The following is a 118,014-nucleotide window of genomic DNA, read 5'->3' as shown; positions in this document are numbered from 1 at the left end:
TATTGACACACACAACCACATGATGGAAGTCAAGGATGTTATGTGAGTAAGAAAAAAAAAAAGCCAACCTCAAAAGGTTACATACTGCATGATTCCATTACAGAGCACCCTTGAAATGACAGAACGGTAGTGACGGAGAACGGATCAGTGGTTGCCGGGGCACAGAGTTGGCTGGAGTGTCTGCTTGCAAAGGTACAGTGAGAGAGTTTCTTGGTACTTATGGAGCAATTATGTATCCTAACTGTGGCAGTGACCACACAAATCCACACATCTCCCCATGTGATAAAATTTCATGGTAACATATACAAGTGCATGTAAAAATTGGTAAAAAAAAACCCAAGTCAAGTCTGTAGTCTGGTTCACAGTATTGTTTCAATGTCAATATTCTAGTTTTAAAAAAATTTACTAGCTTCAAGATATTGTCTTTGCAGAAAGCTGGGTGAGGGACACACAGGAATTGTATTATTTTTGCAACTGCTTGCAAGTCTTACATAATTTTTAAAAAAGATTCTTTTAAATGGCTCTAACCCAGTTCTCTCTCTCCCGGGGGTGGGGGGGCAACCTTCTCCTCACTGACCCCAACCAACTCAGGGAGGCCAGAACTCAGTTCTGCCCTCTGTGCCCTGCTCTCACGGCCACTCGAGCCAGCTCTCTCTGCCACCAACTGTAGAAACTACTTTTCAAGTTCAATACACGGTCCTCAGGGAGCCTCCATTACCCAGTCAGAGGAGGAGGAGCACCCCAGCCTTTCCCCTGGGGAGCCAGGGAGGAGTCACAACATGCAACGCTCTCTCCAGTGCATCCCCCCGCCCCCGCCCCGGGGCCCCTGCTGAGCACTCAGTCCGGCTGCCCGAGTCCAAGACTTGAGTGGATGCTATGGTCTCTGCCCAGATCTTCCCTCAAGACGGAGGCCCTCATTCCCACTGAGTCTCTCTGGAAATCACTCTAAGTTGAAGAGAGCTACCTCACCCAAGGTCACGTCCCCTTCCCAGGGGCAATGTGCATCCATGATTGGTCCATGTGGACTGATAAAGACCCAGCCTCCTGGCCTCAGGAGGGACAACTCTGCAAGACCATCTCAGCCCCAGACCTAGTGGAGGGTCAGCAGAGGCCTTGTGGGGACCGCACTGAAGTTCGACCAGCCCAGTCCCATTTCCTTCATTCCCCCGCCCCCGGCCCCCTGCAGCTGCTGATCCCCAGACACTCCCAGCTAAACCTCCTGTGCGCAACTCTCCGTCACGGTCTCTTCCTGGGAGCCTGGCCTGTGGCACGGAGTGAGTTCCATACATGATGGTCAGTCTCACCCTCACAGTGGAATCTGATAGCTGTTGAACTGGTGTCCGAGTCCAAACAGAGGGGGAAAAGTCCCACTTAACACCATCTTATATTTATGATACTAACAACCCAAGAGAAATGTATTAATAAATCATGCCAAAGCAGCTTCATGAACTATTAAAGAGCCAGTAAGAATTACAAACATGCAGCAGCAAAGTATTCCAGAAATTAACATTAATGTTAAGAGAACACAAAATTGATTCTGGATTAGAAAAAAAGCAATAAAGGGCATCTTGGGGATATTTGGAGCAGTTTGAACACAGGCTGTGTATTAGATGATATTCTTGCATCAATGTGAAATTTCTTGGACATGATCATAATATTGTCATTAGGCAGAAAAATGTCCTTGTTGGGTAAAGTCTCATAATGTCTGCAACTTGCTTTCAGATGGTTCAGCAAACAACCCTTAGTGATTAAGAGAGGATGACGGAGAGGGAGAGGGAAGGAGGGAGGGAGGGAGAGAGGTGAGGAAGGAGAAGGAGAGAGAGAGTGAGCAAGAGCATTCTTCCCTGCAAAGAGCGAGATTACTCACTCCCTACAGTGATCTCATGCCCATTCCTGTGCTAAATGCTCCCCCTTGTGTACCAGTACAGCAGAATGCAGTCGACGAAATGCATTCTAAAACTCCCCTGCACATGGGAACACAAGACCCCAAGACTTAAAGAAGGCCCTCCAAGTGTGGCATGTTTTAGTGTACTCTTTCCCAACGCCCAACCAACAACACAGTCCCCCAGTTTGCGCTCCACAATATCAGACCTCTGGATCTCAGTGCTGGTGGGGGAAGGGCGTGGTTGGCAAAGGGGTGGGGAGGAGAGTACCTATAGCCTTGCAGATGAAGGGCATAGGCTCTGGGGTCAAATAGCGCTGGGGTGACCTCTCCAGACACCAGCTTTTTCATGAGGGAAGCAGAAATAGTAGTGCCTATATGAGAGGGTAACTGGGAGGATTACATGAGATCATGCAGACTAAAGCACAGCACAGGAAGGGGCCCACGATCTAATTAGGGTTCCATAGGTACTCATCAGCCCTGAGCAGAACGGCTCAGTTGGCTCATTTCCACAGCAGCCTCCCCAGTCCTGACCTCCATCTGCCGGCACGTGGAACCCGTTTTCCTCTGGTCTCCTGTCTCTCCCCTCTGTCAACCCCAACCTGCTACCCACAGTCCAAGGACACTGCAAAATGCTTGTTTTCCCCAAGCCTCCCAGGACCTTGTCACCACGGCCCCCTTTAGCTACAAGATTAAGCCCTAAATCTCATCTGGTGACTCAAGGCTCTCTGGTATTGAAGACATCCGCATGCCTAAGCCAGGCCACCCATCACTGTCCTAGGTGCTCACTTGTAGTCTGCCCTGCCCCTCAGTCTCGAGACCAGCATGAGAAGTGATGCCCAGATTCTGCCTTTTGACTTATTCCAGAGTGTCTGGACTTTCATTTTACGAGGCAGTCTCCGCAGTCAGACCCAGGTTCAAATCCTATTCTTCTGTGCATTGATTACCCTGCTTTGGACAAGTTACCCATACCTGTTTTCCCATATGAAAAAGGGGGATAATAATAATAATAATCCCTACTTCATAAGGTTGTTGTGAGGATTAATAATTTTATATACAACAAGTAGCTTTGAGCAGTGCCTGGTACAAAAGGATTCCCCAATAAATGTTAGCTATCATTTCCTACAAGTTACTTTCTAATTCATAAACGAAATCAAGAGATAACTACTATGCAAAAGAAAGTTTTTTCTCTTTGCATGAGCTCATAGGTTGCCTCCCATACACACCCCAACTGGGATTCAACCTGCAACCCATGGGCCCTGACCAGGAATCGAACCAGCAACCTTTTGGTGCACAGAACAATGCTCTAACCAACTGAGCCACATAGCCAGGGCTCCCCTGTTTCTGTTTTAATACCCACTTTTTCACTCACTTTTTAAACTTTATGAAATATTTAATACATGCAATAGAATATAACGCCAGCTTGGTATAAGAATAAAAATGCCACCCCTTAGCTGAAGAAATATAACCTTCTTCATTTATTTTCACAGCTTTATATTTTCTTCTCCAGCTCTACATAAATCATTTCATCAGTTCCATGGATGAGTCCCTAGGCGGTTTCCAGTCTTTCCTTGTTATCTATCCACAGCGCTACACCGACTTACCCTGTTTGTTCATTACTGTATACATGTGCAGTATATCTGTAAGATCAAGTCCTAAATGGGGAATTAGTAGGTGAAGGGGTATGTTTATAGGTCATTTTTAGGGTTAAATATCTGGATTGCTCTCCACAGAGACTGAACCAAATTGATTTGTTCATTTTTATAAGCTGCCAAGAAGCCTACAAGCTCAATAGCTGGCAAAGTCATTTAAGTAACAGAGCTGAGAGAATGGGAAAGCGCAAGGAATCTCTTTAAAATGACATTTATTGAGTTGTACGCTTGAAACCTGTATAGTTTTTGCAAACCAATGTCACCCTAATAAACTCAATTTTTAAAAAGATGACATTTAAAAAAATAAGCACTATCTTTCTTTTTAACCTTGATAGCAATCACAGAAAACTCCTGCCTTCTCCACTGGTGCTTGGTTTAGGGTCCAAATATTATTCTGGTTTGATTCCTGTAAGGATTGATATTGCTTGGAACTGACCAGAATAATTCTTTCCTGTAATGATGTAATTATTGAATTAAGTCCTGTAATACTTTTTTGCAATTCTGTTTACTTTAAAATGCCTCATGCCTTAGATATTAAAGATGTGTATGTTGGGTTCAAAGTTTTGAAATAAAAATCCCAGCCATATGTAAGTTCACCTGACATTCAAGAGCGTCAGGAACAAGGAGGATGGTTACTCACTGAAGTGTTTATCTGGAAATATAGCCACGGCTGGATTATAGGAAGTTTTGACGTGAAATGTCACAGCCTCTAGCATTTGGCATTGAATACTCATACAACCAAATAGAGTGTGTTCAAGTCATGTACCCAAAGCCGACATTGCTTCCAATCACGAATCGATTTACAGCACAGGGGGCAAACACAAGGCCCGACCCTCCACCTTGTTTTATCTGGCTGGACACCTTGTTTCTACCCGGCGGCAGCACCGAGCTCCTTGCCCCTAGTTAAGGAGTAGTTACATTTATACAGTCCTAAAGTTACATTCATCCCTTTAAAGGCAACCACCGTGAGGCTGATGTGGCCCCTGGTGAAAATGAGTTTGACACCCCTGATTTACAGCAAAAGAAGTGAGCTCATGTGCTGGTGGCAACCCCGGGATTCTCTCTGGCCTTACCATGTGTCCATAACCCAGAGTAGCTGGTCTTCTGGGTGGCAGAACCAAAGGCCCGCTGAGGGCTGAGGCACAGCACCAGCCTCAGAGACACCACCTGGTGATGTGGGAGTTCTGTCCTGTAGGACATGCTCCCAGAATTCATGAGTCTGGGCACCAGGGGATAGACGTGAGGCATCTCTAGCTGCTGCACCTAATGACCTCTCTCCAAACGTCTGCTTCCGTTCTCCGTGTGACTTTGAACCAAAGCCCTTCAGCGGCAAGTAGCAAGAGTGACCTCTGTTACCTGCAGCTGAAGCCCAACTGTTGTGCTTACTCAATCAGCATCTCTCGTGGAGGGGTCTGAGCATCTGCCTTTTTTTTTTTTTTTAACAAGCTCTCCAGTGAATCTTAATTTCACAGAATTTGAAGATTACTGATAACCGTTCTTTGCAGTAACTACAAGGTAGGTTACTTCAGGTGAACATCTTTAAAGGACACTTCATCCAGGCCACGAGGGAGCTGGATGCCCCACTCCTGCCCCACCTCTCATTGGTGATGGGAATTAGATTATGGAATTTGGGGACTGGGTAAAATGAACGATGGCAGCTGGCCCTAGAGTAGGATTACCTGGATTCAAATCCTGCCTCACTAGCTCTGCGGCTTTGGGTGAGTTACTTTAATTCACTATGCCTTGGTTTCCCCATCTATAATATAGATAGAATCCACCTTATATTATTGTCTTGAGGATTAAATGGGTTAATACACATAAAGAGCTTAGTAGGGCTAGCTGGCATATATTAGGCACACAGTGTTAGCCACTTAAAACACTTTAGCATTCAGAGTATGGGACACTTCACACACACACACAATCTCCCTTGAACTCTTTCAAAATAATTCTTAAGGCAACCAAACCCCAGAGAGGTTAAGTGATTTCCCCAAAGTCACATGGCAAGTAACTAGCAAAAGCACATCTATAATGGTGACTAAGGACTCAATATGATTTTTCCTATATTCTGGGAGCAAGATCTAAGTCACACCTGGCCCCAAGGAAGTCACACACAGCTGTGGGCCTTGAAGGGAAGTGACTCATCCATTGCCCGTAGTTCTGGAATTGGTGTGTGCTAGAACAGTGTGATGTATTAACATTTTGCCCCTCGATTTCTTTCCAATGTTCTTCCCGGAAATTGCTCTAAAACTCCAGGTCCCCATGGAAACCCAGGAAAGCCTGCCTATTGATTCTAAGTGAAATTCTGCAGACTGCTCCCTTGGTAACAAGTGGATGTTATTAAATGCTGGGCCCCACCTGACACCTGCTGTAGCTCAGGGCCAAAGCCACATTTTGACTGGACTGAGAGTGTGAAAGAGACTATTTCCTCTCCAGTGCTAAGGTGTAGTAAGCTTGGAGGAAAGGGGGGAACATAACCTGAACCCCAGCTGGCAGAATCAGACACAGGAAAAGGTGCTTTCCAACCATGTTTCCGACAGGAGGCTGGAGTGAGGTGTCCCCTGAGAGTGTGAGAGTGACTCTAATTAAATCAACTCGTGACAATCTTTGCTATCTGCAGAAGTCATTTGTAATGTGCTTTCCAGGCCATAAGGTGAAACAGTGGGGTGTGGAGTTGAGGCTTGAAAGGCTGCAAGAGAAACTTGTTTGAAAAAGGACATTAGAGTCTAAAAAAAGAAATAGAACCTGGTCAAAGAGACGAATTCAAAGAGCAAGAATACAGCAGCATTTTTCCAGCATGATCCAGAGATCTAGTGAAGGGGGACTCGATCTTCTAAACTCTTTTGATGATGGGAATTGCTCCTTCATTAAATATTTGAAGGCTATTCATTGAGTCCCTACGCTATGTCACCCTATACGAGGCACCAGATTAAGGGGGAGGAGGAGGAGGGGAGAATAAGGCAGAGAGTGATCTCCCAGTCTAGTAAAGGGAGATTTTTTTAAAAAACAGGCTTTTACAGAATGGAAATACCTCAAAAAATTAAAAATGGATCTGCCTTTTGACCCAGTGACCCCATTTGTGGGAATATATCAGAAGGAACCCAAAACACTGATTCGAAAGAATATAAGCACCCCTATGTTCCTTGAAGCATTATTTACAATTGCCAAGGTATGGAAGCGGCCCAAGTGTCTATTAGTAGATGAGTAGATAAAACAACTATGGGGCATTTACACAATGGAATACTATTTGGCGATAAAAAAGAAGAAAATTTTACCCTTTGTAACCATATGGATGGACCTGGAGAACATTATGCTAAGTGAAATAAGCCAGCCAGAGAAAGACAAATACCACGCAATTTCACTTATATGTGGAATCTAATGAAAAAACTGAACTAAAACAAAGCAAAACAGAGAAAGACTCATAGAGAGCAGGATGACAGCTAAATTGTGGGGGAGGGGAGGGATTGAAGGGGTTGAGCAAAAAGGAAAAGGAATCATGGACATTGACAACAGCATGGTGATTGTGGGAGGGGGGCATTAGGGGACTAAATGGTAATGGAAAAAATACAATAAAAAATAAATAGAACTAACAAAACAGGCTTGTAAACACATAAATATATAAGGTAATTGCAGTTAGTAGTAACTGCTAATGGAAAATAAACATAGTGAAGTAGCCTTATGTTGATTGGGATGATCAGCTTTCAATAAATGATCAGGGAAGGATTCACTGAGTTGGAGACGAGACCTGAATGTCAGGGAGATGTCAGCCAAAAGAAGGTATGGGAAAGAAAGGTCAGACTGGGGCAAACAGAATGTGAGGTCCCTAAGGAAGGAGTGAGCGCATCCTGCTCAAGAACAGACACCTAACGGGGAGGCAGCACGGCAGGATGGGGAATGGTGGGGCTGCAGTCAGAGGCAGCCACAATCCAGGCCACACATGACCTGGTGGTCCAGGGCGAGGACAGAGGATTTCTATCTTAAGTACACGTTGAAGCCATTGTAAATAAAATGGTGGTTATTTGTTGTTTTAAAGCAGAGGAGTGACATGATCTGATTTAGATATATTTTTAAAAGATCACTCTGGCTGCTGTGTGGAAAAACAATGCAAGGTGGGAAGGGGACAGGAAAAAAAGCAGGAAGCCTATTAAGGCAATGCCTAAGGCTTCCCCATGATCTGGATGAAGTATCCCTGCAGGCTACCCAGCTGTCTTTCCTCCAAGTCGACACCAAGGAATGGATCTACTCAAAGGCAGTAGCCCCAGAGCAAGAACTGAGCAGGATTTGCCCTGTGTAAGAACAGTGGATCTCGAGGACAGGTCTTTGATGTCTCTAGTGGTCTCCTTGGAGGGGTAGAATGGTTCACTTGTTCATCCTAAAGGAAGAATTGGATGAGGACCAGACGCACAAACGTCTCCCTTGACCCATGTCCCCCTGCAGTACTGCATTTCTCTGCCCCTTTACCATACCACTCTCTCCTGAATGCATTTCACGTGGACCTCCATTCCTCTCTCTCCAGTGAAATTGCTCTGAAGACCTCTGAAGACTTTGCCAAAGTCAATGGTCATCTCAGCCCTCAGCTTACTCAACTGGTCAGTACCACTTAACATGCTGATCCCTCTCCCCCTTTGGAAACACTTTCTCTTCTGGGCTTTCGTTGTTTCTCTTCCTCCCTCCCTGACCATCCTTTCTGTCCCCTTTCTGGTGCCTCCTCATCTCCTGACCTCTAAATGTAGGAGCTCCCAGGGCTAAGTCCCTAGACCTCCTCTCCATCTACACTCATTCTCCCACTGACCTCACACAGTCCTGTGCCTTTAAATACCACCTTTTAACTGCTGTCTCCCAATTTTATATTCCCAGCCTGAGCCTCTCCCAAGTCAATCCCCTTTATCCAACTATTTGGCATCTCCTTAGACATGTAGGTGGCTTCTCAAATTTAACATGGCCAGAATAAAACTCCTGATCTTCCCTCTCCAAAACTGTTCCACACGCAATCTTTGCCAGCTCAGTAAAGAGCAACCATCCTTCCACACACAGTATTCATGTCCATTGTCTGTCTGCTCCGCCAAAATGGGAGCTCCATGAGTGCGAGGGGCTCGTTTTCCTCACTGCTGTGTTACCAGACCAGGGATAGTGCTTGACTCTCTGCTACTGAGGGTGATGTGGCAGCTCTGTCCCTTGAACCTGAGCACTCTGTGTCTGTCTTCTTTTAGGACAATTCTTATTTGTCAGGACCTAACTTTACAAATGGTAGGCATGTACTAGATGCTGAGTGGGTAGACAGATGGGTGAATGGAAAGATGAAGCAAAGCAGGGAGGAATGGATGGAACCTACCTCCCTGTAACTTCTAACCCTGTTCTCCAACATTTATTCAAGGCAAACGACCAAGACTTCCTCTTCCCTGAACTGTATGAACCTGGTATGTCCCAGACTTCCATCCAGTAAGTGCAAACCTGTCATATTTATAGTAACCCCAAATCTTGATGATTTAAGCACACACTTACCAACACAAAGTCCAGCTTTTTAAAAAATATATTTTATTGATTATGCTGTTACAGTTGTCTCATTACCCCCCTTCATTCCCCTCCACCCTGCACACCCCCTCCCACCCACAATCCCCCCCTTTAGTTCATGTCCATGTGTCATAAGTTCTTTAGCTTCTACATTTCCCATACTATTCTTGCCATCCCCATGTCTATTTTCTACCTACCATCTATGCAACTTATTCTCCATACTTTTTTCCCCTCTCTCCTCCTCCCATTCCCCTGTTGCTAACCCTCCATGTGTTCTCCATTTCTGTGATCTGTTCCTGTTCTAGTTGTTTGCTTAGTTTGTTTTTGTTTTTGTTTTAGGTGTGGTTGTTGATGGTTGTGGGTTTGCTGTCATTTTACTATACATGTTTTTTTATCTTCTTTTTCTTAGATAAGTCCCTTTAACATTTCATAAAATAAGGGCTTGGTGATGATGAACTCCTTTAACTTGACCTTATCTGAGAAGCACTTTATCTGCCCTTCCATTCTAAGTGAAAGCTTTGCTGGATAGAGCAATCTTGGATGTAGGTCCTTGTCTTTCATGACTTGGAATACTTCTTTCCAGCCCTTTCTTGCCTGCAAGGTCTCCTTTGAGAAATCAGCTGACAGTCTGATGGGAACTCCTTTGTAGGTTACTGTCTCCTTATCTCTTGCTGTTTCTAGGATTCTCTCCTTCATTTTTACCTTGGCTAATGTAATTATGATGTGCCTTGGTGTGTTCCTCCTTGGGTCCAACTTCTTTGGGACTCTCTGAGCTTCCTGGACTTCCTAGAAGTCTATTTCCTTTGCCAGAATGGGAAAGTTCTCCTTTATTATTTGTTCAAATAAGTTTGTCACTTGTTACTCTTCCTCTTCTCCTTCTGGTACCCCTATAATTTAGATGTTGGAACATTTAAAAATGTCCTGGAGGTTCCTAAGCTTCCCCTCATTTTTTTGAATTCTTATTTCTCCATTCTTCTCTGTTTGGTTGTTTCTGTCTTCCTTCTGATCCATTCTATTGTTTGAGTCCCCGTTTCCTTCCCATCACTATTGGTTCCCTGTGCATTTTCCTTCATTTCTCTTATCATAGCCTGCATTTGTTCATCTAATTTGCGACCCAAATCAACCAATTCTGTGAGCATCTTGATCACCAGTGCTTTGAATTGTGCATCTGATAGGCTGGCTACCTCTCGGTCGCTTAAAAGTACTGATTGTGGTGCTTTCAATTCTGTTTGAGCCATCTTTTTTTTTTCCTTTGGTCTGGTCGCACCTGGTACCTATGAGGGGTGGAGCCTTAGGTATTCACCAGGGCAGGGCACCACGGTCGCTGGGTTGTGATGCTATATGTGGGGGCGGGGTCCGAGAGGGAACAATGGCGTCTGCTCTGCTCTCCGTCGGACCCCAGTCCCTTCTGCCACTTCCCCCAAGCAAACTGGGCCCCTCTGGTGCCGATTCCCGTGTGGGTGGGCTTGTGCACCCTGTGGGACTTTCCAAGGCTCTCTCCTGTGAGGCTGGGAGTCTCTCCCTGCGCCTCATCCCCCACAGGTGTTTTAAATCAATGTCCCGAGGCTCTATTTCCCAGTGCTGGGATCCTGGGTTGCTCGCAGTGCCTTGCTTCACAATTCCCGCCTCATTGGGTCTGCTGTTTGCCACCCCTCAGCCGGGGTCTGCCAGCTGCTGCTTGCATGCTCAGGGTCCACCTGCTGCGGTCTTGCGCGCCCCAGATGCCTTACTCACCCAGTCCCAATGCTCTCTGCTCTCCGAGCCATGACCTGCACCCGGCTGCCTGACTCCGCCCCTCCTACCAGTCTGGATGAATGGGTTTATTTTAACTTCTTGGTTGTTCTATTTCCATACAGTTCAATTTTGTCAGTTCTGGTTGTTATTCTGTTTCTAAATTGTTGTTGTCTGTATCTTGGTTGTGCGAGGAGGCATAGTGTGTCTACCTATGCCTCCATCTTGGCTGGAAGTCCAAAGTCCAGCCTTTTTTTTTTTTTAAAGATTTTATTTATTTATTTTTAGAGAGGGAAGGGAGATAGAAAGAGAGAAAGAAATATCAATGTGCGGTTGCTGGGGGTTATGGCCTGCAACCCAGGCGTGTGCCCTGGCTGGGAATCGAACCTGGGACACTTTGGTTCCCAGCCCGAGCTCCATCCACTGAGCTACACCAGCCAGGGCCAAAGTCCAGCTTTTTAAACAAGTATTCTCTATCAACAATTTTTGCAAATCATCAGAGGTGCCTACTATTGTCAGCTGATGTACTCAAGCCGCTACTAATGTGTGAATCCTAGGCAAGTTCATGTTCTATTTCAAAGCCCTGATGAAATGCAGGTTTTAATAATGGAGAATCAAAAGCCATAGCCTACAGACTTTCTCATGCTTTCTGCTGCATTGCTCTAAGCCAACCACCCAACTACCACAAAGTTCCAACCTCTGTCAGGTCACTCATTTCCACTGTTCCCCCTCTACTGCCCCAGACAGGGGGTCCCACAGAGCCATGTTGGGCCCCTAGTGACATACTTCTTCCCTTTCACTCCTAGAAGACAGGGTTTTCAAGAGGATGAAGGAGTATTTTCAAGCATGCATTGCATGAAGGGGAAGCAAAGAGGAGACACACCTCATAATGTACCTACCACCAGTGAGTTCTCTAATCTCCTTGCCTTGTCATCCAGTGTGATTCACTCAGCCAAATGTCTTCTTCACTCAGGTTTCATTTTCCCTAAGAAATCTGTTTCTTTCTCATCTAGCAAAGATTGCTTTGAGCATCCCTGGTCCATTAGACAGGACTTGATGTGTCTGAACCGTAAATGAGAATAAAGTTCATTTGTCTTCTTTCCCACAAGACTCCTGAACTTCATGCAATGAAGAAATACAGATGACATCTGTTTTCAGGGTTCCTGAACATTCTGTAAAGGACAATAATTCCACAAACACTGTGGTACACTTAGTAAGAGGTCTGACCCGAAGACACAGAGGATCTAACTCCACATGGTGCATCACAAAGTCTTATTTCCATCCCAGTCAAAATAGTGTTACAGGTGCTTAAATGAGCACTGTACTATTTCGAGAGGGAAGACTAAACTGCTGGGTCAAGACTCACCAATAATTCTGTGACAAAAAAAATACACTTTTGCCTCCTAATGAACAGTTCCACACTATACTTTCCAGGCAGGTATGCAGCTCGGCTCCAGAGGGTCATTCAGGAATCCAGGCTGATGGTGGCTCTGCTATCTTCAACGGATACCTTCTGAGGTCATTCTAGTCATCACCACTCCATCCAGTGGAAAAGGGGGGAAGGTACGAAGGGGTAGGCAGGCAATGTTCCACAAGGCAGCCCTGTAAGTGGCCACATCTTTCCCCTAACGACTCCATGGTGAGAACCTGGTCACATGGCCACACCTAGCTGCAAAGGAAATTGGGAAATGTGGTCCCTGGCAGGGCAGCCACAGACCAGGTATAACTCTTACTCTAGAACAAGAGACAGCAAATTACACCCCAAGGGTCCACTCTTCAAGGCCCTGGTTTTCTAAACAAAGTTTTAGTGGAGCAGAGCCACACCCATTCATTTCCATAGTGTCTACAGTGGCTTTACCTGCTACAAAGATAGAGCTAAACAGTCATGCCAGAGACCTTAAGGCCTGCCAAGTCTAATACATTTACTACTTGGCCCTTTATAGAAACTATTTGCTATCCTCTTTTCTAGGAAAAAGAAAAAAGTAAGAAACAAGAATGGATTCGGATGTGGAACTAGCAGTCTACACTTTCAAAATATAGGGTCTGGCAGAAGTAGGGCCTGCTTGAGTATGGTTGGTAAGGTAATGGTATAGGTGTAATAATGTATAGTTTTAATTTGAACATTTCACCTAAAATGTCATATGGTATGCTTGAGCGTGATATTGTTATGTTATAGTTACGTGCTTGTGATTTTGTAATAAAATGGCATCATTTGTGCTAGAGACCCTGTATATCTTGGAAATTGTTATAAAGACACAAGAACAAAAATACTCCTTGAAGCATTTCACGCCATACCAAAAAACAACTTATAAAGGGCTGTTAAATGAGGGACCACACATACCACAGAATGCACATAATGCCTAAAAATACCCATATTTTGGAACATAAGACAGACCTAGGTTTTAAAAGTGGAAATAGTGACAAAAATTTCAAAGCAAAAAATGTGGTAAAATATTTAATAACATAAATAACATAGTATTTCACCAATGTAAATGTAAACAGAACTCAACAGCAGCATTAACCACCAACCATTATTCCTCCCAAATTTGGTGGAGAGGTGTGTCTTATAGTCTGAAAAACACAGTAAGTCCTGGCTAGGTAGTTCAGTTGGTTAGAGCATTGTCCTGATATGCCAAGGTTGCAGGTTGGATCTCCAGTCAGAGCATGTACAAGAACCAACCAATGAATGCATAAAGTGAACAACAAATTCAATAAATTAATTAACTAATTAAAATTAAAAGAATGAGGAAGTTTAACATCTACCTATTAAAAAAATACCCAAATATATTAACTTTAAAAAGTAAAATGCAGAAGAGTAGATATATTTTTTAAAGATTTTATTTATTTTTAGAGAGGGGAGGGGAGGGAGAGAGAAGAGAAACATCAATGTGTGGTTGCGTCTCCAGCGTCCCCCACCAGGGACCTGGCCCACAACCCAGGCATGTTCCCTGACTGGGAATTGAACCAGCAACCCTTTGGTTCGTAAGCCGGTGCTCAATCCACCAAGCCACACCAGCCAGGGTGTAGAAGAGTAGATTTAGAATGTTACCATTGTGGGGAGAAAAAATAAAGAATTTAATACATAATACAAATATGCTTACATAGGCATAAAAAATCCTGGAAGGAGATACAAGAAACTGAAAACAGAAGTTGTTTCTGGGTAAGGAAGTCAGAAAATTGAAGGCCTGAGTGGAGGGAAGTTTACTTCTTACCATATAACTATATACCCCCTTTTATGTATTTTGAATTTGTGAAATGTGCATGTACCATCTACTTTTTAAGTAATTAAAGATTAAACTGAGAAAAACCACATACACAAGAGTGTGTCATTATTTCCACTGCTAACCAACACCTCTTTTGAAGGATAATCTATCTTCAATCACCAACGGTCAGTCCTGCGGACCTGGGAACTGCCTTACATTATTGCATTTGCGTCCCTGCTCCACTGTATGTCAGGTTTGGGGGATTCCTTATTTCCCTTATGTTCACAATCAGTTTACAAAGTATATTTTAGTCCCCTGCTTTTCTTGAAAGTTCCTCTTTCCGGACAGTATTCAGTTCTCTCATACATGTTGAGTCTAAAGAGAAGCAATCTGACCTCAGAGAAAAATTAAGCACAGAAAGACAAAAGTAACAGTTCCTAAGCCTGATAAAATAAACAACTTTGTAGAAAAATCTTGTAAGGGAATCCATCCACCTTTCAGTTCAAACTAACAGTGATCCAATTCACACAAGCTGAAGAGGAAAAGGAATCCACTGCTTTATATAACTGCAAAGTTCAAAAGCTGGAGTCGGCTGGAAACACAGATTGTTCCCAGCACTCAGACTCGTCCTTGGAGCTGTGGCTCTGCTCTCAGCACCGCTGGCTTGCACTCCGCAGGCAGGCCCTCTCCTGCGGTGGCAGCAGCCCCAGACTCCCAGGCCCCTAGCTTAGCAATCCTGGAAATGTCTCTCTCTGAACCCAAGACAGCAAATCCAAGGAACACTGTAACAGGTCATTCTTAAACTTGTCCAGGCTGGGGTACAAACCCAGCCCAGTTTAGGCTCTATGCCTTTACCTGTGCCACCAGGACTACAGGTGCAAAGAAGGGGTCCCCAAAGGGCATTCATTGCAGGAGTGCTAAGTAGAAAAAACAACAAATGCCCTATATTGTTTCTAACAAGTCAAGACAATGGCCCCTGGATATTTTAACATACTTAAAACAATAAACCTTGCTTCCTACCCTGGTTAGAAGACAGGATTGGTCCATTTCAAGGCAAGGAGGCTGAGAAGTTCAAACTGCCAAACACACATTGTCTGATTTGTCTGCACTAATATAATTTTGAATACCAAATAGGAAACCTACTTATGCCTATGCAAAAAATAAATAAATAAATAAATAAAAAGACCTAACAATGGGATTGTAAATCAGATTACCACCTTTTGGTCCCTCTGAAACATTTTGCTCAACACAAAGTATTTCCATGGTGCAGACTGCCAAGATTTATCTTCTTCATTTTAGCCACACACACACTTTTTAAACCATCTGGCCTTGGCTGGTGTGGCTCAGTGGACTGAGTGCCGGCCTGTGAACCGAAAGGGTACCAGTTTGATTCCCAGTCAGAGTATACACCTAGGTTGCAGGCCAGGTCCCCAGTTGGAGGCATGCAAGAGGCAACCACTGTATGTTTCTCTTCCTCCCTTTCCCTCTCTCTAAAAATAAATAAAATCTAAAAAAATGTATTAAATATATGATAGATAAATGAATAAATCACCATCCAAAGGTCCACAAGATACCTAAGTCTGAGGTCTATATTTAGCTCTAAATTATAAAATAACTTAAGAGGCTGTAATATTTGTATTCTTCTTACCAAAAATTCATTCACTTTCTCCCAGAATCTTCCTAGTCAGCTAAACCAAATGGATACAGGATGTACCCTTAGATTGGCTGATTCTTGAGTAAATGATTTCAGGTGGCTCTCCATAGCACAAGGCAGGAAACTTGTTAAAGATTTTTTTTTAAAGATTCTATTTATTTATTTTTAGAGGGGGAGAGAGAAAAACAATGTGAGAAACATCAATTGGCTGTCTTTCATATGCATCCCAACTGAGAACTGAGCTCACAATCCAGGCATGAGCCCTGACTGGGAATTGAACCGGCGAACTTTTGCTTTGCAATGCAATGCCCAACCAACAAAGCCACACCAGTCAGGGCTAAAGTTCCTTGTTTCCTTCCTTCCCTCCCTTCCTATTGTTCAATTACAGTTGTCCCCATTTCCCCCCCATTCCTCTCCCCTGCCCTGCCCACCTGCCCTCTCCCACATTCAATCCACCCCTGCCCCCACATTGTCCTTGTCCATGGGTTCTTTATATACACGTTCCTTAACTTGACCCTTCCCCTTCTTTCCCCGATATCCCCCTCCCCAACTCCCTCTGGCCATTGTCACTTTGTTCTTTATTTCCATGTCTCTGGTTCTATTTTGCTCACTTGTTTGTTGTTAAGTTCCACTTATAGGTAAGATAATACAGTATTTGTCTTTCACCTTCTGGTTTATTTCACTTAGCATTAATGCTCTCCAGTTCCATCCATGCTGTCGCAAAGGGTAGTTCTTTCTTCTGTTGCGTAATATTCCATTGTGTAAATGTACCAGTTTTTTGATCCATTCATTTACTGATGAGCACTTGGTAAATAACACTATTGTAAATAACACTGCTATGAACATTGGGGTGCAGAGGTTCTTTTGAATTGGTGTTTCAGGATTCTTAGGATATAATCCCAGCAGTGGAATTGCATAGGTCAAAAGGCAGTTCCATTTTTAGTTTTTTGAGGAAATTCCATAGTTTTCCACAGCAGCTACACCAGTCTGCATTCCCACCAACAGTGTACTAGGGTTCCCTTTCCTCCACATACTGACCAGAACTTGTTGTTTGTTGATTTATGGTGGCCATTCCGACTGGTGTGGAGCTGTATCTCATTGTGGTTTTAATTTGCATCTCTCTGATGGCTAGTGATGTTGAGCATCCTTTCGTATGTCTCTAAGCCCTCTGTATGTCCTCCTTGGAGAAGTCTCTGTTTGGGTCCTTTGCCCATTTTTTAATTGGATTGTTTATCTCCCTGGTGTAGAGTCATTTGAGTTCTTTATATATTTTGGAGATCAAACCCTTGTCCAAGTATTTTTGGCAAATATATTTTCCCATAGGGTTAGTTCCCTTTTCATTTTGCTGATGTTTTCTTCAGCTGTGCAGAAGCTTTTTAACTTGATGTATTCCCATTTGTTTATTCTTTCCTTTATATACCTAGGAATAAACCTAACCAAGTACAGCCAAAGAGGTGAAAGAGAGACAAGGAGGTAAAAGACCTGTACTCAAAACTACAGAACACTAAAGAAATTAAGGAAGACACAAATAAATGGAAGCATATACCATGTTCATGGATTGGAAGAACTAATGTCATTAAAATGTTCACACTATCCAAAGCAATTTATAGATTCAATGCAATCCCTATTAAAATACCAATTATGTATTTCACAGATATAGAACATACATTTCAAAAATGTATATGGAACCATAAATAACCCTGAATAGCCTCAGCAATTTGGGGAGGGGGGGGACAAAATAGTAGGGATCACAATACCTGACATCAAACTATGCTACAAGGCCACTTTAATCAAAACAGTCTGGTACTGCATAAGAACAGACACATAGATCAATGGAACAGAACAGAGAGCCCAGAAATAAACCCATGTCTCTATGGTAAATTAACATTTGACAAAGAGGTCAGGAGCATAAAATGGAGTAAAAAATAGGTTCTTCAACAAATGCTGTTGGGAGATCTAGACAGGTACATGCAAAAAATGAAACTAGACCACTACCTTACACTGTACACAAAAATAAACTCAAGACAAATAAAAGACTTAAATAAAAGTCGTGACACCATAAAAGTCCTTGAGGAGAACATACGCAGGAAAATGTCAAATATCCCACAAAGCAGCATTTTCACCAATATGTCCCCTAGAACAAGGGATATAAAGGAAAGAATAAACATATGGGACTACATCAAGTTAAAGTTTCTTAATAGGCAGAAAACATCTAAGATCAAAAGCTTGGATATTCTTATTATAAAAAATTGCTCATTTTTTTAGTAGAATAATGAAGGCATGAATGAGAGCTACTGCTATATGCTGGTTTAATGCCAAACATCATTTATTTGGAATTAGATAATTAAAACTAATTTCTAATACATCTTCAAGAAGATTAATAGGAACAACTATAAAGGACACAGGGATAAAACCAAGGTGGGGGTGGAAGCAAGGGAGGGAGGTGGTTTGGCTGGGGTGGGGGGGAGTAGTGGGAAGAAAATGCAAACAACTGTAATTGAACAATAAAATACTTTTTAAAAGAAGAAGAGTAATAAATGTATTTTAAAGCAACAGTTCCCATCTACAACTGAGAAATATTCTTGGGTATCTCTCAGGTCATCAAAAATGACACACAATCTTTAAAACAAAATTAATTTTAAATCAATTTATTAAAAAAAAACAAAACATATATAAATAGGCTAAATAACACTCAAGCCTGAGAGGGCTACAATTTTTTCAAGAACTTGATAGTCCAAAAAGACTAATACTTATTGCTGATTCAGCTCACAATATCAGCCCTCTTCAGGCGGCAATACACTAACTAGCAAACATCGTACAACCACCTCTTGTGGGAATGAGAGAGTCACTGTGCAATGAGCCACAACCCTGCCCTCCAGGAGCTTACAGTGTAGCTGGAGAAAAACAATACATCCAGAACAAATAAAAAGTCCACGCATCTATCACAACAAAAACAATTACTGGCATAAGTCATCATCACATGTTTTAACAAATGTTAGTTGTAGGACTACTTTGGCAAATATACACTACCTCAAGTTTCAACCTGACATATCCAGGAGAAAAGTTTTATTTTTTTGTTCACTCATGTTTCAAATGAATTGAACTAAAAGAGGAAAACACAATTCCAGACCAAATGTACCATAAAGTTTAGTGTTCATGTCCCAGAATTTCTCCATCCAGACGTCCAGTTCAGCAGCTCTGACTGCCGAAACGATGTACAAATTCAGACAGCGAATAAACGGCTCCCCACCCTACCTCAGGATCCATACTGATAAAATCATTCAGGTTCATTTTGGAATCTAAAAAAATACATGAAAGAAATGTCCACTGAAAGCACAATTTTGGTTTAACAGCAATAAAACAACCCAAAAGACCAAAATTAGGGAAAATTATTCAAGCTGATAAAGATTCAGTATCACTTCTGTGGTATTCTTGTTGCAAATGGGTTACCCTGATCTAATCATGACAAAACATCACACAAACCCAGAATGAGGGATACTCTACAAAGTAACTGACTGGTACTCTTCAAAGTTTAAAAGTTAAAAAAGAAAAGGAAGAAAGAAAATGTCACAATTGAAGGAGACCAAGGAGACATGACAACTAACATAATACCATGGGTCAGAAAAAAAATCAGTAGGAAAACTTGCAAAATTTAAATTAGGTCTATAAGTTAATAGTATTGTCAATTTTTTTATCAATTGTACAATTTTCTTGGTTTCAATAATTCCACTATAGTTTACTCAGATATTTGGAATCTGAGTAAAGTGTATACAGGAACTTTGTCCTATTTCAGCAAATTCTCTAGAAGTCTAAAATTATTTCAAAATAAAAAGTTAAATTAAAAAATGCATGAATAACTAAACTGCCCATTTACAGGAAATTCAGAGGATACAAAAAAGACACAATTAGGAAAATCCAGACTGTTTCTCCCAGACTCAGTTTCTTCAACAAATAAATTATAAGAAAACAAAAAAGAGTTGGAAAAGGAATATACATATTTAAAAAGACACCCACCTTGGCTGGTGTGGCTCAGTGGATTGAGTGCAGGCCTATGAACCAAAAGGTCACCAGTTTGATGCCCAGTCAGGGTACATGCCTAGGTTGCGGGCCAGGTCCCCATTTGGGGGTGTGTGAGAAGCAACTGATCAAATGTCTCGCACACTGATGTTTCTCTCCCTCTCTTTCTCCCTCCCTTCCCCTCTCTCTAAAAGTAAATGAATAAAATCTAAAATAAATAAGTAAATAAAAAATAAGGCACTCCTTACAACAAGAAAAAGCTAGATAATCAGCAAAACCAAAAGTTTTGTTGAAGTCATCAGAGAGCTGAGGATGCAAGATGACCAAGGAACCAGAAATAAAGAAAAGACAGGCACCTCCAAGGCGAGATGGGGCAGAAGCTCTTGCTTACCTGGGATGGATGCTACACTCCCTACGTCAGTAAGTAGGTCAGCTAAAATTTTTGACAAACTGCTAAGGAAACCTCAACTACTAAAATATGATAGTATCTGTTTTCTAGGGCATTTAAATATAATTAAATAAAAAATGAGTATTATCTCCAGGTATTTATTATTTAAAAACAAAATGAAAATTTAAAAACTGTTGAAAGATCAATGTATAGCATTTGTTTACACAACACTGGTCGTGGAGCTCAGCTCCAATCAGCCAGTGTTACTGCAACGCATCTGAAAGCAGTCAGATGAAAGGTGTATGTGCACAAGACGAGAGAGAAGAGGTCAAATTTGGTGTACTCTATAAGTCAGCCCAGGACGTGGGAAATGCCCTTAAAGACTGAGTCTTAAGTAGCTGGTGCTGGAACTCAGTCATTAGGGCAAGGCTATACGACTGTAAATCTCAGCTTCCTTCTTATCAGAAAGAGTTCCTTTCTTTAAAATACATTAAATGCTGAATTGGAAACAGTGGTCCTCCAGACACATGGCCACCGAAATTACTAAATGTTTACTTTTTCACAATGCACAATATGTACTAAATTTTAAGTCATAAAAGTAATAAATGTAGGGACTGAGTAATGTTGCTATTAAAACACCTAAAATATGCATTAATTTAAGATTTGATATTTTCTTGAACCTTTTTTTAACTTCTTAGAAAATAAAACACTACTAATTAGCTAAAAGTAATTCCCATTTATTCTTACATCGGATGTGTTCCTATGATAAATACAGGGCTTGAAGTAATTTATTTACCACATGAGAGAACATTACAATGATTAAATTATTACATGAGAAACCAGTACGTTTACCCCACACTGCAGAGCAGATTCCTTTTAGTTTCAATCTCAAGTTCGGGAGGCCTCTGATGAACTAATTACATATGCACCAAAAAAGACACTGCCCTCCCCATTAAAAAATCCTCCTCAAGCCTAGTGTGCTCACCCTGCCACTTCCTAGCCATGCACCTTAGGCAAAGGGCTTACCCTTCATGTATTTCAGTTTACGGGTCTATCCAACATGGAAATAAAGCTTGACTCATCGAGTCATGGTGAAAATTAAACTAATATGTTAGAGGGCTGGCACAAAGCCTGAGACAAAATAGCACTTATTACAGGGTAGCAGTCATCAAACCCTAAGGAGTGACCCAAAGAGGGTCAGGACTGATGAGGTGGTGCTTACTGAACGTCTATCTCGCACAAGGCTCTGAGTGAGTGCTCACGTCTAAGAGAAAGGAAGTTGCCAAGACACTGTCCCAGACCACACCCCCTACAGCCCGTTGTCAGAGGCTGAAAGGCAGACCTGTGAAGCTCTCTACTATCCTAGGAGCTGTCCCAATTCTAATGCGGGGACCAGGAAGCAGGTTGGTGAACCAGAAAGCAATTCCAATATAAATTTTTAAAATTAGGAGAGCTTTTCACAGAGAGCCTCAAAGTCAGATTTGAATCCTCTTAGTTCACTCCCTTCAAATATGACAAATATATTACTTGCTTCCTGCTGACGTCTGAATAGTTCTGTCTCATTTTTCTGGCTGTTGCACGGCTTACAGAGCACTTTCACACAGACAGCAGCCATGTGATGGGATGATCTCACCAATAAATGGCAATGTTGTAAATTACTTTCAACCATAAATAATGTTTCAACTCATGTGAATGCCAAACAACAGTAACAGAGTGAAGAACCCTTCATCTACTCAAATCTCAAGAAATTATTAATTGGACTGATGCCTAAAAGCATATAAATGAGATGAGTGGTACAACAAAATCTGCTGGATCTCATCTCCTCCTAATGCAGATTTTATTCTAGAGCCAGGGAAATGACGTTTCATACATCACAGGATGCACTGCTGATTTTTTCACCATAACACAAAGCCCTACCAGAGCAAGGTACTACTAGTCACACTGTTACACGACACAAGCACACAGATCTGAGAAAGCCCAGTGTCCCCGCAGTAGGTACATCCAATACTCTAGCAAGTGTCATGGCCTAATCCTTAACGCCCTTCCTCTTGCATGAATTCTGATGCCTTCCAGTCCTGCTCTCTGTGTCTCAATTTCTGAACCTAATAAATACACAGAACTACGGTTCCTCTCACCTCCTTACCACTTGGGGGTTTTGCCCAAAGAACAAGGTGATTTTTGTCCTTGGTGAAGTGAAAATGCTGATCTGCACAGGAACTGAAAACCCCTCCAAGGAAGCATCTTTGGCTCACCTCCAGTTTCGATGCAGGGATATGATGGAGGAGGCTCTCTCCAGTTCCCACTGGAATCTTTCATGTGGGATCGGTCAGAAGCAAAGTTCTTCAAATAAGAATCTGCACGGATTACTCTAAATTTCCTGTAGAGAAAGCAGCATTCATTTATCTCAGAGAGGTTATCACAGTTGAACTTCTAACTCAACCTTTATATAGACCTATTTTCTAAAACATGCACAAAACTATGCAAGTGTTTTTGTACTATTCAGTAATACAAAAATATATGTGCAGCTTATTACCTGTTAAAGAAGCCATCAGAAGTGATCTGATGAAATCCAAAACTACAAAGGCACCAAATATCTGTGGTTGCCATTTTTTATTCAGTTGTGCTTTGGGGGCAAAACACGCTCTTTTCGGGTGCTGCCGTGACAGCCTTCTCATTTTGGCATCAGAAGGCACCCCATTCCCACACCACATACACACACCCAAAAGCAAGAGGATTGGAGAAATCCCCAAAATAACTTAGAAAATATTTGAGATCTTATCACAAAAATTTTTAAAAGACTGCCACTGCCAACCTTTTATACATTGGACAGCCTTTAAAACTTTAAAACACTTTGAATCTTCTGTGTAGCATACCATTCTCAAATAGCAACTCAACAGTGATGCGAAGACAAGTAGTCTTTGCAAAACACATGCAAAAACAAACAAAACAACTTTATTTAATCATCAAAGTCTCACTCCAGAAAGTAGGAAAATTCATCCGCCTTTCCTCACCTTCTGAACTGTGGGTGGATGTCCTCATCAGACTTAAAGGCATCTTCCACATAAGCGTCAAAAGGACAGGGAAATGGCAGTACAGTGTCGAGATCATAAATGAAGCTCTGTCCTCCACTTGAAACATGAAGCAGCACGACATGGTAATCCTAGAAGTAAACATTGCTGAAATTAACCAAGCTGCCTTATGATGCCAAATCCCAAGGCTATATAACCCTTATATGAAGGAGTATCCAAAAACCCCCAGAATTTATTTATAAAAAATTGTGTATTTATCCTCATATGTTTAAACTTCAGTACCTTCAAAGTACTATTTGATAAAAATAAAGCTACAGAAATGTTTTTCCCACTGCTTAAAACAGTTTTTGAACTCATCAATTTTGATGCCTTTTAGTGTTTCTGTCATCTTTTGTTTCACCTCTCTCACATCAGCAAAACATTTCTCTTTAAGGACTTTTCATCCAGGGGGAGATCAAGTGAATAGGGAGGATGGGGCATGGGGGTCATGCTGTTTTTGATTAAAAACTGCTGAACACTCAGCACAGTGTGGGCAGGTGTGCTCATGAATCACCCATCACGAAATAGGCAAGCATGCTGAATCTTAAAAAAATAATCAATGAGGTAGAACACAGCCTCTCACAACACCACCAGCTGGTACACTGATATAGATGGGTTTCCAGAACACTCACCTAGCAGGAGAAACCTGTATTACAAACAGCCTGTCCTCCAGAAGATAATTACGTTTTTTGGGGGGGAGGGGGGTTCTCCCTTGTACATAACATCAAAAACAGATACAAGACGATTACAGCCCTCTTTATAATAGCAAAATAAAGCAAATATAAACACTGAAAAAGACCAAATGTCCAGTGGAAATGTTCATATACATCAAATACCCTTTGACCATGCAATTTTACTTCAAGGAATCTACACTGCAAGAAAATGGCCATACACATACACATGTATATAAAGAAAAATTCTGTAGCACTGTTTATAATAGTGGAAATTCAGAAACAATCAAAAGTCCACCAAGAGGGTTATAGGTAATAAATCATGATACAATCATATCATGGAATACTAATACAGCTGTTAAAAAGATTTTGGTACATTTATGTGGAAAAGAAAAAATGTGCGTTATATAGCTGGATGGAAGAAGCAAATTGCAGAATATGTATAAGGCATTTTTTTAAAACTACATATATGTAATGACACAATGTGCATCCAGAAATAAATATGCATGCATATGATTACAGAGGAAAATGTCTGTAAATATATCCTCCACACTATTAACAAAGGGGGACTATTTGGGTTAGCCTGGAGAGGAAAAGAAGGGCTTTAACTTGTTTTATACTATCTATGTAGTTAAAAGAAAGAAAAATGTTCGTTTTGGGTTTTTGTTTATTTTTCTTCCTTTAATCAGCTAAAACCTCATTTGTAACCATTAAGGAATAAAGAGAGCTCTGTGCACACAACTCAGCGGCAGAGTGTATGTGAATCGGCAGAGTGTATGTGAATCGGCAGAGTGTATGTGAATCGGCAGAGTGTATGTGAATCGCACTCCCACTCCCAGCCCCTGGGTGCTGCTGAAGGGGATGTCAGGGCAGTTATTGAGAACACGGGGGCAGCCTGGTGCTTTGAGTTCCTTAGAACAAAACACTGTCACAGAGAACACTGTGAGATAAAAAGTTCCATCAGATTAGTATAACATTCATAATACTATCTTATGTTTCTAGTACTTCAGAGCTTACAAAGCACTTTCTCAGCTGTTATTTCATTTCACTCTGGGCGGTGGGAAAGATAACTCATTGAGACTAGAGGTGTTGTACCATCAGAGCCTAAAGTGCTTCCTCCGGCTCCAATTCTATCTTAATAAAGCAGAAATAGCATCAGAAATGGATGCTTATTCCCTGTACTCCCCTTAATGCACCCGACCCTCCAGATATAAACGAAGAGCAGCTCCCCTACAATAGCCCAGTTCCTTCCCCTGGGCTCATTCACATTATTCCCCTCCATCTACAGCAATCTTCTCCACCACTCTCTCTATATCCATCATTCAAGCTCCGACTCAAATGCATTCTTCCCTTTAAGTCCGTTTCCAAATGTTTCTTGCTTGACATCTTCTAACTCACATTACAGTTTTGTTTTGTTTTTTTTTTGCAGTACACACTCCCTACTATTTATGGGAAACTGTGCTGTTGAAATACAGATACAAAGATGGGAAAGATAGCTCCTCACTCTCAAGGAGTTCCCAGAGAAGTAAATGGGAATCACAAGTCAACTGTTGCAATAGACTGAGGATGACAGAATGAAGGAGGCAGGAAAGCATGCAGGTAAAGGCATTCTGAAGTTGGCTCGCCTCTTCAAACCTTAACCCTTCCACTTACAGCCTCAGTTTCCTCTTTTATAAAATGGAGGTAATTACAGCATTCACTTTGGAGTGTACTTGGAGAATCAATAAGTTATGTATGTAAATATCTTTTTAAAAACCAACAACAACAAAAAAACAGATGAGATGGGAGACCAATAGCCAAGGAGTTTCACTGAGGAAGGACTACTACCACTGAATTTTGCCTGAAAGGAAGAACTTTCCAGAAAGGAGATACAATTTGTGAAAAGGCATAAACAACAAATATCCACAGCCTTCGAGTTAGTTCAGGTCCACATTCCTACATATCAGATGGCAGATAAACTTGAAAGTAGGCCTCAACTTGGAATCGCCTTCACAGCAGAGAGGCACAGCCAGAGGAGGCAGATTAAAGCAGTCGCCTCACTTTCTGAGTTGGGTTCAGTGTTTGCCTGGGCATCTGGTGCCAAGGAAGACCCAGTGGGGCTAGAATGGGTCTGCTCCTTGGGATCTGGTGTCTCTACCCATTCAGGGAAGCCTACCAACTTCCCACAAGAGTACAACAGTGAGGCAAAGACAAATGTGCCAGAGGGTGTGGGAGGCTTCCTGCAACAAGGTTCCCCATGCTGAGCTGCCATGAGATTTGTGTAAAGGGGACATGACCACAGGTCCTTGCCCTGTGAGTTCCCCTAAGATGGGAAGCAAGGCCAAGACTCAAAATTGGCTGAACACTGGCCAGTAGCTTAGTTGATTGATCTCAATGCACCACCAAGGTTGCAGGCTCGATTCCCAGTCAGGGAACATCCAAGATTCAACCTCTCTCTCTGAAAACAATAAACAAACATTTTAAAAAATCAGCTGAGTGGTTCAGCAATGAGGATGGCTTCCTCATAGGGCAGATGGACAGTCTGCAGCAGGAGTTGGTTATATAGTGTTGTTAACAGTAGCTAATGCTTCTTGAGCACCAGTACACACAGCCCATCAGTGGGAGACTGGGGCTCAACCCCAGTGTGCCTGACTCTAAGCCCATGCTCCCAACCCAACGCTGCTGGTTTGGGGCTTTAATGTCAGAGCAGCACATCGCCTGCTGGTGAAAGAAGCAAGAATGTGAGCTCCACGAAGCCAAGGATTTAGCCTATTTTGTGTCTGGCATACAACAGGTACCCAATACATATATGTTAAATAAACCAATGAAGTCAATTCAAATGATATTCTAAATTATCAGAAACTAGATGTTTGTTACATTATCATGAATGGAGTTTTTCTTTTACTTTTTCTTCGTGTTTACTAGTACAAACAATTCTGTTCTGCAGGGGGCCAGGTGAGGGTGACACACACATGTGTACTGGAAAGGACCCAGCCTAAGACCCAGGTCTGCCACTGATCAGCTAGAGGACCTTGAGCTACTCACTTTGCCTTTCTGGGCTTGCCTCTTCACCTGAGAAATGAAGGGGCTACAGTAGATCTGTGTTCTTCCAATGCTAGTCATGTTTACGCAGGAGTTTGCAAAAAAACTAATTCCTAAACCCTTTTCTCGATCAACTAAATCAAAAACCTGTATTTTTAACATAGTCTCCAGATAATTCTCAGGTGCAGCTGGACTAGATATTACTAAAGTTCTTTCCAGTACTAAAAGGATAACAGTCAGGGAGATCACAAATAAATTGCCACAATTTAAAATCATTCCTGTAATAATTTCTAAATTAAAATAAACATGCCTATAAGTGCTTCTACCTTAGGCCAAATAACATCTGTTCTCAAGAGCCAGTTTAGAGCTATTATAGCCTTCCTCTACTGCCCTGTCATTTCTGCTCTACCGAAATATAAAGATCACTCAGGGTTCACAGTACTCATAATGCATCAGAAGCACTCTGGGTTGACCATCTTACCCAGATCACAGGTCCATCTCCAGGTCTTGCCTGCTGTTTCCAGATAGGTATCTACAAAAAACAATAAATTTTGTAAGCCACAGTTTCAGCAAAACTACTACTAAATTCTTTAAAGCAATATATACATGAAAAATAAAATATTTCTAAGCAACCAAAAATCAAGGTGAAAGAACGAATGGGTAAGAAATCCAAATACTTCTAAATGTCCTTAAAAATGAAAAAGCAAAAATTAATTATACGATGGTCTTTGGAGAGTAGAAAGACACCTGAACTGGCAATCAGAAGGCCTGGCAGGTTCCAGTCTTGCTTTCCCATTTAATTATTCATAAAACCTCCCCAGTTTCTGTTTTCTCGTCTATAAAACTGAGATAGCTGCCTGAAACTTTCATGTTTCACAGGGTTCCCATTAGGAGCAAATAAGGTGGTCCTTGCAAACATGATTTATAAAATATGATGGGTTCCTTTTTTTTAAATACTTCGTATGAGTTTACTATAGTTCTACTCTATTTAAACTCCTAACGAAAGGGGTTTAATTGCGTGAACATACCATCCCATAGTTCCTTACCTACAAGTGAGGGACTAGGCTCTCCTAACCCAACTGTATACCCTGGAAGGAAAAAAAAATCTCATCCAAAAACAAACTTGAAAATGTTGCTATATTTATAAAGCACATTTGAAAACAGTACTAAACCCATGCTATCTTTAGCTTCGGATACCCTAAATTTCTTTTTTCTTTGTGTAATCACTCACCAACTTACCATCTTCCTCTCATTAGATATGAAGACAGCATAACATTCTTCTAAAGGATACTGGTCATGGTTTTTGATGTATTCACAGAGCTTCCAAATATTTTCTTCACTGAAACAAAGTTGAGTTTTGTTTAATCAATACAATTAAGCAAAAACGCTCCATGTCTTTCAAAACTGAACAAAAGAGTGATGATGACGCAAAACTGTTGGAAGAGACCTTAAACACCATCTCATCTAATGACTGGCTAACATTTGAACCTCCCCCAAAACATCCCCAAGAAGCTGTTAACCAACCTATACTGTATGTGGACCCCTCTGCAGACACAGAGCTCATTACCTCCCCCAACAATGCCTGTGTATGGATAAAAATATTTTTATATATGATAAAAATGTCACATCAACATTCTGTAAGCTCTGGGCTCAGGAACGTGAAATACAGCTGGAATTCCAACTCAGCCACTTAACCATATGAAGCTTTGAACACCCTGACCTCTCTGAGTCTCTGTTTTTCTCTTCTGTAAAAAAAGACATAATCACATATTATAAACACTCAATACATCTTAGTAACACTGGTTTCCTGCTCCCCTAAGGAATGGGGCAAGGTGAGTGTTTGGGGTAGGAGGGCTCCTTAGTGGAAAGGGTCAGGGCGGTTATGTGATATGTCCAGGAATACTTTTGCAGGAAACCCTGTGAGTGTGATTCCCCAAACCCCTCTGGTACAGAGGCACTCCTGACTTTCAGAATGTTCTTTCCCGTAATGAATTGAAATCCATCTTCCCATACCTCCACCCCAGATAAAGCCCCCTTCTATATGAGAGGCCTCAAGCTATCTGAAGCAGTGGTCAGAACTGCCTAAGTAAAGCAATATCAGTGCCACACTAGTAGCCACAGCCACACTCCTGCACAGGCAAGCAGTCACTGCTGGGAAGTACTCAACAGCTCAGCCCCTGCACTCCTCTTCCTAGCAGGCCATACGGTATACCTTTGCCCAAAATGAGCTACACCAACACTCTGCTCATGCACGTGACTCAATCTGTCAAAGCCTAATTTCCTGCCACCTACACCATGTTACCTGAAGATGAAGCAAGGCACAAATGGCATTGAGGACTGTCACCATTTTATGGAAATAAACACTTTCAATCCACAAGCACTGTCGTTGTCTACCTAGCTCAATGTTCCATACAACTAGGCTTAAAGCACCAAAGTTGACTTTCTGTATTTTTCTCCTGTAATTTTGTTTCTCTCTAAAATACCTAAGAAACCTTACGGAAAAAGTAGTGGTAGAGGTCACAACAGGAGATTACTAACTACTTCCCCATAGTATGGAGCAAACAAATGTACTATTTCTGCTCACATCCCCCAACACATCTAAGGGATCTATTAGGTCTAACCCCAAAAGTATGCTTTCTGTTGCCCTGGCTGGGTGGCTCAGTTAGTTGGAGCATCATCCCATACACCAAAAAGTTCCGGGTTCAGTTCCCAGTCAGGGCACATATTTAGGCTGCATATTCGATCCCTGGTGGAGGCACATACAGGAGGCAGCCAATAAGTGTTTCTCTCTCTCTCTCTTCCTTCCTCTCTCTCTAAAAAAAAAAATCAATAAACATAACATCAGGTCAGTATTAAAAAAGTGTGTTGTCTTCAAATTTACTACCTGAGATAAATCCCTAGTCTCTTGACACTTTGCTGTGATTATGTAGTGTCAGCAGTAAGTCTTTAAAATGCAATTTAATGGTAGAATCTAAAAAAAAAAAAAACATTTATAATCACACACACACAGAAAACTATATCCCTTTCAAAAAATATACTGTTTCAATGGGATATATAACATGAAGTATCTAACATTTTTAAAATCTGGATGTTCTAGACCAAGTTTTGAGACAACATTTGTCTGTCTTGCCTATGACATTTTGCAGAGTTGACCACAAAAATTTTCAAGAGCCTGTGATGTACAAAACACTATGTGAAATGCTTGGAAGATATGATAATTAGAGCTCACCGACAGTGAGAGTAGACATACAGACCCATATATAAGCAAGCATCCAAGGCCATAAAAGATGCATAAAGAAGCACAGAAGAGGGACTCAGGCCCTGGCCTGGTAGTTCAGTTCGTTAGCGCACATTCCTGATAAACCAAGGTTGCAGGTTTGATCCCTGGTCAGAGCACATGTAAAAAGCAACTAATGAATGCATAAATAAATGGAATAAGAAACTGCTGTTTCTCTCTCTCTCTCTCAAATCAATCAATCAATTTTTTTAAAAAAAGAGAACTACTAATTTTAAGGGATAAGGGAAGATGGAGATACAGGTCAGTTGTTTTTCTTTGTTTGTTCCCCTTTACCTCACCCCAAGGATGGGGATAGAATTAATGCAAAAAGTGCACGAATCCATATGTAACATAAGCACTACTGGTAGGCTGAATACACATATGCTTTGAACATATTTGGCCTATTTTTTCAAATATATGTGACTGTTACACAAGAAAAACAAGTTTAAACATGAGAGAGACTGAATTTGTAGTCCCTTTCTATTTTCCTTTTTTCCTCCCAAGAGTAAGATTAATATCATGTAGGAAGATCTCATGAAACTTTTTACGTTAATAAAAGAGAGGGCCTGTATACTTGGAAACACTGGGAGTCAGTTGGAATAGAAGGAATCCCAGATTTGATTTGAGTCCTGGAACCCTTTTAACTGGTTTTTAAAAAGCAGGAAATGATGATGATAATGCTTCAACCTGTCAGTTGATTATTTTGGCAGTAGAAAAGCTAACAAAGCAGGATTAGGGCCAAGATTCTGGAAAGGTTACTGGTGATGGGCTCAAGTCAGAGAAGGATGCAGGAAGGAAAAAATGCTCTACCACTCACACAATGCCACACAAATACTGGCCATCACTGTTATCATCAAACTGGGTCTTGAAAGATGAAGTAACATCTATAGAAACAAACAACATTTATTTCAAGTTAGAAAAATCTACAGGAGCAAAGGCAGTAAGGTGTATCTACCTGATGTGTTCAGATAGGGTAAAGCACTGGTTCTCACTCAGAAGCAATTTGGCCCCACCAGGGGACATTTGGCAATGTCTGGAGACATTTTTGGTGGTCACAAATTAGAAGAGGGAGCTATAAGACTCTAGTGAGTATAGACCAGGGATGCTGCTACACATCTTGCAATAGATAAGACAGCTGCTACAACAAAGAATCAACATGCTCAAAATATCAGCACAGCCAAGGTTGAGAAACCCTACAGAACAGGCAAGGCAGGCTCAAAATGAGGTTGGAGGAACAGATGGTGAACAGATCTTAGTAGGCGTGTTATGCTCAGGAGATAGACTTTATTGCCTGTGCCTGTATTCCTTGCAAGGTGATCGAGGGACTCAGGCTATTCCTCTGTGCTGCTCACACACCCAGACTCTGGGGTGGGACCCTAACAGCTGCACATTTTACAAAAGCTCCCAGGTGATCCTCCAGCACATTCAAATTCAGAATGGCACTGAGCAGTGTGACGCCAGCTAGAGTTAAAGACCTTAGGCGACAGGGAAGAGCTGGGCAGAGGGGCCTGGTAGGGAAAACTGGAACAGGCCCCCAGCTAGCCAAGGAGGGTCTGGCTCATGGCTGAAGGAACTAAAAGATGACCTATTGAAGAGATGTTCATCTCCTACCACTTTCCCACCGAATCGCTCCACTACACTGAGCCAGCCTCCTTGTTATTCCTAGAATATTCACAGCATACCTCCTTCCCAGAGCCTTTGCCCCTGCTGTTCCTCACCTGCCTGGAATGATGTCCCACCAGTTATCTATGAAGTTCCTGCCCTCTTTTTCTTTGGATTTCTCAAATATCACTTTAGCAACAATGTCTTCCTTCAATATCCTAATATAAAATAGTAAGTCTCCATCTCTGGTCTGGTTTTATTTGTCTCATAGCAACTAACACCATCCAAATGTGATTTACTTATTTTTGTCTGCCTTCCCACAACCAAACATAAAAACCACGAGAAATGTTGTCTATTTTGTTCACTGCTATATCCCTAGGGCCTGGAATCCTGCATTACACGCTCTAAGTGCCTAGTAAACATTTATTGGATGGATGAATGAATGAGTAAAACAACTGGATGGGCGATAAGGACAAAAATAGGATTTAGGTGAGAGGCAGGGCAGAAATAAAGTGCAATAGTTATGCATGGACGCCAGCATTACCGAGGTTCCAGTTTCAGGACTACCTACCACTTGCTAGATCTGTCATCTTGGGCAGATAACAGGCTTCTCTGAGTCCCATCTTTTCATTTTAAAAACTAAGAAAATGCCCTGGCTGGCATAGCTCAGTGGATTGAGCACGGGCTGCGAACCAAAGTGTCGCAGGTTCGATTCCCAGCCAGGGTACATGCCTGGGTTGCAGGCCATGACCCCCAGCAACTGCACACTGATGTTTCTCTCTCTCTCTCTTTCTCCCTCCCTTTCCTCTCTGAGAATAAATAAAATCTTTAAAAAAAAAACTAAGAAAATGATAATAAATAGCACCCGTGTCCTAGGCATGGATGGAAGAACACGGCACTGGGCATGACATGCAGTCAGAGCTGAACAAAGGGTTAAGCTCTTGGTGACACGGGTTTGGTAACCAGCTGAAGGAGGGGAAGGCAGTTTCAGATGGCCCTGAGGTTTCACAATTGTGCAGCGACTGAAGTGGGCAGAAGTCATCACACAGGCAAGGGGAGGTAGGTGTGGGAGTAAAAAGGGCCAGGGTGGGAGTGGTGATTCAGCCCCAGAGGCGGCCTAGGACAGGGCACAACGTGTGGAGTCCAGGCCAAACCCGGCGTGCAAGTCCTATTCCTTCGCTCACAAGCTACGTGGCCTTAAATAAATTACTTCGGGATTCTTATCTTTAAAATGGGGGGGAACACAGCGGTACCTACCTCCTGGGGTAAATATGGGGCGTCAATGAATTCGGTTACATAAACCATTCCGGCTATGTAAGCAAGTGCTATGTTAGTATAACCATTATTACATGACAACATGGTGACTGTGATCATGGTTTTTGGTCCGAGAAGGTCTGATTTGAACTCCCGGCTGCTATTAACTAGATGACCCTGGGAAAGTGACTGTGACATCTCTGTGCCCCATCATCTTACAAAATTAAAACGACCTTCACATCAGTGTGAGACCACACAGGGTCTGGCCGAGTCATTTTCAAACGGCTCTCTGCGTCCCACCCTCCGCTTCCAACTCCCCTTCCCGGGGCCCGAAACACCGAGACCCTCCGAGGAATGCCCCAGTGCAAAGCGCGAAGCTGAAGTAATGCGACACCATTCCCGGTAAAATCCGCCCTGCCTCACCCCCATTCAATGACCACGCTCTAGGGAGATTAGGGCTGCCATTCCCGCTCCCTCCTCCCGCCAAACCGGAAAACCCGCCAGTCGGTGCCCAGAGCACCCCGGGAAGGGGCCGGGAAGAGGCGGGGCCCGGCTGCGACGCCGCCGCCGCGCCCGCGCCCCCTCACCAGTAGCAGCTGTTGTAGACACAGGCTTCCCGCGGCGGGCTGGCCGGCTGGTAGTGGGCCGCTGCGGCTGCGACCGAGACAGCGGGGACATCCTCCTCCTCCATGGTGGCTCGGACCGCGGCACCGGCCAGAGGTGGACGGACTGGACCAGCCCGCGGGCGGGCTTCGGGAAAGAGCTAGCGTACAGCAGCACGGCGCTCGTACTCTCGGGATAAAGTGGGCGGAGTCCGAGGCCGCGGGCGCTCTTCCCTAGCGGTGGATCCTGGGATGGGTAGGCGGAGCCAGGGCGGGGCGGGAAGCTCAGTTTACCCGCGCTGGACCCGGGCGGGCTGTTGGGTGGAGCTAGAGGTTGGTGGGCGGGCTCAGGACGGTACTCAATGTGGAAGGTGGGAATGCTGGCTCCAGTGGGCGGAGTCCGGGTGGATGCTGGGGCTGGTTCTGGGAGGGTGGAGCCAGGGCAAAGTGGGCGCCTCCGGGGTGGAGGGAGCGGCTTGAGTTCGGAGCGAGGAAAACTGCGGCATTCTGGATAGGTGGAGCCCGGCAGGCGGGAGGAGCCTGAGCTGGGACTGGCGGCGCTGGTTCGGAGTGGGGCGGGGCTGGGGATGCTGGCGGCGGCTGTAGTCTCGGCGGAGATCTGGTTAACGGGGAGAGGGGAGGTTACCCTCCTGCAACCTGAAGGCGGGTCAAGGGAGCACTTCGAGTTGGTACGCGGTCAGACTCTGTACTGCGCTTCTGACTCCACGAGGGGCCGGAGGCCCTTCTTCCAGTCTGGGGCCGGGTTGCCAGCCGAGGAGGAACCAGATGATATGCAAAAGAGGCTCGATTTGTGCGAGTGAAATAAGAGAAACTCGTGTATGAAAAGCGAAGCTTTAGCACCTTGAACCTAGAGACCGTGGGACCCAGGAGTTGGGGGCGAGAGGCGTAATTTTATAAACGCCTGCATCAAGGACGGCTTTAGACAGGGATGTAACCCTAAAATTTCACCGTAGTGTGTCTTTTAAAAAAAATAAAGAATTGTATATATTGGCTCAGAGATACATGGATTTTTTTAAAGTGTTAATAGGCCTCATGGTACCCATTTTGTGTTAATTATGTATTCATTATTTGCTGGCAGTGTGGAAGGAAAGATGCCAAATTGTTAAAACAGGGTTTATCTTTGGTGGAAAATATATTTGCACAGATGTGAAAATATAATATATATTATAAATATATTATGTTATAAATATATATCAGCACGAATATATTGCACAGATGTGAAAGGAGAGATTCAGGAAGTCTATAGCACATAACACTGAGGATTAAAAACAAAAGGAGGGTTTTTTTTTAATCGAAAAGGGGTATTTATAATGCCCAGTATTAAAAGCCAAAAGAACAAAGAAGAGATAATCCCATTGCTTGGCACCAAATAGTTGTTGGCTATTTTGGAAATGGCCAACAACCATTTTGCTCTATCAAAGATGATCCTCAATCTGTAAAGGACAAGAAAAATAGCAGTAAGAGGAAATTAAAGTCAAGATAAGTTCAGTGGTAGAAAGCCCCAAGATGCCTTAAATGGGTTAAAAATCTTCAGACCCAGATGAGCTATATCCCAGGATACTGAAAGTGCTTTAGGTTATGACTCTAAAGCCTCCCTTATGGATCTTAGAAAACATTTTGGAGGAGATGACATAAGACTAAATATAAACACTTGCTGTCTTGAGTGTCATAAAAGGAAAAAATGTGTTCCAGACACTATACCTGGTGAACTCCATGCCTGTTTCCAGGATGGTCTGTGACCACGAAGAAAGGTCATTTATTCAGGGGCCTTTAGTGGTTTCACAGAGCTCATTTCATTCCAAATGGGCCTCATTTCAAGTTGTTGGAAGAATTAATTGATTATTGGATTAAAGCACACACAGCATATAGTTTGATTCCAACAAAGCAGCTGGCCCAGTTTTATTAGCTATAACTCCTTTACTCATTTCGTTAAAAGTCGAGGCAGAAGGACTGTTTAGTAGCTGGTTCAGCAGGAAAGACGCTGAAGTGGCTCTCACAAAAGGTGAGCCGCAGAAGCCAGGGTCTCATGGGACCAGAAGCAGAACTCCCCTCTCAGGCCTCCTGTCCGCCTGTGTCAGTCCGCCCCTCGGTGCTTGGCTTCCTTCTCAGGTGACTGCACTTCTTGCTGTGGAGGAGGTGGCCTCTGGCCACCCCATATTCATATTTTCCAGGCTTGGCAACCCCAGTGGAAAGAGAAAACTTCTTTTCCTCATAGCAATCACACAGAGTGACTTGTCCTTTCATTTTTTACACTTCTTTCCTGCTTGAATTTTTCTCATGTATTAGTTTTTAATACATTTTTAAAATACTGTTTTTTTTAAGAGAGGGAGAGAAGCATCAGTGTGTGGTTGCCTCTCTCACACACACACACTGGCGCATCCCCAAATGGGGGTGCACGCAACCCAGGCACGTGCCCCGAATGGGAGTGAAACTGGCAACCTTTTGGTTCGCAAGTCAGCGCTCAATCCACTTAGCTACACCAGCCAGGGCAAATAAATTTCCTTATTAAATCAAATATATATCAACATTAATATAAAGAGCTGCATGGACAGACTCTTGCTCACTTAACTGTTGCCCAACTGTTGCACATTAGTTTGTTTTCAGATCCTACTATTATAAATAAAGCAGTCAACATCTTTGTACATAAATCTTGGTCAGGATGGAGTCCTAGAGATGGGATTCCTGGGCCAAAGATTTTAAATATTTTCCAGGTTTCTTGATACATATTGCTATATGGTGTTTAAGAAATGAACCTAGCTCTGGCTGGTGTGGCTCAGTGGATTAAGCACTGGCCTGTGGACAGAAAGGTCGCTGGTTCAATTCCCAGTCAGGAGACATGTCTGAGTTGCAGGCCAGGTCCCCAGTTTGTGGGTGTGCAAGGGACATCCAATTAATGTTTCTCTCACACACTGATATTTCACTCTCTTTCTCCCTCCTTTCCCCTCTCTCTAAAAATAAAAAAATGAAGTCTTTAAAAAAAGAAATGAGCCTATACCTCAATATTATATTCAGTATTATTATTAAAAAAAAACAAAAATATAGACAAAAATTGGCATTCCCATTGTTATTTAAAGATTTGATTGATTGATTGTGCTCAATCACCACAGCCACACCAGCCAGAGCTGTGGTAACACCCATTGTTACTTTAATTTATATTTAACCAATTACTACTTACCTATACTAAAAGGGATCATTTCATTATAAAGCAGAAAGTCCTAAGGTAGCAATGTACTATGGGAGCTCAGAGGGGGCACCCTCACCGTTGGGGATAGGCACTGGGCTGGGTTGGAGCACAGTACTGTTATTACTCATCTTACTTAGAATGGGGTGGGAAGGAGGCAATAGCCCAGCACCTTCTACGTGGATCAGTCCATGCCTGTGTTATAGGGGAGGCTAACTAATGATTTGCCCTCTTTTTGTAGAAAATCAGGGAGATTAGCTGTAAAATTTAAGTATGGTCACATTTACAACATTCCTGAAAAAAAATCCCTGTGCAAACTGATGTTTACTTTCTACCTTTGTTACCAAAAAAAAAAAAAAAAAAGGGACGAACCCATGACCTCATCTCAAATGAGGTAATGGGATTATGATTAACTCTTACTTCAGCCCTCCTTTCGGTCACACTTGAGGTAAGAACACTTGATCCTCTTCAAGCAATCATGGGGGTGGGAAAGAACCTCAGTGTCCATGCCCCTTCTTTTCCTAAATCACATCACTCCTACCTGCAATAACTAGAGATTGAAAAAGGAAAGGAGTATTACCTGCCAAAGACCAATTCCAGACTAACTCTTTAAATTTCCTCGGGCTGCTGTGACAAATTACCACAAACTTAGGTTGGGGGGAGAAAGCACAATGAAATTCATTCTCTCTCAATTCAGGGACCAAAAGTCTGAAATCAAGGTGTCAGCAGGGTTGGTTCCTTTGGGAGGCTCTGAGGGAGAATCTGTTCCATACCCTGCTCCTGGCTTCTGGTGGTTCCTGGCAATCCTTGGTGCTCCTTGGCTTATCAACGCACCACTCCAATTCCTGCTCCCATCTTCACATCACCTTCTCTGAGTGTCTCTGTGTGTCAAACCTCCCTCTCTTTTCCCTTAAGACACCAATCACTGGATTTAGGGTCCACCATAAATCCAGGCTGATCTCATGTCAAAGATCGTTAATTACATCTGCGAAGACCCTTTTCCAAATAAGGCCACATTTACAGGTACTACAGTTAGTTCAGAACTTGGACATATCATTTTGGGGCACACGGATCAATTCACTACACCAACCAAAGTCTGAAGCAAACGTGGTAACTCTTAATATTGGGGCAGAGAGAATAAAGGATCAAGAAAACCCTTTGGCTGACTCTGTCTATGGTGTTCTGAAATATACCTCTTTGCTTATTTTTAAAGAACTAAAATGACTGCTATAATTTCCATGGAAGTCGATTTGATAATATTTAACAAAATCACAAATGCATATGCCTTTTGGGTGGAAGGTCTTTTTATACATTTTTACTGAGGTATATAATACGCATTAAGAAAAGAGACAATGTCAGAAGGATAGATTATGTGACTTTAAATATTGTGCTTTCTACTTCCGTTTATATTGCATAAACAATCATTTTAAAGCTTTTTTCTAAAATTAATATATATTCAATGCAAAAAAAAACTTAATTGAGAAAAGTACAAAGAAACTACACAACCACCACAATATTACTATGCAGAAATTAACCATTTGTAACGATGGAAAATTGTAACAGTGGTGAATTGTAACCAACACCAGCATTCTTTTGACATTGTTTCTGTAAGTGCAAACTCTGACCAATATGTAGCTTGTAGATGAACGGCATGTTGGTATTGTATAACAATCCCAGAAATTAGTTTCAAAAGATACAGACCCTGACCTTCAGGCATCCCAGTTCCGGGAGATTTGCTGACCTTCAAGCACGGAGCCAGGATGGCGTGAAGTCAGGATGACGTGAACCCATGATGACTAAACCAGGATGTTGCACACCGGACCATCCCTTGCCTTGTCGGAATGGACTGTGCTAGTCTGCACGTAGAGAACTTGGCAACCCCCTCCTTCGATCTCTTTGTTCTCTCCCCCTCTCCCTCCTTATAAAAACCTCTGCCTCCACTGAGAGGGGGAGATGGGCTTTGTGATTGACGTGAGTCCCCCATCTCAGGAGATGGGCTTTGAGATATGAGGCCCCCATCTTTCAGGTGGCTGGCATCTAGAAATAAACCACTTCCCTTACATCAGCACATGCCTCCCTAGTATTGGCTTTCGTAGAGGCAGGCAGCCGGACCTGCATTTGGTTACACATTCACATTTTGTTGTAGTTTCTTCTAGACCAGGGGTGTCAAACCCCATTTTCACCAGGGGCCACATCAACCTCAAGGTTGCCTTCAAAGGGCTGAAAGTAATTTCAGGACTGTATAACTGTAACTACTCCTTAACAGTTCAGCAAGAGCTCGGCATTTCCACCAGATAGAAACAAGGTGCCAGGCAGGGTAGAACCAGGTGGAGGGCCGGATTCAGCCCGCAGGCCTTGTGTTTGCCACCTGTGTTCTAGGCTTCTTCCAATGTAAATATACACATATACTTTAAAAAAAAAACAACAAAGATGGAACTGTATGATCCTATTCTTTGTAGTTTCTTAACATTACCATGCATTGCGCACATATAATTTTCCACATAATTAAAACTTTCCATGTAATTAAGTTAACAGTTACATTCACTTTGCGGAATGATGCCCAAACAATTGAGCCACACTGGTCAGGGCTACTTCATAATTTTTACTAACTGTGTAGCACTCTTTTTAAGTGAGGCCCCACTGAGAGGCTTTCAAGCTGTTTTCAGTTTTTTGACATTATGAATAATTCTGTGGTAAATATCATTATATATGTACTTAATTTTTTAACTTTTTAATTACAGTTTACATTCAATATTCATTTGGTATTGGTTTCAGGTGTTGAAAACATTTTTAAAGCCAACATTTTAAGTGCAGAATATATATGACTCTGTATCTTAAATGTGTATCAAAAGGAATTCCTGATATTCACTCCAAACTTGCTTTAGCCATAACCGTCTCCCATCCAAGTATAGCTTCATCTTCAATTAGCTCAAATAAACAAACAAACAACAACAACAACAACAAAGAAAACACTGGAGTCATCCTTGACCTGGACTCTTCTCTTTTTGTATTAGTGAAATCCAATTAATCAGAAAACTCAGTTGGCTCTTTCTTCCACAGAGACCCATAATCGGACCATTTCTCATTACTTTCATACTCTGTCAGCATCATCTCCTTCCTGGATAATTGCTGTGGCCTCCTAACTAGGGTTGCCCCACTCAGCAAATAAAAATGCAGGATACTCTGTTAAAATTGAAGTTCAGGTAAACAACAATTTTGTTTTAGTATAAGTATGTCCCAAATATTGCCTTCTCCACACAGCAGCCAGAGGGATTCTTTGAAAAGGTCAGACGAAGTCACTTCTCTGTTCAAAATCGTGTGTCTTTTCATCTCATTTGTAAGAAAAAGTAAAAAACAACAACAAAACACTTTACAGCCAAGGCCCACCCACAGCTTGTAAGATCTGCTACTGTGGACTGGTTCCTCTTTTATCTCATTATCCTCCTTCTCCTCCCCTTTCCTCTGCTCGCACTTCCCTTCTCCCAGACCTGCCCAGTGTCCTTTGGGTCTTCGCTTATACTCCTGGGTGATACCTTCTCTACTCACCCTGTTTAAAATTGCACGCTTCCTCCCCCTTCCATGCTTTGTACTTCTCTGACATCACCTTCCTTCCACTAGAATTGAAGTTCCATGACAGCATTTTTGCTCTTTTTGTTCGCTGCTGCATCTCCAGTGCTTAGAATAGTTCGCAGTCAAATAATAGATGCTCAATAAATATTTAATAAATGTCGAGTTAAGGCAATGTAGTTATCCAAATCAATAAATAGCTCTTGTGTCTGTTTCCCGTTCACATTCTGATCATTCAGCATGTTGTTATCTATTTCAAAGTAGTCAAGTGACTGCTGTAATCTTAAAGCCATTTTCCGGTAATTCTGTAACAGTAACACACATTTATGAGCGCAGACACGGTTCTGAGGTATAACAATATCTCAGAACTTTAGGTATTATTAGTTCACTAAAAGATGAGAAAATTAAGAGACGGAGAGGTGAATAATTTGCTCAAGATCATATAGGTGGGACATGGCAACGTTGGGTACAGATCCTGCGTTTTTAGCTCCATTTCTGTTTTCTTTTGAACTTGTGTTGGTTAAGATACCAGTAAAAAGCTCTCAGGGATTTAAGTCAAAACTCAACAAATGCTAAGTGCTTTTTACCCCTCCGGGCAAGCGCTCGACATTTTGCATTTGAATCCTGCCCTGGGGAAGCTGAAGGCAGGTGTCTGAAGGGGCGGGGAGGAGCCGCCAGACCCCCGCCAGCCAATCAGAGCGGGCGGGAGCCTCCCTCCTCACCCCGCCCCCACTCTGACATCCTCGCGCCAAAATTCCAAACAAGACTTCTCGCCGCTCCCCGCCGTCTCCCTCCGCCGAGTTCCGCGAACCGGAACTAAGTAAGAAGAAGAAGTGAGCGTTCTCCCGCCACTGTCCGCTCAGGTCCTCAACACTATGGGCGCGGGTTCTCAACTTCGCCTGAAGTCCGTCTCTGCACGAATGAGGAGCACAGGTCCTAGCCCGCCGTTGTAGGGTGGCGGCGTGGGCGGGGCGAGGCAGCGGAGGGATTCCTGGAGCGCGCGCCGAGAAAGCGGCCGCGGAGCTCGTGGCGCCAGAATTCGGAGCGCGGAAGAGCCCGGGCGACCGCTACCTGGCACTCGGGTCTATCTCGCGCCGCGGACGCGGCGGCCGGAGACCGGGGAAGATGGTGGTCCTCCGCAGCAGTCTGGAGCTGCACAGCCACTCCGCCGCTTCGGCCGCGAGCTCCCTGGACCTGTCCAACGAGTTCCTCAGCTTGGAACACGTCGGCCGGAGGCGGCTCCGCTCGGCCCGCGCCGCCGAGCAGTCCTCAGTCGCCGCGGCCGCTGCGAGCGTGAGTACCGGCCTGGGGCGGGCGCCCGGGGCCTGGCCGCAGGGACTGCTCGCGGCGCGTCGCCCCGGTGGGGCCTGGCGGGTGGGCCGTGCGGTCCGGGTGACAGTTGCGGGGGGCGGTTGGGAGTGTTGTCGAGGACGGGTAAATGGGAGCCTTAAGATCGGAGCCACTAAGGGTGTGGGTCGGGTGGAGGGATCGGGCTGCCTGCAAAAGAGCTAAGCCGTGACTGCCTACTTTTACCCGAGAGGAAGCCAAAAGCCTGTGGAGCTGAAGCGCAGTGCAGGGGGAGCCCGGGGCTGGGAGGCTGCCCCGCCCCCCACCTCGCACACTTCCCTAACCCGTCGCCCGGGCTCCCGCCCCGTGTTCGCCTCCATCGAGGGCAAGACACGTGTTCGGACTGTTAACTGTCCGCCTAGTAAAGGTTTTAGGGACCCGGGTGGGGGGGGGGGTGGAAAGAGTGCCATTCCGGTTCCCTGACCTCCATGGACGATCCAGAGAGTTTCCGTAACGAGAGCGCGGTGAATAAAGACCAGGTTGCATAATGTGTGGGGATGGAGACCAACATTTCCCGCACACTCGCTGCTCTCAAGCCTCATGACAGCCCCACACGCGTGGGGAGCTGTGTGTGTCCTACACAGGAAGAAACGGGCTCCAGAGGTAACCAGTACAGGGGGAGCTCCCAAACTGGAGCTTGGGCTCCGCGCCTCCGAAACCTTTCCCTTCCTGTTCTGCCACGCTGCAGTTATAAACGGTGTCTGCGGGGGAAGTTTCCCCGCCAAGGGGCTGGAGCGGGCAAGTCTGGAAGGACGTGCTCCTCCTTCGAAGAAGGGAAAGGGAGTCCCTCCCCTCCGCACCCCGGCTGTTGGGAGAGTCACGGGCGGAGGGGACAGCATTAAGGAGAGGTGGGAGACCGGAGGAAGCCAGCCTGGGAAAGTCAAGGCAGCAGGAAGTAGATTAGTGCTGCGGCAGGGGGCGGAGGCGTGGGCATGGGAGACACGGGGCCCGCGAGAGAGAGGCCACGGGGAGGTGTGTGGGGTGGGGGAGTGGCCGCCGCCCGAGTGGGGAGCCGGGTTCTGTCGTGGGCGCCGTATCCTAGTTGCTGCTCTGCTTAGGGCAGAGTCCTGCTCAGTGTCTGAAAATGCGATTTTGAATTGCAAAAACCATTTCCTGGTTTTCAGGATCGGCTTCTCCGTCTTGTGCAGAAGTTGGTAGCGGTCTGGGGAGGCCAGGCACTTCTGCGTGGAACTCGGGTCGCTTTATTAAACCGTGTTCAAGGAAGCTGATTATTTCAGTAGATATTTATTGACTGCTGTTACCTTCAGGACAATACTAGATCCTGTGCCTGTAATGTATTGAATGCAGGCTAACTAACAGGTGTTTAACACAGCTGTCAGTTTTGAATCTCAACAGTCATCAGCAGGTTTCTACACGTTAAAAGGTGATACCCACCACACGGGTAATGAGAATTAAATGTGATCATGCGTATGAGATTACCTGAACGCTTGGCATAAACTGTAGTTAGAGCTCAGTCATTGTTCGCCATTCGAACCAGTCAATTTTAGTTAATGGTCTGTCGTCTTTCCAGTTTCTCAGGCCAAAAACCTCGGTCATCCTTGACTCCTCCCATTTTATGTTAGCAAATTCTGTTGGCTCTGCTTTCACAATATATTCAGAATCTGACCACTTATCAGCCTCTCTCTCCATTGTTGTCGTGCTGGTTCAAGACATTATTGCCTGGATTATTAAAATAGATTCTTGGCTGGCCTCCCTGTTTTCCACCCTTATATACATATGTGTTGTAGATTGTCCTTGCTCGAACAGAACTTAGACTAGCAAAGGAGACCTAACAGCAATATACAGAGACTATTTGCAGTAAATGTCACATCAGTGGCAAGTGGTGGTGGAGCAATTAGCACTCAGCTAGCTGAATGTTATAGGGTGGAAAGGATTTTTTTTTTTTTAACATACCTGGATTTCCTGTAGGGATTATATCTTTTTGAAACACAGTAATACTCTCTTCTATAAATCTCCTGTGGACCAAATCATAACCCTCAGAGGGTTACTTAGTGAGCATGGGGTTGGATCAAAAGAAATGAATAAGCTTGAGGGGCAGTGTATTCATGTTGACAAAGCTCACCAACACCAAATACAAAATATACCTTTGCAATTGGACTGTTTTCTAATCTGAGAGCTTTATATTCAATACATCTGACTCAATTATAGTTTGACTTTTTTTTTTTCACCTATCATGTATTTTGGAAAGTTAATACCCTGACTGTATTTGGATCTAATTGTATTTCTTAGCCTCCTCAACCACAATCTCTGACAGCATTTCTTAGGGTAGGTCACTCTTAAATATGGTTGAATTTACTCATATTCATTAACTTGGATTTTTTTTTTTTTCATCTAATCTCAGGCTGACCTTATCTTCAAGTTCCAAAGATACCTTTAGTCACCCATTCATTAACCACATTCTACATTTTGAATATGATCTCACTCAACTGGGCTTAAGGATTTTTCTTCCCTTGATTTGTATGGATTTTGTTGTTTTAAATTTGTTTTTTGTTTTTGATTTATGTCCTACCAACCTTATGAGTTTGGGTGCCCCGTCTGTGGTTTCCTCTTCCTCTAGGGTTAGACTAGCCATTTTCTATTTCTGTGCTTTCACAGGTCTGGGACTCTAAATTTATGGTTTTTCTGATGCCAAAGACTCACTTAAGGATTGGTGATAGTTGTACATTATTTTTGGATTGTGTTAATGTATACTTTTATTCTCCATGTTAGGTAAAATAAAGCATGCTTTAGTTTGTAGAAGGTATGGGTTTTTAAATTGTATATTTATTTGAAAGTCTGGAAAGATACTCTAAACTCAACAAAGATGTGTACAACATACAGGAGGTTTTCTTAAAACTAGAAGCATAACACAGCACAGAAAAATGAAAAGTGTACAGCTTAGTGAAGTATCACAAATCATGGATAGGGAAGTTTTGACATGTGGCAATGAGTATTGTTCCCCTGGAGTTGGTTGACATGGCTGCGCTGCATTTGAAAGCGGCTACTTGTTTTAACTGACCCTTCATTTTAGGTTTAGAAGTTGGGACTTCTAAAACAGGAATCGGATGAGGTAATGTTTAGGATGGGTTATAGACAACAAATCTGGAGTTTGGAAGGCCCGTTAAAGATTATGATATTAATTGTATAGCACTTGCTATATGCCAAGCAAGGTACATGATATGCACACACACATTTGCCCTATAAAGTAACAATATCCTCATTATAGATATGAAAGTTAAGGCACAGAGACTTTATGTAACTTGAACAAGATTATACAGATCTAAGTTAAGAACCAATCCTAGGCAGTCTGTCTTACTTGGGCCTCTTAATTAGTACACTGTTATCACAATAGACCAAAGCAGAGCAAAGTAAAGCCTAAATTAAGGTGGAACTAGGAGGAATGGAGAGAAAAATGCCAAATAATATTGCAAGGGCCCTGAAAGTTGTTGAGATACAGGGAAGGAAGGCAATAAGCCAAAAACATGAATAGTAGATTGTTGGGGATATATGGTGAGAGATTGGCACTATGTATGTTTGGGACTGATCCACCTGTATAGAGGTGATGGTTGAATCTTTCAACGTGAAAAGAAACATAGCAAAATACAAAAATATTTAAGAAGATTTGGAGCAGTGGCTATATTTTAAGGATGAGAAGAGGATGAATTATGTAAAAAGGAGTAGTATGTAAACCAAAGGGTCAAAGCATTTAAAGAAAGGAGTGATCAACTCCACAGAAGTCCACAAAGTAGAGCAGAGGCCATTGGACTTAGCTATTGAGAGATAGTTTGAGATCCACTGAAAGAGCTGTAGAGGTAGAAACCAAATAGTTGGAGCTTGTGGAATAGATTAATGGTGAGGAATTGACCATACCTATATTTAGCTAAGGAGGGATATTATAACTATACTGGGTATAATATACCATTGTGCATTACAATATGCTGCTGTTCAAACTTTCAAGGACCTCAAAGTCTGGGTGAATGCATTTTATGTCAGTATTATAACTATTATTTTTAAAAATCCCACCTGCTGATGTGGCTCAGTGGGTTTGGCACTGGCCTGTGAGGCCTGCGAACTGAAAGGTGGTCAGTTCATTTCCAGGCAGGGTACATGCCTGGGTTGGGTGTCAGATCCCTGGTAGTGGGCCTGTGGGAGGTAGTCAATCAGTATTTCCCTTGCATATCGATGTTTCTTTCCCTCATTTTCTCCCTCCCTTCCACTGTCTAAAAAACAAATAAAACTTTAAAAAAAAACTCACTTAAACCTCATTTGTTGAATTGATGTTGAATTAACTCAATCAACCGACCCTCATACATATTTTGTTATGAATTTAAAGCTTTAATAAACTTGATTTTCTGTGGGAAAACAACATATTAGAATATTTCTACTCTGGCTGGTGCAGCTCAGTAGATTGAGCATGGGCCTGCAAACCAAAGGGTCAGAAGTTCGATTCCCAGTCCAGGGCACATCCCTAGGTTGCAGGTCAGGTTCCCAGCAGGGGGCACGTGAAAGGCAACCACACATTGACATTTCTCTCCCTCTCTTTTTCCTTCCTTTCCCCTCTCTCTAAAAATAAATAAGTAAAATCTTTAAGAAATTATTTCAAAATGTTTCTGTTATGCAGTTGTGTCAACCTTGGGGAAAAACTTGTTATTCTATTGATATACTCCCTGAACTAGTTTACCTACTAACTCTGCAAGATTGTAAGACTTAAAATCTAATAATATATTTTTACTCTTTTAATACTTTTAAAGACCTATCAGTGCTCCCAATATTTAAGTAGGTTTTAGCTAAAGAATAAATGTGGACACTACATCTCTAGGCTTTGTTTTCAGATCATGTTTTCTCTTTGTTATTCTTAGGAAAATCTTTTCTGGTAGTGCATGTTGTAAAATGTAGAAAGTGAAAGTCCCCATTTTTATCACCCACTGTTAATTACTCTTAGGACTTGGCATTTAACTTACCTCTTGAGAATTATTTTGATAAGCTATATTCAAATGTGACTTCGATTTAATAACTGCACTAGTTTCCTTCAGAAATCAGATATACACAAGATAATCTATGACACACAAAAAAATTGCAGATAAACTAAATGTGTAATATATTAAGCACTTGTTAAGTTGATTCATGTAATGGGTGGACTACTCTCCATTTTAAAAGATTTTTAGAATATTTTATGATATGGGAAATGTTTATACTACTAAAAAAGTTATAAAACATAAATAGTATTATGCTAATTTTAAAATCATGTGAATATGTTTGCATAGGAAAAGAATGCTTTGTACACCAAAAGGTTAATGGTGGTTATCTGAATGCTTAGTTCATTTCACATTCTCTTATAAAAAACATTTTTGAAAGTTATTGATATTTTAAAATTCCCTCGTGTGTACCTCTATGTAGGTGATTTCCCCAACACCTGTTTTGTCTTTTTTTTTCTCCACACTGTTCAGATTCCTTTTATGAAGCCTATTGCTTATTTAGGAAGGCTAGACTAAGCCACTCACTATACAAATTAAAGATTCACGTATGACATTAAATCTTCCAAGTTTCTCAAGGAATTTCTTTTCGCAGTATTTAATACCCACTTCCTTTCTTTTTTCCTGTGGAAACATGCATCTTAAAATTTATCCCCAGGAGCCCTGGCCGGCGTGGCTCAGTGGATTGAGCACCAGCCTGCAAACCAACAGGTGGCCAGTTCAGTTCCCAGTCAGGGCACATGCCTGGGTGCCTGGGTTGCAGACCAGGTCCCCAGATTGGGGGGCTGGCGAGAGGCAACTGATTGATGTTCCTCTCTTTCTCCCTCCCTCCCCCTCTCTCTCTAAAAAAATTAAAATCTTTTAAAAAATTATCCCCAGGAATATGGGGATAATTTCTTTTTATTGATCATTTTAACCATTTTTAAAAATGTAGAGCTCTGTAACATTAGATACATTGACATTATTCTGCAACCATCACCACCATCCATCTCCAGAATTTTTTCATCTTCAAAAACTGAAGCTCTGCATCCATTAAACATTAATTCTTCATTCTTCCCTTCTCCCAGACTCTGACATCACTATTCTGTGTTGTCTCTATAAATTTAATTATTCTAAAAGCCTCACATAAGAGGAAACATCCGGTATTTGTCCTTTTGTGTCAAATATTGTCACAAAAATGTTTATTTCACTGTTTTCTTCTGACAGTTTTGAAATGTTTTTAGCTTCATATTGTACATTTTAAAGCTGCAAAGTTTCCTCTACCCCAGTTTGTTTAGAGTTACAAAGAAGATCGTTTCTGTCATCTTTTAATGTTGCCATTAAAAAATAAAACCATTACATCAGACTTGTTACAAGTATTCACTGGAATCTAAACACCAGTTATCTGATACTGTCTTGGAACATTAAAATAATACACTGACAAGCTTTTTTAGCAGTCAAAAATTTTACCTTGATTCTTTCTTACCCCCTCTTTCAATTTGTATTTCCAAACCACTTAATCCATAGCGTTTTATCTTGATTTATTTTTATGCTTTAAAGTTGTTTATTATACTTTTATACTTACAATACAAAATTTGAAAAATTTACTCACTGTGTATTGAATTATAATTATTACTATTCAGTTGATCAAAACAACAAAAACATTATTTTGATTAAAATGATGAAGTATATGAACTCCTAGGAGTTTATCTGTAAAATCCTACCCACCCAATTCATGTATCTGTGAATAAATCTTATTGCTGGAGACAATGTTTGACATCAGTTCCATTGTTTTTATAATTTTAAGCACTGAGAAAACATTCATATTAAATAAGTAGATAGTAATGAAAGGAATTTTGTTGAGCAGTGCCATTCGGATTTTGGGCTTTTGTGCCAAAAATCTTTTGTCACAGTCTCCTAGCTTAATTAGGCCTCTTCAATTTTGTTGAAAGCCAAGAATTGGAAACCACTTAACAAAGGTAAAAGTTTTGTTGCCTAGCTTAGTCATTCCACTTCTTAACACCTACGCTTGTGTTTTCCTTTATTTGGCTTTAGGAAGGTTTTGTAATGCCTTGAGGCAGTACACAATAGAGAAGACTCAGAATGAGTGAGGGATAGGACCCTGGGTAAATGAAAGAGGATGCCTTATGTTAAGGTTGCTTTCTTAGGCAGATCAGTTTTAAGAAAAAGTATATGTGGAAGTTGAGAATCTGGAAATAGATTTTCTTCAAATTTTCCTTGGAAAGTCTTACCTTAAACTGCACCCATGCAAGATGTAGGTGTTTGTTTTAAAAATAATACACCTACCTAAAAGTATAGGTATCTTTTTTCAAACATCCTTAAATACAGGGAGGGCAAAATTAGGTTTATAGTTGAGACAGTTTATCCTTGTATTATTTGTTAATTATTGTATTATTTGTATTACAACTATAAACCTACTTTGCTCATGCCTATATAAAAAAAGTACACTGGAAAAATGCCAACAAATTATACAGACATCACTTAATATTTTATTAAGTACTTGTCCAATTCTTACACAAATTCTTGTGGCATACATATCTTTATTTAACTTGTGAACCAATTAAATATTCTGCCCATACAAAATTAGGTGACAAAATGTCCTGATTTAAAAAAAAAAATAAAGTAACGGGTAAAGTCGGTTGGGGGCAGACAAAGGATTAATGTTTCTTTTTCTTCTTTAAAAAAACAACAACACTGCTTATTTTTCTAAAATGATCAATTTTCAGAGTAGTAAGGCATTCAGTTACAGAGTTGTTAGGTACTTTTGCTTTCTCTTCTAATGTAAAAATACCCTTATACAAAAGGTGTATAGAACTTTTGAATAGTTTATGACAGAAATTTGTAGCTCATAAAGCAGTCCACTATCTTAGAGCCTATTGTGCAAAAGTAAAGTTACATAAAGCTCTGGTTTTTACAACAGGTTAACATACATACCTAAGCAGTCTTTAAATTCAGTGGTTGTATTATCTGGGTGAAATACATAGTAACTCCTTTTCGTCTTCCAAGCCAAAATTATAATTCTGATAGTCCAGTTATTTTAAGGTTGCAACCAGTGAATGCACAGCAGACAATGGTGTGTGTGTATCTTTCTAATTTCTTTAGCCTTAAAATAAGTACTTACTGTTGTGAACTAGTACAAATTTTTTTTTTATCAGTGGTGGGAAACTTCACTATGTAGACTACTTGTGAAATAGAACTATAAACCTCAGTAAGTTTTAATTAGCTATTTCATAAACATTACTAATACTTATCATAAGATGATTATTCCAAATATTAACTACTGGGTAGAGGCAAAATAATTCTGCACAAAAAACAGTTGTACAAATGTGTAATCAGAAAACTCTTAGGAGTAGTTTAACTTGGGAATTTTGACTTAAGAAAAACTTAGATGGTTTTCTTAATTTTTCTTGAAGGATGGGTCTTCAGTGAAGGAAGTTGAAACCTACCACCAGAAACGTGCTTTGAGGACTTTGAGAAAAAATGCGCAGAATTCTTCAGATTCTAGTTTTGATAAGAATATGGAAATAACGGAAACACATGCTAATGGCAGGCATTTTACAAGGTAATACAGGGTGTTCGTTTGCTAATTCAAAATAGTTTTAAAGTAATAATTTAGGATTTGTGTTTAATTTTTAAGTGGTCATCAAGATTCCAGTGTTACAAAATGTTAGTTTACGTAAAGCTGCCTTAAATGAGTATTACTGAATTAAAAATTTAATGTGTACACAGATTTGTTTTTATTTTCATATTCAACGACCATATTTGTGATATGCAACTGGCAAGATTGGTTGACTTGTTTATGATGTAGTGCTGCTTCATAATCTTTACAAAGTATTTATTCAAAGTAGTAGTTATAATTTTTGAATTTTTGATTGCTTGCTATCAAATTTTTCATCAATTCCGAGTCATTTATTTTTCTGTGTTGGTGTGCTTCTAAAGCAGTCTTCACATAGGGGCAAAGAATGACCTTTTTTTTAAAGTTGTCTAATGGGACTAGATGCTTTTTACACATTTAAATTTTGTTTCTTAAGAATCCTGAGGTGTAGGCGGCATGAATCCCATTTTAATTCTCGGGAAATTAGTTTTAATAAATTAGGTCCTAACCCATGTGGCTCAGTTGGTTGAGCACCATTCTGCAAAGTGAAAGGTCGCAGATTTGATTCTGGTCGGGCACAAGTTTAAATTGTGGGTTTAGTTCCTGGGTACCTATGGAAGGCAGCCAGTCATGTTTCCCTCTCGCATGGATGTTTCTCTCCCTGTCTTTCTTCCCTCCTTCCCCTCTTCCTAAAAATAAGTAAATAAAATATTAACAATAAATAAATAAGTGTAATTAGGTAGTTCATTGAACTTGGGTTTGTTTGGTTCAGGGCAGATGGCAATTTTAAATCTAACTTTAATTAATTCAAACCTTCACTTTTCTCCCCACTTGGGTGAGCCTAACATAAGTGGAGGGAAGTACCAATTAGAATGAAACTTATTCTCATAAATTTCTCACAGTGACTTAGAAGACTAGAACCCTCCCACTCTTAAATAGAATTTTTGTTCTTATTTTGTGTAGTGGATTTTCTACATAAGTGAGATGGTGCCCCCTTCATTTTTCTTTTCCAGTTATTTAATACATATTTTGTTACATTTTTTAAAATCCTCACCTGAGGATATGTTTATTGATTTTAGAGAGGAAGGAAGAGGGACACAGAGAAAGAGATAACATCATTGTGAGAGAAGAAGCATTGATAAGTTGCCTTCTGTACCAGGAATTGAACCCGCAGCCTAGGTATGTGCTCTGACTGGGAATCAAACCCAAAACCTTATTGGTGTACAGGATGACGCTCCAACCAGCTGAGCCACCCAGCCAGGGCATTGCAACATTTTTTTTATTTGTATCTTATTTCATCCAGTATTTATGGAATATTTACTACTGCATTTCAGGGAGTCTAAGATAACAGCAATTGAAACACAATTTATGAAACAGTAAAAAGGAAAAAACACTGAAAATTAAACTGTGACATGCCATCAATTGTAAGGCATCCCAATTTGAGAGATGTTAGAATGGGAGGAAATATACAACTTTTAGAATTGATGACATGCAGTTTAAGCTGAAACCTGAAGAAGCCTTTTTGGGGTAAGAGGAATGGTCCGTGAATTCTCTATGAGAATTTTTTCTTCTTTTTTGTTATTTTTGCCTTTTTTTTTTCCTGTGAGAATTTTTAAATTTAGTTTACGATCTGAAGAAAAAAAAAATAAAACATTCTGGATCATCTAAATTGCTAGCATATGAAGAATAGCCATAAAATTTCAGACCTTATATTTGTGTTTACAATTAAATTGGCACCAAGTATTACTGCTTTAGTTATTTCAGGTTCATGAGATAAGAACTGAGTCTGACCTTAATACATAAATAATTCATCTGCTTCCAAGATAATGTCATGACATGCTTGCTATTCAAATGAAGGTTTGAAGCACCTCAACTAAAGAAGTGGATGAATTGAGTCATCACGAAACACAACAAACATAACTTACCAAACTGGAGAAACTGATAGTAGTAAGACATTTCACACAGCAAATGGCTATTTTGTTTTGCCAAAACCTCATTATGTTAATATTTTTGTTGGTTGGTTTTATGGTTTTATTTATATTAAATATAATTTATATCTAGTTTGGCTTATACATAGTCAAAAAATTTAATGTTGTAAGTCCTCAAAATTTTAACCTTTAAAAGGACCTGGACATTATTTCCATCTGTGAAACATTGTGCTGGGCTTTATGCTTAAAAGGTTGTAAAGGAGTATTTTAAAGGTATTAAATGCTTTTTAAGTTGGATTTAAAGATGAGTGACTTAGATTTTTAAATTAGATTCCTTATAAAATATATTGAATTACTATCTTTTTTATTACTTAAAGAGCAACTTTAATGAAATATAATTCACATACCATAAAATTCATGATTTTAAAGTGTACAATTCAGTGGTTTTAGAATATTCACAATATTGTGCAATCATCACCACTATCTAATTTCAGAACATTTCATCAACCCCAAAAAACCACTGTGCTCATTATACTCCCACCCCAACCCCTTGGGAACCACTATTCTACTTTCTGTCTTTATAGACTTGCCTATTATGGACATTTTATATAAATGGAATAGTACAATATATGGCCATCGTGTCTGACTTCTTTCATTTGGTATATTGTTTTGAAGATTCATCTGTATTGTAGTATCTATTAGCACTTCATTCTTTTTATTGCCAAATAAAATTGCATAGTATGGATATATCACATTCTCTTTTATCTACTCATTAATTGATGGACATTTGAATTGTTTCTTTTTTTTTTTTGGCTATTACAAAATAGTGCCATGAACATTGGTTTACAAACTTGTGTGTGGACATAGAGTTTTGATTTATTCTTAATTTTATTTATTTATTTATTTATTTATTTATTTATTTATTTATTTGGTATATGCCTAAGATTTCATTGCTGAGTCAAATGGCAGCTGTTCTAATATTGAGGAACTGCCAAACTGTTGTCCAAAGCAGCTGTACCATTTTACATTCCCACTAGTGAAGTATGAGAGTTCCAATTTCTCCACATCCTCACCAGCAGTTGTCCTTGTCTGTCTTTGTTTTTAGTCATTTTAGTGGGTATGAAATATTTCATTGTAGTTCTGATTTGCATTTTTTGATAGTTAATAATGTTGAATATCTTTTCATGTGCTATTGACCATTTGTTTTCTGTGGAGAATTTGTCTTTAAAAATATCTTCCTGTATTCAGATCATTATTACAAGGACTATTCTATATAATATCAGGGTCTGCTTGTCTAAGAATTACATAAAGTAGCTTATAGTAGTATTTTTGAAATCTGCTTTATATAGTTACCCCGTTTCTTATCAGGGTGACCCATTTGTTGGGTGGTTTGCCTAACTGTAGTAATCTCTTCTTTCTCTATTCCCTCTGACCCTTTCGTTTTCAGTCTATTTGGGGCTCAAAGACCGGAAGACTCAGGCTGTTAAAATAATACAGAAAGATTTGAGTAAGTGCCTTGAGGGCAGGATCTATATTTCTTTGTTTTTGGAGTTCTTAACTAGCGTTCAGTAGTTATAGTTTTCAGGGACACATGAAACCTCTGAAATATTGTTTAAACTTGTAAGTGTATATGCAGTTTTCTAGAGGTCAAGATTCATAGCTTTGATCAGATCTGCAGGTGTTAAAGAAACAGTTTACAACCCCTGTAGCAGAAAAGTGCTCCCCTTCCTCAATAGGCAAAAAAGAAAGAAAAAGGAAAACACCCCTTTAATCATTGTGTCCCTACCACCTAATAGGAGCCTGGTTATTAAAAGTAGACCTTCATGGTATGGAGGGAGGGTCTCTTTTTAGATGGATCGCTCAAAGGTTTTTATTTTGTTCTTGCTTCTTACTTGTGTTCTAAGAGATAAGGAATTAATGAAGACTTGCTTTGTTATGAGGATACATGAGCTAACTCTGCTGGTTAAGATGTTTTCATTATAAAGTGTCACATTTGAAATTGCTCATGTATAACCAGCCCACTAGAAAAGAGCTTGATACATAAGTAGATTAATAGATATAGCTTATCCAAGTATGGAAAATTGATTCCCTAAAAATAAATTAATGAGACATTGTTTTGTTTGCTCAGTGGATTTTAGAAAAAAAGATGAGAGTAGGATTTTTTTTTTTTTTTTTAAAGCTTTGGAACATATCCTTTCCAATTCAGTAGATTCTGTCTGCCAGTTTGTGGGATTATCTTGATGCATAAATGGGACTGTTTCTACATGTGAGTGATAATGGAATATGTAAACTATAGCCAGCAAATGTTCTTAGAAAAAAATCAACATGTCACAAAGGGACATTAGTTTTGTTTATAGTTATAAATTCCTCCAGGATGTAGTACCACTATATCCCTGTGGTATAAGATACATTGTCTTATTTTTGCTCAATGCTCAGTTCAATTATACCTAAATACTTAGTTAGGCTAAATATTTCATTTCTTGTTTTAGTAAGATGCTTTGATTAATTCTGTTTAGTTAAGAGTTAATGCATATATCATTGAATTTCACAACAGGTTTCTCAGACTTTGTTTAGACATGATTTGCATAAACATACTCAGCATATTCTCAAGCTTTTTTTTCCCCACTGGTTTTTAGGTTTTTATGTACCTAAGCTGATTTAACTTTTTGTCCTAGTTTGTATATTATGAAATATAGCCTTTAAAATTATGTCAGTTATTTTGAATTCTTTAATTCTTTTTAACATAGGCAATTGGCCAGGCAGCAGGCTAATAAAAAAAAAGAAGAGCACAAAGAAGGTAAGGAATGTTAAAGACATTTCAAATGTTTAAAATGTAATTAATATTTTGTTTACTAGTATATTGAGATTTATACAATAAACTTCCCAAATTTAAAGTATACAATTTATTTGCTTTTGACATAATATACCATGAAACCATCACCACAGTAAGGTAATGAAGATAACTGTCACTCCCCCAAAATTTCCTCAGGTCCCTTTAGTATCCCTCCTATCTCTCCAAACTCCTCTCTGTGCCCTTCACCCCTGAGAATTCCTGAGTAGCCATTGATCTATTTTTTAGCCATTATCGATTTGTTTGAACTTTCTAGCATTTTCTACTTATAATTCTATAAGAATTATACAGTATGCATTCTTTTTTGTCTGGCCACACAGCATAATTACTTCGAGAATCATCTATGTTGTTGCTTTTGTTGCTGAGTAGTATTCTATTATATAGATATACCATAATTTGTCCTGTCCCATCCCCTCACCCTGTCAGTTTTATTGTGATATAATTGACCTATAATGTTGTATAAGTTTAAAGTGTACAAGGAATGTTGATTTGATACACCTCTATATTACAAAATGATTACTAATATAATTTAGCTAACATTTGCATGTCACATAATTATTTCTTTTTTGTGGTGAGAACATTTAAAATCTACTCTCTTAGCAACTTTCGAGTGTGTAATACAGTATTATCAAGTATAATCATTATCCTGTAGAGCCCCAGAACTTACTCATAGTTGGAAACTTGTACTCTGAGCAGCATCTTCCCTTACCCCTTATCCCCCAGTCCCGGACAACCACCCCCATTCTCGTCTTTTTATGAGTTCATCTTTTAGATTTCACATATAAGTGATATTATATGGTATTTCTTTTTCTCCATCTGACATATTAGCATAATGCCCTCAAGGTCTATACATGTTGTTGCAAATGGCAAGATGTCCTTTTTTCTGGTAATATTCCATTGTATATATACAACAGGTCCTCGAATAGTGTCATTTTGGTTAATGTCATTTCTTTATAACATTGATGAGATACTGTAGGAGCTTAACTCTTTATATCAATTAGCTTATGGTAAAGTTGGTTTCATTATGTGTCATTTTGCTTAAAGTCACAGAACCCATCAAGAGTGTTACGTGAGGACTTACTGTATTCCATGTCTTCTTCATCCATTCACCCATTGATGGATACCTAGGTTGTTTCCCACAATTTCTTTATTTATCTTTTGTTGGATGTTTTTTCTAATTTGAGACTGTTACAAAACTGCTTTGCACATTTGTGTCTAAGTCTTTGTATTATATATTTTCCCATTTCTTTTGAGAATGGAGTGGCTGGAACATATGGTAGGAGTATGTTTTAACTTTATTTTGGTTTTCTAATATTTTAAGAAAGGCTAATTTCAAGATACTATACTTTTGTTAGGTGAAAGTATAACTGTTCAATTGTTCATTTCAGAATTCTTTTATAAATGCTTTTGTTTCAAATCTTTCCCTATATTTGTATGTATTTGTCTGTGAATAAAAAGCAATTCCAGTTACTCGGTCATTGAGGACTAGAAACATTGTTCAGACTACAGAACACTTGCATGAAGAGAATGGCGATGTTGAAGTTCGACGCAGTTGTAGGATTAGAAGCCGTTACAGTAGTGTGAACCAGTCTGTGCTATTTGACAAACTTATAACAAAGTAAGTAAAAATTTATTTATTTTTTTTAATATTTTATTCGTTTATTTTTAGAGAGGGAAGGGAGGGAGATAGAGAGAGAGAGAAACATCAATGTGTGGTTGCTGGGGGTCATGGCCTGCAACCCAGGCATGTACCCTGACTGGGAATCAAACCTGCAACACTTTGGTTCGCAGCCCACGCTCAACCCACTGAACTATGCCAGCCAGGGCTGTAAAAAATTATTTAGATCAAGATGATTTAAGTGACAAAAAGTGACAACTTTCTGTTGGGGAGAGATCATAAATTTCGACTAGCCTGAATATTTAATGCATTTAGTTTATTTAAAGCATAAAGGAGAGTGATTGTATATAGGAGTGAATCCTGTATACTCACACATATTTAAAGTCTTTGAAAAATGTAGAAAATATTTTTATACAAGTAAATCAAGAAACAGATATTTAAAATTTTTTATTTTATTATTATTTTTATTTTTAGAGAAAGGGGAAGGGAAGGAGAAAGAGATGGACAGAAACATCAATATGTGGTTGCCTCTCACACACCCGCTGCTGGGGACCTGGCCTGCAACCCAGGCATGTGCCCTGACTGGGAATCAAACCAGCTACCCTTGGTTCACAGGCTGGCACTCTGTCCACTGAGCCATACCAGCCAGGAAACAGATATTTAAAATGCCAGCACTCAATATACAGTGGAAGGAAAATTAAGTGTTTAATAAGATACTATTAATATTTTAAAGTTTTAGCTTATATTTATATTAATTTTTTAAAGCACTGCTGAAGCTGTACTTCAAAAAATGGATGACATGAAGAAGATGCGTAGACGGCGAATGAGAGGCCTGGAAGACTTGGCGGTGTTTAATGAAACAAAAGAAGTAAATATATTCTTCCATTAAGGGGATGATTTAATCTTCAGTTTAACCTTTTCTGTAGTACCTATCCACTTTTGGTTAAATTGGTCATCTTACCCAGCATTTGTTTGATCAGGCACTAGTTATTGCTGGAGTTGTAAGAGTTTATAGCTGGAAATATCTTTATTTTAAGCAAGATTGGAAGATCCTACTGAATTTTTAAAGTAAATATTCTAAATGTTAATGGCTTTTATTTGAACATTCTCAGGGGAATCTTAATATGTACACAAGAGGAAAACGAAAAGGTATTCAAAGAACTGATGAAGAAACAACTGATAATCAAGAAGGCAGTGTGGGTTAGTCTTTTCTCTTCTATCTTTTGAGTCTGAATTTCAGTATTTTTATTTAGCAGGATGCATCCTTTTTATTTAGAAGTTGTGAGGATTGGTCATAATTTAAAAGAAGAAAGTGAAGGCAGAGAAGTGTTTCAAAGGGTGCTATATTTTGTTTGGGAAAGTATTTGAAATCAACAGTTCTAAACCAAAGCTGTTTTGCTTGTGTAATACATCTACAGACAACATACATATCTCTCTACCTATTTTAATTAATTAATTAGTTAATTAACATTTAGAGAGAGGGGATAGGTTGGAAGAAAGAGAGGGAGAGAAGCATCAATTGGTTGCCTTCTATGCATGGCCCAGCTAGGGACCAATCCTGAAACTCAGGTGTGTACCCTGAGTGGGAATCAAACTGGCAACCTTTTGCTTTGCTGGACAACACGCAACCACCGGAGCCACACCCTCTCTCTACCTATTTTAATTTTAAAAAGAAATTATTAAAGTTTGACTCTTCTCTTTAGGACTTATTACTGTACCCTACTAGAATTTTTCTTGAGTGAAAACCAGTTTTCTGAAGTGCATTTTATTTTTTATTTTTTTAATATATTCTTTTTTTTTTTTTTAGATTATTTATTTATTTATTTATTTATTTATTTATTTTTAGAGAGGGAAGGGAGGGAGAGAGAGAGAGACATCAATGTGTGGTTGCTGGGGGCCATGGCCTGCAGCCCAGGCATGTGCCCTACTGGGAATCAAACCAGCAATGCTTTGGTTCGCAGTCCATGCTCAATCCACTGAGCTACGCCAGCCAGGGCCTGAAGTGCATTTTAAATGTTTGGTGTTTTATATTATCATAATCACGTGTATTAATGAAATTAGCAGTAATAGCATAAAGTTTAATTTGGTACTGACAGTAGCCTTTAAACTTCTTTCTCTACTTTCCTTCCTCTATTTGTTTTTATTTTTAAAAAATATTTATTTATTTATTTTTAGAGAGAGGGGAGGGGAGAGAGAAAAGAGGGAGAGAAACATTGATTGGTTGTGTTTCATACTTGCCCTGAGCAGGGACTGAACCTACAACCTAGCCATGTTCCCTGACTGGGAATCAAACTGGCGACCTTTTGCTTTGCGGAACTTTGCCCAACCAACTGAGCCACACTGGTCAGGACTCTAGATGTTTTTAATTCTACAATATTTTTTTACTTCATTTAAAAGAAATTTTAATATTGTGAAAGAATTAGATTCTTTTTTTGAATTTATAAGTGAATACATTTTAACAGGAGTATCCTTTCTCAGTTCCCCATGTTAAAAATTGTCAATGTTTTGGTGAGTATCCTAAAAGTAAATATTTCTTAATTGTAGAATCATCTGAAGTAGGTGAAGACCAAGAAGATGAAGATGATGGTGAAGATGAAGATGATGGTGAAGATGAGGATGATGATGATGGTGAAGATGAAGATGATGGTGAAGATGAAGATGATGGTGAAGATGAAGATGATGAAGAAGATGGAGAAGAAGATAATCAGAAACGGTATTATCTTAGACAGAGAAAAGCTACTGTTTACTACCAGGCTCCACTGGAAAGTAAGTGCTATATTTGTTTATCTAGGAGATGGAATTCTATATTACCTTTGTTTTTACAAAGGTAATATATAATTCCTCTATTATTATTTTTTAAGTTTTTATTTTGCATAATGCTCATGGCTATTATCCTTCTTAATCTATCCTAAAAGTGCAAGGTGTCAGTTTTTCCAAATATAGTTAAATTTTAGCTTTGACCAAATCAAATAATTGGCCTATTTATTATCTTAAATTTTACAGCCTTTGACTTAATTTATTTTGTAAGTTATGTAAATAAGACTGCTTTTGATTAAGGTCGTGCCTTAATACTTATGACATACACATGCAAGGCTGATACTCAGCTGTTATCCATCAGTGTAATCATAACTGTTTATGGCCAGCATATGTTTTGGTTGTTGGTGTTTTTCATAGCAGCCTTGTAGACATAAATGATTTAAAACATGAACTATAAAATATTTAGTATTTTCATGGAAGGGCAGCACCTTTGTAAGTGTTTATATGAAGAGCAGAATTACATCCAAATATAATTATGTGTCATGTACATCTTACTCTTTTCTTAAGAACCTCGTCACCAGAGAAAGCCCAACATGTTTTATAGTGGCCCAGCTTCTCCTACAAGACCAAGATATCGATTGTCTTCTGCGGGGCCAAGAAGTCCTTATTGTAAACGAATGAACAGGTTTGTTCTGAAAAGTGTCTGATTTATGACAACATAATTGTGGCTATGTTAAGGTAGGAATCTAGCCTTAGGATTGGGGATGTTATGATACAATTCCAGGATCATATATGGGAGAGTTAACTCTGCCTTTGGTGCTCTAATTCCTACTTCTGCTGACTAGTTCTTGCTTTTGCTTCCACTAATAGGAATTGTTAATAACTACCATGGTAAGGTAATTTACTCCATTGGTCCCCACTTTAGTGACAGAGAGCTACCTTTACTTCAGTGTTTACTGTATTCCTGGCTTGGTATTAAGCATTTTGGGTGGACTATTTTCTTTAATCTTTGCATTAAGTTAGATATAGGTATAGTGTTATCTTCACATACTATTACAGACATATTTTCCTATGATGACAAACACTGTAAGCTACACAGCTTCTAAACTTATGACTCCAACTATCTTTTTCTGTATTGATTTAAAAAATTTGTTTCATATACTAGGAAAATAATTTTTTGCTATTTAAATTATTTGTAAGTTTATTTTTATTTCACATTCCAGCATTTGTTGCTTGTCTGTCATATTTAAGTTCAAAGAGGTAGTTCTTGTTATTTCCTCATTCTCCTGAATAATAAAAGGTTTTCTGATCCATTAGAACTCTCTGGATAATAGTGGCATTATAGTAGTTTGTGAATAAGAGCTTGTTGGTGAAAACTAAAACTGCAGGGAAAAAATGACACTGGTATGGGAGGTGGTGCTTTTTTCTTAATAATAATTTGCTCAGAAGTAAGATTGAAGTCCTCTGAGACTTCAGCTCTGTGAACAGTTCTTGGAAGCTCCAAGAAGCAGACTATCTGATCATGTTTTGGTCATGCAAGTTAACACCTCTGTAGGTGCTGACAAACTAGGAAAAATATAAAATACAACCTGTGTCCCTGGATATTTTAATTTCATTTTCAGAATGCCAAAATCACAAGTGTACATTCTAGATTACTTGTTTCATTATCCCTTTTCTTACACCTAGAGCCATCCTTTTCTTACACTTAGTATCCATCCTTTGATGAAGGACCAGGAAGGCAAACTCAGCCTGCCAGGGTTGTCCAAGATAAATTGCACTTAACGGAGGCAACACTGTTGGTACCCTTCATAGGCCGCCTATAATATTGTTAAAGACTGATATTTTGATAGTGAAATTTAATGATTTTCAGAAAAGGAGAGTAAGATATATTGCTCCCTGGAGTCCCCAACAATCATAGGACTCACAACAGCTCTTGGTTGACAGACTGAAGGGGCAGATCTGTATTTGATCCAGCAGAAATGAGAGGCTGGCAGTTACTTTGAGATTTAATTTTTTCTCATCTTTTCTGGGTTTGTGTTCCTGGATGTAACATACTTGTTGACTAACTACTTCTATAATCAGCACCTACAGTGTGTCTTGCAGAAGGTAGAACTTTTTTTTTTTTTTTTTTTTTTTTTGCCCCTTTTGGTTCAGTCTAGTCTTTCTCTCTGTAAAGTGTCTCACAATGTTGTACAGCTCCTTGGGTGCGGGATTTTTCCCCCTGTTAATTATTTAACAAATGTTTCAATACTACTATGTGCCAAATACTATGGATATAAAAATGATGAAGCCAGGATTGCTACCCTTGGATGTCATAGACTAGTGGAGGGTCCTGACACATTTAAGTTAAAGTATGAACTAAGATTTAAGATGTATCCTGGAGTCATATTATTTGACTTGCTGACCTTTTTGGTGTTCATTAAACTTTTTCTTTTTCATCGGGATATATTCATACACTGTTTAGTTCACCCACTTAAAGTATATAATTCAGTAGCTTTAATATATTCAGAGTTGTGAAACTATTACCACAATAATTTTAGAACATTTTTCTTGCCTCAAAAAGAAACCTATACTCTTTATATCACCCCAGCTCTTCCAATACTTTCAATACTCCCATCCCTTCAGTCCTAAGCCACCACTAATTAACTTCCTGTCTTTATAGACTTGCCTAGTTTAGATATTTCATGTAAGTAGAATCTCTTATGACTAGTTTCTTTCACTTTGTATAACACATTCAAAGTTCATCCACATAGTAACATGTATCAATACCTCGTTCCTTTATATTGCCAAATGAGATTCCATTGTATAAATATATCATATTTTGTTTATCCATTTATCAGTTGATGGACATCTGAGTTGTTTCCACTTTTTGACTGTTAATGGATAATGTTACTGTGAACAGTTCTACACAACTTTTTGTGTGGACATATATTTTCATTTTTCTTGGGTATATACCTGGAAGTGGAAGTGCTGGGTCAAATGCTAACTATATTTAATGTTTCAGGGAAGTGCCAGATTGTTTTCCAAATGGCTGCCTCATTTTACTTTCCTACAAACAATATCCTAAAGTTCTAGTTTCTCTGCGGCTTTTCTGACACTTGTAATTACCTGACCTTTTTATCCACTTCAATCCTTTTTTTTTTTTTTTTTCTTTCTTGGCAAGGTGTTGTGAACATCTCGTTTTTTTCTAACAACCTTAATGATAGTCATTTTGCTTAGCCTTTTTATTTTTTTCATCAAGAGACCAGCTTCTGTTTACAGTTCATGTTCTACAGCTACTTAAGCATGGAAACAAAGCACATGTCCAAAAATCATTTGAACATTGCTTTTAGTATCCGTGGCAAATGGTTAAGAAACCTTTCAACCAAGTGCAGGATCTTCAAAGGATCTTTTGGCAACTTGTCATATTGGAGCTTCAGGAACACTGCCTTTAAGCAGGATTTTTCTTCCTTATGGTTGATAAGCTCTAGTCCACCAATTTTCAACTGGTATGCCACAAGAATTTTTAAAACATGCAATTCCTGAGTATTCAGTCTGAGGCGCTGGCCTCTTTTCCCTTAGACTATCAAATGAAAAAACGACAGCCACCAACACAACAAAAGCCATCTGGTGTGAATGAGTCAAAATTATACTTTTGTTTGTCATGTCGGCAAAAAATATATTTCTTGGTGTGCCACCGAATTTTAGTAATTTATGTGTGCCATGAGATGAAAATGTTGAAAAAGCACTGCTCTGGTCATCTAAGGCTTATTCTTTTGCTTCAGTCTGCAGTTTCTAGAATGAGCCTAGTTCCTTTGAATAAAAAGATAATATAAGGGGACTAAATGGTAATGGGGAAAAAAAAATGAAGATGGAAAAAAAGAGAGAAGATAACAGAATAGCACACTGCTTTACCAATATTCCAGAGTGCTTCTTCTTTGTTGTTAAGGACCTAAACTGGCAACTCTAGATGTTCTAGTTAGGTTCACAATGCTTGGCTATGCCAAATTTTTCAAAGGTTTTTAGTAAAATGAAAAAAAAAATGAGTGTGGGTGTGTGTGTTTAGAATCCTTTTTTAAACTGAAGTAATGGCCTTTCTACAGTACAGGGTAATGATGAAGAACCTGGACCTATCACTGGAACAGCTTAGGTTGCCATCTCAGTTCTACCACTTATTAGTGATCTTTGGCAAGTTACTTAGCCTCTCTGTACTTCAGCTTTTTGATCTGTAGAATGGGGATAATAGCACCTATCTCATTGTATTTTGAGAATTAGATGAGTTAATACATATAAAGCATTTAAAGTAGTATCTAGTACATATTAAGGGCTACATGTGCTTGTTATTGTAACTGTATTTTAATGTTTAAAAATAATCCCTATTCACAAATCAAATGTTGGAAATTTTGTGACAATCCAGAAAGTCTTGTTGTTTGCTTATAACTTTATGAGTTTATGAAATAAACAACTGGAAATCACCAGTGTAGTGTTGTACAGAATGAGGATTTTTGAAATAGATAGACATGAATTTGAATTCTGACATCATCATTGACTGACTCTGATATGTTGAGTAAGTTCTTTAAACTCTGGTCCACATTTGCTCTGACTATAAAATGAGCCCACTAACAAGTACTCTTCCAAAGTTTTAATTAAGATTGAATGAGATGCCCTGGCTGGAGTAGCTCAGTGGATTGAGTGCGGGCTGCGAACCAACGTATCCCAGGTTCGATTCCCAGTCAGGGCACATGTCTGGGTTGCAGGCCATGGCCCCCAGCAACCGCACATTGATGTTTCTCTCTCTCTCTCTCCCTCCCTTCCCTCTCTAAAATTAAATAAATAAAATCTTTAAAGAAAAAAAAAAAGATTGAATGAGATATGACAAGTACTTGGTACAAGGAGCACTTAGTAAATATTAGTTCCTTTTTTAAATTTGAAGTTAGTCTTAATTTTATGTGAATGCATACTGAATTCACATGCAGTTATGTGAATTATATGACTATAAGTTAGTCTCTTTGTAATATCAATGTTAATATTAGATAAGTTAGTTTTTTATATAAAATTTCAGACTTGTACTAGATAGTTTTAGTTTCAGACTGATCACAGAAACGCTCTCAGGCATGTTTTGGTAGGTGGACAGTGGAGGATTACATTCTCACTAATATCTGTGTTTTCACAACCTGTCTTTCAAAACCCTCGGAGCCATTTATATGTTCACAAGTTGGAATTTTTAGAAGGCTTTACAAAGGTAACCTGCATCATAAACATCTTCAGCAGTGTCTGGGCCAGCACTACCTAGTCACATACATTAATTCTATAGCAAGACATAGGAATAATCATAGTAAATGGGACAAATGGAGACTATGGATTGCCTTTATGACATTTCAGATCATGTTTTACTGCTAAGTGTTTAGTGGAAAAGCTTATTTTCAGAGTTTTTTAGGTACAAGCTTTTGGACTTATATAATGCAGATAATAGATTGCGAACCTTTTATATTTTTGGAAATACCTGCTTACAATGATTGCACTCTGACTCAGAAGGAGCTCTAGACTCTGTGCCAATGGAATAAAGGGTTTTTTCCAGCCAGGTTCTTTGCCGTTCCCCTTTACCCCCATTGGCCTGTTGCAATTGTCCAAAGGTAGAAGATATTTAAAATTTTTTTGAATATTAGTAGCACTTGGAATCTTTATTTAATACTATCAACTAGCCTAAGACTTTGATTTTATTTATTTATTTATTTTGGTAAGTGAGAAGATTGAGGTTTATATGCATTTGGGAACTCATTTACATTCACAAAGCTGTCAAGTGTCATTGTGAATTTACAATTGATGATATAGATAAAAGGCCATATTATTTCTCCCTGTTTCCTAGCATTTTTAAACCCTAGTTTACATAAAAATTCTCATGTTCTCCTTTTAAAATTATTTAATATGTCAAAATAGGTTACTCCCTTCCAAATATGAAATTATATGTAGTATAATATTGAAAATAGTTTTCCAAAATTATATTCCCCAGAATTCTAATACCCTCTTTATCTCACCTTTCTGTGAGGATAACCGATTTATATAAAGACTAAAAAAAGCCTGGACCAAATGCTGTCTTAGTAAATAAACATTGGTGGTCACTCTACCACAGTCTTTTATCTTTTTTCCCCTTTCCTCTAAGTTATCCAAGTCTTTTATTTTCTTTCAAAGGTTCAACCAACTAAACTTACTTTGTTGGTTGAGCAAATGCATTAATTTTAAGATAAACCATCTTGGATCATTAGGTATTTCTGATGTTTGCACCTTATACCTTTTATTTTCCCTGCCCTTCATCATCAATTTAGTTTTCTTCTTTACTTCAGGCGAAGGCATGCGATCCACAGTAGTGATTCTACTTCATCTTCCTCTTCTGAAGATGAACAACACTTTGAGAGGCGAAGGAAAAGGAGCCGTAATAGAGCTATCAACAGGTAAGTGTTATATTGATGCCTTTTAAAACTACCACTTACTTTTTTTTTGAAAAGTGGTGAGAAAGCCAAATAATTTGGGAATGGGTACAGCTTAATGGATGAAAAAATTATACAGTAGGTTAATATAAGACCAGAATACTGTCTTGTTTGAAATATTTAGTTGAAACTCATATTTTACTGTTTAACCATTATGTAGCTCAAAATGGTGCTTGTTAAACACTGATTTGAGGAAATATACTCCTTTTTAAAATAACAATAATGCATTTTTATTATAGAATACTTAAGGAAGATTAAAAGTTTTACTTATTTCATAACTCCTTATAAGTTCACATATAGTAATCAACTTATTTGTAACCAAATCACGTACAGTAATCAAATTACTTGACTCACGATAATTACATGAAGTAGATGGGGCAAATATCATGGCTGTTTTACAGATGTGGATGGGTAAATGAAAAGTGCAGTGTTTGATTCTAATAATATGTTCTTTGAGCAGAACAGAAATGCTTAAAGTAATTGGAACATAATAATGAAGCAGGGTGCAAATCAACCACTCTTTGTATCCTAAGCACTATTCTTTTTTTTTTTTTTCTTTTTTAATTTATTTTGAGAGAGAGGGGAAGGGAGGGAGAAAAAGAAGGAGAGCAACATCAATGTGTGGTTGCCTCTCACACACCCCCAACTGGGGACCCAGCCCACAACCCAGTCATGTGCCCTGAATGGGAACTGGACCAGCAACCCTTTGGTTCACAGGCCGGCATTCAATGCACTGAGCCACACCAACCAGGGCAAAGCGCTGTTCTTGTATCATATTAAATCCGCCTTGTCCAGTATGGTAGCCACTAGCCACATGTGGCTATTAAGCACTTGAAATGTAGCTAGTCTGAATTAAGATATACACTATAAGTTTTTATGACAAACACACTCTTGGATTCCAAAGATTTAGTATTAAAAAGAATGTTAGCCCCTGGCTGGCGTAGCTCAGTGGATTGAGCGTGGGCTGGGAACCAAAGTGTCCCAGGTTCGATTCCCAGCCAGGGTACATTCCTGGTTGCAGACCATAACCCCCAGCAACCACACATCCACACATTGATGTCTCTGTGTGTGTGTCTCTCTCTCTCTCTCTCTCTCTCTCTCCCTCCCTCCCTCTCTCCCTCTCTCCCCCTTCCCTCCCTAAAAATAAATAAATAAAATCTTTAAAAAAAAAGGAATGTAAAATAGCTCAATTTTTAAAATACTGACTGTACATGTTGGAGTGATAATACAGGGTTTTGGATATATTGTGATAAATATGTTATTAACCTTTGTTTATTGTAGCTAATAGAAAATTTTATATTACTTTTTTGGCTTGCATTTTATTTCTGATAGACAGCAATAAGTTAAATCATCCAAAAGCTGTATACTTAGACTACTTGAATTTTTCTTTGCTTTTATTCATAGAAGTGTGCATCTAATCCTATGGTTTTATATTATGCAGTTATATTTCTATTAAGAATTACTTAAGACATACCCTTTAAAAATCTGCAGTTGAAAAGTTATCCATCTTAGATTTCAGAGTATAAAGTTCTCATGGAATTTGGGGATGGCAAGAACTGTCCCTTGGGGTGAGCATGGTGCTTTCACTTGTGTTTAGTTGCAGTAGTTATTCTTTGCTACGGCATTCTGGTACAAGTATCTTAAACTCTAACATAAGCAGTTTTCCTTTTTCCATCAATAAAAGAAGCACAGTCATCTAGGCATATTCTTTGTGACATACCATAACTGTTTTTGAAAGTAGTTAATAGGAAAGTAGTGATTCATTCTTGCTTGAGAGGATTGACATGGATCCAGATGTTGGTGGACTCTGACTGTTTTGCTGAGAGGTATTATAGCAAAGTTATTGCAGGTCTGGAGACAACTTGGGTTTGATTTCTAGATCTGTCACTTGCTATTGTAGTTTGTAACTTGGAGCATTTTAGTTTACCTTACCTGTGGCTTTATTTTCTTTGAAAAGAAGGGAAATAATACCTACTTCGTTAATATATCTAAACCATCTAAAACTAAAACAGTGTCTGGCAAATAGTAAACATTCCATATACATTAGACATGATCATTATAATGTATATTGACACTGTCTGAATTTTCAACTGTAAATTACAGCAGTGTGGCTTCTTAAAAATTGGTATTTTCATTTGGCTGTGTATCTTTAATGATAAACTTTAGATATAACTTTTCTAACACAATTTCTTAACCTATATAGAAAATGAGGAAGTCAAAATATATCTTAAGATTGCTCTAGTTGAAATTTAATTTTTTTAAATTTTTAAGAAAAATGCCCATATTTTAACATGGCATTTGGAGAAGTATGAGGTTTTGGTTTTAATTTTTTCCTAATCTTTTTAAAATAGGTGCCTCCCGCTAAATTTTCGGAAAGATGAATTAAAAGGAATTTACAAAGATCGAATGAAAATTGGAGCCAGCCTTGCTGATGTTGATCCAATGCAACTAGATTCTTCGGTGATTACTGTCCTGAAATGTGTCCTTGAACTGTAATTGTGTTCTTTGTTTTAGTTTAGTTTTAAAGTTAAAAAAGAAGCCCTGGCTGGCGTAGCTCAGTGGATTGAGCGTGGGCTGCGAACCAAAGCATTGCAGGTTCAATTCCCAGTCAGGGCACATGCTTGAGTTGCAGGCCATGGCCCCCAGCAACCACACATTGATGTTTCTCTCTCTCTCTCTTTCTCCCTCCCTTCCCTCTCTAAAAATAAATAAATAAAATCTTTAAAAAATAAAGTTAAAAAAGAAACTACTCTTTTAAAATCAGAAACTTTAATTTTTTTGAAGTATTTTTATTGATTATGCTATTACATTTTTCCCAGTTTTTCCTCCCTTATCCCCCTTCCCCCCTGGCCCCCCCAACTCTCCCCACTAAAATACTGAAATACCCTCCAGCTTCCCCACCGCCTTAGTGCATGTCCATGGGTTGTATATATAAATTCTTTGAGTCCTCTGTTTCCTATACCATTTTTTATATTCATATTTTTTATCTTTTTTTTTAGATAAGTCCCTTTAACATTTCATAAAATAAGGGCTTGATGATGAACTCCTTTAACTTGACCTTATCTGGGAAGCACATTTTCTGCCCTTCCATTCTAAATGATAGCTTTGCTGGGTAGAGTAATCTTGGATGTAGGTCCTTACCTTTTATGAATATTTCTTTCCAGCCCCTTCTTGTCTGCAAAGTTTCTTTTGAGAAATCAGCTGATATCCTAATGGGTACCCCTTTTTGGTAACTCTTTCCTTTCCCCTTGCTTCTTTTAGGATTCTCACATTGTCTTTAATCTTAGGTAATTTAATGATGATGTGCCTTAGTGTGTTCCTCTTAGGGTCCAACTTCTTTGGGACTCTGAGCTTCCTGGACTTCCTAGAAGTCTATTTCCTTTGCCAGATTAGGGAAGTTTTCCCTCATTATTTGCTCAAATAAGTTTTCGATTTCTTGCTGTTGTTCTTCTCCTTCTGGCATCCCTATAATTCAGATATTGGAACGTTTCAAGTTGTCCCAAAGGTTCCTAAATCTCTCTTTATTTTTTTTTGATTCTTGTTTCTTCCTTTTCCTTTGGATCGATGTTTATTTCTTTTGTTCCAAATCGTTGCTTTGAGTTCTGGTTTCCCCTGTCACTGTTGGTTCCCTGAATATTTTGTTTGATTTTACTTTGGGTATCCTTCATTTGTTTTTTCATTTTTTTGACACAGCTCAATCAGATCTATGAACATTTTGATTACCAGGGCTTTAAATTCTCCATCAGATAGGTTGGCAGTCTCCTTATCATTTAGTTCTGAGGTTATGCTGTGTTTTTTTTATTTGGGCCATATTTCTTTGTCTTGGTGCAGCTGATCAGAAACTTCAATTTTTATAGACTTTTTTCTTTTCTTCTCTTCTTGTCATCTCCAGGCCACAACTAAGATACTGTTACTCGGTTGACTGTGTGTAGGTTGTGTATAGTTTGGGCATGGAATGACATTTTAATTTTGACTCCAAATCTAAGAATGTCGATGTTTCTCTTCCATTACCAGGTACGATTTGATAGTGTTGGTGGTCTGTCTAATCACATTGCAGCTCTAAAAGAGATGGTGGTATTTCCATTACTTTATCCAGAAGTCTTTGAAAAATTCAAAATTCAACCTCCAAGGTAATTTTACTGTGCATTTTATTTTAGCCAAAATCTGTGCTATGCTACTATTATCTAGAAAGATAATGTTTCTCTGTTGAAATTTTTCAGGTCTACTCTAAATTTATATATTTTTCCTACAAGGTCCTGGGTGCTTTGAATATATTTATTTTCTTAATGTTTAACATGAAGAATGGTTTCAAAATTGATTCTCCATGAGTGAGAGGGTGGGAAGATTCTTTTTTTTTTTTAATTAATATTTTATTTATTTATTTTTAGAGGGGAAGGTAAGGAGAAAGAGAGGAAGAGAAACATCAATGTGTGGTTGCCTCTCATGTGGCCCCCACTGAGGGCCTGGCCTGCAACCCAGGCATGTGCCTTGACCAGGAGTCGAACCAACAACCCTTTGGTTCACAGCCCGTGTTCAATCCACTGAGCTACACCAGGGCAGGGGGAAGATTCTTTATGGTTTTTCAAACATTTAGTGAAATTCCTTTCATATATACTTCTTTCCATTTTTAAAATTGTTTATAATTGTACATAATTTTAACAATCAAATTGTACTTTAAATCTTTTATAGAAGGCAGTAGGCCCCTCCTACCCTTCTTATTTCAATTCCTACTTCTATGAATACATTGAATTAAGTAAACCTTTTTAAATTGGTAAGCTTTTTTACTTTTATATTATAAAAGTTGTATACTGTGAATAATCACTATTAAAACATTGGTAAATTCAGTTTTTTTAATTTGTTTTGTAGTTAAAATTGACAGTGTTATATTAGTTTCAGGTGTGTAATAGAATATTAGCTGATCCATAAAAATTTTTTAAATCTGATATTAATATTAAATGACATTTACTTATAGGAAATGTTGATGAAACTACCATATTTTGCCATGTATAATGTGCACCTATGTTTTTGTGTACATTACACACAGTATTATTATGCCCATGGTATGTAATCATTATTGTGCCCTTATTTTTCCCTCAAATTTGGGCAAAACGTTTGTACTACACATGGCAAAATATGGTATCTAGTTAAAGTAATTTAGTGAACTTAAAGAATTAACTCCCTGAAATTTTTCTTTTTCTTTCTCCTTCTTTACAACATATATATACTCCCATAAAAATCAAATATATGGTTGTGTAAACATTTTTATATGTGATCTTTGTATTTTAATGGCTAAATAATATTTCATTATTGTGGTTGTGTCATATTTTATTTGATTTTGCTGTTGCTGGCTTGTTTTCTTCTAACTTCATTATCACAAATGTCAATATCATGAACATTTCATTATTTCATCTTTGTGTGAGTTCTTAATTCTATTTTTAAGATGTAGTCTCACAAAGTAGATTCTTGGCTCAGTAGATAATATTTTAAAAATCTATATCTGCCTTGGTTTTTGTACATTGAAATCATTGTTGCTTATTCCATTTGTATGTCTCATTGTTTTCTTACTATGTGCTTTGTTTTTTACACCTACATTTGATTGTCCCTATCTTACTATTTTTTATTAACTTTTAATAGATTTCATCCATCACTTTTGGTTTTTTTCCCTATAATTCTTACTTTGTCATTTCTGTTTTTCTGGGATTTTCTTTAAGTGTTTCTTTTCAAGAACAGTTATTTGATGACCTGAAATTGATTATTTTCCATTACTTTGGTAGAACTTAATTCCTGGCATTTCCTATTTCTATACCCTTTTTACATTTCTGTTAAGTATTATTAGTATAGCCCATTTTCTCAGAATTCTATTCTAAGAGCAACAGATAACTTTGGAACTATGTGAAAAAATAGTAAGTTACCCTGTTGGAGTGATGTCACAAAATTTATTTTAAATTATTTACATTGTCTTAGTCCTTACTGTCCAACCACCATTATTTCTTTAAGTTCTCTCTTCTTTTATCTCTTTCTCCTGTTCAATTCCAAGATGTTTTCTTATAAAATTTTTGGTGGTGTGTTCCTGAAATTGAGACCAAAGATTGTAGAAGAAACCAGTTATTCTTTCCCCTGATACATTACAAAAGTAAACTACCAAGTCCTTTTTTTTTTAATCTTTGCCTGAGGACATACTCACTGATTTCAGGGAGAGGGGAAGGGAAGGAGGGAGAGAACACTGATCTGTTGCCTTTTACATATGCCACGACTGGGATCTGAACTTGCACCTAGGCATGTGCCCTGACCAGGAACTGAACCTGCGACCTTTCGGTTTATGGGAACGTCGCTTTAAACAACTGAGCCACACTGGCCAGGGCAACTATCAAGTCTTTTTAAGTGTAACTTCTATGCAAGGAAAGGTAATATGAGCATAATGAATATATAAAAGAAAATATGTTTTAAATAAAGGGTTTCATTTAGTCTTAATATTAATTTTTAGTAGCAATGTTAATTACCAGATTTTAAGTTGTGTTTTCTGAATTGAAATATTTCAGTTGTCTCACTTTTTTTATTCACTAATTAAGTGTACTTATGAAATTAGTTTGTAATTTTGTTTAAATAGTCCTTTTTAATGTAGTACTGATAAAATAATACTTTTTCTTTTACAGAGGTTGTTTGTTTTATGGTCCACCAGGAACTGGAAAAACTCTGGTTGCTAGAGCTCTTGCCAATGAGTGCAGTCAAGGGGATAAGAGAGTTGCATTTTTCATGAGGAAAGGTGCTGATTGTCTGAGTAAATGGGTAGGAGAGTCTGAAAGACAGCTACGATTGCTATTTGATCAGGTATGATGATAAAATTTGTCTATCTAGATTTATAGTCAATGTAGATGTAAGTATGTAAGGATTAGATAAATCTTGTGTTTAATTATTTTCATAGAAAAAATTTTAGAAGAATTAGACCAAATATATAATCTTCCCAGATTATTTTTCTTTGTGTGTTAAGATAACACTGACCTATTAGGGGCAGTTTTGTAATAAGAGAAATGAGTAACTAGATCTCAGTTCTTTGGGGTCTTAGAACCTAAGAAAGAGCATGGTGGTTTTGTACTTAGGGAGATGGTAGTGGTGAGTTACATCTCAATATGTGAGAAGATTAGTTTTGCCCTAGATGGGCTTTAATTTCTCATCCCAGATTGTATTGACAGAACATTGTAAGATAATACATTCTGATCTACTGAGGCATAATGCTGCAAATGCTTTTAAATCTCTTTTTGAAAGTCGCTGAGGTCTTTTGTTTTAACTTTACTGATTTTTTCCTTGTTTTTTTTAAACTATGGCATTATGCTAATTGTTTTCCCAGGTCCTGACATGAAAGGAAGGCTGTATCACTGTCTTGTATTCTTTATCTTGTTGTGTTTTGGTGTAATCTTCATCCAAAGACATTTTTTTCCTGCTTTTAGAGAGAGGGAGAGAGAAACATCGATGTGACACAAAAGAGAGACACATCAGTTAGCCACCTTCTTGTATCAGGGGCTCAAATCCACAACTCAGGCACGTGCCCTGACTAGGAATCGAACCTGCGACCCCTTGGTCAGTGGTACAGTGCTCCAGCCAACTGAGCCACACCAGCCAGGGCTATTCTTTATCTTGTTTTGACAATTAGTCTTTATTAAAGATTTTTTTGTATGCCCTAATAACTATAGCTATATGAAATCTAAGTTATATAACCAGTAGAGTATGTATTTTGAATGTTTCCAGTTGAGATGCAAATGAAATTAAACTATATAATTTAGCCTGAATCCTTAAGACATAGTTATTGAATTTAGATTTAGATTTATACATAAATTACGTAAGCAACTTGGAATGAAAATGGAATAAAATGGTTTATAATAAGTTTACATATTTGAACTTTTCATGATAACATACCACTGGACCTACTTTGTAGGCTTATCAGATGCGCCCATCAATTATTTTTTTTGATGAAATCGATGGTCTGGCTCCAGTACGATCAAGCAGGCAAGATCAAATTCACAGGTAAAAGTTGCTTGATGACACTTCTGACTTCCCTATATTCTGAGCTGTACTGATCGCATGAGTAACAATGGTCAAAGTTAGATGGTGAAGGAAACTTTATAAACTAGTAGTTTCCCATTTTTGTGGGGGGCGTAGTAAAATCTTGATATACTGTACAGTAAGAAAAGAAAAAAGTCAGATTTGGGTAGCAGGGTATTCTGAAACAGTGTTAAAATCTTAGTTACTCTTTTTGGCTCTCTGAGCAGCACTATGGTGTTCAGCAAGAACACAAGTGCCTTACAAAAGGTGGCAAAAAGGGAACCAAGAAGAAAGTGGCTGACCCGTTTTCTAAGAAAGATTGGTGTGATGTGAAAATACTATGTTCAGCATAGGTAATACTGGGAAAACATGTCATGAGAACTCAGGAACCAAAATTGCATCTGATGATCTCAAGGGTCATGTTTTTGAAGTGAACCAGGGTAATCTGCAGAATGATAAAGTTGCATTTAGAAAACTGAAGCTAATTACTGGGGATGTTCAGAACAAAAGCTGCCTTAATTTTCATGGCATGGACTCTTCCTATGACAGAATGTGCTCTGAGGTAAAAAAATGGCAGACCATGGTTGAAGCTCAGGTTGATGGCAAGACTACCAATGGTTACTTGCTTTGTCTTTTCTGTGTTGGTTTTACTGAAAAAGTGCAACAAACAGATTTTGAAGACCTCTTAATGCTCTTTATCAATGGGCCTGCCAAATACAGATGAAGATGATGGAAGTCATGACCTAAGAAGTACAGACAAATGACTTGAAAGGAAGTGGTCAGTATGTTGATTACAGATAGCATTGGAAGAGACATAGGAAAGGCTTGCCAACCTATTTATCTGCCTCTTTACATCATTGTTAGAAAAGTCAAATGCTGAAGAAGCCCAAGTTTGAACTGGGAAAACTCATGGAGCTTCATGATGAAGGAGTAGTTCTGGAGTAGCTACTGAGGATAAGACAGGTGAAAAAGTTGAACGAGCTGATGGATATGAACCCCTAGTCTGTTTAAAATTCAGACTTTTTAAAAAAATTTATTTTAGAGGGGAAGGGAGAGAGAAAGAGAGGGAGAGAAACACCTATGTGAGAGAGAAACATTGACTGGTTGCTTTCTCCAAGTGTCCTGATTGTAGACGGAGCCCACAACCCAGGCATGTGCTCTGACTGAGAATTGAACTGGTGACCTTTTATTTTTATTTATTTTTTATAAAAGATTTTTTAAAATTTTTTTTAAATTTTTAAATTATTTTTTAAAAGATTTTTATTTATTTATTTTTAGAGAGGGAAGGGAGGGAGAAAGAGAGAGAGAAACATCAATGTGCAGTTGCTGGGGTTCATGGCCTACAACCCAGGCATGCACCCTGACGGGGAATCGAACCTGTGATGCTTTGGTTCACAGCCCGAGCTCAATCCACTGAGCTACGCCAGCCAGGGTGAACTGGTGACCTTTTAGTTTGTGAGATGACACCCAACCAACTGAGCCACACTAGCCAGAGCTAAAAGTCAGACTTTTAATGTTGGCAAATAAAAATACTATTTGTGATGTTTTTTAAAAATCTTGGTTACAGATTTAACTTGTGATACAAATTTAAATGCCCAGTGGCCACTGAAGTAAGACAAATGAAATGAGTGAGCCAGGCCAATGGTAACAGTGGGGCTGTGGAAGTTATATGGCTGAGTGTTCAGCCATCAGAGCATAAGCAGTTGTTTTTATCTCTAGCCTGCTAAAGTGCAGAAGCTGGCCCAGAGTTGAAAAATGAATTTTCTTTCTTAAATTTTATGTTCAAAATTTTGTGTTAAATGTCTTTTAAATGTTGCCAACCAATTCACATGCTTTTAAGACACTGTCTGAGCCAAACAGAATATGTCCTAGTGCATGACTACTAGTCTAATGTTCTAATACTAGCCCAACTTCCTCATTTTCAGGATGGGAAAATTGAATCTCCCCTATAGTTACTCAAGGAAGCACTTTTTCTTAATGCCAGTCTCAACTTGAATATAAATTACTCTTAGTCCCAGTTCATTTTCAGTTTTTCATGACTTCTTTTCAAATTATTTCATAAATTATGTATAATTGCTTAATTAATTTGGGATGCCCTAAAACAAAGGTTCGCATGCCTTCATATTTGCTAGTATGTTTTTATTGTAAATGGTATAGAAGAAGAGCAAGAAATAATCTGAGTGATAGGTAGGTTTTTACTTTTTTTAACACCTGATGATATTTACTGTATTCTGGTGGCCTTTTTTGACTTGATGCTGTACATTTTCATCTGTTGCTGTGAGTAGTAAATTAAAATGTCAAGTACTCTGACAAAAATAGTTATGTTTGCACTGGTCAGTTGGTTGGAGCATTGTCCAGATACACCAACGTTGCAGGTTTGATCTCTGGTTGGGACGTATACAAGAAGCAACCAGTGATACATAAATAAGTGGAACAACAAATCAATGTCAGTCTATCTTTATCTCTCCCCCATCCTTCTCTCTGGCTAAAATCAATAAATTACATGAAAAAAAATTATGTCTGTACCAGCAATCATACATATTTTTCTATACGACACATTTCGATGTCACCCATGCTGTATTGTGTTAATAGGGAGAAATATTTAACAATACTAACATCTCTTTGCAGTCAAGTAATTAAGAACTTACTATATTTTGGAACAATTGTAAAGGGATTGGAGTCATTTTAGCAAGCACATGCCATCTTATATATATTTCAGAGAAACTTAGTGTACAATGAATTATTTTGATGCATCAGAAAATAAGATTTTAGCCTAAGAAAAAGGATGCAGATATAAGTTAAATTAAAACCCTAAAATCTTTACTTTGAATTAAAAATATTATAATTTCATGATAAATTTTTTTAAAGAAAACACTCTAAGAGAAGCATGATCTGAATTTGTTTCATTAGATCAGGATTATATTAATTTCTTTATTAAACTTTGTGATGATGAAAGGGAAAAAACAAACAAACAAATACTTTCTAGCTTTGGACCCTGAAAAAATCTAGAAGCAATCACAATCCAGTAGCAATTCGTACCTCTAGCACCCAGATTGTGGACTGTAAATACTAGCACTCGTAGGAGAGGTGATAGATTGCAGAACTAAAGCAGGAAATAAGCAAGACAAGCCTGGAACATCTTGTCATGCCTGGAAGCAAGGAAGAAATAGAAGATTATTAGGATCATATGAGAATGAAATAGGAGCCAATTTTGAATGAGTTTCTATTGACCAAAAATGGGGCAATTTGAATATCAAAAATAATAATGACCACAGTAGATTGAGATACATCAGATACATTGAAAAGTCAGTTTTTAATGATTCTGTTTTAAAAATCTAATTGGTCACTTTGGAGTTTCTATATCGGTGACTCATTACTCTGAAAATTGGATAAAGAGAATGAATCAAGCATTTCTTTTTCCTGTTTTCTGTAGTCATGATTCAGGCCATGAATCAGGGTAATTTTATAGTTGATGAAGTAAAGTTCTTTATAGGAAAATTACAGTCAATAAATGCAAAGGAAATTATTAACTTAGAAGAATCAGCATTTTGCAACCCTTTATGAAAAAGTAAATCTCTGTGGTTTTCTTCTGGGAGTGATTTTGCCCCCCAGGGGACAAATGTCTGGGGACATTTTGATTGTCCCAAGTGTGGGATGGGGATGGGAATGCTTGGTATCTAGTGGGTGAATACCAGGGTTGCTATTAAAATATCCTAGAATGCACAGGACAGCTCTCCACCAGAAAAAATCATCTGACCCAAAATGTCAATTGTGCCAAGACTGAGAAACATCAATCTAAGCAATAATTATTAGTGGCCGCTAAGACAGTAAGGTATAAAGGTTCATAGTGATGTTTATGGTGAGTGAAATAAGGTGACATCTCACTTAAACCCAACCTTGATCTCAAGTGAGAAGCTGGTATTAAGCACTCCTGAATTATACAGTAGAAAGTAAATACATGGTGTAGTCCTATGAAATGTGCTATCCCAAGTAGTTTAACCTGCATCTATTAAGTTTCTAGGTCTAATTACCAGTTCACAGGATATACAAATGGTAGAAGACAAGTTATATGACCCCATCAGGAAGATATCCATCAGTTCACAATGTGGGAAGACAATTCTACAATACAAATAACCCAGTTCCTTCAACAAATGAATGGCATGGAGGAAGAGAAAAAAAGTTAGGGAGTGTGGTGGGAACTGTTATTGATTAGTGGGATGTTTGACCATGTGCTTGATTGAACAAATAAATTATAAAAAGATATTTTGAGAAAATCGGCGAATCTGGGTATTAGGTTATATTAAGGAATTACTGTCATTTACATATTGTGGAAGTTTTTAAAAGTCCTTATAGAAATACATATGTGAAATACTTAACATGAAATATTTATATTAAATGATTTGAGGGATTTGTTTTATTTTTTAAAGCTATCTGGTAAAGACAAATAAAAGGAATATTATTAATTGTTGAAACTTGTTGATGAAGATGGGGAGATTATTTTACTAATCTCCACAGTCAAAAGTTTAAAATGTAGTTAAAATTCTATGTATTTATGCTTTAGGTGTATTTTATTTTTGGAGTTTTTGTTGTAATTATGAGTACAAATAGAATATTTTATAATTTTAGATACTATTTGTCTATTTGGTACTTGGTAGTATTTTTTTTTATGTTTGTCTTATTTGGGAACTCTCAAGTGTCTTTGAAAAATGATGCTTTATGAAATGACTTTCATGATCCATTTTTGCATTCTAAAGACCATCTATGTTTTCTGTTGATTTTAATCTGTATATGCCAGTTAGTGTGCTACTTTACAGAATTTTTAAAAATAATTTTTTTTTAATTATTTAATTTATTTAATTATTTACCTTTTTTAGAGAGAAAGGGAAAGACGGAGAGAAACATCAATGTGCGGTTGCCTCTCACATGCTCCCAACTGGGGACCTGGCTCACAACCCAGGCATGTGCCCTGACTGGGAATCAAACTGGCAAACTTTCAGTTTGCAGGCCAGCGCTCATTCCACTGAGCCACACCAGACAGGGCCAGAATTTTTAAAAATCTTTTGAAAGTAGTGAGATGCTAAAGAAAATTTATTCTAATTTAATGTATTTACTTTTACCAAAAGAAGAAATGTTATATTCAACATCCAATCAATTAACCTCTTTTCTCTTATTTTTAAATTTAGTTCTATTGTTTCCACCCTGCTAGCGCTTATGGATGGATTGGACAGCAGAGGAGAAATTGTGGTCATTGGTGCTACCAACAGACTGGATTCTATTGATCCTGCTTTACGAAGGCCTGGTCGCTTTGATAGAGAATTTCTTTTCAGCTTGCCTGATAAAGATGTAAGAACTCAATTAACACCACTCAAATTTTGGCAAAATATGTTACCCTTATCATCAATAAGTCTTGGTACAGTAAAAATTTGAAGATTGAATTCTGTATGTTCTGAAACAAAGTTGTATGATTAACACCCAAGCACACAAACCCAGTATGTGTTTACAGAGAAGTATTACTCTATTTAAATAAGTCAGGTAATTTTTTTTCACATAATGCCGTCCTAAAAATACTCTTTAAAGTCTTTCAGTTTAGGCAAAGACTTAGATGTTAATAATACAAATCATACAACTCTGTTTTATTTTAGAACACATTGCCTAATGAACAGTCACTCTTTAGCCAATTTGTTAGCCTTAGATTTTCCATGGGTGCCACCATGTTATTTTAAACCCATTTATTTTTTGGAAAACCAAGCAAGAAAATAGAGCCCTGGCTGGTGTGGTTTGGTGGATTGAGCACTGTCCTGCAAACCAAAAGGTCACCCGTTTGATTCCCAGTCAATGCACATGCCTGTGTTGCCAGCCAGGTCCCCATTTGGGGGTGTATGAGAGGCAACTGATTGAAGTATCTCTGGCACATTGATGTTTTTCTTTCTTTCTCCCTCCCTTCCCTGCTCTCTAAAAATAAATAAATAAATAGAAGAAAATATAGCAGAGTTGTCAATACTCTTAAAAATAGTTCTTAACATGTACCAGAATGAACAGTAGTTCAGTAGTTACTTTTTTCATTAACATTTGTGATGAATGGAACTTGAGTACTATAAATGTAAATCTCTTTAATATAAATTCCTTAACCTTTTACAAATACATCTTTTTTTTTTTTTTTTTACTGTTTCATATTTTTATTTAGGTACTAATATCTTTAACATTTTAGATAATTAAGAGTATTTCAAATTGAAATTACTCTAATATGAATAACACTTTTTTATTATAGATGTAAAAAAATGTTTTTATTTGTAGGCTCGAAAAGAAATTCTAAAGATTCACACAAGGGATTGGAATCCTAAACCACTGGACGTATTTCTAGAAGAACTAGCAGAAAACTGTGTTGGTAAGCATTGCTTTTAAGTATTAAGAAATATATGCAATTCAAAGATGGAACAAGTTGTAGCATTGCAAAGTTATGTGTAAAGAAATACAAGGTTATATTTGTTTCTCATGTATACCTTACTACCTTACCTTACATTTGTTTTCTTACTACAAAGTTCCAGATATTAGAGATATTTGACAAATCTGCTGTTGGGGAATTTGAGAGCAAAATAGACAATAAGAATAGCTATCTTTCACTGACTGTTTACATTTTCCTAGTCATCCTGTTGAGCATTCTTTTACGTATATTTCAGGTAATTCTCACATCAGACCTATAAAGTAGGTAACATCATCCCCACTTTACAGATGTAGAAATGGCTGACAGAGCATAAATGATTCTCCAAAGACTACACCTCTCGGAAATGACAAACTGGAATTTGAACCTTATCTGTGGTTTTAAAACTCTTGCTCTTGACCCCTGTGCTATATTAGTGTTTGCATATTTCACTCACAAAAGTTGATTTGTTGATGATTATCACCACCATACAAGTTTACTAAGTAAATGAGAGATTTTAGCCTTATTACACTTAAATATTTTGCTACTGTATTGTTAGGCTGACTTAATTTTAACCCTAGTTATGCTAATAGGATAGTAATTTATCTTTTTTCTTTTGTCTTGGTAGGCTACTGTGGTGCAGATATTAAGTCAATATGCTCTGAGGCTGCTTTATGTGCTCTGCGTCGACGCTACCCACAGATCTATACCACTAGTGAGAAACTACAGTTGGATCTCTCTTCAATTAATATCTCAGCTAAGGATTTTGAGGTAGCTATGCAAAAGATGATACCAGCCTCCCAAAGAGCTGTGACATCACCTGGGCAGGCGCTGTCCACCATTGTGAAACCACTTCTGCAAAGCACTGTTCACAAGATCTTAGAAGCCCTGCAGAGAGTGTTTCCACATGCGGAAATCAGAACAAATAAAGCGTTAGACTCTGGTATGAGACTTGATTGATTACTTCAAGCTAGTTTTTATAATTAGTAAAGTTAAGTGTTTTATAATTCTCAGCAATACTTTTTATGCACAGTTTCTCGAAAGGAATTTGGTTATGCTTTTCTTGGGTGGTTGAAAGAAATATACTTCAGGAATTGCCCTTAATCTATTTTAAATTTGGAATGCATTTTCATATTTACAGCAGGTTCTCAGATAACATTGATTTATTCAGCACCATTTTATTATAATAATGAAGTGCTATAGGATATAACTCTTGTTTATGTCAGTTAGCTTATGGTAAAATTGTTTATACATGGTTTCACTTAAAGTCACAGAATCTATTGATGACGTTAAATGAGGACTTAATTGTTTTCGTTATTCATATCTACATAATATTTTTGAGTGTTTAAAAAATGTCAATGATCCCTGGCTGGTGTAGTTCAGTGTACTGATTGAGCATGGTGGGCCTGGAACTAAGGGGTCTCCAGTCAGGGCACATGCCTGGGTTGTGGGCCAGGTCCCAATAGTGAGTGCATGAAAGGCAACCACACATTGATGTTTTTCTCCCTTTCTTTTTTCTTCCCTCCCCCCTCTCTAAAAATAAATAAATAAAATCTTCTTTAAAAATGTCATTGAAGTACACTGGTTTGCTAACTGAAGAATTACATAAAAGTTTGCTTTGCAATCTAGAAAAGTTACTAATGTACAATTGTTGTTTTTTTTTAATAGATATTTCTTGTCCTCTGCTGGAAAGTGACTTGGCATACAGTGATGATGATGTTCCATCAGTATGTGAAAATGGGCTTTCTCAAAATTCCTTTAATAAGGCTAAAGAAAATTTTAATTTTCTTCATTTAAATAGGTACGTTTTCCTTGCAAATTATATTATTATTATTATTATTATTATTATCATCATTATTATTCTGGTGTGTAAATTCCCTAAAACTAAATGAGATGGTGTTTGAAATATAAAAGATACCAACTAATCTGCTATTTTTTAGGTTGAAATATAAAAAAGAAATTTCTTGTTGTAGTTGTCACTATAGTAGAAATTCCACTGTATAATTATTCTTAAACATCTGTGGAGGGTAATTTTTTTTCAAAAACCATGTGAGCCATGTTGTTATGATTGGCCAACAAAATATTTGAACTTTTTGACTTATGTAAGTTCATAGTTGGTAATTTATGAGAAAAATGTAAACTTTTTATTTTCTAAAACATTGCTTATTACTCATTTCTTTCAGAAATGCTTGTTATCAACCTATTTCTTTTCGACCAAGAATATTGATAGTGGGAGAACCAGGATTTGGTCAAGGTTCTCATTTGGCACCAGCTGTCATACATGCTTTGGAAAAACTTGCAGTATACACATTGGACATTCCTGTTCTTTTTGGAGTCAGTGCTACATCTCCTGAAGAAACGTGTGCCCAGGTCATTCATTGTTACCCAGACAGATAAGCTGTAAGGCAAAGCAGTCTTCCAAAGACAAAGTCTAGAATTGCTTCAGTTTTTTGTACATTTTTGTTCTGTTTCCTGATTTGTAACTTTAGGTTTATAAAATAAAACTAATGCGTAACTTCTTAGTCATTAAAAAATATCTAAGTGACCATAGGAGAATTATTAGATCTCTCCGCCTAAAATGGGGAAAATAATTTTATTTCCAGTGTATGGCTGTTGTGAGAATTATACTTAAAACAGTGACTGCTGTGTTCTAAGTACTCAGGTATTCTTCTGCTTCTGTTTTTGCTATTTCTATATTTAAAAATTTTTTAATGAAAAGGTGTTTTATATTTTTATACTTAACCTTTGTTACAGCAGAACAGTCTCCTACATTTCTTGAGCTGTCTTCTAATTGCTTGAAGCAATTATGTTTTCTAAATATGAGACAAAACATTTATAAATAAGCTTGTGGGGTTGGGGAAAGCATAGCATTACTGATGTGCTGACTTCCTAACTGAATGTAAATTTTTTTCTGTTTGCTAGATGATTCGTGAAGCTAAGAGAACAGCACCAAGTATAGTATATATTCCTCATATCCACTTGTGGTGGGAAATAGTTGGACCAACACTCAAAGCCACATTTATCACATTATTACAGAATATTCCTTCATTTGCTCCAGTTTTACTACTTGCTACCTCTGACAAACCCCATTCTGCTCTTCCAGAAGAGGTAATTTGTAAGGGCAAAATTATTGTGCTTTAAAAAGAAATTTATTTGTATTACAGTAATAAAAACTTGTAAAAATTCCAAATGCTTCAGAAGTGAATAAAATGATAAAAATTTTCTTAGGAAAGACAGCATTGTTAACTGTTTGGTATATGTGCTTGTTAGTCAGCATGGTGTATGTATATGTGAATGAGTATAGTAAGGTTACATTATAAAATTTTTTCTCTTCCAAAAATTGAATACTATGTAATACATAGTATTCTGCAATTTGTTTTATATATTTTATGTATTCTTCCATACATAACTCTTATTCCTTTTAATAGCAACATGGCTTTTTCCATTATCTTGATATACCAGAACATATTTATCCAAATTCTTGTCCATAGGTATTTGGTTGTTCTAGTTTAGTGCTGTAGTAGACATCCCTAGGTTTTATTTATTTACATATTTTGCATTCATGGGTTTTAATTTGTACAAGCATTACTATATGGTTTCTAGCATTCATTCTTAAAAGTGGAATAACTGTAGTTCAGTTAAAGAATATGCACATTGAATATTTTTGAAGGTACCAAATTACTATCCAACTTTATGCCAATTTAGACAACTACCAATAATGAATAATAGTTCATGTTTCTTTTGACTGGAGTACTCTTCTCCTAGATACTTGCCTGGCATGGTGCTATTTACTTTCCTTGGGTCTCTGTCTAGGTACCACCTCAGAGATGCCTCCCTGATTAGTTTCTCAGTTACAGCAATAGTTCCTCTGCCCATCACTCTCTTTTTCCTTACTCTGCTTTCTTTTTATCTTTTCTTTGATGTTAAATATGAATTTGTTTGTTTGTCTCTCCTAGCTGAATGTAAATTGGGGCCTTTTTTTCCCCACCTCTATTCCCAGAGTGTGGGAGGCTGCCCTGTGTGGCATGGGCCCAACTCCCACTGGGAGATGCACAGTACCCATGCCCACAGATAGGTTTTCCCATGGGGAATCAGGCCTGCAGTGTACCTAGGCCGCTGAGTCTTGCTTTTTGCTAAAACTCCCTCACCCTGAATTGAGGACATTTACTGCAAAGCAACTTCCTAAAAACCATGCTAAACCTTCCAAGGATGAGTGTAACTGTCCAGCTACTTTTGCCTTTTCATTTGCAAATATCCCTCTTCTGTGACTACCAGCATCCTCTCCTTTGTTTTCTGTACAAGGTAACCACCTAAAGCTAGCCTGTGCATAGTTAATGAGGACCTTATTGTAATGCACCCAGTAAAAGCTCTTTGGAGTGAGGGCCAAGGCTTTTGCTCCCCTTGAGAGAAAAGCCATGCCATCCCTTTTCCTCCACCGGATTCTGGATTCTGTAATCCGTGTGAGTGTCTCATTTCATCCATAATGGCTCGGACCCCAAGAGTCGGGGTCTGCATCAACAGAGTATATAATAAGCATACTGTAGGCTTCTGTATGTCTTCATTTAATGATGAATGTAATCAGTTTTGCAATACCTTTGACAAAATTGGTTTGTAGTGTTTAGAGAATTGGTAGGAAGTTAAATTCAAATATTTTGTTAGACAAATAGTTCTTGAGTGCTTATTCTCTGCTAGGCATCATTTTAGGCAAAAGGAATATAACTATAGACAAAAAATTGTATCACCTTAGGGCTTACATTGTAGTTGAGGTGGAATTAAATAAAAATAAATAAATATATTATACTAACCTATTGCTGTGGAGAAAGATTTAGCTAAGCAGTGCCAAAAGAGTGTGGTATGGTCACAGTGTCAAATAGGCTATGTAAGGCCTTACTAGGAAGATGTCATTTGAGCAAAGTCCTGAAAAATGTAAGGTATCGTGATCCATTTGAGTATTCAAAGGACAAAACTCTCTGGCAGAGGAAAAGCAAATGCAGAGGCTCTGAAGCAAAAAAGTGTGTTTGGTGTGAAACACACTTCTAGCAAGAAGGCCAGGGTGGCTACAGCAGAATGAGTAAAGGGCACTAGGAGGAACTATGGTCAGAGAGTTATCAAAGGATCAGATTACATCCCTGAGGGCTGTTTTAATAGTCGATTGTGAATTATTCAAGTGAAAGCTGAATAAGCTGGGAAATGAACATTAATTACAGTAAGCATTCACATAGCGTTGTCAGTAGGTTCTATGACTTAAAGGAAAACAATGTATGATGAAATCAGTTTTACTCTAGGCTTATTGATATAAATAAGAGTTAATTTCCTCCTCACCAACATTATAACAAAACAATGGTGAATAAAACACCATTATTTGGCAACCTTCTGTAGATATTACAGATTTTTAGGGTGGGAAATCTTTAAGGGTTTTAGTTCAGTTAATCATCTTGCTCTGGATTCTTCTTACATAGTCTTTCCTTTAGGTTGTTATCCCACCTTTGTTGAAACAGTTTTTTCACTATTGTTATCTCTAGATCCTAAAAAATCAACTTAATTTGATAGGCTTCCATTTTTTAATTTCCATTTGTTTCCCAGGTACTATATAGAACCTGTCTAATCTATTTTCATTATGGCAACTCTTGTATATTTTAATACTCTTTTCATTTCTATGTTTCCATGTTTTATTTATTTATCTAGTTTATTTATTTTCTCACTTAACAGTACCAAGCAGGTGACTAGATTGGCAGGTCTACTCGCCATGGAGTCATTTAGACGCTTGAGCTGAGAGAGTTTTCTCATTTTCATCACGTGGCTTTCCAGGTTCCTTTCATTCCATCCAGCTGAAAGGAGTGGCTCATTCATGTGCCTGATATGAAAATGATGTATATTATTTCTTTTCACATTATGTCGGCTAAAACTCAGTCACATAGCTCTACCTAATTGTAAGGGAGACTAGGAAATACGATATAGCAGTGTGTGCAAAAAGGAGAGAACATGGACTATGACAGTAGCCGGCCCTGTCACACATTACACATGCTTTTAGAGTCTTCAAAATTCTGGTCACTCTCCTGAACGTTTTTCTCTTTATATGCCTTTTGAAAGGCTGTACCCAGAATGCATTAAGTACTCTAGCAGTGTTCTGATTTACTGTTCTGTGAAGAATTGCTGCTTAGTAGCCACATTGTACCATTGGCTTATTGTATTTATTGTCAATTAAAACTCTTAGTTATTTTGAAGTTAGAGATAAAAATAAGTTTATACTCTCAGTAATAAAAACTAGCAGAACTTCCTGTATACAGATATAGGGAGGTTGAAAATCAGTTTAATGTGGAATAACTTTATTAAGAATGTGGGAATTCTGTACTTAATGATATTTTTTTAAAGGATAGCTGCTCTTTTTTGTTACATTAATATTTCCTAAGCATAAAATTGTAAACTGGGTAGCCTATCTCAGTTCCCCACTGTAGAGTATGGTGTAATAGGCACGGAACCAGAATTTGCCCATTTAAAAAAATGAATAATCTAATTTATATGGATGCAAATAAGTATTTTGAGCCTTGTATTGTCTTTAGTGATTTAGTGATACTGTCAATATAGCATTGGACTACAATATATGAGGAATACTGTGTGAAATATTACTAGCTGCATTAAAGTTTGTCTATTTCAAAACTTCAAACAAAGTTCCTATATACAAGAGGTCAAAAATGAGTGGACCCTAGCAACTCTGAGCAGTATGGAAAAATCAGAAAGAATGTTATCAGTGGATTAGAAACTTCCATGAATCCATGAATGACAAAAGAGTAGAAATTAAACCATAGTTTAAAGCATGTGCAAGAAAGGACTGATGAATGATTTCTAGCTCTGTCAGTGCTAAGAAGGAATTGAAAGAGCCTTTGGACAACTTTGGGGTAATTGTGTTTTCTTCACTTTTGGCCATGCCAAAGAGTAGCAGAGTTTGTCCTCAGCTAGAGCAGTGAAGATGAGCCAAAGGATTACTGTGAGAGAGTAGTGAATTGTCTATGGCTGTTGATATCAGAAGGAATAGGAAGCCCCTAGTCCCAGAAGACAAATGATAGGCACGTTCTTTTTCCAGCATAGGCTAGCTTCTTTCATAATCATTGGAACTAGAATAGAAGCTAGACTAAACAGAAAAAGCATTAGTGGACAGTCAGAAATGTCAAAGCAGAGATGAGCTTATAAATAAGCATTTGAGGAAGGACTACACCATAGTCATATCCATATATCACCAACAGACTTTTGTGGAAAGAATCAATCTGAGACACGGTAAGTTACACCCCCAACATTAAAAACCCCAAAAGGCTGCCCCAGCTGGTGTGGCTCAGTTGCTTGGAGTGTTGTCTGATATACCAATGTGTTGGGGGTTTGATTCCTAGTCAGGGCATGTGCCTAGGTTGTGGGTTCAATACCCAGTTGGGGTGCATATGAGAGCCAAAAAATCAATGTTTTCTCACATTAATGTTTCTCTATCTCTCTCTCCTCTTCTTATCTCTCTAAAATCAATAAACATTTTTTTTAATTAAAGAAGCCATAGGGCTGGCTGAAAAGGAGTAGACACAGATGAAGAGTGAATTGGAAAAAGTTAAAGGAAATGGACAAGATAGTTTTAGGTCTAACATCCATTTAATGGGATTTGTGGGAGAAAAAAAATGTAGAAGGGAAAATAGTCACATAATAGAACATTTTGTAGAATTAAAGAATACCATAAGTCTTCAGATTTAAAAGGCCCCTTGTGTTCTCACTGATAGATAGAAAAAGGCTTTTATGTATGTAAAATTTCAGAATGCGAAAAGTACAAAGAAAATCTTCCAAGAGAAAAAATTACTAGAAAAGACTGAAAATCAAATTGTTTCTACCTTTTCATTGGTAAAACTGGCTACTGAGGAGACAACTGAACAATATTTTTAAATGTTGAAGGAGAATAATTTTTAATTTTTCAATTACTGTGTATATTCAGTATTATTTTGTACTAGTTTCAGGTATATAGCATAGTGGTTATTAGACATTTATATACATTACAAAATATTCCCCCCTCATATTTCTACTACCTGCCTGACACCATGCATAGTTAATACAATATTATTGACTATATTCCCTAGGCTATACTTGACATCCCCATGACTGTTTTGTAACTACCAATTTGTACTTAATTCTTTTCACCCAGTCCCGGAGCTGCCCTGCCTGCTGGCAACCATCAGTGTGTTCTCTGTATATATGAGTCTGTTTCAATTTTGTGTTTGTTTGTTTTGTTCTTTCCACTTATGAATGAAATATGGTGTTTGTCTTTCTCTAACTTATTTCACTTAGCATAACACCTTCTAGGTCCATCCATGCTGTCACAAATGGTAAGATTTCATTTATTGTTATGGTTGAGTAATATTCCATTGCATATATGTACCACAGCTTCTTTATCTACTCATTTATTGATGGACAATTGGGTTGCTTCCATATCTTGGCTATTGTAAATAATGTTGCTATGAACATATGGGTACAAATTTTCTTTTGAATTAGTGTTTTGGGTTTCTTTGGATATATACCCATAAATGGAATTTCTGGGTCATACAGGAGTTCTATTTTTAATTTTTGGAGGAACCTTCATACTATTTTCCATAGTGGCTGTACCAATCTGCATTCCCACCAAGAATATACAAGGGTTCACTTTTTTCCACATCCTTACCAACACTTGTTGGTTGATTTATTGATGATAGCCATTCTGACAGGTATAAGGCATATCTCATTGTGATTTTAATTTTCATTTCTCTGATTAGTGGTGTTGAACATCTTTTTTAATGTCTGTTTGCCTCTGCACATCTTCTTTAGAAAAGTGTCTATTCAGGTCCTCTGCCCAGTTTTTAATTGGATTGTTTGTTCTTTTGGTGTTGAGTTGTATGAGTTCTTTATGAATTTTGGATATTAACCCCTTAATGAATGTATCATTGGAAAATATTAAAGTAAAATAATTTTGAATTTATAATTTTCTGCCCAACTAAGTTAGCATTTAGAGAGAGAGCAAAATAAAGACATTTTTAATACACAATCCCTAAGAAACTATTACCCATAAACCCTTAACTGAATTATTAAAGAATTATTTCTCTTGGATATGTTGTTTTGTAGAAGTGTCATATAAATCAGTGAGCAAAGAAAATAGTAAAACTTATCACAAAGTTATGTAAAAAAATTAAGGAATGTAAAACATACTAATTTAGTCTTAGTCTGAACTTGAAATGGCTTGGGGACATAACTGAAGAAGAAGAAGTAAAAGCACGTTTAGATTTTTTCCCGCTACGTAGATGTTGATTAACCTTATAGTTTAGTTGAAAAAGAATCTTAGATATGTCCATTAAAGCTTGTAACAATAAAAGAATAAAAATACTACATATTATTTTTAGGTCACCAGAAGAGAGGAAGGGGAGGTACACATTTTAATAAAAATTCTAACAAAATAAGTAGATTTTAAAATTCAATGTAGAAGGGGAAAAAACGTTTTCTTCAAACATTTCTTTGAAGAAAAAGTTTAAAAAACAATGAGAAGGTTCTTGGCCTACCAAATACAGGGTCTGGCACAAATAATACCCCCTTTTTATTACAAAATCTTTTATTACAGAATCATAAGCATGTAATTCTGTAACATAACAATGTCACACTCAAGCACACCATATGACATTTTAGGTGAAATGTTCAAATTGCTGTTCATGTTGTGTGAGACATTCACGCACCCTACCAACCACACTCGAGCAGGTATTACTTCTGCCGGACTCTGTATTAAAGCATACCATTTAAATAAACAAATAAAATCTAAAAAAAATGTGTATAATAACCTACTGTTGCATTTATTTTCTTATTTTAAGGTGCAAGAATTATTTATCCATGATTATGGAGAAATTTTCAATGTCCAGTTACCTGGTAAAGAAGAACGGACAAAATTTTTTGAAGATTTAATCATCAAACAAGCTGCTATGCCTCCTCAATCAAAAAAGAAAGCAGGTTAATTCCTATATCAAAGTTAATATATAATAATTTTGAGAAAATGGGAATAAAATATTAGTTAATGACCTCTCCATCTTCTAATAACACAAGCTTAAAACCTTGGGCATGAGATTGATACCTCTACAGCTTAAACAGACTTCTTTCCTCATTCAAATAGACTAACGTTCGTAAAGCACACAAGACCTTTCAAGTATAGTTTTAGTCTTTGTGGACTTTGGGCCTAACTTCACAGAATAGCCCAATCTGCTATCTAAGCCCATTTTTGGCACTTTCATTATCCCATTTCTCTCACCTCTTTCCTTACAAAGCACTCTATCTTTAAACCGTACATACATGTTTCTGCCCTTTCATAAGTTCGTTCATGCTTGCTCTCTGTCAGTAATGCTTCTTTCCTCATCCCCATCTCTACCTAAGGAACCCTTTATTTTCTTGTTCTTCTGGTATAACTCATTTTTTCTTCCGTAACATATCTAGGCAGAATTAATTTTTTGCCCTTTCATACTACTAATATGATATAGTGATGTATAATTATATCTCTTTCTTAATAGTAGATTGCCAACTTACTGGGGCATTACTCTCATATTCCTTTTGTTTGTTTGTTTGTTTTGAATACTCAGTGCATATCTGTTTAAACAAAATTAAGCTTTTGTTATATTTAAAACATACCGTCATTTTTCATTAGTTCAAAAATTAACTAGTAAAGAAGACTTTAAATTTTTTTTTAAGATTGTATTTTTTTTAAGATTTTTTATTTATTTATTTTTAGAGAGGGAAGGGAGAGAGAGAGAGAGAAACATCAATGTGCGGTTGCCGGGGGTTATGGCCTGCAACCCAGGCATGTACCCTGGCTGGGAATCGAACCTGGGACACTTTGGTTCCCAGCCCACACTCAATCCACTGAGCTATGCCAGCCAGGGCTCAGATTTTGTTTATTTTCAGAGAGAGTAGAAGGGAAGGAAAAAGAGAGGGAGGGAAACATTGATTGGTTGCCTCTCACATACGCCCAACTGGGGGCCTGGCCTACAACCCAGGCGTATACCTTGATTGAGAATGAAACGGCAACTTGTTGATTCTCAGGCCAGCACTCAAACCACTGAGACACACTAGCCAGAGCAAGAAGACGTTTTAATAGTAAAAATATTCTTGTCCTGGAAATACCCATAAGGTACTTTCAAAGTTTTAATAGCCCCTTAAATGATCTTAAAATGGAACAGAGACAATGACTTGGGAATAAGTATTCCAGTTAGAAGTTACCAGTTATAGCTGGGGGAATACAGAGGGAGAGATGATGGTAGCACTTTAGTATTCCAAATACTCTGCTTCCTGGCAGATGTAAGGAGGATTACCCCTGAAAGCCAGACTACCATGTGTGCTACATCATTTGTTGCGCTTGATATAATGAGAGTAACAACTAAAAATCTTCCATTTATGTGAAGTTTTACAGGCCTTGGAGGTACTCCCAGTGGCACCACCACCTGAACCAAGACCATTAACAGCAGAAGAAGTGAAACGGCTAGAAGAACAAGAAGAAGATACATTTAGAGAACTGAGGATTTTCTTAAGAAATGTGACACATAGGCTTGCTATTGACAAGCGTTTCAGAATATTTACTAAACCTGTTGACCCTGATGAGGTATTAATTTAAACTTTGGATCAAATGTATTCTAAACTATAATGCTTCAAAACTAGAGACTATTTAAATAGTTTATGTGGTTCTCTGTCTATACTCTGAACTTGTTTTTTGTTTTAAAGATTTTATTTATTTATTTTTAGAGGGGAAGGGAGGGAGAGAGAGAGAGAGAAACATCAATGTGTGGTTGTCTCTCTTGCACCTCCTACTGGGGATCTGGCCCGCAACCCAAGCATATGCCCTGAATGGGAATCGAACTGGCGAGGCTTTGGTTCGCAGGCTAGCACTCAATCCATTGAGCCATACCAACCAGGGCTGAACTTGTTTTCTTATATAGAAACATACCAAATAGTGTCTAAGCACATGGAAACTTCAGTAGCTATCTAACACATTTTTCTTTTCTGCAGAGAATAGACAATTAAATTTGCTCAACCCAAACATTCTAGAAGCAATTTTTTAATGCCTTAATGATACTTATCTACACAGTTAGAGTGAGCTGGAGAATGAGCTTTTAAGTTTACATTGAAAGATAGGTGACATTTGGTTGAGGAAAGAGGAATAGAATGTAACTGGAGATACAGTCTCCCAAGAATAAGAATACATACAAAATAAAACTAGCCTTAAATAAGTCAAAGCTTTCATATTAATATAATACCATTATTTCTTATGTATTTATTCTCTCCTATATTGCCTGGCAAAGAAACTTTACTCAAACGTTTTTATGTTCAAAAGTTAATTTAGTGATTTGGTCGTTTGCTTGAATTTTAGGTTCCTGATTATGTGACTGTAATAAAGCAACCAATGGACCTTTCATCTGTAATCAGTAAAATTGATCTCCACAAGTATCTGACTGTGAAAGACTATTTGAGTGATATTGATCTAATATGTAGTAATGCTTTAGAATACAATCCAGATAGAGATCCTGGAGGTGAGCATTAGGGAGTTTTTTTTCATGGGGCGGAATGGGGGCCGCTAACACTTAGAAGTTTGATTTGCTAACAGGTGCTACTATACAGTAAACATTCTACATTCACAGCACCAAGGCGTTCCGTTTCCTTTCTTCCAGAGGTGGACACTGTTAAGTTTGAGGCTGTCTTTCCAGACCTTTTCTTCGCATATACCCATTCTACCCTCATGTAATCTATTAATAATAAAATTATATATTTGCTTATGTATATAATTATGCATTCAAATATTCACATATTTGGGATAAACTTATTCATTTCCAAAAATAATTTTTCTCACTTTTGTTTTTTAGCTTCTTATTCTTGTTTTATGGATGCAGTGTCCTTAATACTTCTAGGGGATAATACATTTTTAATAGTCCATTTTCTGCATTAACTCTCTCCTCCAGTACATTGGCTTTTGCAGTTGGTAGTACTTATAAATTGGACTGATGAGCATAGAGACCGACTGAGTTTCTTTAGCAACTGAAAAGCTCACTAGTATTCGACCCTACTTTCCCTAGGCTTTTCCTTATATATAGTTCAGGATCCTGGAGGTAAGCAGTGAAAAACAGGCTACCAAGCTTAGAGTGACTTTTAATTGTGGAAGGAAGGATTTACCTGGGAAGCAGAGGGTTCTTCTGTTTGGTTGCAGTCATGCTGCTGTTGCTGCTGCTGCTGCTGCTGCTGCTTCTCTTTCTGTCCATGTGGCAGCCTAAAATTACTTTAGACCAGTGGTGGTCAAACTTTATCAACTGTCAGAATCTAAAGGATTTGTTAAGATACGTGTTGCTGGACCCATCTCTGGGGTTTCTGATTCTGTAGATAGAGGATGAGGGCCTGAGAATTTGCATTACTGACCAGCTCCTAGGTGATTCTCATGTTCTTACACTTCAGAAACCAATGCTTCAGCTTTGCCCTTCCTTTCTTCAGGCACAGATGCTGTTAGAAGCCCCTCCCAACATCTCTTCTGATATCGTAGCTACACCTTGGGTGTGAGTGTTGCAGCCTACTGCCCTGTGAGAGAGCCTGATGCACCATTCAGTCAAGCTTGTATTCTCTTGACTTCTGCCTTCTGCCTCAGCATATTCCAGTTTACAGTAGTTGGACTCAGTTTAAGATTTTATCCAGTGTTTCCTAGTATAGGGTTGTTCTTTCATTATCTTTGCTTAGTTTCTCTGTCAATGCAGTAACATTCCCTATTTCGCTTCCAAAAATCTTTTACATTCTGGTTCACTAATGACACTGATAGCCTTCCTTTCTGGGTTGCTTTTTCTTTCTTCCTTTTTTCTGGGAGGGGGGGTCATTAATGTTGTTTAGCCTTACTATTGATTGATTTCTGTGTTTTTTTCCTGATACTTCAAAGGGATCTGGATAGAACATAGCAATAAAATTGTTTGGATTTAGTCTGCCATATTGAATTAGATGTCCAGAACACTAAATTGGCACAAAGAAGAGAATAACACAATTTTAGTAACTGTTACTATTCATGGTAAAACTAAAAGAATGGTAATGGCTACAATCTTAACCAAAAATGTTGAAAAAATTTTAAATATTTCTCAGATCGTCTCATTAGGCACAGAGCCTGTGCTTTAAGAGATACTGCCTATGCAATAATTAAAGAAGAACTTGATGAAGACTTTGAGAAGCTTTGTGAAGAAATTCAGGAATCTAGAAAGAAGAGAGGTAGGAAAATAATTTGGCATCAAAAAAACATGCTTTTGGTATGGTGTAAGCCCTTTTAATTAATTTTTTGGGTAATTTTGAAATCTGAAAATTTGATTTGACATATCATATCTATTTATAAGGTTGTAGTTCCTCCAAATATGCCCCATCTTATTACCATGTGATGCCAAAGCAAAATTCCACTCCTGCTGGTGATAAAAGATCAGATCCAGAGCAGAATGAAAAGCTAAAGACACCCAGTACTCCTGTGGCTTGCAGCACTCCTGGTAAGTGCACACTTGGGTAATTTTTACTTACAACATTATCATCTTTATGCTCTTCCAATGCTCTTTACTTTCTCCCTTGGTTTCCTTTATTTATATTGAGGTAGTGAATTACATTGATTTTGTGAATATTGAGACAAGTTTCCATTCTTAAAGTAAATCTATGTTGTTGTGATGTCCTCTTGCAGTCCCAGTTCACCTTTATTTAATTGTGGGCTGACTTGATTTGAAACTGATTTTCACTTCTTAAAAATCCTGGTCATTTTCTGTTCCTCTTTATTCTTAGAGTATAACTTTACAGGGCACCAATCCAAAGCCTGTGTGTTTTCCAAAGACCTCTCCCTTGGCAGGGTCATACTTCCATTTTTTGCTCTTTAAGCCCCATGAATGTGGAACTCTCAGTTTCTTAGCCTCTCAGCTTTTCATTTGTTTTTCCAGATTTGGTTGTCATAATTTCTCAGTGCCTCATTAGATCTCCAGTACTTTTAAACAGAAATTTAAAAAATATATGTATGTGTTTTACTGGGGTTGGAATTTTCTCTTATTGTATTGCAGGTTTGTCTATTCCAGGGTAATTGACTTGAGATAGATAGAGTAAGCCCTACTTTTGTAAAAATGGGAAGAGGCAGCAGGGAAAGAAAGAGTGAAGAGGCAAACCAGTAAGAGACCTCTACTACCAGAAGGTTCTTGGTCAAATCAACTTTAAGCAAGTATATACACATGGAAGTTGAAGACATAAAAAATGACTCCCTTAAAACAATCCATTCCTAGCTATATACGCAACAGGACTGAATACATTACCTTCACCAAAGACACACACAGGAATGTTCATAGAACAAATATTCCTAACAGTCCAACACTTGGGACAGCCCAAATGCCCATCTACAGTAGAATGGGAAAATGTGGATTATTTACAGCAGTGTGAACGATTAAACTTGAACTACATTTAATAGTATAGATGAATCTCAAAGCATAATATTGCAATATGATTATACTGTATCTGGTCTAGAAAGTTTAATCTTTGTGTACCTTAGTGTCTTCCTCTGTAAAATGATGTTGGTAATGGTAACAAACCTGATCAGGTTAAAAGTAAAATTTCAGTGACTTTCAGTACACATGAAAGACTGTATGGCAGACACTAATTCTAAGCCATGTTTAATCTTGCCTTTTCTCTGGTTCATTCCTTAAGCTACTGTCAAAGTGTTCTTACTAATATATGCAGCAGATCATTCATTGCCCTCCTTAAAATTATTCAAGACTTTAAAAAATTATTTCAGGTAAAATTCAGACACTTCAGAATGATAGATCATTACCCACTTCTTTACTTTTTCATAGTACTATATACTTCTGTTTCTATATTCCAACCACTCAAAACTGTGGTGGTTTCTTAAACTCTCTATTCTTTTCTATATCAGTATTTTTTCCTCCATGTACTTAGACTTTAGAAAATTGTTGAAAGTTCTTTATTCCTTTTGTTTGTTTTGTTTTGTTTTGTTTTGTGTTCAATTCTCTGCAGCTCAGTTGAAGAGAAAAATCCGCAAAAAGTCAAAGTGGTACTTAGGCACCATAACAAAACGAAGGAAGATTTCACAAGCAAAAGATGGTAGCCAGAATGTCACAGATGACAAAATTGAGAGTGATACAGAGGAAAATCACGATACAAGTGTTGACCCCAACGAGACCGGTAACACAGGAGAGTCTTCAGTGGAAGAAAATGAGATGCAGCAAAATGGCTCTGAAAGCAAAATAGATTTGGGAAATAATTCAAATACTTGTAATATTGAGAAAGAACTTGAATCTGGGAAGGCTACAGCATGTACAGAATTGAAAAAAGATAAGATTGCTTGCAATGGAGATGCTTTAAGCTCTCAAATAATAAATATATCTGATGAAAATGAAGCAAAAGGTAAGTCTCAACTTACTAATTTTAAAAGATGTTTTAGTGAGATTTCTTAAGTGGCTAATTATCTCAATTTATTCCTTTTTCCTTGTCTTTCATAGTGTAGGTGTTAATTCATTAGGAAATATAGTATTATCTTCGTTTAATAACTATTACACTAGTAAATCACTGTTGTTAAAATCACTGTTGTAGGATACACACTGTGGTATCCTACAAACCTGGATTTGAGCCCCTAGTCCACTACCTAGTAGCCTGTGGCCTCAGGCAAGGTTCTTGATGTGTTGTCAGCCTCAGTTTTCTTTTCTGCAAAATTGTGGTAGATAGTTGCAAGTAATGAGATATTTTGAGGATTGGATAAATAATTCATCTAAAGCGTTCAGCAAAGTGCTTTGACTATATAGTTCTTGGCTAAAGGTAGCAGGGTACCCTCTCATTAAGCAAGATAAACAGTTTCCTATGACTCTTGCTGAGTGATGTAGAACAACCGTTGCTCACTCCTATCATTCCTCTATTCACATGGTTAGATCTTTATTGAGAATTGTCTTCCATCTGGATCTTCTTGGATCTTTGACAGATTTGTTTTATTCTTCAGAAAAGGCAAACATTATTTGGTTTTACAAAGTAAAAAGAGTGGTAACAGGATAAAACATTTGTTTTGGCCAATAAAAATTATTAACTAAGTTAATGAGACTGGTTTTCTTCAGTGGCTTATATGCTGTAAGAAAATCCTTTTCAAGGACTTCCTTGAAATGAGTTCCAGTGTGTTTGAGTAATTACAGCAGAATGTACTAAGATACAGCCTTTCCAATGTGGGTATTTTAAATGTTAATCTTCCAACTATGTAATTTAGTATGTTTTGTTTGGGTTCAGAGTTCTTTTGTTTTTCTGTTACGATCTTTAAAAGGACACTATTTCGTGGGACACACCTTTTAAAGGACGCATATACTTGTTTACATGTCAGGAGATTTGGGTTCTTGTCTGGGCTAACAATTAGGTATGTTCACGTTAGAAAAGTCTTCACCTCTCTTGGCCTCAGTTTTTTCATCTATCAGTGAGTAGATTCTTTTAGAGCAGGGATATGCAAATGTTCTGCACAGGGCCAGATATTAAATACTCATCCATACAGTATCTATCACAGCTAGTCAACCCTACCAGAAAAGCCATACTGACAGGCCAGTGTAAAATGGGAGTGGTTGTGTTCTAATAAAACTATATAGTAGTAGGCCAGATTTGTTTTGTGGGTGGTAATTTGCAACCCCTATTCTAGATTACTGAGGTCCCTTACAGCTCTTAAATTCTGCCTTATGCTTTAGTAGAAGACATTTGAGGATCCCCTAAAATACTCAATGTGAGAAATATTTCTCAAATGTTCTTAATTTTTGAATGTGTGTCAACATCTTAATCTTCTAGCAGAATCTGTATACCAGAATTGATATTTGTGTCTTACTAAAAGTGTCCTGCAATTTCATCTACCTGATATTTATTCTAAAATATAATGTCTGTGAGCCAAATAATAATGTTACTCGATTATTCATTCTAGAAATGTGGACTCTGCGGATGACTCGTGCTAGACGTTCCCAAGTGGAGCAGCAGCAGCTCATCAGTGTGGAAAAGGCTTTGGCAATTCTTTCTCAGCCTACACCGTCACTTGTTGTGGACCACGAGCGATTAAAGGTATGTAAGTTGAACTTGTAATGCTGTTATTGTGCAGATTAGTAACATAACCCACCAAACGAGGACTGTAATAGTAGTATATTGTATCAATTTGGCATGTAATAAACAATGATCTTTTATTGTTTAACCCTTTAATATTATAATCCTTTATTACGTATCCTTTAATATTAAAGGATAAGTTTGGTATAGAATAACTTTCATAAGGTGAGGGTTGGGGGTGGCTGGTATGTTGATATTACATACAGTTTTAGCAGACTTGTCTACATCATTGATCCCATACATTGTTTTTATGATTATTACCTATGACTATTTTAGTTAGTTTTTACTTAGCCATAATGACATGTATTATGAGGTTATGGCATATCCTGGTAGGGCTAGACTTGAGGAATCACAGAAATCCAATGAGTCCATTTTGGTCATGAGAGAAAAACACTAAGCAGATGGCAAATAGTTTTTATAAGAAAAAGAACCCTGAACTGGTAAGGTAATCCACCAGTTATGTTCTTTCTCTTTCTGTTCCACATAATGGAATTAGTTGTAGTGCAATAAAATATCCTGCAAAAAAATGTTGCCCTTTTCCCTATTAATCTAGTTTGAGATTATTTTTTAATTTGACTGTAGAGATTTGTGGCTAGAATTGAAATTGGCAGCCTCCTCAGCTATAGTTTTTAGGATGGGAGTTACCCAGGGCAGAGACCAGGATCAGAGAATAATGATAAAGTTAACTAACTACAGCTAAATTACAGGGCCACTGTCAGAGCTGCCATGTCACACTAAATGACTTAGTCTGCCCTTTCTCTGGTTTATATGCTAAAAATTCTCAAGATCTTCTAAATTAAAATATCTCAAAGATAAACTATCTTTCAAATGTAAACACTCATATTTTCTTTTAGAATCTTTTGAAGACTGCTGTTCAAAAGAGTCAAGAATACAATATTTTTCAGCTGGAAAATTTGTATGCTGTCATCAGCCAGTGTATTTATCAGCATCGCAGAGACTATGACAAAACAGCACTTATTCAGGTAAAAAAATCTATGTAAGAATTGACTGATTTTATAAGAATTTTTAAAGACCATTTAATATGTGCATTGTAGATTATTTCTAGGTATTATTGAGTTCTGTACTTTTTTTAAATCAAGCACTTGACTAGTTTGCCTTTCTCCTTTTATAAATAATGGTACTATAGTATCCGTAAACTATGAAAAATTTTTATTTTGTGTGTGTTTTGAAGGTACCTAGCCCCTTTTTAAGATAGACCTATTTGTCTGTACTTAATACTGTTTTACAGTGGACATTAGAGGACTAACTTTTAAAAACAGATATTAGAAAAAAGAAAAGAAAAAATATATATTAGATGATACCTACATAGTATAATATAAATATTACTGGTACCACTATATACCTACTAGAGTATTTTTATATATAGTAATTAGCCTACCTACTAAAGTATACTGTGGTACCTACATAGCATAATATAAATAATGCTAGTACCTATAAATTATAAAATATTAATACCTATATCAGTGCCTTAGTTACAACTATTTGAATTTAACAGATGACTGCATCTCAGACTCATTTAAAAGGTATTTAAACAATGAAGTCTCATCAGTGATCTCAGTTTATGTGATAGCCTTAAATTCTGAACTAAATTTCTGTTTTCACTATTGGATATATACATGGGTAATAAATTCTTAAGGGTGTTTAATGAAAAATAGTGATAGAGTAATGTTTCTTTAGCTTTTCCATATTGAAACTTACTGTTTTTCTTTCCTACCCTTTATTTAGAAAATGGAACAAGAGGTAGAAAACTTCAGTTGTTCCAGATCATGATGTCATGGTATCTATCACACATTCTCTGTACTGTTTTTCATTTAGTTCACTTTTGTCATGTTCACATAATTGATACAAGATGAAATCCTGCATTTTTAAGGAAAAGATTAAAATAGTTAAATAAAAATATTTAAACCTTCTTAATATTTATGTACATGTATAATATAAATTACAGAGATAACTGAAAATGCTGGGAGTTTGAGTGAACAGGGCACTATAGTAATAGTAATGCTGTGGCATATCAGTAGCTGAAGTGTGGCCAACTCTTAATATGAAGTTACTTGATAGCTAATATTTTATAGCACTGAAGAGTAATTAGTGACATTGACATTCTTTGTTTTAAGCACTTTTTAATTTTATTTTTTCAATAATAGTAATTGTATCAGGCTAGAGCTTAACCATTTGCCAGCCTTTTTGTTGTCTTTGTTTTCTTCAGTGCCCGTCTCCCATCTGCTTTTCAGTTGCCCCGCCCATTCACTTAAAGCCAGTGTTCAAGTCACGATTTGCCAGAGGGCCCTTGACAAGTTCTGGCTATGCCACAATTCTGTACTCCAGTGTCAGAATCAATTCTTTTTAGATAAACGTTTTTATAATTCTAATTTGAGTTAATAAATATTTTAAATATTTTTAGTTAAGTTTTATAAGTATACACAACAAACATATTAATAACTACTTTGCTAAACAGCTTTTTATTAGCACAGAGTTTTTATATTTGAAAACTGTTTATATTCTTCTAAATTTGTGTTTAGGTTATATTCTATATATACCTTTTATATGCAATTATATAAGTATTATAAATTTTGTATTAATGATACCAAAAATACATTTCTTTCTTAAAAGAATAAAACCATTCACCACCATGCATTTAATTTCAGCAGCCATTTAATACTTATAAAATAGCTTATGTTGGAAACCTTTAAAAGGAATAGGGGATAATGACCTCATATGAGAGATCCTGATCCTAAGATAGTTTCAAAGTTGAGCTGCCTTTTGCTGATTTATCTGGATATTGTGTTTAAAGCCTAAAATCCAATAATTCAGATACTTTAATTAATAGATCCTATTTGTGTAATGCATAAGGCAATGCCTGGTCACTGAAAACATTCGAGTATGTGTGTATTCCTGGATTCACACATACACACACACACACAATCACACACATACACACATATACTATTTTTATTGAAGTTTATTATAATTTATTCCAAATGCATCTTTTATAAGTAGGATTTTATTTGTATGTATAATTTTTGTAATAAATTATAAATCTGAAAATTGCTTCTCAAATTTGTTTCTATTTCTTTATCATTTAAAAATATCCTAAAGATAATTACAATACTATTTACATTGGACTGTTTATATGCTATATGTCTTTCAGCTACAAAGACTAATGTACTTCCTGTTTTCTTGACATACTATTTACAGACATGGGAAGTAATATATCTACATGCCTGTGTATTTTCAAAACCATGCTGAAATAGCAAGCTTGGAATGATTCTCATTTTTTGCTTAAAAGTGGAGTCAGCACTGGCTGGTGTTGCTCAGTATATTGAGTGCCAGCCTTCAAACCAAAGAGTTGCAGGTTCGATTCCCTATCAGGGCACATGTCTGGGTTGTGGGCCAGGTCCCCAGTAGGGGGTGTGCAAGAGGCAACCACACATTGATGTTTCTCTTTCTTTCTCCCTTCCCCCTCCTCTCTAAAGATAAATAAAATCTAAAAAAAGTGAAATCAATCTATAATGATTAGGGAAGAAAAAGAAATAAGAGAGGCATCCAAAATGAAAAGAAACAAAACTATACACAGTGACTTGATCTTATATGTAGAAAATTGTAAAGAATCCACAAAAAAATCTGTTAAAACTAATTAATGAATTTGGCACAGTTTCAGGATAGAAGATCAATACATAAAAGTCAGTTATTCATTGCTAATGTTTAGAAATACAAGAATAGAAAATGGAAATTAAGAAAGCAATTCTATTTACAGTAGCAATCTAAGGCAATAAAACACCTAGAAATTTAACCAAGGAGGTGCAAGACTTGTGTACTGGTAAGTACAAAATGTTGCTGAAAGAAGTTAAATGAGACCTAAACAAATGGAAAGATATCCTGTATCATATATTGGAAGACTTATTGTTAAAGTAGCAATATTTCCCAAAGAAGTCTACAAGTTTAGTGAAATACCTATTAAAATCTCAATGGCCTTTTTTGCAGAAATAGGAAAATCAATCCTAAATTCATAATAGAATTGCAAAGGGCCTTGAAGAGCTGAAACACTCTTGAAAAAGAAGAAAAAGTGGGATCCACAGTTCCTTCCTTATTCCAGAACTTTAACAAAGCTACATCAATAAAACATGTGCTGACATAAAGGACAAACATAGCAGACCAATGAAATAGAATTGAGAGTCCAGAAGTAAATCCATACATATATCTATGATCAATTGATTTTTAACCATGGTGCCTAAGATCATTCAGTGGGGGGAAGAATCGTTTTTTTAACAAATAGTGCTGAGAAGATTAGATATCCATGTGTAAAAGAATGAGGTTGGACCTCTACCTCACACTGTATACAAAGTAATTTAACAAAATGTATCAAAGACTTTAATTTAAGAGCTAAAACAGAATTTTAGAGGAAAACAAAGACAACTCTGTAGGACTTTGAGTTTGGCAATTATTTCTTAAATACGGCACCAAAAACACTAGCAGCAAAAAAAAAATTAGGTAAATAGGAATTAATCAAAATTTAAAACCTTCGTGCTTTTCCTACAGATAATATTATAATAAAGGGCTATTAAAACTCAACAACAAAAAGACAATCCATTAATTGATGTGGATGTTTTTGATGACCTAATAGTTTTGAGGACTCCTGGTTAAGTAATTTGGAAGATGCTTTTCTATTGGAATTATTCTGTTTTTTTTCTTATGACTGCACTGGAATTTTGGGAGGAAGATCACAAAAATAAAGTAATAATATCAAGTCACCTACTATCAATGTGATTTATAACTTGATTGACCTTGATCAGGTGACATAAGTACTATTTGTTAGATTTCTCCATTGTAAAATTACTCTTTCATTCCCTTTTTGTACTGTTGTACTTTGGAGTATCCCTATGCACAGCCCACTCTTAAGTAATGAGGAGTTATGCTCCCCCTTTGCCTTTTTATTTTTAATTGATTCAGGGATCCTTATGAATACATACTGTGGTATTGTGGTTATCTCAGACTCACATCTTCACTACCCTCCTCTGCCCCCTCCCACGGTACTTCATTGCACAAAATAATGCAGTTGAGGTTGCCCCATAATACGAGGGATTTTGTTAGGATTTGGATAACGTGGGAGTGAAAGCTCACTTCAGAATAGTACATTAAGTAAGCTAGTGCTAGTTTGCCCCCTAATTTCCATTATCTCATTTCTTGTAACAAAGCCTGGGCAATGTATCCTGCTGAGAAATTATGTTTTTGTTACATTGCAGCAAGATGTGGCCATGTGACTACCTTCTGGCTGGTGAGACACAAAAGAAAGTGCACACTCTCTAGGAAAACTCTTAAGCTCTTTGGAAGGGGAGGGGTGAGAGCATTTTCTGTCCTTTTTACCTGCTGCCTGGAAAAGACATGTTTTATGGGTACATAATGGGTGGAACTCCAGAACCTCTCTTGGACTATGAGATGACCTCAAAAGTAGAACCTATGACCACTTTCATAAAAGAGAAAGAACCTTGCTCATGATAACTTTAGGGTATTGTTGAAGCCCTTAACTATAGCTGGACTTCTTATTTGAAACTGAAATAATTTACCTTGTTTAAACTGCTGTTGTTGGGTAGATCTCTATCATTGATAATGGAATGCAGTCCTCACCAACAAAGGCATACAGGATACATAAAGAGTTGGGGACAATATTTTTGGTGCTTCGGGTCTCAAAATGTCTTGTTCAGGACTTGCTGCTTATAGAAGGTAAAAGCTAAATAAGAAGCCCCTGAGTCCTTGGGCACACAGGTGGCATGTTCAAGTGGACTTGCAAGCTTTTCTTGGATGGTCTAGAAAAACAATAGGCTACCAGCAAGACAGTCAAAAGGAAGTCCTCAAAGGCATTTTTGGAGTGGAAAGTTTAGTAAGACCTTGTTTGGTAATACAGTGTACAGTACAAATAATTCCATAATCGTGAAGAAAAACTCCCAAAGGATTTCTGGGGATATTGACAGCAGTAGAGAAAAGTGAGTTCAATACAATCAGAAACATCTTGATTTTCAGGTAACAGTGGGATGCTAGGAAGGCAGAAGAGAATGGTCTTTATAGTCCATATTTTACACATAATTTTTGTGAAAGACTGGATAATGGCCACCCCAAAGATACCTTTCATCCTAATCCCTGGAACCTGTAAGTGTTTCCTTCTATGGCGAAACAAAAAAGGAGAGAGTCCTTTACATGTAATTAAATTAAGGGTCTTGGTTATCTTGGGTTATTTGTGTGGGCCCTAAATACAGTCCTATCCTATGAAAGGGAAACAGGATAAGATTTTAGAAGAAAAGGCAAAGTAACCAAGTCAAAGAATGGCGTCATGTAGCCATGAGCCAAGAAAATGCTGGCAGCCAGTCACTAGGATCTGGAAGCAGCAAGAACAGAGGAGAGCGGCCCTGCCAGCACTTTGATTTTGGCCTGGCGATACTGAGTTAGGACTTCTGGCCTCCAGAGCTGAAGGAGTTATTGTCTAGAAGTAGTGCTGGTGAGAAAGGGAAACTTTTCCTTTAAGATGAGTCTTCCTCAGAAGATAGAGATGAAGGAAGTTGTCATAGAGTAAGATGAGGAAGGAGAAGAAAGAGGTTCTGAAGTGATTTTGTGTGAAGAGGAATTCCTCACCCTGAAGTCAAAATGTTCCCAGTTTCAAAGCAAAAGGAAGGAGAATGGTTTTTGCTTTTTTATTTTTTTAAACTCGGTTTGGGTGTTGGTTTTTGGTCAAGGGGAAGGGCATGATTGGAATAGGGCATGGCTGGTTGCAAAAACACTTCCAGCTATACTTACTAAGGGGACCAAGAACTGTCATTTTGCTGAATCAAATGTTCACTCATACTCTACCGCTCAGCATCATTCCATGTGATAGAACACATGTATTTCTTGAAACAATTTTTCCAAGATCAAGACCATGTTAACTGTGTTTTTGATTGGGAAGGTGTTGTCCATCACGAGCATGCCCTTCCAGGCCAAGCAATTAATAAAGAGTACTACTACCTTAATGTTTTGTTGGTTGAGAGATGCAATATGATGAAAACGGCCGCAGCTATGGGCCACTGGTGATTGGCAGCTTCGTCATGACAATGCGCCTACTTGTGCATTATATCCTCTGCAGAGTTTTTTGGCAAAATGTCAAATCACCCAGGTGACTCAGTCACCTATAGCCTAGATTTGGCGCCCTGTGACTTCTGGCTTTTCCCAAAACTAAAATCACCTTTGAAGGAGAAGAGATTTCAGACTGCTGAGATTCAGGAAAATACGATGGGGCAGCTGATGGCGATTCCAACAAAGGATTTTGCAGTGTTTTGAACAGTGGGAGAACTGTGTGAGGTCCCAAGGTCCCTACTTTGAAGAGGACTGAGGTGTCGTTGTCCTATGTACACTGTTTCTTGTACCTAATGTCTTCTTCAATAAATGTATCTTTCATAGCGTGTGGCTGGATACACTTTCTGGACAGATCTTGTATTAGGCTTTTTCCCTCCAGATTCCAAGGTTCCCCACCACTCCACCCCACTCCTTTCTTATGGCTGCCTTCCTCTATCCTTAATCTTCGTGTTCTTCAGAGCTTGGTCCTGGGCTCCCCTTTACACTTTTTTTTCCAGGTGGTGGTTTCTGCTCTCAAGGCTTTAAATACTATCTGTATATCACCTGCTCCCAATTTATATCTCCAGGCCATATCACTTTTCTAAAAAGTGATACAACTTTTCCCTGAAACCTGTTTCACCTCCAGAGTTCCTCTCAATTTAGAAATGCCACTGCCTTCCATCCAAATGCTGAAGCTAGAAACCGAAAGCTTCCTTCTCCCTCAACTTCCAATCTATGACCAAATCCTGATTAGAAAAATCAAAAATACCTCTCAATTCTCTCCCTTTTCCCCACGGACTTCTAACTCTGTATAGCCACGTGCCTATGCTACTGCATGAACCTCTCGATTGGTCTTGCTTGCTTTTGCCCCTGCCATCCATCCTTCACCTAGTAGCTAAAACATTAGTTCAAGGAACTTAGATCTGATGCCATTTGCTCATACTCAGTGCTTCCCACTGCAGATTCTTGTTATGGCTTCTGCCTACCTCTCAGCTTCGCTCTCCTCCTGGCCCACAACACTCTGGCCGCCACTACCTAGCCTTTTTGCTACCTCTGGGCTTTTTCCCATGCTGTACCTTTTGTGTAGAATGTTCTTCCCACCCCCAGTGGGTAACTCCTACCCTTCATTTCTCAGCATAAATGTTACCATCTTAGAGTAGTTTTCCTGACAGCCTTATTAGATGTAACTTTTGAATTAAAACCTTAAAATAGATTTTCTATTTTAATCTTATTTAATCTCATCAATATTCTTGCATGACGCTTCATAATTTATAACTATATGCTTTTATTTCATATGTGTCTCACCACAAGATCATAGGCTTTTCGAGGTCAGTAACTAAGATTGGTTTGTTTGATGATTTTAAATCCAGCACTTAGAGTACTAGGTCCATAGTTGGTGCTAAATAAATATCACTTGACTTAATGAAGGTAATGGGTAAGGTGAGTGGAAGACTAAGAAGCAGGTTAGTAAAAGATGAAGTCGATGGAAAATGGAGGCCCACAAGGGCTCTGGTGAAGGGAAGCCCAGATTCCAGGAAAGGAGTGTGAGATCTAGCTAATGGCATCTATTTTTTTTAAGATACAAAATCACCTCAATTACATCTTTAGAAGCTGCTTCTGCTGGATTTTATTTATCTCCACGGCTATAAAGAAGCTTTTACTTTGATTTGCTAATAACTGTCCACATATCGGGCATTCTCATGAAACCCTTCTAGTGAATGGTTATATATTCCTAGGTTTGCACAGTCAAAAAAATGACTGGATAGATGAAGGTTGTGGGGTTTTCCAGTTTTAAAATTCTAGAAACAAGCACAAAATACAAGAAATGCATATTTATCTATTTAAAATAAATTATACATAATATATAAAATTCAATAATTTTATTGTATTAAAATGTTTAATTTATGTATAGTGATGAGAGAACAGCCATTGGTTAAAATGTTGAATAAAGGACAGATGGGTTTAAGATTCTTCTGGTTGCAAACAACAGAAATTTTCTCTGGCTAATTTTAGCAAAAAGGCACATTTTTGAAACGATGCAAGTTATTACATGGATGCTCAGAAAAACCAGAAGTCAGTGGTGAGAATCAGGGCTGCTCCAAGCCCTTGCAGAAGTTCTTGCAATAGAACTTCTAACATAAGCATAGAAAAATATCCCCCTGACCAGGTAGCTCGGTTGGAGCATTGTTCTGATAATGCCAGTAGTTGCTAGTAGTGTGACTTAAAGACACCCAAGCTCAGTGTTTCTCTGTTGTAGGTTTCAAAGTTCCCCCTAACAAAGAATTGGATTGGTCATGATGTTCTCCCTAACTATGGCCAGAGGCCAAGGTCACATAACTTAGACATTGCTAAAGAAAACCCCCATTATAAGGAAGTGTGAACCCAGTAGCCACGGTGAGAATTGTCTGTCATCAAGGTTAACAACGATTTACTGACACATATGGTGAACTCTTTCCTTGTACACAGTTTCTACACAGTATCTTACTTAATCCTTAAAAGACCCTAGGAGGTAAATTCTGATAGTTTTCACTTTGTAAATAAACCAAAGCTTAGATTAGGTAATGTACTCAATTTCACACATAACTGGCAGAATCAGGACTTCCCTAGGTCTGTGTGATGGAGACCCATGTTCTTAACCACTTCCCCTGACCAGACATTGTAGGGGCCCTACTCATATTCTTGGCCTTCAACATTCTGGTATGTGCCATTGACAGCCTCCTGCCAACGTCTGTAATCCCACCTAAGGGTTTTCTCATGGTCCGTACTGGATGTGACTGGAAGTTATCCCCAGAACTAGCTGCCAAACAGACACAGATTGGAGTTGGTGAATGATACCCCAGCTCCCTTGCCCCTTGGGTGGGGCAACTCTGAGTGTTATACATTTTCGTCTCTTAAGTTCTTCACTGGGGTTGAGCCCTAGATCTCAGAGCAATAACCTGAAACTATGTTAGCTCCTTTCCCCACCCTGTCAACTCTACTTCCCTGTTTGTACTGGGCATTCCCTCCCAAATAACCACTTGCCCTTACATCTTAACTCAGGGTCTGTGGTAGGGAAAACCCAACCTAAGGTACTTCCTTTTAACATAAAAATAGAAAACTATCACCCTGGCCAGGTAGCTCGAAGCATTGTCCTGATATGGCCAAGGTTGTGAGTTTGATTCCTGGTCAGGGCACGTGCAGGAGCCAACGAATAAATGCAGAAAGGGGTGAACAAGAAAATCGCACTTGCACTCTCTTTCTCTCTAGTCAATAAATAAATTTTTTTAAAAAGTAGAAACATATGAAATGCCCAACAACAACTACATTTTTTTAGGTTTCTCATCTATTATAGAACCTCACAAACCAGCACCAATTTATTGTAATGGCCTATTTTCAAATTTCTTCCAGTTTCAAAGATTGTCTTAATGATTTTTGTAGCAATGTTAAATTATGTAAATTATGTCTATTCTGTTTTGAAGAGGAAAACTCTGGAATCTTCATGTTCAGCTATGTAATTTTAGTATGCAAAGGTTGGAAATGAAATCACTGCATTTGAGCAATCAACCCTGCCAACATCCGAGCTCTGGCTGGGAGTCAGAGAACAGCACTTAACATGCAGTGAGAGGGCTCTTGGAATACTACTACCTTCAGAGCACATGCCAAATCAAAATGATTTAAACATCCCAAATATACTGGGACTAAAACATTTAATGGATGAAAGAGTGCCAAACTGGGTACCGTGCACATGCAGATTTTGTGAGCTACAGTATTGGTTTAAAGGACCATTGTGAGACTCCAACTGGCCTAAACATTGGGGGGTAAAGGGGCTCATGCAATAGGTAATGTATTCATGAAATAATTTGGAAGCTGATTACGTGTGATGAATCCTAATTAAAGCTATTTACCGTGGTGAATATTTAGGAAGATCAGGGTCTTAAAAAAGGCACAAGCTTTTACTTTAATTACTTAGGAAGAAAAATAAGTTACTCCAGTTTTATGTTGTAATTATTTCTTCATTCAGTTTACATATTTTATATTTAGGACCACAGCCTATGTATCATATGCCTCTTTTCTGCTTCTTCCTTAAATTTTTCTTAAGTCTTCTTCCCCATCCCACTAGGGAAAAAATGTAAATTACCACCATCACCCAGATGAATTCCCTGGTTTCTTCTGAACCTTCACCTCACAGCTGTTACATGAAATATTGTCACTGAAATACTAGCTAAATGAAAATGTCTAGCCAAAACGACAGTTTTCCCAAAACCTTATACCAAATAACCTTGTAGAGGAAGAAACAGAGATTACTAAACATTGTCTTTTATCTAAAAATAGCTGATCTGGAAATAAAATTCTAATAGTGGTCAGGAAGTAGGATCATGATGACCATGGATGAGTTTCTCTCTCTTTTTTTTTTAGATCTTTATTTATTTATTTTTAGCAAGAGAGAATGGGAGGGAGAAAGAGAGGGAGAGAAACATCAATGAGTTGCCTCTTGCACACGCCCCAAATGGGGACTGGCCCGCACTCCAGACATGTGCCCTGACCACCATATGCCCTGACCACAAGTCTAACCTGCAACATTTTACTTCATGTGACAACACTCAACCAACTGAACCATGCCAGTTGGCTTATCTATATTTTTTAAAAATATTTTATTTATTTATTTTTAGAGAGGGAAGGGAGGGAGGGAGAGAGAGAGGGAGAGAAACATCAATGTGCGGTTGCTGGGGGTCATGGACTGCAACCCAGGCATGTACCCTGGCTGGGAATCGAACCTGGGACACTTTGGTTCCCAGCCCACGCTCAATCCACTGAGCTACGCCAGCCAGGGCGCTTATCTATATTTTTTTATTTATTAAATAAATAATTTTTAAATTTATTTTTAAGAGAGAGAGAGAGAGTGAAATATGAATTTATTCCACTTATTCATGCATTTACTGGCTGATTACTGTATGTGCCCTAACTGGGGATCGAACCCACAACCCTGGCACATCAGGATGATACTCCAACCAGCTGAGCTACCTGGCCAGAGCTTTATCTCTCTTTTTTTTTTTTAAGTTGCTTTGGTAATGAAAATATTTCATAAAAATTTAAAAGTTGCTTTAAGCTATAATTCTCATTTTAATTATGAAATATGAAATATCTAAGGGCAAAAAAGGTCAGAACATATCCTCATATATAAGCTGAAAAATTATGTATTTCTTATATTTTTATATTGCAAGTATTTTTCAAAAAAGCTGTTAAACACCTGAAGATCTATGTGCCTGATCAAAAAGCTGTCTAACGTTTGAGTTCATGCATAACATAAGCCTAGCATATCACCTGTTGGCTCTCAGCTGCGTGCGTCCCATCCAGCTGTGACACAGGAGAGAAAGAAATGTGTAAGAAGGAGGTAATTTACAAACTGAGAAATTAATGAGAAGTCCCAGCTAGCTGTTCTGCGTTTTCCACTTATCACATTCACAATTACATGAGAGATGGGAGTTCAGCTACATTAAGAAATGATGGCACAACACTGATACGTTACTATTAGGGGATGTTCATTGTAGTTATCAGGGCAAGAACTAATTCTTCCTTGTCTGAGTCTTATTTGCTGAATTTCTATATGTACGTACATACATACTATTACTGCGGTCCTACTGCATGCAAGGCATTGTGGGGGGGTGGGGTAGAAGTAAGAATGAGATACGGTTCCTGTCCCCCAAGGAATGTATAATGTGGTAAAGTTACGCGTCAACACACCTAAATCGTCTCACGCCTCTGAAGAATTTAGGTTTGTCTTAATCATCCAAAGCACAGATGAACGGACTACATCAGTAGGCTCCCTGTGTGGTGGGAAAGGAGGCCTGTGGAGTCAAGGTAGGTTTTAATCTTACTGAACATCTTCTCCAAAAAAGATGTCTTTTGTTAAGGCAGAGTTTGTGCTGCTCACCAAAATGTCCTTGTGCGCCCCCACATTTCCTGTGACTACAGCTGATCAAAGGGCTGTAAGCTAAAGTGCAATGTGTCATTTCTAAGCAAGCATTTAATGGCTGGTGGAAATCTCCCTCCCCTCTGCCTAAGCAGCAACACAGGAGACATGTATTCCAAACAACACAGCCCGAAAGAGGAAGCAGCCTGAATCCCCGAATGGCCATTTGGTGGGGAGTTGCCCTAGAGAGACGAAGAGCTGCAAGAAACCTTGATGACTGAGAAACCATTGTATGTTAAGCCAGGGGTATCTGGGTTGGCAACCACAGCCCAGCTTAGTCTGATTTGGCAAAGAGCTAATAACATTCACTTGATGGTTGTTGAGGCTGTGAAGGGAAGAATCCATATGAAGGCAAGACTGTGAGATGTTTCTTAAAAGGGGCTGAAAATTGATGTCTTTGTTGATTCTTGTACAAACGATGAAAAAGGCCTGGCCAACCTCCAGACCTATCCAGGGCCCTAAATCTCTGGCTCCACAGCTTCTGGGATTTGGGGAAGGCAATCTTCTTGAGCCTAAGTTTCCTCATCTATAAAATGGAGGGAGTCGTACTAATACTCACAGGATTGTTTAAAAAATTAAATGATAAATATAACAAAGCACTCAGCTCACAGCCCCGGGCAGGTGGAGGTGCTTACTACGAGTTGTCTGCCTCCCCCATCCTTTGCGTGAAGCGAGTGGTTCTCAACACGGACTGCATTTTAAAATCATTTGGGAAGATTTTTTTTTTTCTAAGTGCTCTATCCCACCTGAAACTAAATAATCAGAATCTTTGGAGGCGGGGCTCAGGCATAGATGTTTTTTAAAAGCACCAGGTAATTTACTGTCCAGTCAGAGCTGAGAACCACTGCCTTAGACCAGCGGTCCCCAGCTGTTTGGTGCCAGGACCTGGTTTCGTGGAAGACAATTTTTCCAGGGACCAGGCCTGAGGGGTTGCTGGTTTCAGGATGATTCAAGCACATTACATTCAAGCTCACCTCCTGCTGTGAGGCCCGGGTCCTAATAGGCCTGGACCGGTACCAGTCGGCAGCCCAGAGGTTGGGGACCCCTGCCTCAAACAGTGTGTAAACAAAATATTTCACTACACATAATTTAAAAATAATGCCTTCATAATTTAACAAAAACCTCTGAGGAGCACACAGCGTGACCAGTTTTCGCAGACTTGGAGCTTTAAAACGGGCTTATTTACAAATGACAGACACAGAGTCAGCAAGTAGTTCTGTCCCTGGACGCTCTCGGGGACATAAATGTAGATAAGCTCCGTGATGCTGCAATGGCAGGAACAGGCTCAGACACCATTTACATTGTGTATAGGTGCTGACTGTTTTTGTGTTGTTATGAGCTGAATTGTGCCTTCCTCAGAATTCCTGTTACATAACCCCAGTGTCTCAGAATGTGACTGTATTTGGAGACAGCGTCTTCGCAGAGGTGATTACGTTAAAATGAGGTCATTAGGGTGGGTGCTAATCCTATATAAGAGAAGGATTTGAACAGAGACCTGTACCGAGCACAGACAATGCGAGGACCCTGGCAGAAGACAGTCGTTACAAGTCAGAGAGACCTGGAACAGAGCCTTCTGTCACAGCCCTCAGGAAGAATCAGCCCTGCCAGAACCTTGATCTCAGACTTACAGCCTCTGGAACTCTTTGAAAAATAAACTTCTGTTGTTTAACCTGCCCAGTCTGAGGTACTTTACTATGGCAGCCCTAGCGCACTACCGTATACATCTGTGCTGCAGCTAGAGCATGTGGTAGGGTTTGGGGGAGCGGTGGGAGAAATAGCCATCCTACCTCCACTTTATTAAGAGATGTTCTGAGAGGAGATGGAATTTTATAAGGTCCTTGAAATTCAGCACTTCGCCTATTGGATGGGGACATAATTTAAAGTATTAGAGGAGGCTGCTTATACCCAGGGAACGTGAATCGCTGCGTCTGCTAGCTCACAGCCGTCTTCCGAAGGAACCGTCCTTGCTCACAACCTCTACTGCCCGCATAGAGCTGCCCTTTCCCCCCAAGACTGCCCACTTTTCCTGCCATGGCAGACTGGAATAACCTGGCCTTACGAGAAAAAAATGTCCTGGACCAATCAGATTCTCTCTTTAGATTTTGGAATTGGGACACTGAGAACCAGGCCATCTGGCTCGAAGGAACAGAGCTGAACGTCGTATTGGACCCCTGGGCTAAGGTTGCTTGGCTGGGCCAGGTTCTAGAGGAGAGTCAGGGAAGGAGACGATGGAGTGGACCTACAGGGACAAACAGTCGCTTTGGCTTCTGTAACTGAGCTAACGTGTGGATTTCTGCACCGCAGCCAGAAGGGGTTTCACTGAAACATCGTGAAATCAAGTGAGGAAATCAAGGCCAAAGTCCTGCCCTGAAGGGCCATGAAAAAAACAGCCTACTCTGTCTTCCATGCAAATGCATAAGATTTCCAGGCTGGAAAGACCCTAGAGGACAGGATCAGCATCATCATGGCTAATGTTTTCTGAGAAATTAAGATAAGCCAGGCCCTGTGCATGAACTATCAACCCCTTGAGGTAGGGCACAACAATTATCCTTATTTAACAGATGCGTAAAAACGGGTTAAGTCAAAAGCATGCCTTTAGTCATATAGTTATTGTGGTAAATCAGTTACAAAAATGGTCCCATCTGTGTGCCCTTCCTGTATCCTCATCATTTTCAGTGCGACCTCACAGCTGCTCCATCAAGAGGTAGAATTTGAGCTGGTCCTGTGACTTGCTTTGGCCAGTAGGATGTGGCAGAAATGACAGTGTGTCAATTCTGAGCCTAGGCCTATGCTGCTTCTTGGCCTCCTGGTGCTTAACCACAGGCAGTGTGCTGACACCGACTGTACAGAGAGAGGAAGCAGAATAACCCCCTCTATACACCTCAGCCCAGGCCCCTTGCCTGGTCTGCATTGTGACTGGGGGGACATGGAGTTGAGAAAAGAAAAATAAACAAAACAAACAAGTAAAGAAAGTGCTGCTTCTTTATTGATTAGAACCCAGTGCATGTGAAGGAGTCTAGGCTGTTTACTGGAAGATGAGAAACCTATGGCCCAGTCACCCTGTGATCAACAGCCAACCACTGGAGGTGTGACTGAGGCCATCCTAGATGAGCCAGCCCTTAGCCAACTACCAGACATATGAAGGACACTATTGGATCAGGCAGCCCCAGACAAGCCCCTTGCTAAACACAGGTGCACAGGTGATTCCAGCCAAGATCAGCCACACCTGGACCAGATCAGTAGCACCAACGCCGCTGACCCACAGACTTCTGAGCTAAATCATAGCTTAGGCTTTTAAGACACTTAAGTTTTGGTAGGTTTGTTAGGTGACAGCAGCTGCAGATGCGGAGAATCTGGGACTTGAACAGAGGACTATCTGACTTCAACAGCAGTGCATGTTTTCAACTCCTGTGCACGCTGTAGCCTGGCTAATGCAGTGCCTTCCCTCTGAGAAGCAGCATGAAAGTAAGGTCTACAGGTCACTGACAAAAGCATCACCAGCTGTTTGTCAAATGCAGATTCACCCCCTTATCCCAGACCTACTGAATTAGACTCTCCTGGGAGCAGGGTCTGAGATTCTACATTTTAAACCAAGTTTCCTGACCATTTTCATTGCACATTAACATTTTAGGACACTAGACTGCTCTGCTAAGACTTTGAAACAGTGAAGCATTGCATTATCTCACTCTGGTATTGCTTTCTCCTTGGGTAGTTCCCTAGGCTTATTTGTATGGTAAGATTTTAGGTCAAAAAAAGACACATTGGGCCCCGGCTGGTGTGGCTCAATGGATTGAGTACCAACCTGCAAACCAAAGGGTTGCAGTTCAATATCCAGTCAGGGCACAAACCTGGGTTGTGGGCAAGTCCCCAGTAGGGGGCGCGCAAGAAGCAAGCACACAAGAATGTTTCTCTCCCTCTCTTTCTCCCTCCCTTCCCCTCTGTCTAAAAAAAAAAAAAAGAAACATTGGCCTTTTTTTCTCAGAGGTAGTGCTGACACAGTCGCTAACTTTTTTGATGGAAATAGAGTACATACTAGTGAGTGAACTAACCCAGATGACACCATGATTTAAGTGTATCAACATGTTACTCCTTGAATAAACACTGGAAAATTAGTTTTTGCTGATCCTATAGCCCCATGCATACATGGTCTTACACTAGGTATAGAAATAGGGGAGGCGTGGAGTAGGAAGGGCATTTACCAACAATATTCACTTGTCTTTACTGTTATTATCTATAACATTATTTTCCCAAAGTAAGCACTAAGAGGAATAGGAAACGACTTGATCCTAACTTGACTCTGAGTTGGTTCAGTCTGAACTAGCTTTAGCAGGAATGTGTGTTCACCTCTGAAGCAGCCCTTAGAATTGTGGGAATATTTCACCAGTGCTACATTCTCAAGTTCACCAAACTCCAGTTAAAGGTTTAAAGTGTCTTTTAGACTGATCTGTTTCATGGTATCATGTTTTGCAGAAGACTTTTTCACCAAGAATAGAAAAAGGGAAAAATAATAACAAAAGAAAACTATTGCAGAAAGTGCTGTCGGAAGCCTGTGCCTCTTCAGATGACACTAGTGCTTAGAACTTTGGATTCAATGTTCTTTGTTTCCTACAGATATTTTCCCCCCTGTTCCAAAGGTGGAAGAGGCTCTGAATAACCAAAGTACTGCACTTTTTAAAACCTGCTGGACAACTTCTCATTTCTAACAGTACTAAAGTTTTGCCATACCAGACTGTGCATGACAAACCACAAAACGTATGCATAAAAAAATCTAGACTCTTCTAACTGTGCCAATCTGTGGGTAAAAACTTACTTCTGGAGCCACGCAGCTGTTGAAATCAGTCATATTTACAATTTTTACAAATGAGTTTATTTTAATAAAAACAAGTTACTCTGTGAGCATGATTCCTAAACAGATTTATGTGGGCTGGCACAATCTGCTATGTGAAACATATATTCATATTGCTTTGTTCTGCAGCCAGTTTTGTTTTTTTTGAGGGTGAGTCTTGCTTTGTACAAGGATACCAAATAATTGGCAGCAATTCAGCTAAAGGACACTGTTCTCAGCACTGTGCTATCAAAATTGTTTTCCTGGACAGAATTGCCCTGCAGGCATGGCCCTAACTTGGGAGGACTCTGGGCTGCTGGCATTGGTCAGTGAACCAGACAGGTTACAGAGAGGAGGCGACACTATAAATGGGTACTAAAGAAGAGGGTGAGGGGGATGATGGGTGGGAGAAAAGGAAGGAAGGGGGAAAAAAGAGGGAGAGGAAGGGGAGAGGGAGGAAAGGAAGGGCAGGGAGTGGGGAGAGAGAGATGGGATTTGTATTCCTCAGTCCACATCCTTAAAGGGGTCTCTTTACGTATCTGTCCTTGATCTCTGGCTTATGTTTCCATATTCATGTTTGCTTGGTTACTAGACTGGAATCTCCTTGAAGACAGTAATGTTACCTGACTCAGTTCTGCATCCCATATGCTGGTGCTCAAAAACCACTGTTAGCCCTGGCTTGCATAGCTCAGTGGATTGAGCTCGGGCTGTGAACCAGGCATCGCAGGTTCGATTCCCAGTCAGGGCACATGCCTGGGTTGCGGGCCGTGGCCCCCAGCAACCACACACTGATGTTTCTCTTTCTCTCTCCCCCTTCCCTCTCTAAAAATAAATCGATAAAATCTTTAAAAAAACACTGTTAAACACATGAACAAAAGAATGAATTTCTGTACCTGAAGCATTCCTTTCCTCAGAGATGAGTCCTAAAGAGAGGTTCTTGGTGGGCACAGTACTGCCCCCTAGGAGGCATACTGAAATTCTTTGGGTGAAGTTTTGGGCCTCTAGTTCTCATATTAGTGTATTTATTTAAATAGTGAAAATACTGTTTTGTTATTTTGTTGATTTCCTGTAGCAATTTAGAATCAATGACTTTCTCTTTTTTTTTTTCACCTTTATCGTACTAGAACATTGAGGTCTTGAAATTATTTGTGTAGTTTACATTATCTGAATTTCATTTCAGGAGAGTAAAGCAATGTTAAATTTTTGCTGTAAATACAGTGTGTTGAGTATGGCAGAACTGAGTACCTGTTAATAAGATCATTAAGCTTTGCTTGCTTTTGCTTTCACAAATTTTAGCATTCTAAGATGAAACATACAAATAAAAAGAAGCTGGTATGCATTGATTTCAACAATCGGGGTTTCATTTTAAGTTGCTGTGTATTTTAGGATTAATGCGGCTCAGCGGAGCACGGCTGTCAAAGCCCAGAGGGCCCGTGACTGGGGTGCGGGTGGGGGGTGAACATCAAGGCACGTCCAGGCCCGTGCAGGAGAGCTTGGAGGGTGATGCAGGGTGAGCGGTTTCTCTTTGCGTTGTACTTTTCACTTAAAAACTGATGTGGGGGTGGACGGGAAATGAGTGGGGAGGGGCGGTGACGCTGTCCGGTTTCCCCCAAAACCTGGGTCGTTAGCTGGCTCTCTTTGCGGGGCTGGTTTACAATGAAGCTGTCCGGATTGGAGGACCACAGCTGTCAAAGAAAGCCCTCCAGGAGTAGCTCGTGAGCGGGG

At 38.6% G+C, this 118,014-nt stretch overlaps 2 protein-coding genes and 1 non-coding gene across 4 annotated transcripts; 2 read left to right on the top strand and 1 right to left on the bottom strand.

Annotated features, from left to right (window-relative positions):
• Positions 1 to 17,932: 17,932 nt before the first annotated feature.
• Positions 17,933 to 33,820, bottom strand: NTAQ1 (N-terminal glutamine amidase 1). Its single transcript, XM_028534114.2, has 6 exons — positions 33,516 to 33,820; positions 28,035 to 28,134; positions 27,277 to 27,327; positions 23,047 to 23,195; positions 22,288 to 22,412; positions 17,933 to 18,929 (listed from the first exon to the last, which is right to left on the bottom strand). The coding sequence occupies exons 1-6, from the start codon at positions 33,617 to 33,619 to the stop codon at positions 18,820 to 18,822; spliced, it is 639 nt and encodes a 212-aa protein (XP_028389915.1). The 5' UTR covers positions 33,620 to 33,820; the 3' UTR covers positions 17,933 to 18,819.
• Positions 33,821 to 41,084: 7,264 nt separating this feature from the next.
• On the top strand, positions 41,085 to 101,486 carry ATAD2 (ATPase family AAA domain containing 2). 2 transcript variants are annotated; one of them, XM_036031393.1, is made up of 29 exons: positions 41,086 to 41,592; positions 50,033 to 50,181; positions 54,890 to 54,939; positions 56,452 to 56,611; positions 57,377 to 57,479; positions 57,724 to 57,811; positions 59,156 to 59,215; positions 59,288 to 59,377; positions 59,936 to 60,053; positions 65,689 to 65,796; positions 68,184 to 68,292; positions 69,847 to 69,962; positions 72,486 to 72,660; positions 73,763 to 73,851; positions 79,053 to 79,212; positions 80,164 to 80,254; positions 80,916 to 81,230; positions 81,956 to 82,088; positions 82,471 to 82,657; positions 83,210 to 83,395; positions 90,142 to 90,277; positions 91,717 to 91,913; positions 92,679 to 92,838; positions 94,418 to 94,540; positions 94,663 to 94,806; positions 96,320 to 96,709; positions 98,244 to 98,377; positions 99,271 to 99,399; positions 100,163 to 101,486. In XM_036031393.1, the coding sequence occupies exons 1-29, from the start codon at positions 41,425 to 41,427 to the stop codon at positions 100,205 to 100,207; spliced, it is 4,113 nt and encodes a 1,370-aa protein (XP_035887286.1). In that variant the 5' UTR covers positions 41,086 to 41,424; the 3' UTR covers positions 100,208 to 101,486. The 2 variants fall into 2 exon arrangements, with proteins under 2 accessions (XP_028389906.1, XP_035887286.1); XM_028534105.2 differs by having other exon boundaries at positions 41,085 to 41,592; positions 59,156 to 59,377.
• Positions 101,487 to 114,264: 12,778 nt separating this feature from the next.
• Positions 114,265 to 114,394, top strand: LOC114514900. Its single transcript, XR_003686130.1, has one exon. It is a non-coding gene; the product is annotated as a small nucleolar RNA SNORA51 (small nucleolar RNA).
• Positions 114,395 to 118,014: the final 3,620 nt, after the last annotated feature.

The sequence above is a fragment of the Phyllostomus discolor genome, chromosome 7 (genome assembly GCF_004126475.2).
Source record: "Phyllostomus discolor isolate MPI-MPIP mPhyDis1 chromosome 7, mPhyDis1.pri.v3, whole genome shotgun sequence".
In the NCBI taxonomy this organism is placed as follows: domain Eukaryota; kingdom Metazoa; phylum Chordata; class Mammalia; order Chiroptera; family Phyllostomidae; genus Phyllostomus; species Phyllostomus discolor.
Note: the sequence above shows the minus strand (reverse complement) of the source record. Positions and strands in the feature narration are given on the sequence as shown.

Bases quoted from the DNA above. Each gene is read 5' to 3' on its own strand.
- NTAQ1 (XM_028534114.2), bottom strand. From the start codon at position 33,619: ATGGAGGAGGAGGATGTCCCCGCTGTCTCGGTCGCAGCCGCAGCGGCC. The intron at 23,196-27,276 runs GTAAGATGGTCA...GTTTACTTCTAG, and splicing joins GAGATGGACCTGTGATCTGG to GATTACCATGTCGTGCTGCT. The intron at 22,413-23,046 runs GTGAGGAAAGGC...CTTTCTCTACAG, and splicing joins ATCCACCCACAGTTCAGAAG to GAAATTTAGAGTAATCCGTG.
- ATAD2 (XM_028534105.2), top strand. From the start codon at position 41,425: ATGGTGGTCCTCCGCAGCAGTCTGGAGCTGCACAGCCACTCCGCCGCT. The intron at 72,661-73,762 runs GTATGATGATAA...CCTACTTTGTAG, and splicing joins TACGATTGCTATTTGATCAG to GCTTATCAGATGCGCCCATC. The intron at 98,378-99,270 runs GTATGTAAGTTG...ATTTTCTTTTAG, and splicing joins TGGACCACGAGCGATTAAAG to AATCTTTTGAAGACTGCTGT.